This window comes from Camellia sinensis, chromosome 5 (genome assembly GCF_055761805.1).
Source record: "Camellia sinensis isolate YWXY chromosome 5, ASM5576180v1, whole genome shotgun sequence".
Lineage (NCBI taxonomy): Eukaryota > Viridiplantae > Streptophyta > Magnoliopsida > Ericales > Theaceae > Camellia > Camellia sinensis.
Genome location: NC_138965.1, coordinates 201,974,886 through 202,119,064, shown reverse-complemented (window position 1 = coordinate 202,119,064; position 144,179 = coordinate 201,974,886). Strand labels below are relative to the sequence as shown.

Below are 144,179 nucleotides of genomic sequence, written 5' to 3'. Positions count from 1 at the left end.
TTGAGTATATTTTCTATTTTTCTTTTTGGTAATTCCTAAACATTAGTGTATGCAAGTTTATAAATTTCAATTAAAGCAAACATCCATGGTTTATGTATGAACTTCTTGATATTGACTTTTGGATATGCTATTTAATGTTGTGTTTTTTTTTTTAGATTTTAGTTTCATGTTTTATGTATGAACTTTGTTTAATGTTGTAACTTTTTGTTGTGTCCAGTGCTTTTAATTTTATTTTATTTTTGGGGGGTGGTGTTTGGCTATGGTTATTTTATTTTTTGTATAAGTTTCTTTGACTGTAGGTGTTTTAACAGTTTTGTGTTTTTATTTTTGTATTTTGTGTATACTAATTTAATTATACTTTTTATTTTCTTCATTAAAAAATAAAAGAAGATAAAAAGTTTCATTATATTATCAAGTTCCTTAGGGAAAAAATTTGACTATTATTTTATTTTGTTTATATCAAAAAAAAATAATGTAATTGTTTTATTATGTTTACATTAAATTGTGAGTGTTCTTTATTTATTTTTTAATAAGTTTGTGATGTATAATCATTTTTAAAAAAAATAATATTTTTTTAATTTGCACACATACCGTGTGTGTCCGACTGCTAGTGTTAAATGAAGTGAATCATATGATTCACGATTCATTATTTTAGTAAAACGATTCACAATTCGATTCAAGATTTGACAATAATGCTTGAGATGAGAAAAATGAAAATTATTTATTATTATTATTTTAGCTTTTAATTATTATTATTTTAGCTATTGATTTATTATTATTGTCAATGGCAGAATTCAACGTTGAAAAGGATAATTACAAACACTGCATTAAGTTATTATTTTTATGTTTTTCTACTGATTGATTATTATTATTAATGGCATAATTGAATTCAGTTAATGGCGGAATTCACAAAGGAATTCAATGTTGAAAGGGGTAGTGGAGCTTACAAGGACTTCATTGAGGACTTCTGTGTTGAATTGGGAAAGACATTTTCACACAATATTCCCGTACTTTTTGCTCAGCAGAATCCACCCACTCGATGATTCAACATCGTACTGCGAACCAACAATTATTGAATCAAGCTAAGGATTCGACGGAACAACCTCTACTTGGACGCTGTAGGAGAGGGTTCAAGAAAAAGAGTTGGAAAATTCGAAGATCTTCGAAGATCCTTGAAGAACAACTTCGAATTTTCTAGAATATGATGAGAGGCTTAGATTCTTCAATAATCTCAACTTAGGAACACAACAACAAAGGAGATGATGGAGATAAGAGATTGGGTAAAGAAGAAGGCAAAATGGCTAGAGAATAGAATAATGGCAAGGCTCTCCCATGGATCTCCCACTTTCACTCTCAAGGTTGATAATGGAGAAGGGAAATTAGTTCTTTCCCAAGAGTTAAAAATCTCCAAAATCCATCCCCTGTAAAGCTATGGGTGGGTGTTATTTATAGGCACCTCATGATGTAGGATGGAGCCCATGTGCAAGGCACATGGGGGATATTCTCTCTAACCACCTTGTCCGAGGAGGTGACTTCTCCGAGGATGAGAAAACCCCGAAGAGGAGATCACTCCCTCGGCGAACCCTTCTTCTTAGCCACACATAACCAATGATCCCCAATCATCCCAAAGGGTCAGGGGTAGTCCCAGAGGACGTCCTGCCGCAAAATATTGCCGAGTCTCATGGACCCCCCGGGGTCGTGCCACCTCGACCCGGGTATAGGCTAGTTTAACCGAAGAGTGAATTTGTCTCCACTCACCGTCATCGGGGTTGGGTCCTTTGTTCGAACTCCATTACGCCCATGGTTCTGGTGCGTAGATCCCGGAAAGCTCCGAGCCCGCAAGTGTTCTGGGACTCATTAACGGAGCGACTTTTAGATTGCGTCTGAATCCGTTCGAAGCCAAGTATTTCGGACCTCTAGGTTCGTGGATCCGACCCCTTTCGAGTCCGAGTGCCTCGGATCTCTAGGCTTGTCTAATACCCTTTCGAGTCCGGGCCCGAGTAAGTCTCTAAGTTCGTGGATCCGAACCCTTTCGAGGCTTAGAGCCATTCAGCCCGTTTGATGGCGATGAATCTGGGCCCGCCAGTCTTGGACTTGCGATAAATTTGGGCCCATCATCCTTGGATTATTGGGCCTAATTAATTTAGTGGGCTTAAACTTATCTCCTCTTACATTTTGCCCCTTGCGTGTATGAGAAATTTTAAATTTCTCAGACATGCATACTGTCATTTCTTCGACCCTGCTTCGCATTATGTCTTCAGAAATATTTTGGTCTTGATAGAGTCTAAAGATAAAGCTAAGGACTCACTGTAAATTACGGATAAAATTGACAACTAATAAAAAGTAAATAAATAACTTCTCTTTTTTTTTCTTTTCTTTTTTTTTTTTTGAACTTTTTTTTGTACTTTTTTTTTTTTACTCTTTTTTTTTTTTTTTTTACAACTCAAAATATTGATAATTAAATTTTCATTTCTCCAAGTATTGGAAAACGTAAAACTTTTTTTTTTTTTTCAAGTCAAAGAAATAAGAACTAAAAAAATCAATTTATGTATTCTTGACAAGATAAGCCACACTTTTTCTTTTAGAATACAGCTAGCCCACTTTTCACTTTATAGCATAAAAAGGTAAGGCTCATGCACCTTTATTTTTGATTTGGAAAAAAAAAAAACGAAAGGCTCTTTTTATATATATATATATATATATATATATATATATATATATATATATATATATATTCAGAATATGAATGAATGTTCCTGGCATCACCCCATTTTTTTTTCTATTTAAAGAAAGGGATGACAACCCTAATCAATACCCCTCTCCTTTCTTTTTGCCTACAGCCGCTGAGAGCATTAATTTTTTGACAAGAAAAAGAAAACCTCATTCTCAACCGTCTCTCTCTCTCTAAAACAGAGACCAACCCAGGTTTTTTTTTTTTTTTTTTTTCTTCTCCAAGAAGGTTTCGTTTATCTCCCTCTTCAACAAACCAAATGGCTCCGTTTGTGTACTGACTTTCATCGCGGCTTCAAGCAACACCGCCGACCTAGTTCTCTTCTTCTTCAATCGGAACTCTGCAGCTGCTAAATCAAGGGCTACCGCCGGTTGCTCACAAGGCCCACCCAGCTTGCTACCTCTCCAAATGCCGCCGTCGTCGTCGCCGAAGATGAGTCACGGTTGCTGCTACAAATATTGTCATGCCGTGAGCCAACCATGACTAACCAGAAACCATCCTCTCTACTGCAATTTTACTCTGCTTAGAAATCTTCATTGTTTAGTGCTCAGAAATCTTCATTTATTTATTTATTATTATTTTTTTTTTTTGACAAACCCTATTCTCAGGTTTCCACGGACGCCGTCCTCGCAAATCTATTTGCTGCAGGCACCGAGACCATCACTACTCCTTGCCGCGGCTCCGTTACAACACAAGCTTTACCAATGTCGTCAAGAACTCCATCGGTGCTGCTGCTAGTTTAGATGTCACCAGCTCTATCTCATCGTTGGTGGAGATACAAGCACATGGGAGCTTGGTTTTTGCTCCCACAACCACCAAAGATGGCCACTGCTTGCATGCCGCTCGTCGTCCTAGCCCAGGCACCGCCGTCTGCCTACGAAAGAGTCACTCAAGGCACTGTCCTGCGCGTGACCACCCCAACTCGCGCGGCCTGCACGCTTCGCGTCTGACCCCTGCGGTATCGCCCACTACTCCAGTCGTGGCTCCATACACCACTGACGCTGCGACCCAAAGCGCCACCAGCTCGCGCTATCACCTGCAATGCTTCCCTTCAATTTAATGATGTAGTCCCTCAAAGATCCAGGCACACCGTAGCTCTGTTCTGCTGCAAGTGTCGACGCCGATCTCGCTGCGACGTTGCTGCTACTGTCCTTAACTGCCCAGCACTGACCACACATGCCGCCCACTCAACGTGGCGTGCGTGGTCTCGCCAAGCACCGTTCAGCTTGTTGTTGGTATTCTTTCTTATCCCTGCTTTTGGCTGGCATTTCAAATACATATATATATTGATTATGCTATATATATACATATATTTTTTTTTTTTACTTTGCTGCTTGACAAACTTTGGGCAAATATATATATATATATATATATATTGATTATCATATATATTTTTTTTGTTTAGAGCTCGGATTACCCACATTAGCCTTGGCTTGTGCACAATCACCGGTCTCAAAGATGAAACAGAATCAATAATCCAGCAGCACTGAATAACTACATAAAGTACACGGTAATCGCCACCTGTAGGAATTGGGAGAAATTCGCACTACCCTTGCAAGATTGTAGCTCAAAGCCCTATTTAATTGCTGAAGATGCAGAAGAAGCTGTGGAAGCCTCAGCTATTGTAGTTTCAGAAGTTTTGGCAATACTAATCAGAAGTTCTGTTCCAGCTCCGATCATTGTTGACTTCAACGGTTCCAACGCACACCACACACGTTCGCCCTCTCAACGCAACGTGTGTGGTTGTTGACTCTTCTGTGGTACCAGCGTTGCTCTTCAACGGTTCCAACGCACACCACACACGTTCGCCCTCTCAACGCAACGTGTGTGGTTGCTGACTTTTCTGTGGTACCAGCGTTGCTTCCGGCCTCAATTTGTCCGGTGCCGACCACACACGTTCGCCCACTCAACGCAACGTGTGTGGTCTTGCCAAGCCTAGCCCAGTCTTGTTGATTACAGTCTGTAAAGCCTCTCTGATTTCAGCTTAAATTTCCAGTATCGGCTTCGGACTTCACCTCTCTAACTACCCAAATTTGTAAGTATGAAATTCGGCCCCCTCTTCCGAATATAAATATATTTAAATATATATAAATATATTTTTGTGGCAATGTAGAGGGCTCAAGAAATATGATAAAAATAAAAATAAAAATAAAAAAACTGAATCTGAATATGGACTCAATTTTTGTGGCAATCCCAATGATATTTTTTTTTTTTTAGCTCAAACACCGTGATTTTGGCCATATGGAAACATGCATTAGCACTTGAAACCTTATTGAGGTGCTTGGCTTGAACATAATTTGTTGAACTTTATCACCGAGGAAAGGCCGATTATAACTTGTTGACTAATATTTGAGCTCCATTTTTGACATGGAGAGAGAAAACCCTGGGCTTATGAATATGGACTTTGGAAAGGACATTCTTGTAATTTGCATAATGATCCACTGAATCTTGCTACTGATGAGCAATGTAATATGCTTCGGATCTCGGGCCTGAAATTTGCTATTGAATTTCACTTTGTCCAAATTTTGAGCCTCGTATAAATTGGACATCTAATATGGAACATAATGACTTTGAGAAATTGACCCAATTGAACTTCATCACAAAACGATCTATGATATTGCACCTCTTATCGATGATAAAAATTGAAAATCTGTATGTTGTTGATACACATATTGGTACTGCAATTTGTTGAGCTTGAAGAATACCCGAGAAAAAGAATTGTTGATGACTTCTGGGGTTGAACCTGTTGATAAACCCATCATGTAAATCTAAGTATAAAAAATGACTGATTGTTGCAACCCCGAGAATATTAGATATCATGCTCGAACTCCTGATGTAGAATTCATCGTAGGACTTGTTGATATGATGAAATACTTCGTTGAATAATAAAGATGATATATTGTTGTTTGTTTAACTTGTGGATGCTTGGGAAATACATAGCTGATGCCAAAATTTTGTGTGACCGTTGTAGCTTTACGTTGGCTTGAGAGGAATCAGCCCGGAGAGACAAAAACTTGATTGTTGCATTTTCATAAACTTGCTCAGAGTAATAAAATTGTTGTAACTTAAATAGATCATTATTATTTGTTGATATTGCCTCATTCTGATAATGCCTGAATCAGGATATGAAATTGATATTGCTCATCTCATTTGTCGGTTTTACTATTTCAGACAAATAAATTCTTGATTGAGATCCACGACCTCGGGGCCCTTAGAACCCGCACTAATGAGAGCAAAGGCTGTTCCTCGGAAGTCCGAACAGAAGCAAGACTGTCCATCGGGAGTCCGAAAGTAGCACACACCCTACTTTGGCAAGAAAGATTCCTCTGGAAGATAACCGAGTCTACCAAGCTTGCACCAACAGAAGTAAAGACTGTCTCTCAAAAGTCCGAGCAGAAGCAAGGTTGTCCCTCAGAAGTTCGAGCGGAAACAAGGCTGTCCTTTAGAAGTCCGAGCAAAAACGAGGCTGTCCCTCGGAAGTCCGAGTGGATGTGCACTTCTACTTCGGCAGCTAATGGAAGCACAGGCTATCCCTCGGGAGTTCGAGTAAGAATCCACTCTACTTTGAAAAGAAAGATCCTCGGAGCTCGTATTGATGAAATCAAGGGCTGTTCTTCGAACCCGCACTAATGAGAGCAAGAGTTGTCCCTCGGAAGGCTCTCCCTCAAAAGTCTGAGTAGAAACAAGGCTGTCTCTCGGAAGTCCAAGTGGATACACACTTCTACTTCGGCAAGAAAGATCCTTGAGGCTCGCACTGATGGAAGCGAGGTCTGTTCTTCGAAAGTCTGAGTGGGAGCACACACTCTACTTTAACAAGAAAGATCCTCGAAGTTCACGCTGATGGAAACAAGATCTGTTCTTCGAAAGTCTGAGTGGGAGTACACGCTCTACTTTAGCAAAAAAGATCCTTGAGACTCGCACTGATAGAAGCGAGGGCTGCTCTTCGGAAGTCCGAGTGGGAACACACACTCTGCTTCAATAAGAAAGACCCTCAAAGCTTACATTGATGGAAGCAATAGCTGCTCTTCGGAGGTCTGAGTGGGAGTATACTTCTACTACGTCAAGAAAGGTCTCTTCAGGTTGGTAACCGAGTCTACTATTCCTCTTTCTTCTTCGAGGGGCAGTAAAAAATTGAAAACTGTTTCAAGCAACATAACACAATGAAGATATACAATGTAGAGAAAATAACTTCTAATGGAGATACATAATATGGAGGAAATAAATTTCTTCATAACATAAGAAAGATAGAACTTCTTGGACAATGTAGTAAATGCAAACTGTAAATGTCATAGATAGACTTCTTCCACGGAATGTTGAAATTTGCCCCTAGAGTTGCAAGATCATTTGGAAATCTTTCACCAGTTGCTCGGGTTGTGGCCATCATGCACCATCATAGCCATGTCTTTGGATCTTTCTGTACAGACTGATATCCCTATCCCCGCAGGATTTTTCATGAATCTGTTGTAGTCGGAAACTTGCTTCTTGTTGGCCAACACACCAGGCTAGGAATCCGATACCTCCTCGAAAGTAAAGTTCACCTTGAATAATTATGAATTGGGCAAGCTTGGCCATAGTCAATTTTCCAACTTTGCTTCTGAGTTGTTCGAGGACTTCTCCTCTCCAGTCCTCCGGAAGGCCTTTGTCTTCAGGTATTATCGAAGGCTCTATTCTCTTCTTGATAATAATTGTCGCCTCCTCCTCTGGGGTATCAACTCCTGCCCCTAATGTAGCGAGGGCGTCTGAAAACTTGTTGTCGGAACGAGGCACATGCTCTATTTCGACCTTCTGGAATTTGTCAAGAAGCCTTCGGACTGTTGTTCGATATGTGGCCAAGGCAGGCTCCTTTAAGACGAACTGTCTTGAAACTTGCTTCACTATCAACTTTGAGTCCCCCCGAATCCGAATCTTCTTGATACTGTGCTTCTCAGCTGCTATCAAGCCTAACATAAGAGTCTCATACTCAGCTTCATTATTCGAACAATGGAAATCCAGTTTATAAGACAAATATAACTTTTCCCCACTTTTTCTTGTAAGGACTATCCCGGTTCCTCCTTTACCTCCGGCTGTTGCTCCGTCAAAGCTCAATGTCCAAAAGTTTTCCTCGGAAGCCGTAGCTGCATGCACCTCTCCTCTTACTTCTTCATTCACTGGTTCATAGTCACCACTTGGAATTTGAGCAAGGAGGTCAGCTAAGGCTTGGCTTTTAATCGCCTTGGGGGCTACACATGTGATCTCGAATTCACCCAGTGCTAACAACCATCTTGCCACCTTCCCGGTTATAGCAGGCCTGCTGATGAGGTATCGGTTTGGATCACTCCTAGTAACAATCTGAATCTGATGTGCTAAGAAGTAATGTCTGATCTTTTGGGCGGTGAATACCAAAGCCAAGCAATGTCTCTTTATCGGAGTATATCGAACTTCTGCTCCTCGAATCTTCTGGCTGATGTAATACACCGGGCGTTCTGCTCCATCTACATCTTGGACCAATAATGCCCCTATGGACTTGGGGGTTGAAGTTAGGTACAACATTAGAGGGACCCCGGGCTGCGGGGCTATCATGGTCTGAGGCGAGGTTAAGGCCGCCTTGATTCTCTCAAAGGCCTTTTGGTGCTCTTGGTTCCACGCGAACTTGGCATCTCCTTTTAACAAAGAGCCGAAAGGCGCAGAGATCTCTGCCAGTGCTGGGATAAACCTCCGAATATAAGACACCTTCCCGAGGAACTTCTTTAACTCCTTCTGAGAATGCGAGGGAGGCCTTGCTCTGATAGATTTGACCTTGTCTTCATCTGCCTCGATACCATGCCTATATACAAGAAACCCGAGGAACTTCCCGACCGTCACCCCGAAAGCACATTTGAGAGGATTCATCCTCATTTTGAACTTCTGGCACCTCTTGAATACCTTCTCAAGGTCTCGGAGATGGTCTTCTTCTTTCTTGGATTTCACCACTAGATCATCAACATAATCTTCCACCTCATGATGGATCATGTCATCAACAGTCTTTTCTGCGTCCTCTTCAGCCATCTTAATCTGATTGTATCCATTGAATCCATCCATGAATGAGACCATCTGGTGTCCCGAGGTAGTATCTACGAGGGTGTCGATGTGAGGAAGCGGGAATTCATCCTTCAGGCAAGATTTGTTCAAATCTCGAAAGTCTACACATACTCTGATTTGGCCATTTTTCTTCTTTACTGGCACGATGTTTGCTAACCACGTGGGGTACTGTATTGGCCGGATGAAACCAGCCTGTTGAAGTTTTTCAATCTCCTCCTTAATCTTCTCTTCGAGATCTGGATGATATTTTCGAGCAGCTTGCTTAATTGGCTTGGAGTTTGGGAACACATCAAGATAGTGGGAGACTAGGTCAGGATCTAGTCCGGGCATTTCCTTATATGACCAAGCAAACACATCTGAGTATCGGCTTATCAACTTTAACAACTGTTCCCGCTTCTCTGGGCTAAGGCTCGAACTTACGAATACCGGCCTCGGTGCATCTTGTCCATCACTCAGATCTATTTCAATAAGTTGTTCGAGCTGAGGCTTCGGCCCATCTTGTATACATTCTGGAGCCACTTCAGGCTTTATTACTATATCATTGTCAGGAGGCTCTTCTTTTGACTCGGAGTCGGTGACTGAAGAAACCGACTCCCCGCACCTTCATAAATAGTACACCATCTTGTCTCCTTCTCGGACTTTCATCACCTTCCGAGGAATAGGCGGACTTTCTGGTCTAGAGATCGCTTGTTTACTTGATTCTGCCCTTGGTTCCTTGTCATCTTTGATATCCTCCCAACGAGGAATTTTGACCCCCCGAGGCTTAGAGGTGGTGGGAACTTCTTCGACAGCCAGTTCGGTGAAGTAGATGGCATCAGAGTAATGGGCTTCATGGACCTCGAAAGGCCTTTCTGTAGCTTGAATTGTCACCGTCTTCTTTCCCATTTAGCCTTAACACACTGATGATAACTTGATGGTACAGCCCCATATCTATGCATCCAGGTCCTCCCTAGGACGATGTGGTAGTTTGCCTCAGAATCGATAATATGGAACTTGGTGGCCGAGCGAATCTCTCCGACGGCTAAATCAACTGTTACGCATCCGATAGTAACTCTCCTTTCTCCACCGAAGCCAGTGATGACTATCGGCTGCTTCACAATGCGTTCTTCAGAGATTCCGGCCTTTTCTAGAGTAGCGCGAATCATAATGTTGATAGAGGCTCCACTATCTAGAAAGGCCCTTTTGAACTCAACCCCGTTAATAAAAGCAGTCACATAAAGCGGGCGATTGTGAGAAAAAGGATACTTCCGATCAACCTTGGAGAAAGTAATGGCACTAGATTGCTCTTTTGCCTTCCTCGGGATAGATCCCTCAGTCGACATGCATTCCTCATGGTGTGCCTCGGCTATATTAATGATAGACTTGGTGATTTCTGTTCTTGCCTCCTTGGAAAGTCCAAGCTGGTCAAAGAACTGCTTGAACTTTACACAGTCTTGCAAGGTTTTGGCATAGTGATCCGGATCTTTTTCCACTCTTGGAGGCTCGTAGTTAACCATCTCCTCGGTCTCTTCAAAATAAGATGCCACATAAACATGGTGTCCTCCTCTTCCGTAGTACTCTTCTCCTCCTTCTGGATCAAAGGGATCTTCGCCATGAGTCATAAATGTTCTGCCCTCTGGATTGAGAGCACTTCCATAGTAAACTTGTTCACCCTCTGGCTCGAGGATGTCGTCCAGATAACAATCATCGTCATCGAGATTGGCGATAGCCTCGATCATCGGGCCTTCATAAGCTATCATAGCAACATTCTTGCCCTTGTCTCGGTGTTGAGGATATGGTTATTCTCGGATGTCTTGAGTCCCTTGCTTTTTGAACCTCAATTCGTCTGCCTCGATTTTATCTCTGAAGATTTTCCTGAGAGTCCAACACTTCTCTGTCGGATGTTTCAATGTACGATGGTAGACACAGAATTCAGGGCTCTCATGGTCCTTTTTTGATGGCATTTCTTCAACATAAGGCAATTTTAGCTCTCCGTCAGCCACACATTCCTTAACTAGAGCTTTCACTTCCTCGATTCCACATGGATAAGAAACATTTCCCTTTTCACCATTATATTACTTTCACTTCTGGCCTCTATGACCTCCTCCTTGTGAATTTCGGGTATCTAGGGCAGAGGCAGCAGCAACAATAGGTCCACGAGACGATTTGAAACTAGTCTTGTAACTGGCCTTAAATTCGGACTCCTGAGCCTGAGGAATGCTAATGTTCCGAGCTGCTTCTATTAATGCCGAGAAGGTGGGTAGCTTGTGGTTAACTAGAAACATTTTGTACCTGCTCAATGCCCCTTTTAGACAGATTTGAACCAGATAACTTTCCTCAACTGCTTCATGACAATCTACGGCCTTGTCCTAAAACCTTTTGACGTAGTCAAGGATGTCTTCACCTTCTTGTTGCTTCTCTTTACACAATGTAAGTGTGGTCACCTTCTCCGCCACTTGAAAGAACTTGGAGTGAAATTTGTTAACCATTTCCTCCCAACTTCGGACAGAGTTTGGGGCCAAATTAACATACCAACTATATGCTCGGTCGGTGAGGGACTTAGAGAATTCTCTCAGTCGGAGGACGTGGTTTGAACCATGAATACCCAGAGTCTCGATGAATCGCACAACATGTTCTCGGGCATTTCCTTGTTTGCTGTCGAACTTGATGAACTTCGGCACTGTATACCCCTCAGGGCATGGATAGCTCAGCATCTCAATAGGGTAAGGCGGTTTGACGTCTGGATCAGGCAAAGAGGGTAAGGTCCTCTTGCCCCATTCGAGATCGAACATGGCCTGCACATCGGCGAGAGTGAGAAACTGCTGAGGGAGAGAGTTTGATGGTGGTATTCCCGGGACTTAGCTTGTGGACCCGAAGACTGAACTAGGGGCGACTTGGCCATTCTGGTGCTGCGAATTCATCATTGGTGAGGACATTTGACGATATTGGCCATCAGCGCCTATAGACAAGCCAGTTGGTGATGGGTCATTGAATTGAGGCCCATAAAGTCCATCGTACGGCGCCGCTATACCGGGTTGTGCTTGCAGATTTGTTGTCGGCACCAAAGGAGGCCCGCTTGGTGCTTGGGTAACATTTACTGGTGGCGTAACAAGATTAGGTACAGGCAGAGCTCCCTTTTGCGCCATCATGCTCCTTATGTTTTCCTGGACACCAACAGTCGCCGGAGCACCATTCATTACACCAGAAACTCCCCTAGTCACCATTGGATCTTGGCTTGGCACGCCATGGAGCCCGGGCATGGGCAAACTGCCGCCGCCTACTGTGGTTTGAGCATGTGTTACTGTGGCCGTGTTGCCATGAGCCATAGGCTGATTGGGGCCTACTTCTCCTTGGATTTGATTTTGCGCTCCGGCGGAAATAGCTCCACCACCAGTGTGATTTCCGTTTGGCGCAGGTGCCAAGTTAGAACTTATCATCAACATGGTGTGAGTGAGATTCTGAAGAGTGGTGAGAATCTCTTGTTGAGTATTTTGAAGTCCTTGAATGGCTTCAAGCAAAAGTGGTTGATCTGGAGCCATGGTTCTGTCATCATCACCATTAGAGGATCTTTGTTGGTGAATTTCATCTTCTCCCGCCATCCTTGTTGGAGTTGTGTGGATTCCAGATCTCGTTGAGACCATTAACCAATCTGCCTCCCCAGCAGAGTCGCCAAAATGTAGGAGAGGGTTCAAGAAAAAGAGTTGGAAAATTCGAAGATCTTCGAAGATCCTTGAAGAACAACTTCGAATTTTCTAGAATATGATGAGAGGCTTAGATTCTTCAATAATCTCAACTTAGGAACACAACAACAAAGGAGATGATGGAGATAAGAGATTGGGTAAAGAAGAAGGCAAAATGGCTAGAGAATAGAATAATGGCAAGGCTCTCCCATGGATCTCCCACTTTCACTCTCAAGGTTGATAATGGAGAAGGGAAATTAGTTCTTTCCCAAGAGTTAAAAATCTCCAAAATCCATCCCCTGTAAAGCTATGGGTGGGTGCTATTTATAGGCACCTCATGATGTAGGATGGAGCCCATGTGCAAGGCACATGGGGGATATTCTCTCTAACCACCTTGTCCGAGGAGGTGACTTCTCCGAGGATGAGAAAACCCCAAAGAGGAGATCACTCCCTCGGCGAACCCTTCTTCTTAGCCACACCTAACCAATGATCCCCAATCATCCCAAAGGGTCAGGGGTAGTCCCAGAGGACGTCCTGCCGCAAAATATTGCCGAGTCTCATGGACCCCCCGGGGTCGTGCCACCTCGACCCGGGTATAGGCTAGTTTAACCGAAGAGTGAATTTGTCTCCACTCACCGTCATCGGGGTCGGGTCCTTTGTTCGAACTCCATTACGCCCATGGTTCTGGTGCGTAGATCCCGGAAAGCTCCGAGCCCGCAAGTATTCTGGGACTCATTAACGGAGCGACTTCTAGATTGCGTCTGAATCCGTTCGAAGCCAAGTATTTCGGACCTCTAGGTTCGTGGATCCGACCCATTTCGAGTCCGAGTGCCTCGGATCTCTAGGCTTGTCTAATACCCTTTCGAGTCCGGGCCCGAGTAAGTCTCTAAGTTCGTGGATCCGAACCCTTTCGAGGCTTAGAGCCATTCAGCCCGTTTGATGGCGATGAATCTGGGCCCGCCAGTCTTGGACTTGCGATAAATTTGGGCCCATCATCCTTGGATTATTGGGCCTAATTAATTTAGTGGGCTTAAACTTATCTCCTCTTACAGACGCCTACCAAATGGAGAATTCTGAAGTGTGGTTGGAGTTCAGGCGTACTTCTCCTACTTCTCCACATCTAATTCCCGGATCCACTTTCTTGGGTTATGATTGTGGCTACAATGCCCTAGAACGTGTTTCCGGACAAGGTATGAATAGCATAGCCCTTGACCCGACTGCACTCACTAACGCTATAAATGATCTGACTTCCTCCACGATCTCCTCCACAAATTGCGCGAGATCACTAATCATCGTAATTCAAATTATCTACAAATCGATTAGATTCACTCATTTCACCTAACCAAACTCCAAATTACTCCGGGATGAGAACTTGAATTATTTGGATGGTGGGATAAATGATGCACTCTCCCTTTATAGGCTTACAATGATTGTTTTAGAATCTTAAGAATGGAGTACTTTAGACTTTTCTTCTAAATATACAAGATAAATATCTACGTGTATAAAATCACAAGACTCTAAGAAATTCTAGAATATGCACAAATTCTTACATTCTTCTACAAGACTGAGATACTTTAGAAGGTCGAAGGATACTCTAGAACCTTCAAGTGCCTCCTAGTAAAAGATAGCATTCAAAATAATAAGTATGTGAATTATCCACCGATCTCAGTTTTGTTTTATTTCTTCTATTTTTGTTAGTCGATTAAGTATTGTTTAATTAATTATGTATATTGCACTGGTTCAGTCTAAAATGAACATAACTTGGGCTAAATTTATTAAGTTGTATTAAGCTTTGACTAAATACCTTGGGCTCACAAGTCGAGCCTAAATAGACTTAAGGAATGCCGAGCTTTTTAATGGAAATCGATTGAAAAATCATGTTAGGAAGATGAGGCCTCATTTGAAAATATACTATTTTAGTAATTTTTTGATTTTTATAAAAAGATATACAAAAAATAGAGAAAATGATGTGACAGCTTATAGTAATTTTTTAATTTTTTGACTAAAATATGTAGTTGACAAACGAGATCTGCACCAATAAGTTTTCTTGACCTTTTGATACATTAAAAAATCCTATTCACTTTTAATTGTTACCACAAAATTCTTTTTTTTTTTTAGCGGTTTTTCATAAAAAATGTTACTAATTGTTAGTTTTTAATAACAGTTTGAAAAATTCAATACAGAAAAACGTTACTAATTGTCATTTTTAGTTACAAATTTAGAAAACCATCACTAATTGTAACTTTTTAGCGACATTCATAAAATTGTGACAAAAAGTGTTTAAGTCTATTTATTAGGTCTTTTTGATTTATACAAACACTTGTGAGATTCAATGATACACATGTCTTTATTACAGGATTAGGGTGGACAAGTATGGGCAGGTCAAAATAGGTTATGCATTGAAAACAACTCAACCCAAACTCGCCCATTTAATAAATGGACTTAAATGGGTTGGGTTGAATTAGATACAGATTGGACAAATGAACCCAACCAACCTATTTGCCTTATCTATTTTTTTTTTTTTTAAATAATTTTTTTTATTTATTTATGACGACGTTGGTGGTAGTAGCAAAAGTGGTGGTGGTGTGTCAACGGTGGCGGTGGCAGCAGAGTAGCGGTAATAAAGGAGGTAGTGGTGGTGGTGGAGTGGCAATGGTGTAGGTGGATTGGTTATAGAAGTGGTGTACATTTAGACGGGCTTAAATTGGTATCTATATCCAATCTATGTAAATCCAATTCTAATTGGGGTTGACCATGAACAACCCATTTATTAATTTAGCGGGTTCATGGGTTTGAACTGAGTTAGCCACCCCTAATTATGGATTTATAAAAATAAAAAAAAAACCCTATAAGGGTAAACTACCAATAGGTCCTAATAGTTGAACTTAATTCTCATCAAGTCCTATTAAAAATAAAGCTTGGTAAAATTCTCGCTAAATTTTTTTTTTTTTTTTTGTGAAGATTTTTTACATATGGCGCTAAAAATTAACAATTAGTGACTTTTTATCATAGTTTTTATAAATTGTCGTTAAAACTTACAATTAGTGTCTTTTTTTGTGATGAATTTTTCAAATTGTCGCTAAAAGTTGTGAATTAGTGACGATTTTTTTAAACTGTCGCTAAAACCTATAATTAGTGACATTTTTTGTGACAATTTTCATATTGTCGTTAAAAATTAACAATTAATGACATTTTTTAATAGTGTTTAATGAAAAATGCTATTAATTATCATAGAACATATTGGACAAGAAGTTCACTTATTAAGACCTACACGTAAGTCTCCCAAACTATAACAACTTATAGAACATGTTATAATAAATTAAAACAAAATAAAATTTAGACTTCTAGTCCAACAAAGATTAAATATAATTTAAACTTTTATTTTTTTTTTTTTTTTTTGTGAGAAAGGAAAAATATTATAGCACAGTAGAAACCATTAACAGACCGAGCAAGTTTATGAGGTGGTTCAATTACCGATCAACCTTAGAGATAGTTGGAAAATGAAAAGAACAACTAAGATTCTTTATATCTAATATAACCATATTAACATCCCAATCTGCCTTGATCTTGCCATGAAGGGCGTTCACAAAAACTTAACTATCTGTAAAAATCAAAACAAAATGACACCCTTTCTGTTCAGCAACCATAAGAGAGGATATGTGTAACGCCATCGACCACATGGCCACTTGACATTGGCTCACATCAAAACAAACCCACGCCAAACTTAATTTCAATATCAAACATTGACAATTAATAAATTAAAAATAAATAAAAAATGGCAAATTACACATATAGTCCTTAAAATTTACTCATTGTACCAATTTGATCCTTAACTTTTCAATTGAAACACATTTAATCTTAAATTTTGAAAATGATTTCGATCAAGGACAATTGATGACTCCGTTCTGTTTTTGGACAGAAATTGCTCTGCATGTGCTTTCTTTGGAGGGTAAACTGGTCATTTCACCTAGACCGCACCACCATTGATCTCTCTAATACCTCAGCCACCATAAAACCACTGGTGCACCTCACCTCTCTCCAAATCCTTTGCTTTATCAACTCACATGGAAACTTCCTCCACAAAACACGGATTTTGTTCACCCATAAACCTGCAGACAAATAGAAATCTTCAAACCAAGTTTCAGTTTTAGTATCCCAAACTTGACAACCCAAATCCCCAACTTCTTGTGTCACATAACCCACAATTACACTCCCAAAGGTTGGCATAGGGTGGCGAAGTGTCACGGTCCAACTCCTTTAGAGGTGCAATGGATCAATTTTTTGCCCGTGTAGCACTCAAATTCCACGAAGTTTAAGCCCGCCATAACTCATCGACAAATCGAGTGTTAAAGATCTCACCCGTTTTCAATGCTTTGTCAAGCAGAACAACTCCACAAGGAAGCTCCATCTTCACCCGGATGCCACAAGTAGGCTTAACGCCTCAAGTGCACCAAGCACGACATAAGTCACTTCATAGCGCCAAGCTTATCTCAAGCAAGGTGCTCACCCAACTTAGGTTCATGTCTTAGTGCCAAGCCACACAACAATGTGCTAGCGAAGGCCCTCGACTTAGCCGATAAGCCAACATAACATGTTAAGTCTTTGACAGCACCTCGAAGTGTCATAGAGTCAAGCATCCGTCAATCGATGCATATTGGATGCCCACATGGTCATGCATAGCCCACCAGACACCGAGGGTCAATCTCTTGCCCACAGCGTAGTCCTCGTGCCAACACGAGTGTTAGATTCTGCCTAGGGCCATTGCGCACCTTAGCGTTACACCGTGTCACTCAAGTAAGGCAACGTCTCTATCCGTAACTTGCTTGTAGCATAATGTCATCCCTCAATGGATTTAGTTAATGCATAGCTTGATGCTTTCATTCAATAGCCCACATATGCAGTGTTGTCTTTCAACCGCTTAGCTTAAGCCACGAATTCCCCATGTACAAGGTTGAACCCAAACCAAACACTTGAGTTGGCACACAAGGCCTTTAGTGGTGCCTCGATAGCCCATTCAGTCTAAAACGAGTTCCCGAAGATGCCATAACGTGTGGCATAATGGAAACAACGTATTAAACCTCGTGCCTAGGAGGCACGCAGAGTGCTTACATTTTTGCACCGTCCACGAGGCTCCCAAACCCGCGTTGAGACTCTAGACCCCCCTCTGGATGCCTAAAGCCCACTCTTGAGTTACTCCAAGGTTGCTCACTTCAGGCCCAGTTTGGGCGGGGAGGCAGGTAGGTAGCACACCATGCCCCCTTATATATGCTTGTTAAGCCTTTGACAAACTAGCAAGAGGAAATATGCCCTATATCTGAGGAGTCATAACGATTTTTTTAAAATTTCACAAATTGAGAAAAATCACAAAACTTGGTCGGGAAAACACTTCCCCCAAGACCTCTTTCCAGTAAAAATTTCAGCCCAAAACTCCTTCATTTGGATGCCCAAACAACGTGCCAAAACTCTACACTGTTAGTTGCTGTTGCTGGTTGCTCTGTTAGGTCACAACCTGAGCTGCGGCTTAGGCTGTGGGCGACAGGATTGGCAGGCGGCCTAGGTTGTGATCTGAGTCGTGGCCTATCTGTAGCTGGCTGCTGGTGTGTGCTACGACCTGTGTTGTGGGCCTGTCTGTGGCCTGGGTTGCGGCCTTGCTACTTGGATGTGCTACTGGCTGCATAACGGCATGTATGCCTTGGGCTGCTTAGGGCCACGTTAAGGCACCGAACCACTGACTTGGAATCTCGATGCCCATCACCTAGGCACTTCCAAGGGCCACTCTTGAGCACTCAAATGGTCACACCACCACGAGCAAAACATCACGAATTTGACCTTGCAAGGCAACTTCGTAACATGAAGCCAGGGGTTAGCAGTGGGGGTTCAAGTGGCCATGGTAGTGGTGTTCGCAACAAAATCTCTCTCTCCCTCTCTCTCTCTCACACACACACACATTTGGTGGTGGGTTTGTGGTGATGTTGGGGATGGGTTTGAATGGTGTTGGTGAGGATGAGTTTTTATTGATTGTAGTGTCAATTGATTTCGCCCCTCTCTCCAAGCACTCTTTTATTTTACTATGCCAATCAAAAAAATAAAAACACTTTTTCAACACACATATCAGAACCCACCACCTCCAACATTATCTAGGTTAGCAATTGATTTTGAATTTTTTTTTTAAAAAAAATAATTTAATGACAATGCGGGGGCCAATGCAAGCTGGTTGTTTTTTGGGTGAAATTGTGGCAGAGAGGCTAGCAGGAGTGACTATAAATGGGGAACAAGAGGAAGGAAAAGGAGGAAGAGTTCTAAAAAGACAAGTTTACCCTTAAACAATGCTCATGCGCACTACACGTGAGTAATTTCTGTCCAAAAATGAAACTTCCGTCAGAGATTGTCCTTGATTGAAAACAATTCTAAAATTGAAAGTTGAATTTATCACAATTTAAAATTACTAAATTGACACTAGGGATCATTAGCGTAATTTTTTCAATTTTAATAGGATGTTGGGTAATTGCAACTTTTTTTTTTCTTTTTGGTTTTTGTGCGGGGAGCAAATATTCAGGCAAGCCCGCACTCCTTTCTTCCAAGCTCCGCTTCTATCCGGTCACCTGCGAGCAAATAACGGTGAGCTACCCGGCGGTGTGTGGTCGGAAAAACCCTCCGACGATCAAGTTAGCGCACACCTTAGGATAGAGAGAGAGAGAGAGGAGTGTTTGAGTGTAAGAATTTCCTTACCAAGTGTTCCTGTATCGCATATGGGGGGCGCAGACATGCTTATATACCCTTCTGCGCCCCAAATCTACTCCCATTGGTCTCTCGACACGTGACTCTGTTATCCCATCTGTCAGCACAAATCTTGCTATACACCACCTAACCCAACTGCCAGCCCACTCTGCTGGGAGCACGGCAACCGGGCAACATTATCTCAGCTATCAACGGCTATACTGAACATGCCCAAGTGCAGTTGATGTCGTAGTTTCCTACTACCGGGCTTAATTCCAGCCATGCTCAATTGTATTCCGGCGAAGCTGAGCTGGAGATTGGTAACGCCGGTCAACCAAAGACCTTCTCGGCCAAGCTCCAAGCACAGGCCTTCCTGCCGGGTTAAGGTGCGTGCATTACAACCTTGCAACGCGTGAGCCGGGGAGCCTCATCTAGGCTGTTCCTCCACCTGTCCGGCCTTCGCGGAATCGAGATCAGATAACTCGGTTCCACGTGGGCTTTGCCATTACCGAGCAATATCACGGCCTGATCTTGGAGCCCAATACCTCGGTCCAAATCTGTCCGACTAATGTCACGGCCCAATCTCAGATCATAAATCTCCCTCTCAATTGCCCCTTAATTCTGTCCGCAAAAGCGTGACTGGGATTACTTATTTCGACCGGGATAACACTTCCTCGGTCCTCAGAATGCGAAATGGCGACCGGGCTAGTTGACATTCCTGTCTGCAAACTTGCCCGGTTATACTCCTCGGTTGACGTCCTCTTCTTCAAAAGTAGCCCGGTTGACTCAACTCTTCAACCTGTCTCTTCAGTTCTGACGTCGTCATAAATGGGGACACGTGGCGGGCTGCCATTGGTTCTCGAGCAGCCAACCCGCCGTCTTGCCAAAATTTGAATTTGGGCGGTCTTGTCTCCTCTATAAACATTCCCCCTCTCATCTTCCTTGAGCTCTACAAACTCACTGCCATTCCAAGCAACCCAGAGCTCTTGCCTCTCCTCTGCCATTCCTGAACTCGCGGTCGAAGAAGAAGCAGCCACTGCTCCATATTGGTAAGCCCTTCAACCCTTGTTATTGTTATTTTCCTTGATATTTCACACAATAGGGCAATAAAACGTAGCTCTTAGGACATAGGCCATAGAAATCGTCCCAAACCTCCCACTGTTCATGGTGTTCTTCATTTTCGCTGATGAACTTCGAAGAACTGGGGCGGACTGGGCTCTAGGTCTTCGTTTGATCCAAAAAACCATCCCGACCGAGCAAATAACCTGTTAGCTGTAATCTTAGCAAAAACCGGAATGGCCATAGGACTTGGCCGCTCGACCGGGCTAACAACTAGTCCGCTTAGGCGACCGAGCTCCTGGTTAGAGTTTACGACTGTGGTGGTTTGGCACAATCCATGACCGAGCTAAAGTCAAACTCGTTTTGCGCGACCGCGCTTCCTCTTATGCTTGCCATCCTTTTTCCTGTAAAGTCCAAGGGGACCAAAGACCAAGTCTGAGGCTCATAAGGACCGAACTGCCACCCTTTCCTAGTTTGTGCCAAACCACCTCGGCCGAGCTAGATTAGTCGGCCGCATGGGGAAATTCCGCTTCCTGGTGGATACTCCGGCTGCGCTAGTTGCCCTCAGGGAGGAGTACGGCATCCCAGCCGACGTCCACCTTGAGCTCGCAGAAGAAGAGACCACGCTTTGGGGCAGATCAGAACAATGCCCCTTCACCGTGCTGTCCATCATCGAAGGAGGCCTCCGTTTCCCGCTCAATCCACTAATCACCGAGTTTCTGCACTGCACCGGGCTTGCACCCACTCAAGTGTCCACCAACACCTACCGGATAGTAAACGGTGTGCATGAATTAAACAACCGGTTAGGCATAAACCTAGGTTTAGCCGAGATACTACGGCAGTATACCCTGGGGCACACCGGCGATGGCCTCGCCTACTACCTTAAGATTAGACCGGGCAAAGAAAAAATTGTGACCGGCACACCAGACAAGGACTTGCATGATGACGATTTCTTTTGGGTGTCTAGAAACTATGAAACAGCCGAGATACCGGGCTGGTTCATAAGCAAGAACTTTGGTTCCACATGTAAGCTGTTCAAACTTGCTCGGTTAGCTTACTTTTTTCATAGTTCTGTACTTAACCATTTTTCTTGTTTCTTTTGCAGCAATCCAGGCCTTGCAAGCAAACTACCAATACCCCAACGTCGAAGCCATCAGGACCGCGCTTCGCTACCGTGACCGAGATTGCAACGAGTTGCTCGGTTACACTCCTACCTACAGATACTCTACTCCCCGCCGGAGTAAAGTCATAGACTTTCTCCGTGCTCCATCACCTCCTCCAGATCCAACTTTGCCAGACGTTCCACTAATCCGGTTGGCAGAAGAGCAAGAGATGGCCAAACGAAGCCGAATCAAAAACCTGCTCACCGCAACATCTGCCGAGATACCGAGCGTCGTCACCCGCTCTCCAGCCGCCGGTCAGTCAAGGGGCGCCGTGGTCGCCCTAGCTTCTCAAGCTGCCGGGCAGTCAAGCCAAGCAACACGCCGGGCTGGCAAAAGAGCTCGCGCGGACCCGTCTGCCGAGCTGATTATCGAACTATCCACCGAGCAACCTACCGTCACAGCAGACCCAACGCCGGCATGGAGACCGCAGCTCAAGCACCGGGGAAAGGAGATCCCGGCAACGGCATCCGTCAAGGGAGACAAAAAACATCTTCTTGCCTTTGATCTCTCCAAAGCCCTTCTCCTGCCGAACGACGTGGTTGGCAGCGACCACGTTCCTGACACCCGGCTGGTGAAATCAGCCGTCTATGACCAGGGTAAAAGTCTCAACCTTCTACTCCAATTTTTACTAGTGTTTGCACGGTTTCTTCTCTGATCAGGTTTCCTTTTTGCAGGCCATCCAAAAACAACACTTAGTCATGGAGCGCATCCACCGACTTCGGCAAAAGGCAGCCGACACTGACAGCCAAGTCCAAAGCCTCCAAACCGAGCTTGGCCGAGCAAAGTCCTCGCTTGAACTCGCCAACACCGACAACAACCGATTGCTCGGCCAACTCGACGAAGCCGAGAAAAAGAGGGACGAGCTCCAGGCCGAGCTAAACGCGCTCAAGGAGTCTAGGGATAAGGAGTCCAGTGTTCCTGTATCGCGTATGGGGGGCGCAGACATGCTTATATACCCTTCTGCGCCCCAAATCTACTCCCATTGGTCTCTCGACACGTGGCTCTGTTATCCCATCTGTCAGCACAAATCTTGTTATACATCACCTAACCCAACTGCCAGCCCACTCTGCTGGGAGCACGGCAGCTGGGCAACATTATCTCGGCTATCAACGGCCATACTGAACATGCCCAAGTGTAGTTGATGTCGTAGTTTCATACTACCGGGCTTAATTCCAGTCGTGCTCAGCTGTATTCCGGCGAAGCTGAGCTGGAGATTGGTAACGCCGGTCAGCCAAAGACCTTCTCAGCCAAGCTCCAAGCACAGGCCTTCCTGCCGGGTTAAGGTGCGTGCATTACAACCTTGCAACGCGTGAGCCGGGGAGCCTCATCTAGGCTGTTCCTCCACCTGTCCGACCTTCGCGAAACCGAGATCAGATAACTCGGTTCCACGTGGGCTTTGCCATTACTGAGCAATATCACGGCCTGATCTTGGAGCCCAATACCTCGGCCCAAATCTGTCCGGCTAACGTCACGGCCCAATCTCAGATCATAAATCTCCCTCTCAGTTTTGTAGTAAAATTTAAAAAAATTATATTATATGTTTTTACATTGACGTCTTTGTCTAGAAGGATTTAAATAGTATGATTTTTTTATTTTTTTTTATCTGTAAAATCTAAAAAACTTGCTAAAACCAAAAAAGAAAAAGAAAAAGAAAAAGAAAAAGGTCCATATCTATGTAGGGCTGAGCAAGGAATCCGTGAAATCTGTAATCCGATCCAGTCCAGTCCAGTCCAATCCAGTAGGTTTGGATTTATTTTTTGAATCCGTAGTTCGGTTCTGGATTAAAAAGTTAAAAATCTGTAGTTCACGGATTGGTTCCAATTCATATACAAATAGTTTATATTTTTATTATACACCCTCCTGCATAGTATCTTCTCTTATTTCATATAAAACTTAAATCCAAACATAAACTTGCATAGTATCTTCTTTTATTACTTTTGTTTGCTAGTTTTTAGCGTTAATTTGTAATGGTCTAAATATTTATGGTGGAACTAGTTTTCTTATGGTTGTTTAAATTCTAGAACAGTTTGTCGCTATTACAAAAAGACATGTTGCTATTGTAAAACTAATATGGTGTTATATTTATATTTTTATGAAATTAAAGTGTTATATATATATATATATATATATTGTTATCTAATTATGTAAATATGTGGTCCTAAACTGATCCAATCCATGTTTAAATGGATTGGTTCAGATTGGTTCTACGATTTAAACGAATTGGATTGGTTCCAATTTTTCAGGATCCGTAGATAATGGATTGATCCTGATTTTACTCCAATCCGGTCCAATCCGGACCATGCTCACCCCTACATATCATGCTGCATAAACTTTCTCAATAACAACTAAGCTAATGTTCTTAGTATTTGCCAAATGTATAAATTTTTTAACAACAATTTTATCCTAGAGAGATAAATAAAAATAAAAAATAATTTCTTTATATCTTTTTCTGTAGCAGAAGAATTTAGAATTAGATGAAACACCATGCCATTAATGAAAGTCACCACGATTCAAGTCTTCATTGGATTATAATGTCTGTTAAAATAATCATTCAATTATCAATCAATTAGGTTTTTATTTGTTTCCATTTTAGTTTGTGTATGTGTAATTTGCAATGACTAAAAATAAATAAAATCATAAGTTTGACAAAGTTCGATATTTCAAATGTAGTGGACTTGAGGTAATCTATTTCGTTGTTAATTTTGAGCTAGGCAAATTTGTAGGACACCTTTGTTCTTTCCCATTGAATGTTGTTTGTTTTGTTTTTTTTTTCTTCCCACAGCAGGCCCTTGAGTTCTACAAATGAAGTGTGAAAAATGGGTGTGTGGCATGGTTTTAAATAGTGACAATGGGTAATGTATCAATATCGGTAATATAATTAAATATTAATCTGTATCAAAAAATATTGGCCAATATATTAATAAATATCAAGTATTGAAAGTCCCAAATACTAATAGATATTGACTAGTATTTAAAAACTTAGTATTTAGTAATACTCTTTTTTATATTTGTGCCAACAAAATGAGTAACTTTTTAGTGTAATAAACAAGAGAAAAAGTCCTCAAAAAAAAAGTGTGAAAAAAGTAGAAAATAATAAACTGAGAGAAGCTATCACAAAACAAAGCTATAAGTGACTAGTAATGTTAGGAATCCTAAAAATTCTATCAAAATTTTTACTAAATATCTCACATAGGTGTGAGACTCACATGACAAGTAATGTTAGGAATCCCAAAAATTCTATCAAAATTTTTACTAAATATCTTACATAGGTGTGAGACCCATACAATGTGAGTCTCATGTGAGTTCCACACTCATGAGAGATATTTGGTAAAACTTTTAATAAAATTTTTAGAGTGTAACATTTTTAATAAGTGATACCACCACTACTATCCCACTACCAACCCATCACTGCCACCTCCACACCACACACTACAGAACATCCAATAAAGCCTTCAAGAGGAATTGGCACTGCCTCTGTTATTTTGTATTACAAATAAATTTTGCGTTCGTTCTTAAATAATACAGAATTTTTTTTAATACAAAAAATTTGATCATCAAATGTGTGAGCACAAAACAGAATGTGCTACAACTACTAAAGGTCTCAAAAAAAAGAAAAAAGAAAAAAATGGCACCCTTCCTCATCACTATTCTATCTGCGAATCTACAGTATTTCTTAAACCCCTTCCTCATCATTATGAGAATGGTCGCAGATGATTTAATCTTCTCCTGTCAATTCATCAATTTGAACATTCCTAATCCGCTACAGCTATCCTCTAGTATATGTTGCAAGGCGGCAAAGACCAACTGCCACATTTTCTGTGATTTGTGATATCCCCAACTTCCTTGAGCATAACATGGAGTACAAAGCACAAAGCCGACTCAGACTTTAAAGGACATCTTTCTGGACTTATGTACAAACTATAGACCCCAGGTTCATGGACGGAGGGCAGCCCAATCCCGGAGTTGTATTCCCATCCTTCTTCCTCCAGTTTTTCTAAAAATAGTTGCCGGACTCACCTCCTTCATTGCCGTGCCCATGAATCAAAGAATACATGTGCCATCACTTGTCACAAAATGATGGAGACATACATACAAGTGAACTTGACATGGCAGAACTGCTCGCTTAATTGAAAAAATATGGAGACTCCAACACCTCTCTTAGATCAAAGTCTCCTCGCTCTGGTAAAGGGGGGAAATTTAGGGTGGGGAAGGACTTTTGAAAGCTCTCCAATAACTGTTCACAAAAAATAAAAAATCTATACATCAACTTCTTGATAACCCAATAACTACAAAAGGAGGGCAAATGATAAGGAAATGATTTTTACAACAATTTTCTTATACCTTGTATAAAAAAAAAAAAAACTAATAATTCAGTTAGTTTCCTAATTTTACCAGTATAAGGAAATCATTTTTATTTATTTATTTATTTTTGAAACATGGAGCCTCATCAATAAAATTAGGAAAATTTACTCAAAACCCCTCCATTGAACCCTTGGTAAAAAGGACAGCCCAATTTATTTTTCTTCATAAACCCCCAAAGGAGAAAACACATAATTGAGTAAGGACAAAGTAAAATATCTTCTTCTTTTTTCTTTTTTTTTTTCCTTTATGAGACAATATTGAGTAAGGACAAAATAAAATATCTTCTTCTTTTTTCTTTTTTTTTTTCCTTTATGGGACAATATTGCCAGAGTAACATGTTACTGTCAAATAGAGTAATTGTCAAACAGAGTAACATGTTACTTTGACACAAAGTAACATGTTACTGTCAAACAGAATAACATGTTACTATTACTATTTACATCAATAATTTATTTTTTTTAAAGAATTTCATAATCAACATGGATCTTATTTGATAAATCTTAATCAAAGAATTCTAAAAATATTAATTTTATTAAAAATCGACATCTACATCAAAGTTATATTATTTTAAAGTTTAATATTTTAATAATAATGATATTTGTTAGACTAACTTTTTGTACTTGTCCTTAATGCATTAAAATTTTATTATGAAGGGGTTTTGACCAAATCCCCCATAAAATTAACATCATCCTTATTTTGCATATTATTTCTCCAATAAATTAGTCCAGTGACCGCAAATTTACTAGGATTTTTCTTTTTCTTTCCCACTCAGTGGACTACAGCATGATTAAGGCAAATTGAAAACATAAAACAAAACGGGCTTTCTCAAGTAGAGCATAACACAAGAAGCAAAGATGCTTACATTTTCCAGAATTGGTGCCTCATAGAGTTCAACAAACTTTTCTCTGAGTATTCTATTCATTTGGTCAACATCACATGCATGTGTCCAATATGAATCATGGACTCCTGTGACCACATATTGATACAAAGTAGTTAGAATTACCAACTCAAGATGAATGCACAGAGAGAGAGAGAGAGAGAATCACTACAAAACCTGCAAAATTTAAGCCTGCCTCTTTGCAGGCAACAGCAGTCATCATCATGTGGGAACCATCAAGAGAGTGAACAAAATTTGGAGGAAAAGCTGTTCTCTGCCTCTTAACCATGACCTATTTTTATCAGGTAGACGATGGTGTTAACATTTTCATCCGTCTATATATCTTCAATGAATTTTGTTTTCCCAATGAAAATTTGTCAGATTACTAAATAAAGAGAACATGAAGTGAGAAATTAGTAAACTCAAGCTCTTTTAGTAAATATATAGATCTTAAGGCAGTTAGATTAACAAAGAAAATTAGAACTAAAGCAGGGAAGCTACCATGTCAGTTTCTCGTTGTAGTGTCAAGATCTGGAGAGAAGTCTTAATCTGCATCCAGTTAAAAACTCGAATCTTAGTGACATATCAAAGAGGGGGAAAGAATCTAAAAATATATATATATAGGAATAACAATATTAACTATTATGAAGTTTAAAAGTCTCCGAACATTACGAGATGCCTTCCTAATTTGCGGTATGGTTGCACAACAGGAAGTCCAAGAGGAGTAGTCCACCGTACTGGATGATTCTCTGAAGCTATAATCTGTTTTAACTTCAGTTTTCAGTCAATGGAAATGAATGCCACAAAACATCCCCATCCAGAAGAGGTTAAACAAATAAAATAAAAATAAAAGATGATGGTGATGTTGTATAGGACCACAGAGTTAGACAGCGAACATAAAACTCTCATACAAGGAAAGCGGGCTACCAATAAGAGCAATGGAAATGTGCGGATGTGAATTACACCAAAGTTGAGTGATCAAGACAACAATGTGGCAAGGTCAATACTGCAAATTCAGAAACGGCTGACATTTATTTGGGATATAAATTCACTACAGAGGATGTTTATGATACACACGTGACACACCACACAAGCTCCCGCTCGCACACGTTCGCACACCACACAAGCCCATGCTCACACCGGTTTGAGTCATCACCAAAACTTCATCATCCATTAAATTTGATAGGCAAACATGTAGTTCAGATTTCTAGAGTACATGTGACACCTGAACTTAATAAAATTACATAACTGAAAAACATGACCATATATGAACTTAAATTCATAATTTATTGGAGTAGGAGTACAACAAAAACCGAATGGGCAGCAAACTGATTGCATGGGGTGACTTGTGACTGCAGCAAAAAAATAACAGTACTCAACACTAAACAGCATTTTCCCATGACATGCATTGTTATTTTGTTTTTACCTATTGGACAACCACCACAACGCAATCGTCATGTAACATATTTACCCATTTTTGCACACACGGATTAGCTTCACAGCTATTGACGGTCACAATCTGTACATATCTCTTTTACTAAGCAAAACATCAGAAATTAAATTGAACAGACCTTTGCACAGTCACCGAGCCAACTCATGATACTTCGTGCAGCTTCAAACATCTCACCCAATGCGGTCAAGGTGGTCTGCCATACAGTGAATCACAGTTAACTTAAACCTTCCTTAATATATAGAGGGAAACAAATTGTCAGGCTGAGAATGTGAAAAAGCAGGTACCCCAACATTTATAACAAATTGCTGTTGTGACTTTGTAGACCACCGTGTTGTAATTATAGTTATTTGATTGGAAAAAAAGCCAAAAACCAACAAAGTTAAAGATGTACTACAGCTGTATGCACTTACTTTTGCTGCATAACAAGATGCTGCAAACAACTCATCATCATCTTCAATGGCACAACGATCTTTTAGCCTCTTCTTGATTTGGTCACGGGCACCAATATAAGTCACACCATACACTGATGTCATCACCGTTTGCTTAACTAATTTCCTGTCTACCTGAAGATTTCCAGTTGCAAAGGTAGGAAATCACTGATAAAACTCAATTAGGTTCAGGAGAAGTAATGAAATTTGGGAAGCACCTATCTGAATTAGCCAAATTCTTAAGAATGGTAGAGAATTATTGTGGCTTTAACAAGTTCAATGCATCTATTTTCAGTACGATATCTTATACATGAATTAAATTAAATGAACATGAGAAGCAGCCGAACCTGATTAATTAAAAGCCTAGCACGCGATGCATTCGGATCAGTTGCAGGATCTTTTTCTGCATCTCTCCGCATAATATCAAGAACTCTGCATCACAGCAAGAATATCATACTATTTACAGAGGAGATTCACAATTGTGATTCAAGAGGATGTCACAAGCCAAGGCATCTTTATCAGATCTGTCTAAGCACCTCCATGTAATACCACAATATAAATTTTCATTCATGAGCTCCACACAAGGACCATGAGGTAAACTCCCTTGATCCATCTCCAAGCTGGTCATCCAGTGCACTTAGCACCTGAACAAAGACATGACCTCTATTCTTTTCTGTTTCCAGTTAGTAATTTGTTTCTCAGAATCAGAGGAGAGACCATAAATGACATTGATCAGGGTATGTTCAGACTGGATCCAGACATTTCATTGTTATTGGGGATATTGATTTTCCAGAGTATTTTTCTTGTTGTATGTTTTATGTTATTTTGCATTCAGGATACTATTATCACATTCTATTGTTCTAACATAAAATTTGATCTAAGGTGGAGGGTTTGACATACACCCAAACCTATTCATCGTATTCTCTTCTCTTCTTTATTTCTCTCTCTCTCTCTTCTAATCCCAACACTAATTTTTCACACTTCACACCCAACTTATATGTTCGTAGAGAATTTAATCAAGATGGTTCACCTCTAAAGTTTACAGAACTGAAAATTAGCAGCCTCCCAAATATTGGTTAACGGAAGCTAGTAGTGATGTACATGTCACTTACGAATTCCCTTCTTCCTTTATTAATAGATAAAATATATATATATATACACACACACACACACACACACCAACAAAACGAGGAAAGAAAAAGAAACTAGAAAAGAAAACATATATATCATCTGAAGAGAATTGTGTACCTAGCAGCAATTCCCGAGTAAACATCTGCAGGCTTCTCTCCTGCGACAAGATTGACTGCAGCTGCTCCTAACTGAACGAAAGTAATTTTTTTCACTACAATACAAGAACACAACAACCATGGCCAGAAGTGAACAACTTCATATGAGCTAAGTGATAGAGAATTTATTACCTTGTCCCTCCCAAGGGCAGCGTAGTGCTGTAGGCCATTACATGAACCATCCTTGAAGAGGAAAATATAGAGGGAAAAAATCTTAGATTAAGTTTGGATAATGGCGTATATTCCAGAATTTAGTATAACAACAAAAATAAAATGTTACTCGTATTTACGTATCAAAATTTTTTTGTAAAAAAATAACAATCAGTGTGTTTGATTTGAGTTTTTTGAATTAAGTTTTTTGAAAACTGAGTTTTTTTATTTTCGTGTTTTTTGTTCTTAGTGAATGTTTTTAAAATTTTAAACATTTTTTTTACTTTTTTAGATGCACCTTACTTAGATGTATCTAAAAAGTAAAAAATTTGTGAAAAAATATTTTTAAAAATTAATAAATACATAAAAATACAAAAAAAAATGTACTAAATTCTCGTATTTTTTTTGTAGTTTTGGTATTTAGTGAATTTTTAAAAGGTTTTTTTACTTTTTAGGTATATATATGTTAGGTATGTCTAAAAATTAAAAAAATTGCTCAAAATATTAAAAAAATTCAGTAAAAACAAAAAAACACAAAAAATAAGAAAGTAGAATTTTCTGAAAAGTGTTTTTGAAAAATGATAACCAAACATGCTGAATAAAATTGTAGCATATGCTTGATGTTTTCTCAATTTCACAAGTAGCAACATTATGCAACAAGAAAACCAACGAAAATCTATTATCTCCATTACTTGTTGATGTCTTTGTCTATGATCTGTCGACAGACAGGATGGGACACTCTGTCTCAACATTACATAAAGCGTACTACATTGTAATTGTAAATGTATTTTACAGCACATATGTACAAATTTGTCTGATTGGATGTATGTGTGGGTGTCATAAGAACATATACATGAGAGAGTAAATTAGTAAAACAACTTGCCTTCGATGATCAATCAATACGTATTTGGCCACTATATAACTATACAACACGTCATTGAGCATCACTTCTCAGAAGCTTTAATATATTGAAGAGTTGAAATTATAGTAGGAACTGTTAGAAAAGCCAGAATAGATGCTTCGTTTTTCTTTTTTAAATACTATTGATTTCCCCTCTGCAAGCACATTGCTTACAGAATAAAAAACAGAATCTTTTAAAAATGTAATCAATTAAATTAAGAGCAACTTCAATTGATAACTTGGAAACAAAGCTCAATAAAATTTATGTTCATTTCATAGATCCAGATGGCATAAAGTTATTCTTTCTTTTTTTTCTTAGTCTATATCTTGTTTCCATTCTTCTATTTTATAAATGGGAACAAATAGTTGGTACTGAAGGCCTTGTTCAATTTTTGAGCAGACAAATGCACACAAACACAGATACATATTGCTGATGAATTCCCAGATCAATTTTTTTTTATGGTTAGACTACAGTACCTGGTGAACAGGCATGTACGAAATAGTAGTCTCTGGAGAGGAGCTTCTCAATGCTTCAGCAAGATTAATACATGTTGCCAAGCATTGAAACGGATCCTCTGCACCCAACCACCAGCGCCTTCCTTCAAGAGGTCTGTCTGCTGAATCAAAGATATCATCCAAATGATTCTCAGTAAATGCAATTCGACCCTCATAGGAAAACTTGTCCACACCACCAGCATACAAATTTGCCATATGTATCTTGAGCCACTGTAAGCCAGACTTGCCAAGAGGGCGTCCCTCTGCAAACTCCAAGATGCCTCGGCACAGATCAGAACCAAGATGGTTCAAATATGGGTGCATCGGGTACGCACGGCCACGGAAATCAAGATTGTGTGGGTAGAAGAAGCCATTCTCATCCTTCATCTTCCGCGCAACCTAGCACCATAATTAAAATGATTAATATAGTTTATATCAGATTATTTGACAGTGCAATCATTGTTGTCAAATCGCAAATCAAATCACAAATCGTAAAATTCACCACATTTAATGTAATATATAATTTTATATGTGTATATACATGTAAAAATGCAGATATAGTGTTTAAAATGAAATAAATATCAATATAACTAAATTGTATAGATATATCATACATACAAAACTAGGTATATCTATATAATTAATTGATTTTGTTTTTAATTTTGGGAAAACAACACTGTTTCATGCATTATGCAAATAGAACTTAATGGCAATGAATCATAGTGAATTGCAATCGAATCATAAGATTCACTCAATTCAAGATTCAATTGCACGAATCGAATCATTTTGCTTAAAACTCGTATCGAATCATATAAATTGAAATGTGAATCATAAGATTCTAATAACCATGAGCGCAACAAGAATTAAAAAGGGAAGCTACTTACAGCAAGTTTTAGTTCTATATCACAGCGCTGTGAATGCCTCTCACTGTTTTCTTTTTTCACAGATTTAACTTTCCACTTCCATTTCCTGATTTCTGCTTCATCTTCTGTATCTATTTCCTCGGGTAAAGGAACCTGTAGTTGTAATAATTTAAAAAGATTCATTATTAAAATCAGCCCACATTGCCACATATCAAATCATAATGGAATAACAAGATTTTTATTGAACAGACACCAAAGGAGGAGAGATATTAAATGCCAAAAAAAAAACTTTTTATATAAAAGTAACGAACATCTTCTCGGTCAACCAAGTCAGCAAGACGGCCTCCGCTAGCCCATATTCTGTCTATGATACCAAGAACCCTTTTATTTACCCTCCATTTGGTACTACCAAGTGTATTAAGGGCCTGAAATGCAGAAAAATTTATAGAGCATCATTGCAATAAGAACGACAAAAGAGTAATTCCAATTTCAAGTGTAAACATAACAAATTGGTTAGACCAACTCCCCAAAGCTATTTGAAATGAAAAATGTTCCATGAATCATCCAAAAGCACACAACATAGAAGAACCAAAGTAATAAAACCCAAGGATTTCAAACCTCAAAAACAGGTTCTAATTGCTTCTTTGGAGTCCTTTTTACTGCATCACGTTGCTGTTTTGCTCCATGTGTACGCATTATATAGGATGGTAAGAACAAATATGCGCCTCTGTCATACCTGTTGACACAAAAAGTTAACCAAGCACAGTAAAATAATAATCTCCAGACACAATCCTGAAAGATTTCCAATAATTAAAAGACATTTATTTCTAGCTTGACTGGAAAAGAAAAAAGAAAAGGGATCAATTTTCTTGAATCCAAGTTTCAGTATTCTATAGAAAAATAAAATTCTGAAAACTAGAATCTAGCTGTTCAGCTCGACTAAACAAAACATAAATCATGAAAACAAACTATAATATCTAAAAAGATAAAAATATGAAATGTCATACCCTGCCCAGTTTAGTGGAGGGACCAACATTGGCATGTATGGAATCACCATATGCCTAGCCTGTTCAGAAAACAGAAAATGGAATCTATAAGACATAGCATTTTCGAAAAGTGTGGGTTGCAATTTAAAAATGCGACAAGATTTTTATAGGTCAATTAGAATTGCTTGTAGCGCTCATCAGGCAATTGAACAGTTGCAAGAATTATATGTCATACTTACAGTTTTTTCCAGGCCTTTGCGAACTAAAGGATCACATTCAATAACACCATATCTCCTGCTGAATTTCCTATTGAAACAAAAAAACAAAAATTCATCCATAGCAATGGCTGACGAGAGAGAGAGAGAGAGAGAGATTGTTTTTACTCACTGTGTTTCCTTCTTCGTGATGGTTTTGAGAGTGTGAATAAATGCAGGGCGAATATCTGGTGGACCATCTCCTAACTGATCAACTGGAGGTTGTATGTAGGCAGTTTCCATCAACAACTGAATCAAACGGCAGCCAACCTGGAAAATACATTTAATAAAATGTCTTAGACTATTAATGATAATAGTGACAAAGAAAAAGAAGAAGACCATAATTGTGAAGAGAACAAACCTTGACTTGAGCATCTTGGCCCCAAGGTTTTATATCCTCATGCCTTTTCACTATTTGTCTCACTTGCTGCACCTTTTGTTTTTTCATCAAGATGGTAACCTTTTTCCTTAATTTCTGTTGTTCTTTACCAACAGTATCAGATCCTTCTTCAGGATTCTGATTTAATATGTTCTTCTTCTTTGTCTTCTCCAAAAAACTGTGTATCCTAGCCTGGTCCGGAAAGGAGATAAAAGATAAGCAATCACCCATTGAAGATGGCAAATAAGTTGGACTGGACAGTCCAGCACATACAGAGTTAAAATCTAAGAAGCATGGACACGGACACGGACACATGACACAACACGGATATGACATGGACACGCCGGCACGTTAATTTTCAAAAAAATGAAGGATACGACACGTGGGAGACACGCATGAAATATGTAATTTTATATATTTATTGTATGTTATATATATGAATATATCATTCAAAGATAATAAAAAATACAATATGATACTAATTATTATAAATTTATATGGTTTTTGTTTTATTATTGTATCTTAAGTTGTTTTGTTTAAACTTATGATTAGTTTCACATGTGTCCAATCGATAGACACGTGTGTTTATGCGATTGACACACGTGTCTTCCAAGTGTCCAAAGAGTGTCCGGGTCTTTAAAAAATTTTAAAAATAGGACATGTGTCCTAAGAGTGTCCAAAGAGTGTTGGTGTCCGACACGGACATGACACGGATACATCACCTTCTTAGAAGTGTCCGTGCTTCTTAGGTTAAAATTCATTGTAAAATGCTAAAAAATGAAGGAATAGATTCTCTTTAGTCAAAAACCATAGTAGCGCTCCACTTCAAAATTTACTGTTAAAATGTTTACTAATAGATTCAGGCACTGGAGATGTCAATATACAAGACAATGCTAAGAAAGTATCGGCTTCATTTGTAAGGTTCAATGAACAATGGCTGAGAAACCACACATCCCGAAGGTTAAGCCATTAAAAGGCTTTCTTCTTCAGACACTGGCAGAATAATCCGAATGCAAGTAAATCTAAGAAAACAGAAGCATGTGTCCAAATATCTCTAGTATTTAAGTAGAAAGGAAAAACAAAAAAAATACTTCAAACAAGTAACGCACAAAAATTTATCACCTTGAATTTAGAATGTAACAGAGCTAAACATTATTCCATAATCTAAAGTCCTGGAAGAAAGAACAAGAAGAAGAACTTGAAAAGTAAAGCCGAAAACCCTTTAAATACACAAAAACTATGTCATATCATACTACGTGATGCATAGCTGCTTGAACTACGTGCTTTATTCATCTCCCTTTATAGGGATACCAATGCCCACAATTTTCAAGGTAATATCATTTCGTTAGAAAGTGTCTAAAGAAGCACAACCCTAGTACAAAAAGATAGACAAATGCCCTCATAAATATCAGATTTGTTTCTAAACAATGAGAGAGAGTTCACAAGCCCAACAATTATTCCGCTTTATAAACTCAAAACTCACTAGATAAACAACCAAAAGCCAAGTTATGCTTAGGAACAGATCCAAAAAATTTGTCCAGTGGCGGCAAAACTTGCATGGAATTTTTTGTTCAGCAGCAAAAGGATATAATTAATGGAAAAAAATAAAAAATGGGTACAAGATAATCGTAGACAAGAAGTCCACCAAAGTAAACAAAAGGAAAAACTCATCAAGGTCACAAACTACAAATCAAACACTGCACTCAAATCCCTAAAAATAAAAAATAATTAGCTTGTTTGGTTCCAGTTTTCAGAAAACAGTTTTCAGAAAATTTTACTTTTTTATTTTTCGTATTTTAATGTTTTCAATGAATTTTTTTGATATTTTAAGCAATTTTTTTTAATTTTTAGACACACCTAACATAAATACACTTAAAAGGTATAATATTTGTGAAAAAAAATCTTTAAAAAATACACTAAATACCAAAAAATATGAAAATTTAGTACATTTTCGTATTTTTATGTATTTATTAATTTTTTAAAATATTTTTTCACAAATATTTTATTATTTAGATACATCTAAGTAAAGTGCATCTAAAAAAGTAAAAAAATTACTTAAAGTTTAAAAAATATTCACTAAAAATAAAAAAACACAAAAAACAAAAAACTCAATTTTCAAAAAACTGAATTCAAAAAATTGAAACCAAGCACACTGATTCCCCTTAAAAGGTGTGGGCATACCATGCCCAACAAACACATGGCAAGCCCTACAGGAGCCACGTCATTATCACCATACCCAGATGTGGCAGACCTTGGAGGCACCACAACGTCCTCATAGGACTAATTGGGTTTGAACGCCTAGCCTAACCGGGGGCACACACCACCAAATATGGATACTCCACTCACTAGCGTAGCTACCGCCCTAGTAGATAAGAGTTCCAAAGTGAATGAATCAAAGTATGAAGAGCTTGACATGGCTCATGGCATACGTGACAGAGCCAAGCTCACCCACTCGGCAGCACCATGGCTCACCTAGAGCCTTCACTCGCCATGGTCCTTCAAGCCTCATTCTCATAGGGAACACTTGGGAGGGACCGTTCTACAGGAACCTTCCAACTTCACTAGAGGTTTTTCATGAACTTCATTAGAGCTTGTGACCTTGATGAGTTTGAAAAAGACACTCCAACTTCAATAGAGGTTTTTGATGAACTTTCTTAATTTATCAGAATACATGGGTTGAGTCCTGGTGCGGAACTCCGTTAGAAAAGAGCGAATGGATTCCTCTTTTTATTTATGATAATTTGGGTGATAAGTGAGTTAGCTTTCCCTGCCCTTTATTGAATGAAGTCTCCCCCAGGGGGCTCTTTATCTCAATAAGGAAGGTTCCTGTCATAACGATAGCGAATGAACTCCTGGGGATTATGGAGAAGCACGGGCCTTAAAATTTACCAAATAAGATAAGTACCAACCTGTAGCTTTCTTAGTTCATTAGAATACATGGCTTAGTCACATGAATCACTTATTAGGGTTGACATTTCCATTCTAAAACCGAGATTCAACAATTCAAAGCATAATTGAAATAGAGCGAGTTCCAGTTGACATAGAATCATTGATCCAACTAGGATGGAACAACTCAATTATATAAATCCCAGGAGAGAAAAGGGAAGGGAAAAAAAAAAACTACCAATACAAAAGAAAGTATGTAGGGAAAATATATATATATAGATATAGTATACACAGTAAAAAAGTATGAAAACCTCAATCTATATCATGATGAAATAGGGAAAACATGAAGAATGAACAAATCAAAATAGGGACAATAACATATGATAAAGAATGTAATGAGGATTTATTATGCTTTTGTAGTTACGTTTAGCAGTTTAATTGGCAGTGTATTACAGACATTTAACGTATATTTTACAACTAAGTAAAAAAATATTACTTGCAATATATATATATAAATACATAAACACTCCCTTTGAATGAAATAAGTAACCATCTATTTATTCATAGCCTATAAAATATGGCTGGTGCCACCACATAGATGCAGTTTGCACCAGCCAAAACCACAAAAATGCTACAAATTCAACATAAATCTCCAAAACAAACAAATATCCTGGTGCACACTGCCACCTTGAGCATTTCGCAATGCTGTCAAGTCCTTCACAAACACAAACTCAGCACCCTCCAACTAGGGCCTGCTGTTAGCAGAATCGTATGGTTGCACAAGGCAAATTCTAGGCAACCATGAATACTCCAAATAAAATATGAAATACAATAACCGTATTTGGAACATTAGGGTAAATTTAGTGATAGCTAATCATTAGAACAGATGCAGGTATGAATTTCAATTTGCAACATGGTAATCTTGCAATTAGAACCTTCAATCAGTTGTGGTGGTTGAATCGGATGTAAGCTGTCTTTATTGAACTAACACAACTGAAAACGATGTCAACCAATGCAAACATATTGCTCTGAAATGCAAATGATCTTATTATCATATTTTTCACATGAATTGAAATTCATGTTTATTTGCCATATATGAACTCACCACATACTATATGACTTGCAAATTTATCAGAAAAAAAGGGGGTTGATTGTGCCAAGCAATTCTAAGCTGTAAATATGAGAGGCATATTTTCCACTAAAAAAAATCGCAACCCAACTACAAGAAAACGAAGAACATGAAAATGAAAATTCTAAGCTGCTCACTCACCTCATGCTCAATAGCTTCACCTATCTGGCAAGCAGCTTGGACCACTCTGGCACTCCCATCCGCTCCCCCAGTCATCAACAACCCCATCAGCTTATGCATTACAATAACCGCCATCATATCCGCTGGCAAATGATCAAAATACGGGGCATAAGCCGTCCTGTTCTTCCCTTCCTTACACATCTCTTGCTCTGCAGCGATCGCATTCCGCAAAGGTTCAAACCAACCTAGGAACAAGGACTTCATATAAGGCAAATTGGGTGCAAGCTTTTGCTCACACATGTCCATTAGAAGTTCTTGGTACTCCTTAGCTGCCTCTTCCCAAGCCTCAGTCTCCATCTTTATTTGTCGCCTCCGAAGCATATGGTACTTCCCTTCTCCCATTCCACCAACCAATTTAGGCTGCTTTGCTTGCTGGACATTAGACTCCAAATTACTCACTCTGTTCATCTCCTCAATCAATTCCTGAATTTCGTCACTATCTTCTTCTTCAGTAGAATCAATGGCCTCAGCAACACTTCCATAAGCTCTAGCATAACCACACAACCCAGAAAAACTAAAAGGGTTACTGAAACATGATAAATTACGCATACCCATTTCTTCTTTTTGAGAAAACAATCCCCTTCTTTGTGGAAAACCCACTACTGAGTACTCATAATTCACACGGGTTTGGGTCTCGGAAGGCCTGATTTTCTCAGTAAAGTTTGAATCTTGATAAAATTTAAGAGAGCTATAAGAAGAAAGGAAAGAACATGACTCATCTGAGGATTTCAACTTTTTCAAAGAAGCTTGTCTAGTTAAATTTCTCCACATTTTCAAGAGAAATTGAGGTTTGATCAATTGGGTTGTAGATAAATAAGCAGAGATTGATTGAAGATGATACAGAACATAAAAAATAAATAAATAAGAATTTTTCCGGTAAAATCAGAGAGAAAATGACAGCGAAGATAAAGGAAAGAACAAGTGCGAGAAAAATTGAGGATTGAGATCCATGAAGAGAGAGATGAGATCGAAACGGCGTGTAGCCGCCATAAACCCTCCTTAAACCTATGTTTTCTACTCTCTGCTGTATCGTCACTTCGATCTTTTTTCTTCGGATTTCAAAAGCTTGACCCTGACCCGTTTAAAGTTATTGGGTTGGACTTTGGATTTGGCTTTCAACGGGCTTAATAGATGGGCTGACCCAGTACCAAGTGACTATCTTGTTTCTTTATACAAATATTTCAAGGCCCATTAAAATTTGTGAATGAAACTATTTCATTTTTGAAATTATCATGCGTTTGTTTGAGCAGAAATATTTTTTATTTGATTTTATGATGTTTAGTATAATAAAAAACAAAAGTTATCGAAGATTTATACCGTAATTAATGAAAAATAAATTTGTTTGAGTGGAAAATATTTTTTACTTCTAAAATGTGAAAAACATTTTCAATACTAAAATCTTATTAATGTCACGAAGCTATTACTGTCACAGCCACTATCACTATTAATACAACCACTAATAGTCTAATATATTAATTTCAAAAATACAATCAAAAACAATAATGATATAATAATGATCAATCAAAAATAATTATTTCTGATAAAATAATTATTTTACCAATAATATAGTAACGATCAATCAAAAATAACAAAATTATATATTAACTGAACAATTTTAAAATAGCTTTTAAAGTGATCAAGGCATGAAAAATCGCAATATCCTTAAAAACGATACTCTTCTACACTCATACCTCGTTTGAGAACCTGTTATTTTAGAAATTTTTTGACTAAAATATGAGATAAAAAAAAATTAATATGTTTAAAATGACTTTTTAATTTTTTACAAAAATTTGTAAAAACAAAAAAGAATGAAATCTTTGATTTTTTAATATAAATTATTCATTTTTTAATTTTTTTTAATAACTTTTTGATTTTTAAAATACTCACATGCCAAACGAGACCTCAGTCATTAATGTTTTTTCCCAAACGTACAAACCCCGTTTCTTCAGTAAAGTGAAACTCACTCGCACCAAAAAAGTAAAGTGGAACTCAAGAATTAAGAGTTGCCCAATCCTAACACTTTAAAATTCACAATCAATAAACAAAAGAAACAATGAAACAGTTTGAGGCATGAAAGAGTTCCGATATTGAAGTGTGAGTGTTCTTTGTGAAGAAGATTAATAAATTAACAGTTTTGTATACCTAGTTGTCTTGTGTGCGCTAATTTGTATCTTATCGTTCATTCCTAGTAGAGCCACATCTTCCTCATAGGAAGATTTGTGTTTTTCCCTACACACACAAAACACACAATAAATTAAAAACAGAAAACAAAGTAACATTCAAAAATAAAATTCTTAGATTCCAATTTAATAAACTGTTTAAACTCCGGAATTATTGCGATTAGATTATCAACAACAGATTCAACATCAATAACAGCCAAAACAGAAGTTCAATAATCTTTTCACTGCCTACAAGTTTTTCCCTCTCCGTTTGCATGCAACATTTCCCTTCACTTTAGCAAAACAACCACCAAAAACAATGAAGAAACCACAAGTAAAAGTAAATTAACAAGCTATCAATCCGTCCAAGGATCATTCTCTGCTCTCACTTCCGATGGCTCAACGACTTCAGTCTCCGTGGCTTCATCAACACTCCCATCAGATTCAGTAGCATTATCTTCCAGCGGCTCAGCCTCCTCGCTTTCTGACCGGCCCCACCTTCCTCCAAGAGCCATTGCCATCATCTCGTATATCTTGTTACCCAACTCAGCTGGACTATCAGGCTGCACAAACAAAGGCAAATGAATGAATAACATGATTTGATTTGATCTACTCTTGGAACAAAAGATATACAATTCATTGTTTATGTTGGCACCTACCGTGAATCCACTGGAGATCAATGCTGTGTCGTATAAGAGGTCTAACGCTCTCTTGGCATCAGTACTATCGGGTGCGTTTTTGCATGCAGCCTGCACGAGAAATAGCTAAAAATCAGACCGTGATTTGAAATGAAGTTTAGTCAGTATGGCATTTAACAAGTCTCACATGTGCAAAATTTAACATAATAAAAAAAAGGTTTAACCAACACTTGTGTCTTATATAAGGGTGCACCTTCTTGGTGCTTCTTTTATAAAATACACTTACTGAAAAATAAATAAATAAATAAGCAACACTTGCGCCTACTCAATTATTGTTCGATATACAGAGTTCACATAAAGAAACAATGGAATCCCATGAATAATGTAAAACTTACAAGAAAATAGTCTGAGTCAACCATTTGTAAGGTTATTCCTCAAAATAAAGATGTGAAGCAGAGGATGGAATGGAAGAAACCAACAGCAAATAGTTGCAATATCTATCAAGGTTAAAAATATTTTTATTTCATGCTTTCACTCCATCTATCACTGTGTTGTTAATTTTGTATCCACTTATGTTCTTAGTGGATATAGATCAGATATAGTCACAACTACATTTGAACATGAAATAACAACCAGCAGGTAGCCAAAAAGTAACTAATGCAATTAGTGAATCAAACCCCGCAGAAAGCACATTTCGAAAAGGAATCTTGTGCCGTCATAGTAAGTAATACTTCAGGAAAAATTATAATGAAACTAGCTTTTATTATCCAAAGTTTCCAGCAATTTTTTTAAGATATTCAAGAAACATACTGCCTTCTTACCAACAAGAGAAATGCTAGAGATCCCTAAAACATGACCCTTAATTCAGTCCTAATGATATCTCGGGGGGTTGGTTCTTAGGTCATTGATTTTTAAACCAATCAATAACTGACATTAAATAGTTTAGGGATCATGTTTTAGGGGTCTCAAGCTTTTTCCCAATAAGGTGTTAACTGAAACTGCTGAAAATTAAAGCTGCCTACACTTTTCCAGGCAACTTTTAACTTTTTTTTAATCCAGTAGTCTGAGTAATTGACATTCAACAATTGAAATACCAGTTGATGATAAGGCTTCAAAGGTGGTTAACCAGTATTGAATAGGATAAACTCACATTTAAGTCCTTAATGATAGGGTGATCAGGATTAATTTCCAATATCCTCCTTCCTCTCATGAACTCCAAGCTTGAAGTGTCTCCTAGAGTCTGTGCTTTCATCAACCTATAAAATAAGAGCGAGGATTTCATCCCTTCATGTGGATGACTCATGACTGCACTAACATGAATTTTTAAAGCATTGAAAGACCGTCTCAAACCTTTCCATATTAGCTGACCATCCAAACTTGCCAGAAACAAGAACACAGGGGGACGAGCTAAGACGCTTTGAAACTTGGACCTTTGCCACCTTCTCACCAAGCTGCTGCTTTATCCAATCACAAAGAAGATTGTACTCTTCTTTAGTTTCCCTTTCTTTGACCTCATCCTCATCACCTGTTAAAAGATCTTATTATGTCAAGATGCAAGCCAAACGCACTACAATAGGAACATACTCAAATGACTTCCAAAAACGACAACTCGGGAAAGAAAAAAAATACTAACCAAGCTCTAAATCTTCCTTGCTAATGTCAACAAATTTCTTTTCTTTATAGGTTTGCAGATTCTGGATGGAAACTTCATCAATAGGCTCAACTAGATATAGAACCTGTAAACAAAGAAATTATATCAACAATCAAGACAGAATGCAGCAAGTATATTTCCTCAAAAAGCAACAAAGCCAACAGAAAATATATGCCCACACAAACAATATTTTATTTATATATGTGTGCGCACGAGAGAGAGAGAGAGAGAGAGAGCCAGAATGGTTTCACAAGGAAACAAAAAGAAGTTACAGAAGTAAATTAGAGATAAGAAGAGACTCAAAAAAAAGGCACAAACTCTTGGCTCTGACAGAGGGTCAACTTCATTTTACACTAACAAGGGTCAAAAAACTAGATAAAGCACATGCACTTACCTCAATGTCCTTTTGAAGAAGCTTCTCCAAGAATGGAGCAGTCTTGGCACTTTTCAAGCTGTCTGTTGCCAAATAATAGATAGCTTTTTGGTTTTCACCCATATTTTCAACATAATCATCCAAGCTTATTAAATCCTCCTCGCTTTTAGAAGAAAAGAATCGCAGGAGAGGTGTTAAGCGCTTGTGGTTCCCAGAATCTTCAATGCATCCTAGCTTTAGAAACCTTCCAAAGTTCTCCCAGAATTTTTTGTAATCCTGTAATAACTTACATCAATTTCTAAGTCTAAAAGTAAGCATGGGGGAAGGGAGGGGAGGAAACAATCTGCGATTTATGCAGTCCAAACCTCTTTATTTTCACTTTCAGAGATATCTTGAATCATGTCAAATGTTTTCCTGACAAGCCTCTTTCTCATTATTCTTACCTGCAAGTTAAGGAATATAGAGCTAAGGAATATATCCAATATATATATATATAAAAAAAACTGGAAGTGATTAAGAAGAGATTAATAAATCCTTGACAAGTCCTAATCACAAATACTTTAGTATAGATAGATATGAATATAATTGGTCTTACAATTCGGCTTTCTTGAAGGATCTCCCGAGACACATTAAGAGGAAGGTCATTTGAATCCACCACACCCTTCACAAAGCTCAAGTATCGTGGAAACTGCAAATAAAACAAATTGAATTTATTTCTCTAGGGAATTTGCAACTCCATGCATGCACAAATTGAAAAAAAGCCTCCTCAAATATGACATGCCCTATATGTGACATTTTACATATACAATTTCTAATTTTAACCTAGGTCCATTATCATACCTTTATTTGCTTGCCATATGATTGGAAGCAAAAGAGGGTAAGATGAGGAAAGTCACCAAACATCCTTCACCATGCACAACAAAGATTAACATGTTTACCCAACAAAAGAATATCATTCCAAGTTAAGGCACCCTACGAACAAAGACAGACTAAGCCAGAAAAACTAGATGCTTTAGACAACAGACTCATAACAAGTTGGCAATGGACATGACTCCAGATAGAGCTGAATTGCTCATATGGGGGGTTGGGGGTACAAGACTCTGTAGGGGGAATGGGTGTTTGGGAGGGGTGGGGTGGGGTATTAGGGATGTTTAGGAGATTTCACCAATCAATATATATATATATAGTCTTCAAAGCTCCACCATTGGTTTCACCCTCCAATGGATTTGCCTTACTAAACTTGAAGCTAAAGTTCAAAATTAGTTTAAAGAGTTATCAAAGGTTATGTTCTCAAGCATGCCTTCATTTGAGATTGCACAATACTTTTGTTTTTTGAAGAACAAAGACAAATGAGAATTTACCTAATTTATTGAGACAAAAGGTCTTCTGTGAGTTTCATATATTGGTTTAATAAATTCAATTGGTTTAAATGATGTTAAGAACTCTTGACATGCTAATAAGTTATCTGAGATTGTGCAAAAAGCAATGTTCTCCACTTCTTGAGTACGAAAATTTGCCAAACATTTGGATGTCTTCAAGATCATATTTAGAAAATGCAAGTACAACCAAATGTTAATCTGATGGAACACAAAATCCAAGCAGAACAGTACCAGGGATTTTCAATCTGATTCAACCAGTATCTATGTCAAGTACTTCTTCATAATTAACAGTAAAATTTCATATATTGAAAAAAAAAAAAATAATCAATGGAAAAATTACCAGTTCACCATCAAAATCATCTGAAATAAATACACGCTTCACATACAACCGTATGTTCTTTGTTTTGGGATTCACAACATCTTCATTGTTAAGAGGTGCCATGCCAGGAATGTAGAGAACACTTCTGAACTCCACCTCACCCTGCAAATAATTTTAAGCTGAAGGTGAAATACCAGGCCTTTTATGTTATTGAGTGTTTCATTCAATATAAGCATTAAGTACCTCTGTGTTGAAGTGAGTGTATGCAAGCGGATCCAAAAACTCATTAAAAGTCTTTTTGTAGAATTCATTGTATTCATCCTTTTCAACTTCCTTGTGATTCCGCATCTACATTTGCAGAAGATAAATAACCAAGCAAGTAAATAAATCATACAAAATCAAATATGAAACTTGGCCATGTTTGGTTTGTGTTTTGAGATATTATTTCAAAAATAATTTTTTGGAGAGAGTTTACAAAATTTAAAATTTTGTTTGGTTGTATATTTTGCAAATAGTTTTGAAGTTTAAGAGTTTGGGATGATTTGATATTTTTTTGTAATTGAATAGATGGGTAAAAGAAAAAGAGATTGAGAAGGAGAGAGGCGAGTGAAAAAATGATTAATTGATGTGTAATAAAGAGAAAAGTGATTTTGAAATTTTTTTTTATAAATAATTCAACCAAAAATGTTTTTGGACCTTTTTCTCCAAAAAGATGTTTTGAGAGACAAACCAAACATGCCCAATATTAATAAGTGCACAATAGCAACCTTTTATGTCAACACTCAAAACCAAATATAATGATTCATGATTTTATAGGATAGATATTGCTTGAACTCACCCATATAGGTTTAGTTTCATTGGCCAACTCCCAGTCCCAATATTTCTCAGTTTTAGTCTTCTTAGTCTTTTTCTTTTCACCCTGTAAACAAGAATAGATAACCTATCTGAATACCATTCAAACTGAGAATGCAAACAGCACTTTCCATGCTTAGACATTAGAATTTCAAGCTGTTACCTCTGGTTTGGTTTCCTCTCCCTCTTTTGGCTCTTCCTCCTCTTCCACCTGCTCAAAGTTATAACCAAGAACAAACACATAAGAACTACATCTAGAGAAATCAGTCATCCTTATAGCGTCTATCATTGGCTTTTAGCAGATCACATCACTCTAATATGTAATAACTTAATGACATAAGCTAATCAATCAATGACATGAGCAAACAGTCCTTGATCGCTCCCAATACATCCGCTTCTTCCAGCAAATAGATCAACATTAAAGTGTTTCTTACCAAAAGAAAAAGAAAAACGGTATCCTCACCTCAACAGTCCTTGACTTTTCTTGCCACGTATAGATGGGAAATGAAACAAACTGTGAGTAATTCTTCACCAAACTCTGTATTCTGGTTGGCTCTGAGAATTCATATTTGTCATCCGGCTGCAAGAAAGACCACAGGACAAGTTGCATTTTATGTTGGGGAAAACGTGTGAAAATTGGTTATAAAACTTACTACTTTTTTTTTCTTTTTTTTCCTTTTTTGCACTCGCAGTACAAAATGATACAATTCTCTGACAATAATTCTACAGATTTTCTTGAAACTGTTCCAGACCATTCCCATCCCATAGCATTAATGCACCTCAACAATATATCATAGGGGTTGTCTCAATGATATTTGCAACAACCACATCCAACATTTTCATAACTATTTAATAATATGTTCACATTTAAACAGACACCCCTGACATGCAAACCAAGGAAGAGCTAAAGTACCCTTAAATAAAGTGTAATTTGAGTTCCACGGGGAAGGAGCTTTTCAGGATCAGTTTCTTCCCTAATCACATACGAGCTACTGTCAGCTACAGCCTCCCAGACATATTGCTTGTCTGACCTTGGACTCTTTGTAGAGACCACCACCTGATCAAAAAAGAAGATAAAAATCAAACTCCAATTGCATCTCAGACAAGATTTGAGAAAGCAAATCCCCTACTTCAAAAACCTGAATCAGAAGATTCAGAATATCAATTAAATGAAAGCTGTGAGTGCACCTTTTCAGCAACCAAAAATGCTGAATAGAACCCAACACCAAATTGACCAATTAAACCATTGTCAGCTCCAAGATCCTTATTTTCCTACAAAAACAGTCACACAATTAGTTTCAATAGCAATGAAAATATTGAGGTTCAGTCAGCAACTGATAATTCGAAATAGACAACGTGAAGAGAAACAAGTACCTTAAGAGCCTTCAAGAATTTCGAAGTACCACTCTGAGCAATAGTTCCAAGGCAGTCTATGAGCTCCTCTTTGGTCATCCCAATACCAGTATCCCTACAGTACCCAATAAATCTATCTTAGCGAACCATTCTCATTTCCCAATAAGGTATTAAATAGAAAATAGAATCACCATACGTTATAGTGACGGTTCCATTTTCTGGGTCGGGTTTAATGCGAATCTCTAGCTCCCCAGCATTCCCAAGTAAAGAAGGGTCAGTCACACTTAAAAATCTCAATTTATCAAGAGCATCGCTTGCATTACTGCCACAGGATAACAGAATCAAGTCAACAAATATATCTGCACAAAACTCTTCTAATTTTTTCATGAAAATTTTCACATGAAGATGCAAGAAAGTACATAAACTGAAACAGGAAAATTAATCATCCATATATCACTCATCTATAAATGATGAAAAAGAAAACAAATGCACATAGACTTCATACAAAATTCTAAATCCAGTTTATAAAGACAAACTTGTAAGCAGAAAATATGAAAATGAGCTATAAAATCATATATACTCACCTCACTATCTCTCTAAGAAACACTTCCTTGTGGCTGTATAGACTATGAACTATCAAATCCAATAAGCGGCTGACCTGTTAGTTCCAAATTTTCACAAGTTAGAGAGAGAAAGACCCAATACTCAAAAAGAGTCAAGAGAAAGACCCAATACTCAAAAGAGTCAAAACAAGTTCAATCCCAATTACTCAAATCACAAAACACCCAAAATATGAGGAATCAAGACAAACCCACCTCGGCTTGGTACTCGTATTGCTCACCGGAGGTCTCGGGAGCTTCTTCTTTATCAGCAACAGCGGCCTCACAGCGAACCACAAATCCTCTCTCTCTCCTCTCTAGCTTCCACTTCAGAGCAGACCTAGAAAAGCTATTTCTGAGACCATTTTGGGGTAACAAAGAACTCCTCTTGAGGTTACAGACTTTACTGTTGTTTTTCAATGAAAATGAAGATGAATAGGAAGGAAGAGAAGCCACAGAAGCAGAAGTCAAGCTTCTGCTCAGTACAGGAGCCATGAATAAAACCCTAAGAACAGAGTTAGATAAAGAAACTCCTAAAATAGGATTTTGATAAGAGATATAGATTATTTGTGTGATTTGTGTATATGGGTTTGTTGGGTTGAACAAAAAGATGAGAGATTTGAGAGACGCAAAGAGAGTGAGGGTTTCTTGTAGAAAAACCCTGATTGCAAAAGAGAGGGTTTAAAGGGAGTGAGAGAGAGGATGGTTCTAGAAAGAGCAACACAATTAGAGGGGTTTTCTTTGGAAGTTTTCTGGTGGAATTATAAGGTGGAGATTCTGCCATTTCAGCATCCATAATATCCATTACTTTTCTTTTCTTTTCTTTTCTTTTTTTCGATTTTTTTTTATTTACATGTTTGAGGCATTTTTAAGAAAACAAATTAAAGAAGCAAAAAAAACTTATAGGATAAATTACACTTTTGCACCTTTACATTTTATATTAATTTTAATTTGGTCTTATTTGTTTAATTACATTAGCCAATTTTGGATAAATTACATTTTTTTATCATTGTATTTTACTTAAATTTCACTTTGGTCTTTATAATTTTAATTTTAATAATTTAGTCTCTATACATTAAGTTTAGTTTTAATTTGATTATTTCGTTCAAATTTTCATTAATTTTTTTCTATATGTACAACTTATAAAATTGAAAAAAAAATTAAATCATTAATTTTAACCTCTAACTTAAACAAAATAACTAAACTGAAACTATATTTAAAGTATAATGATCAAACTGTTCAAATTAAAACAATATGGATGAAAGTGAAGCTTGAGTCAAATTGAAATGATTAAAAGTGCAATTAACCCTTTAATTTTTATATTTTTTATCAAATTGCAAAATGATTCTTTTGCTAATTTGATGTTAAAATTTGCTAATATAAATTATTGTGGGCATTTTTTTTTAGATGAAAATGTAATTTTCTTTGATTTTTTTTAGTAGAAAGAAAATACAATAGAGAAATAAAAGAAAATAATATTTTTAAAAAAAAAATTAAATTTTTGCTTGAAAATATATTATATGAGTGTCATATGATCATTTTAGCAAGTAACTAATTGGAGAATGACTAAGTATAAAATTAACTATTACAATAAAAAATTAAAAACCTAAAATAAAATTTGTTGTAAAATACAACAATATTATGCTGGGATTTAAGCATGGAGGTCTACTCTAACCTATACCCTTATATTTTTTATTAACGAATAAATTCACTAAGTCTGTCTTTCAAATTTAACTACTTTAATGTCGATTAATTAAAATAGGATGAGAGGCAAATTTCGGATGTGTGCACCGATTGCACAGCGCACACACCATTTCAGTCAAAGAATACAGCTGTCAAGATTCGACCCCACACTCAAGCCTTAGATACGGGTAGTCCAGCACTTAGAAGGTCATCCTAGAACCACTACACCAAATCTCTGAGAGTTGATCCTTCGAAGTGTGAAACTTGAAATCTCAAGACTTATGTCCCAAAATCTTACCAAAGTGCCACAATTCCTGAGTTCATACCCTTAGTTTGATTCCTATTACTCCTGTTCTTTCTTGAAACAAAATTAAAACATGAATTTTTAATATAAGATAAATAAATACATGTCTCCTTTTAACATATTAATTTAAGAGAAGATTATAAAATTATTTACAAGATACTTTTTTTATTTAATTATGACAAATTTAGGTTGAGTTGCGCATATACCTAAAAAGGTCACCCTTTTTTTTTTTGAATTTTTTTAATCTTTAGTGATTTTTTTTTAATTATGTCAATTTTTTTTTTAAAGTTTGTCTTGTGTAGAAGAATCTAGCATATAAATAAATTTGAAAAAAATTAAAAAATGTTCAGCGAAGAGAAAAATAAGTCAAGTCAACCCCTTTTTTTTTCTCTAGAATTTTTTCTCATTTTTTGGAGTAAGACTCAAAAACATAAAAATATATATATATATATATATATATATATATATATATAAAAATAAAAATAAGTGCACTAATGACTTAAAAAAAACATTATCAAACGCACATCTACTTATCATGAGTTTTTTTTTTTTTTTTTTTTTTTTTTTTTTTTTTTTTTTTACATCACATACTTTGAGTTTCGATGTTAAGGCTTGAATAATATGGCAATAGTTATTTTTATGTAACATCATTTTTTTTTATTCTCCTCCCATTTTTTTTATTTTATTATATTATGAGAAAACATTAATAAATTTTAAAATGTGATCTTATAAACTGTTTAGTCTTCCATTTTTTCTTATGAACCAAAAAGTCCTATTAAAGTAAAAATTACATAAAAGATAGTCACTTACATGTTTGAATTTAATTTTTTAAGGATCAAAGTGGGTTTCTCAAAATGTAAAATTACACATTTGGACAATTTATAATATAGAAATTTTGGATTTTTTCTCATTTTAGAAGGAACAAAAAACTAACACTCTAATGTACATTCTAATAATATAACACTTCAATGTAATATACTAAAAAGTTCATTGGTATACTTTTTTCAAACGTAACACTCCAATGTAACATAAAAAATAATAAATAAATAAATAAATTCCTTAGTGTACTTTTCTCAAACCTAACACTCTAATCGGTGCAATCTCAAGCGTAACACTCCAATGTAACATACTCCAATGTAACACACAAAAACACTAAAAAAACTGATTAGTGTACTTTATCCAAATGTAACACTCGCAGTTTGAAAATATATATTTATCCAAAACTTACTAATGAATATTTATATTCTTTTTAGAATGATTCGAAGAATCTCATATTTTTTCTTTTTTAATATTACATTAGAGTGTTACGTTTAGGCAAAATACATTAAAAAAAAATTAAAAAAAATGGTTACATTAAAACGTTACGTTTGAGAAAAGTACACCACAGTGGTTTTTTTTTTTTTTTTTTGTGTTACACTAAGAAATTTTTTTTTGAGTGTTAGGTTGAAGGAAATTTTTTTTTGAGTGTTAGGTTGAAGTTTTACGTTTGAAAAAAAGTACATTAAGAATTTTTTTTTTTAATGTTACATTAGAGTGTTATACTAAGGAGTTTTTTTAGAGTGTTATGTTTGAAAAAAAAAAATACTAAGAATTTTTTTTATGTGTTACATTAAAGTGTTACAATAAAAAAAAAATTATGTATGATATTAGAGTATTACACTAAAGAATTTTTTTGAAATGTTATATTAGACTGTTTTGTTTTTTTGAAGTGGTATTAATGGTATAGATGCTTAGGATGCTTAATGGAAGCCTTCAGAAATGTGTTCTGTTTGCGTAAGGGTTTGTTGTATTGGTGGTGAAAGTAGGGTTGTGCCCGGCCGAGTCGGCTCGGTTTTGCTGCCAAACTGTCACTTGACCCGACCACCTTGGGTATGGAAATTCATCACCCGGTTTCGACCAAGTACTCTTCGAAACCTCACAGCATCAGGTCTCTCTTCTATGGTCGGTATTCGGTTCGGATGAGCAATATTTATCAACTCTTCGTTTTAGGGAGTGAGGGAGGGTGAGAAGGGAGAGACGGCAGAAGTTGAGGACTAAAAAAGGGGGCTTCAGTAGGGAAGTTAAATAAAAGAGAGGGATGAAGGGATTGGCAGGAGGATGATGAGATTAGAGTGATGAAGAGTTACATGTCGTCATCTTTGTAGCTTTTTATCAACCATCGCCGGCAAATGTTGCCTTCTATTTTTTTCTTGTTTCGTCGATTTGAGCTCTTCGTCGTAACTTCAAATCGTTACTCCACTATCGGGTTCAGATTGTTTGTGAAGAGAAAGAAAGGAAAAGATAGAAAAAGATGAAGGGCTGAACTTCGAACTTGCTGTTTGTGAAAAAAAGAGAGCATTTAATGATTCAATAGATATGACACCATTACGTGGGTTAGTCTTTATTTTCAATTTCTACTGACTTTTGCTGATGAAGATATAAGGTAACAAAAATGTAAGAGATCTCAAAAATTCTATCAAAAGTTTTATCAAATGTTTTATATGGGTGTGGGATCCATATGGGATCCATATTGTGTGGGTCCCACACCCATGTGAGACATTTGGTAAAACTTTTAGTAGAATATTTGGGGTCTCTAGTATTACTCATAAGGTAATACTGCTAGTGTAATATCAAGAGCCAATAACAAACGACAGCTATGTACAGGGTAGAGCCAAAGAAGGCTCAGGGGTCACGTGTCCTCCTCAATTTTGAATTTTTTTTATTTTTATTTTGTGGTCATATATAAAATGTATTCTTTTTTTTTAACATGTAATTTTGTTTTTTGTTTTTTTTAACATGAAAAAAAAGGGTTCTGTGGTGTCATCATAGCCCCGTTGGGCCTTGACCCCGGGGTAACTGGTTGCCAGTCAGAGATTAACCCCCACTAAGTGAGGGACCCACCACCAGGGCACCAACAGAGCGTGAACACACGCCACAGCAGTGGACAGGTGTTGAGGGGATTTATAGAGCGTGTTCACCGAAGTGATTTCAAACACTCCCTCCCTAAGAATCGACCCTGGCACGCGGCTGTGGAATGCCCCGCATTCTCCACCAGGCCACCAACCCTGGTGGTTAACATGTAATTTTGTTAAGGATTTATTATATTGTTCACAATAAGTAATTATTTAATACTTTAAGAGCACTATGTGGTATTATTTATGTAATAGTCTAAACCAATAATGTAATGGAAAATCATATGGGTTGAATATAATTAACTCATTACTTTTAGGTAGTTGACAAAACTACTTTGTATAATTTGTGATTTCTTATGTTTTGAACATCACATAAGCAATGCCATATATGGTACTCTAAGACTATTTAATAATTTTCATTCAAAACACATCGTTTATAAGCGATATTATCTCTTTAATATTTTTTGTCAAATAAAAATTAAATAGATTTTATAACAATTTGTGCTATAAATGATGTGTTTTTATTTTCTAAAATTAAGAATTTTGATCCATAATTTTTTGTGCTAAAATTACAAACTTACATCACTATCCCATACCAAGCTATTACACACAATTATAGAATTTTGATTTGTTTATATTAATAATGATTTTTAATTTCTTATGCTTAAATTTAGCTCATAAAATTATTATTATCTTAATGTTGATCATGATTTTTTTTAGGTAAAAAATTATAACCAATAAGCATCCCCTCTAACTTAATTTTCTAACTCGGCCAGTTCGATTTAAGTAATTATTTTTTTCTTGAGACCGTTGACTGGCCAAAACTTTATGATTTTCAAATATTTGTAACCGCTGCCGACCATATACTTTGATGGAGCCGAGCGTTGAACGTCGGTTCAGTTTGGATTGGACGGGTGTTAATGGGGCCAATCGGTTTTTTGCACACCCTAGGTGAAAGATTTTGTCAATTTTGGTGTAGGATTTGATTGCGACTGTCCACGTAAATGTTAGGACGTGTGACTTTCATGTTAATAAAAATTAACCAATTTCAATGGAAGCGATGAACACATTGCGTCAGTGTGCGCAATTGTAGGTATGTTAGTTTTTATGGAATGTTGATGACTTGCATGTTATTGGCGATGATTTGATGGAGGTATACATGCTACTGAAAGTGCATAATAATGAAGGTGCATTTGTTAGAATCATGTATGTGGTGGGTCTTGTGTGGGTGGTAGTGTTAAAATCAAACAAAAATAAATAAATAAATAACAACCAACAACAACACTACGATTCCACATCAAATGGCTAAACATCACTAACCCCACAAATCACTCCACGCAATCCTCCACAAAAATTTCAAAAATTAACACCATACCATAACCAACCCACCCAAATATTAGGAAAAAATCATAACCAAAATCACACTCAAGGTTAAACAAGTAAATTTCAAAATATACCATAAGTAAAAAGACTAATTGATTTGAAAAAAAACTTCCAAAACTAAATAGAGTAACGTTATTCCAAATGGAATTTTTGAATAATTTTCCATTATATTATTGCCTTGTACTACAGATTATTCATTACAGCATATATAGTGCCTAAATGTCATAGATTCTATCACACTGCCATAACATAAGAAGTAATTTATAGGTCTGACAATGATTCTAACTCTTAATGGCTGATATGAATTTCTTGAGATGGGTCCAAAATAAATGTGAAAAGTTGACGACTAGGTCATTGTGCTTTCCTCCTTTGACCCATAAAGGTTCATACTTAAATTTGCAGAGTCTATAAAGCTCTTCACCATGGAAGAAACTCACAACTTCATCACTTGTTCCCTGCAAATCACCAAAAAGTAACGTCAAATGGACTACTTAAAAAAAATTATTTGATCTATCTTAGTATTAAGGATATCTGTGGTGGCTCCACGTCCCTGCAATTCCTTTATTCCACAGATATTAAGTCAATATTGTTTTACTATGAGATTCAAACTCGTGATTTACACTTTAAAGCGCTTATTACAACTCAATTAACTTCTTACAATTTGAAGTTTCAAATTTTGAGTTGTCATTAGGATTGTTATATATTATCATAATATTTTTACGAAATCTTCTTACAATCTATGTAGTTTTTCATCTACGATAATATGACTCGTTATTTTTCAAATTGATAAATTTTACAAATACGCATGCAATTTGTTGTATAGATACACTTGGAGGCGAATAAAATGGTAAAATACATCATGTGACGAATATAAATTTTCCCAAATCTTAGAGGATTGATTGTGACAAACGTGCAAACTACACTAATCACCATTAAAGATGACAAACACAACCTAAAATCGTTGACTCCTCTAATTACACTCATTTTAAACATGCCAATACTATTATGAAGCAAGAAAAAAAGTATAAACACAAACTAATATAGAAGTCATGTCCAATTGGTTTTCGTATTAGTAAAATAACTATTAAAATAAACAGGTGGAAATCAAAGAATAGAGAGGATTTGTATACGTACATGAATGACAAGAACTCGGCAATTCACAAAAGGAATTTTATCCACATTCTGCAAAAGAAGGGAGAAAATGGTTACTCATAAAAAAAAAAAGAATAGAGTTCGGATCATCTATCACACACTTTTTTGTGCCCATTATCTTATACTCATTTAGCCATTAATTATAACGACATAAGAAAATATATGATAAATATAAGACAAGGAGTAAAACAAATAATCAGTGCTGGAGATTTCAAACAGTACCGGAACAACTGTGGTATCATCACGCACCAACAAACAATGATAAAAAAAAATAGGAATCAAATGAATGAAACCTGATAAATGTCGAAGTAGAGTGATCGGTTAAGGAAGTAGAGGGAACCAAAGAAGGCACGAACGCCAGAGAGGAGTCCACTGTGGAGAATCACAGCCCTTAATCTTGGGACCCGAATAGCCAAATCCACCGTTGGTCCACTTCCAAGTGATTGTCCGTACAATACTATGTTCTCTTCTTTCACTCCGTAGGTTTCTCTCAAGCATTTGTAAGCCGCCTCTATGTCTGCATATGTTTCCTCCTCACTTGCCTGTAATTTTTTGTTTGGGGGGCAAAATCAACAGTTTTCCACTTGATCAAAAACTACTCTATGTATTGGAGGGAAAAAAGAGAGAAACAAACTGTGTGTAACATATGTAATCGAGAAGATTGAGCAAAGTTTGATGAACTTCTCGTATTTATAATTACTTTCCTATTGATTGACCAAAAATAAAAAATTGCTAAAGATATAATGATCACTTAGCTCAAAAGTAGCATACCTCTCCAGTGGACTGGCCATATCCAGAATAATCATACCTGCATAGCACAAGAAATTAAGGCTATGTTACACAACATGCTAAATTAGTCAAAAGGCTAAAAAATTAACTCATATTCTTTATTTTTTTATACATCTTTTTATTAAAAAAAATAAAAAATCACTAAAACAATAAATTCACAAACTCTAAATTGATCATCTCAAACCTATTATTTATTTTGTCATATACCACTAATAAGACTCGACAACAGCACTTCACATGAATACTATAGAAAAAAATTTAGAAAATTCATTTCCATTGTGGAATTACTTACTTCCTATTAACTTTAAATTTAAATCACATATTTTAGTTTTAGAGTAAAAATTTATGACACGAAGCATTTAGGGTAGATTACATATTTTACATCTATACACTACAACATATAAAAGCTATAGAGACCAAATTTTTTAGTTTTTAAAAGTGAAAATTTTGTTGCAAAAGACATTAGGGACCAATTTTTATCGTCGTGAGGATAATTGCTAAAAGGTTGTTCCGAAAAATAAAAAACAAGGCTTTTAGCGACAAAATTTTGAAAATGTCACTAATAAATAGACTTTTAGGGACGAAATAATTTGGTTTCAAAATCATTTAGTTTTTGAGACAATAAATTTGGCCCCAAAAGGATAATAATTCATTACTAATGTTCAATTTTCGTTGCTAAAAATACAATAACAGCACTTTTCTCAACAAAAATATTTGGTTCCTAAAAAATAATTTTGTCTCTAAATTTTTGTCTCTAAAATCTTAATTTTTTGTAGTGATAATTTGATTCAAATTTCACTTCAGTCTTTCTATCCCAATTTTCGTTGATTTTTTATACGTATACACCTTAAGAAACCAATAAGTGTCCTAAAATCATTAATTTTAACTTCCAACTAGAATGAAAATATCAAACTGAAACTAGACTTATGTAAGGACCAAATCATTCAATTTGAAATAATAAACCTCAAGTAGAATTTAGGTCTATAGAGCTAAAAATGTAATTTACCCTAACATTTTGATATGAATATGTTTATGGGATGAATTACATAATAGTTTTCGAAGTATGGGGTTTGTGTCATTCTAATTCCTAAGGGTTAAATTGAATCAATTTAGCCTCCAATGAATAAAAAGTATTCTAATTTAGTGCCTCAACCTATGTATCCTTTAGCAAGTGCCATTGAAATCATATATAAATGTAAAAATTCACTTGAAAAAATTATACTTTTAGTCTTAAAATATGTGATTTGTGTTATTTTGGTATTCAAAATTACACATTTATCTCTTACTTTAACGGAATTTATTAATAGAGTAAGGCTAAAGACTAAATTAAAGTACTTTTTTAATATATTATGAACTTCATTGACACAATTTAAATATTAGAAATCAAAATGAAGTAATAAGTACTAAAATTGTAATTAGGCCTATATTTATGTGATATGAAACGAATGTGGGTAAATTACACCATTAGTCCCTCTAGTTTGGACAAAATTTCACTTTCATATTTGTAGTTTCAATTTGAACCCTATATTTTTAGTTTTGTAACAATATGATCCCTCTGTCATTTGTCAGCAGAATTTTAAATGAAAAAAAGATCACATGTAAAACTAATTTAAAAGAAATTCCAAAGACTATCAATGAAATTTATTAGTTTCTTTTAAATTTTACTATGATCCTTCTAATTTTGAATGTGATCTTTTTCTGTTTAAAATATTTATGGTGTATAACAAAAAATATATATATATATTACAATAAAATTAAAAATGTAACATTTAAATTAAAATTACCACATAAAAACTTAAGTGACACTTCAGCTAACCCACCGGAACTATCAATTTACCCAACAAACATTATAGAGTAGTAGTACTCACGCCATGACATTAACACCAAGTTGATCACTGAGATCAGTGATGAAAGAGAACATCTCTCCTATATCAGTAGCATTCCCGTGAGAGTACAGCACCGTCAACGCCGCCGCCGCCGCTGCCGGAGACGTCGCCAATTGGCGGCCCCTCACATACACACAGACAATATAGTTGCCAGTCTTGGTCCGCAGCCTCAACACTTCACCTCTCTCCTCAGGAACATCATAAACTCTCAGTTTTAAAGTTCGCCCATTGGAAATTATGTCGTACCGCGGCGGCGCCGGAGGATGGAAGGCAATTTTGGCTACAACCCATGATGCCATTTGGAATTTGTGGTATTGGGTTACTGGAATTGAAGCAAATAAACAGTCTTGTGTATGTAAGAGAGTGTGTTTGGCTTGTGAGATTATATACTGAGATAGAGAAAAAAAAAAAAAAAAAAAGAAGGATAGAAATTATTATGATAGAAGAATTGTATTCTACGTGAAATCCACGCGAGTTTAGAGATTCGACAGTGATACATGTAAGGTTCACCAATAAATGTATGTTTGGTTTTTGAATTTTCAAAAACATTTTCTGAACTATTACAAAAAAAAAAAAAAAAAAAAAAAAGGCTTTCATAATAAAATAAATTCTGAATTTTTAGTTTTAATAATTTAAATTTAAAATTTTTGATTTATTTTTAATCTAAATTAATTATCTACATCTATTAAGTTAAAGTAACGGAAAAAGAATATTTTAATCATTAAACTCAAAAAGAAATAATATTTAAACATTTTATATACAATTCCATTGAGTTGAATAATTAAAATATCATTTTTTTCATCAATTTACTTAACAAAAATAGATTGATAGTTGAGATTAAAAAAAAAATTAAAAGATTAAAATTTAAATTAATAAAATTAAAAATTTATTTTGTTATAAGCGTCAAACTCCCAAATCATTTTATAATTTCTCTTTTTTTAAATTTTTTCTGTTTAGTTGTCTTTTGTGAATTTTTTTTTTTATAATTTTATCAAATTTAATATGACAAACAACCATAGCCTAAAACCACGAGTCCGGATCCTCTCCGGCCAACCTCTCCAGCCATTCCTCCTGTCAATGGCCAAGATTTGGCCACGTCACTTTGGCTGAAGAGGACGGCTCAGATCAAGTTTGGTTTAAAAAAAAAAAAAAAAATTGATTTTTTTTTCTTTCACCATAGCAACAGAGCGTTCGGCTTGCAGAGCTACTCCGGCGTCCCATTCGGCCGGCAAAGCCATCTCTAGTGCCCTCTCAGCCTATGTCTCCTTCTTTTTCTCCTTTATTTCACCTCCTCTCTTTCTCTCTCTTCAAACCCACAAACCTTCTCTCTCTAATCTGCAATCCATTAGAGAGATTGAAAATGCCAAAATTCAAACCGGATTATTAAAGTAAGAAATGAAGAGAAATGCTTTGATTTTCTTGAAGTCGTGCATGTCGATGATCTCCCAGACATTACAAGAGCATTGAAACCCAAATCATGAAACCCAGATCGTTGAACCATGAACATGGAAACCTATATCATTGAACCCATCTCTGAATTGGTTGAGCATCAATTGAGCTCTAAACTGATTGGGTTGAGCTTCAATTGATATCTGATTGACCTTCGATTCAAATTTGAATCTAGATTTGTTCCACTATTGCAAATCGTTTTTACCACGCCGGAAAGAGAAGCAAGAATGGTAGGGACAAGCAAGAAACTTCTGCTTGGTGATGGTAGTTCGGTGTCGGAATCAGCACGGCATTGGCATTGGCATCGACAGTGCTCCTGTAAAGAGAGAGGAGAGTTTAGGAGTGAGAGAGAGATGAGAGTTTGACAGAGGGAAACTCTATTGCTGTGTTGAATTTTTTTTTTTTTTTTAACGAAACTTGATCTAAGCCGTCCTCTTCAGCCTAAGTGACGTGGCCAAATCTTGGCCATTGACAGGAGGAATGGCTGAAGAGGTTGGCTGGAGAGGATCCGGACTCTAAAACCACACGGTTACAAACAAGAGTTTAATTTATAACATGTTCACATTGCACCAGGCATAGATAATTTCAAGTGTGGCCGTCGTCAATACCATGAATTCAAAAAGGGCACTGCAAATAAAAAAAAAATATACAAAATGATATATTAATAATATTTGTAAAATTATGACGAAGGGTATTTAGAAAAATGTTAAAATAATAAAAAAAATTATAAAATTAATATAAAAATTCAAAAAATTGTGCAAAAAAAATAAAAAAAAAAAGATTCTTCTCCTTCTCTTTACATTTTAGACATAATTCTATAAAAAGAAAAAAATCGTGCTTTTTTTTTGTGAATTTTTTAAATATTTCAATCAAATTTTTAAAATTTTTAGATTCATTTAATATATATAAAAAATACAAAATTTATGCAAAAATCTTTCAAAAATTTATTAAAGAGAAAAAATACAAAAAATTATGGGTGAAATTTATTTTTTAAGTATTTTAGCTTTTTTAAATTTGAATTTTCATATTTTGTTGTATTCAAAAAAAAATTAAAAAAATTTGAACAAAAATTGTATTTTTTAAATATAACTAGGGTTTTTTTTTTTAAGCTCCCTAATAATAACAATTTTCTGCATAAAGGACATTAAAAAATGTAATATTGCCTCAGGTCCCTAACCAAAATACCCGCGCATTTTATCAATTTCTTGGACCAAAATACCCTACGTCTGTTCATCTTCAGATGAGTTGATTTTTTTGACCTATCTACTGAATATTCTCCTTTGTGATGCTGGTACTGGTATTGGGTATTTTTCGGTGAGTACGAAAACAAATTCAGCAAAACAAAGGCACTAAGTTTGGCAAATTTGATTTTCTGGGTAAACAAACAGAATGGAGTTGTGTTCTTGTTTCTGGAAAAGCAATATTTGGACCCCTACTTGAAGAATATTGGAAAAAGAAGCTTGAGGAAGAGGCAGCAGTAGAGGAAGGCTTAAAGTGATCCAGAGAAATTCATACCATTAAGTTTAAAGAAAATCTATCACAAACTCATAGAAGAACTATTAATTTGTTTGTGCAGGAAATTGTGATTGAATCAGCAGCAGCAAAACCAATGACAAATTGATCAAATCAGAGTTTTATTGTTCCAGAGAAATTCTGGACCAGAGAAATTTGAATTTTCTCTGGGTTGAATCCAGAGAAATTCTTTGGAAGTCCAAAATTTCTTTACTTCAAACTAATGATGGGTTGCTTTCCTTCCAACTGTCAAAATTGAACTGCTTTCTGTGCATTTGGGGCTTCTTATTGAAGCTTCTTGTGTTCTTGTTTTTGTAAATTTCTCTGCCTTGCTACATTTGTGTTTCTCTATTGTGTAATTTTATCTGGCATATTTATATTTCTTCATTATTTTCTCAAGCAAATTATCTGTGGCTTACTACTCTATTGGTGTGGCTAATTTTCTCAGGCATTTATAATTTTCTCTGGCCAAATTACTTTTCTTACTTGTGTGTCTAATTTTCTCTGGCAGCATTTATAATTTTGTCTGGCCACATTATGTTTATGTCTTGTGTCTAATTTTCTCTGGCATATTTATTTTGTTCAATGCTCCATTTCCTCAAAATTTCTTTGTTGTGTAATTTTCTCTGTCATGTTTATGTTGCTACCTTGTAATTTTCTCTATTGTGTAATCATTGCTACCTTGTAATTTTCTCTGGGATTTAATGTTTATGTTTTCATTCTATAGAAATGGCAAAGCGCAGAAGCAGCACAACCCCAGAAACCCCGAAAAAGAAACCAAAAGTCTCTGTGTTTGCGTCTTATGATCTTAGATCAAAACGCAGTAGCAGCACCAGAACACCACAAAAAAAACAAGTCCAAGTTAAAGAAGCAATAAGCATCAAGATCACGACACCAACTTCAAGGTGATTTTCACTCAACTACAAGCTTAATATTTTCTCTGTCATTTTCATTGGATTATAATAACGAACCTACGATTTTCTCTATACTACAAAGAAAAGTCCAGAAACATGAATAGTGCAACAAAAAAAAAATGAAAAGTGCAAAGAAAACATATCAGAAAACTTTGAAAAGTGCAAACATATAAAAACACATAAAAACACAACATATAAGTCCAGAAAAATTTGTAATACTTATCATTTGTAATACAATCATATGATTTTCTCTGGACTACAAAGAAAAGTCCAGAGAAATTTGTGGACTTATATTCACTTTCAATATAACAAAAACAAAAACACATTAACATCAAGAGACAAAAATATATTAAACACAAGCACATAAAAAAATCACAGAGAAGATCTGTTATGTTCACAAAACATTCAATTCAAAAAATTTAAAAAAAAAAAAAAACACTTACTACTCTATTGCTACGTCTGTAAATTTCTCTGCCTACTTACAATTTTCTCTGTGATTTTCACTGCACTACAGGCTTACAATTTTCTCTATGATTTGAGTTCAATTATAGTAACAAACCTGCAATTTTCTCTGCACTACACAAAAAATGCAAAGTGAACAAAAAACAGAGCACAAAAACGCAGAAAAACAGAGCACCAAAAAGCAACTCATAACCATGTTGACAGAGAATGAAAAAGCAACTCCAAAAATCAAAATCAACTCCATCGAAAATTCATCAATAACAGATAATGAAAAATTAACTTCAAAAATCAAAAACAACAACACTGAGTTCGTCTCTCTCACATTGATCAAAACTAAAAACAAAAACCTAATTCAACACCTACACGATCAAATCAAATCAAAAATTGAAAACTTATCTAATTCAACTCCACATGAAATCAAATCAAACACAATGAACCAGATTTCAACTCCTACACGATCGATCAACACCTACAAACAATGAACATGATTTCAACTCGTACATGATTTCAACACCTACAAACAACGAACAGGATTTCAACACCTACAAAAATCCTAGAAAATCTCCACAAAAATCTGAATCGTCAAGTTCATCCTCACGTAATCTCCCACAAAATATCAATATGATCTTTAGCTGCCAAATTCAAAACAATGTATATTATAAACAAGGGTAAGACAGGTATTTTACACTCTAAAATAACATTAAAGGACCTTAGGCTACAAAAGAACACATTGTGGACCTAATCCATTACTAAAAGTTGGATAGGGACCTTAAACCGATTTTCCCATATAACTAAGTAGATCTAAAAAAAAATTGATTAAAATGTTTAAAAAAAAAGGACTAAGAAATAAAAAATAAAAAAATTGTTTTTAAAAATTTCAAACCATACAAAGCCTCTGTTTGGGAAGTGGGTTGGCTTTTTGATTTTTTTGACTATTTTAGCTTGGGCTAAAAAGCTTAAGCAAAGTTTAGCAAGTTGAAAAAAAGTCAAAAAGTGAAAAAGTTATTCAAAAAGTTAAAAAGTTATCACTATTCACCAAAAGTTAAAAATTACGGCTGCACAACTCTCAATCCTAATTTTTCTCTACACACTAATTTATACAATTTTTTAATACACATTTTTCATAAAAAGTCAAAAAGTTAACCCAAACATCCATATTTTTTTCCTCAATTTTTTAGTCCAAAAAGACAAAATTGAACTTATTTAGGACACCCCAAATAACCCTTTAGTTTGGAAAGGACTTTTTTACTTTTTGACTTTTTTTGTGAAAGAAGAGTGTGATGATCATGGATTAGATGTGATATTTTGTTTTTTGTGACTAAAATAGCTTATTTTGTCTTTTGTGGCTAAAACAACCACTTTAGCCCTTCTCAAACAATGCCAAAGGCTAACATTTTTTTTTGTTTTTTTCATACCTCATATTTTAGTAAAAAAAATATTAAAAAAACCACTCCCAAACCAACCCTAAGTATTTTGATTAAATATTAAATAAATCACAAAAAGCTACTTTATTAAAAATTTCTATTCTATATCATAATCGTTATATCACCAATTTTGTTATTTCAACTAGTTTCTAGCTCCAAAATGAGTCTTCAACAGTCTCGCTAGAAGTTTTTTTTTTTTTTTTTTTTGGGAGAAAACATGAACATATCATAAAAACAAGAAACAAAATACAACCAATAATGGTTAGTTCCTATGGAAGGCAATCTTAGGCCTTGTTTGGGAACATGCTAATTTAGTAATTTTTTTGTTATTTGGCTAAAATATGAACTAAAAAAACTAGTATGTTTGGAATAACTTTTTGACTTTTTACGAAAAGATGTGCAAAAAGTAGAGAGAAAAAAGAATCTTTGACTTTTTGGTATGGGTTGTTGACTTTTTGACTTTTTTAGTAATTTTTTGACTTTTTGGCTAAATCGGCATGTTGCCAAACAAGGCCTTAGTAGCTACATGTGCTGCTTCCACTGTCTTCCTAGAAGCCTTAGAAATACATACATAATCAAACTTGTTACAAAGAGCCCTAATGTCTAACGACATATTCATTGTCTCCCAATCCTCTGTACCGTTTTGTCGAAGCTTCTGAATAAGCACTTGGCAGTCCGTAAGGATAGAGATAACCGTAACATGCTGTTGGACACACCATTGCAAAGCTTGGAAATATGATGTTACTTTAGTCGTTAGTGCAGAGAGAGCCACAAAAAGTGTATTGCTTGTGCGCGACAACATTACCACTACTATCCAAAGCAACCCACGTAGTCCCCCGCTTGTTTGGTGTGCTGAAGCCATACTTCATCAATCAAAATCCTGTCAAAATGAGGATCTAGCATCCAAGACAAATTGTTAACGACAGTAAAAGGTTTGTTGTGGGTGGTAGGTAATGGAAAGAAGATTGATTCGTTTGAGGATAACTGGATTCCAACCAAGCAAACTGGGATGATGGGTAGAGGTTTGGGTCAGCATTTTAATTCTTTTAAGGTGGAACATTTGATTGATTCTCAACATCACCTATGGAGGGAACCTTTAATTAGAGGCCTTTTTCCTGATGATTTAGCCTAGCATATCTGCAATATACGTCTTCCCTTAGAAGACAGAAGAGAAATGATTTGGCAATTGACTTGAGAATGGAGGTATTCAATAAAGTTGGGATACTATAAGGTGGTGTTTGACTGTTTTGTTAATTCTTCAATTAGCCAGGGTATTGGGTGGGACTGTCGGCAACAACTTTAGAATTTTAATATTCCCCCAAAATGGACTCTTTTTATTTGGAAAATTTTACTTAGGATTTTGCCAGTTGAGGTTTTTCTTCATTCACGGGGAGTACTGACAGATCTTAGTTGTCCAAGCTGTTTGGCAAATGAGAAATCTCTTGAGTATTTTTGTTTTTCGTGTCCACACTCCCAATATATTTGGAAGGGCTCTCGATTGGGTCTGGATTTTAACATAGGAGAAGCTATGCTAGCCCAGGTGTGGTTGGAATATTGGTTTAGAAAGGCACCAGACGAGACAGCAGTGGTTGAATCCATTAAAGTCTTGTGGGGTCTCTAGCTTCAAAGAAATGAAGCTGTTTTTAAGAGGGCGGTTGAAAATCTACATCAGGCTCTTCAACAAATCCATCAGCCAGTATGGTGTGCCAATGATCAAGATTGTAAAAACCTTAGGGGTTGGACTATTTCATCTAACAGTTTCACCAGAAATTAGCTAAAATGACTTTGAGTTACAATAACTCGTCAAAAGAGACGAGGCACTATGCACTTGCCTCAGAATTTTTTATTATTTTCTTTGTTTCTCGTGCATTGATCTATGGACAGGCGTGCTCTTCAATTTTATTATTTTTTTGTATTTTTATAAATATATTTATATTTAAAAGAAGAAAGTTGAAATAATATTTTGCTCAAGCTTTTGGTGGTCGATCACTCGGTCATCTATTCAAAGATTTTTTGTTTGGCCCCGGTCATTTATTTGGCCATCCACTTTATCGACCACTAAAATTTTTAATAATATTTTGGGCAAATTACATATACCTCCCTTGAGGTTTGGCTAAATTACAGATATCCTCCTGAAGTTTCGAAAATTACATCCTGCCCCCTAAGGTTTATATTTTCATAAGAATTTGTCCCCTTATGTTTAAATTTCATAACAAATTATCTCCTAATTTGTTATGTAAATATAGCATTCAAGAGAAAATTTATAATTTCTCAAATCTCAAAAATGTTTATAATTTAGTCAAACTGCAAGAGGTATATGTAATTTGTCCTAATATTTTAAAAAAATATGATTGAAATAGAAAGGGTCGTTAGAGTGTATGTCTAAAAAATAATTAACTAAAATAATAAAGTAAAGTTTTATATAACTACTTTAACTATACTGGAGATATTCTAACTCACGAAAAACATCGCCAAACACTGACGTCTGCCAATCTCCATTTATGGGAAAAGTCATTGAATTTTGCCCTTTTAGGACTATCCAATCACATCTCATCTCATCTCATCTGTTCTAATCTCCTCTCAGTCTCTCTCCGTTTCTCATTGTCCTTCCCAGTTGTTTTATAAATGCTGTTCATCTTCAACCTATGGTTGTCAACTACTCTCTCTCTCTCACAATAACTCTTTCTCCAAGGTTCTAAATCGCGGTATCGGATAACGTAACGGTATCAATCGCGGAGTATCGGTATCGGTACGTATCGGGAATCGGGTGTCGCGGTGGTGAAATTTTAAAAATCATTTTAAAGGTTTTTCAACTTTTTCTTTCCCGTACCGGTCCGAACCGGTGAGTATCGGCCCGTCGCGGCTTGTGTAACGGCTTGTGTAACGCTTACAGGCCGATACGTACCGGGACTCGGCCGATACTCCTGCGATTTTTAATCTCAGTGGTATATCGGCCTGTATCCGTCGTGGCACCCCATTTTTCCGATACGTATCGGCCGATACGTAACGTATCGGCCGATATTTAGAACTATGTCTTTCTCTCTCCAACAAAAAACTATGTCCAACTCCACCCAACCTATTCACATCTTGATCTTCCCATACCCAGCTCAAGGCCACATGCTACCAATCTTGGATCTAACCCACCAACTAGCCCTCCGTGGACTCACCCTTACCATTCTGGTCACACCCAAGAACCTCCCAACCCTGAACCCACTTCTCTCGACCCACCGATCAATCCGGACCCTGGTTCTTCCCTTCCCGCCCCACCCATCTCTTCCCTCCGGAGTTGAAAACGCAGCAGACATCGGTATCTCCGGCAGTGTACCAATCATCAATGCACTAGGTAAGCTTCATGGACCAATAATCCAGTGGTTTAAGTCCCACCTTAATCCTCCTACTGCCATCATCTCTGATTTCTTCCTCGGGTGGACCCATCACCTGGCCCACCAACTCGGTATCCCCCGGGTCAGTTTTTACTCATCTGGAGCTTTTTTAACCTCTGTGAATAATTTTCTGTGGCAAAACATAAACACCGTCAGGAATTTACCTGTGGTTAATTTTCCTGATTTACCAAGATCGCCGAGTTTTACTGCGGGGCACCTTCCTTCTTTGTTCCGGGCATATAGGGAATTGGATCCGGATACGGAGTTTCTCAAGGATAGTGTTCTTGCAAATACTAGAAGTTGGGGGTGTGTTTTTAATTCTTTTCATGCATTAGAGGGTGAGTATTTGGACCATGTGCGGAAGGAAATGGGGCATGGGCGGGTTTGGGGGGGTTGGGCCACTCTATTTGGCAGGTGGGGTTGGATCCATGGGTCGGGTCAACCGGGACAAGGATTCCAGTGAGGGTGTGTTAGCATGGCTTGATGGGTGTCCTGATGGGTCTGTGTTGTATGTGTGTTTTGGGAGTCAGAAGTTGCTGAAGAGGGATCAAATGGAGGTTTTGGCTTTGGGGCTTGAACGGAGCGGGGTCTGGTTTGTTTGGGTGGTCAAGTCAGTCACGACCCAACAAATGGCAGATGGAGATGGGTTTGTGCCCGATGGGTCTGAGGATCGGGTATCTGGGAGGGGTATGGTGATAAAGGGGTGGGCCCCACAAGTGCCGATACTGAATCATCAAGCTGTGGGCGGGTTTTTGAGTCATTGCGGGTGGAACTCGGTATTGGAGGGACTAGCAGGTGGGGTGATGATACTGGGCTGGCCCATGGAGGCAGACCAATTTGTGAATGCTAGGCTGTTGGTGGAAGACATGGAAGCGGCAGTCTATGTGTGCAAGGGCGCCGATGCAGTGCCTGACTCCGCTGAGTTGGCTCAGATCATTGCCAAGTCATTGAGTGGGAACACTGTACAGAAGGTAAAAGCAATGGAGTTGAGACAGAAGGCAATGGAAGCAGTTGAGATAGGTGGCAGCTCTTGGAGGGACTTGGAGGATTTAGTGAGAGAGTTGGCCCAACTTCAAATCAAAATTGTTTGATAAAAGAGGTACATACATGATTAGTTCATTTGAAGGCTGTATTTATAAATTTGATTCCTCATTCAACTTTTACCTTGTTTAGAAGATTAGTACTTATATTGTGTTTAAATCCTGAATTTGTAAAAGAAAAAGATTTGTGAAATATCAATGAATTAGTGTATGTCCGTGCCTGTTGAAATCAAAATATAATTATAATTTATATGTATCATATTAAAATTTGTGGAGTAACATTTTTTGATTTTTGATAAATACTGGAAAAATAATAAGAACTAATATTACATTTTCCTTCAAGGTTTCATACACAAAAATTTGACACCAAAACATTTGATTATGGGAAAATTAGGCCTCAATTCGGAAAATAATTTTTTTTTTTTTAAAAAAAACTAATGGGATACGCTTTTAGGGAAAGGGGAGAGGAATAAAACAGAGAAAGATAAGAGTTCATACATATAAAGGGAAAACAAATTTGAAGAGAGAGAGATCTCATATTAATCCCATTATAAAAAATAAAAAAAAAGATTTCATGTTAATAAGTGCATTGCAAAGTTCGGAAACACTTTAACACAAAATTATCCCCAATCTTTGGTGTACACAAATTCACGTAGTTTCAATTAACTAATTAGAAAAAACAAAGAAGTACCCATTTGGGATGCTTCTTGAAGATTGAATATAAAAATTAAAAAAAAGATAATGTCAAAACAACCCACACCAAATGCCCACCTATATCTATATCTATATCTATATCTATATTTATATTATATATTAAGTAAAAGGGAGATTTTTAACCCCCAAGACCTGTGGAAGTTTCAATATCTTAATCTAAATTTTCTAAATTTTTCATTTTTTATTTAAAAAAAAATCTCAACATTTATTGATTTGGTTAAAATCTCCTGATAAGTATTTATTAAATTTTTTCAATCCACATGTCTTTCCACATGCCTACATTTATTGATTTTGTCAAAATTTCCTGATCAGCATTTAAAATTCCCTCATACAAATAATTATAGATACAATCCATGTATAGTTACTGCAGTACCCTTTTCAACTTCTCACATATATTATGGTTACTGATAAGATTGTTAAATTATTTTTATAAAAAATCTTAAAAACACATAATTTATATATTAAAAAAATTTAAAACAAATATAAATATCTATAATTATCATGTACATAGCACGGGTGATAGGCTAGTCTATTATAAAAGGAAAATGAGCTTTCTAACCCACAAGCTTTGTGGGAGATCCAATATCCCAATCCTAATTTCTTAATTTTTTGATTTAAAAAAAATAAATAATCTTAGCATTTATTGATTTCTCCCAACCCACAAAACTTTTTGACTTTTCTCATCGTTATTACAACACTCTTTCAACTTCTTCCATACACTATAATTAATGATGGGATTGTTAAATGATTTTTATAAAAATTATCTATCTATACTATATATTAAGCAAAAAGAGGTTTCTAACCCCAAGCCTTGTGGGAGCTCTAATCTCCTAATCTAAATTTCTTGATTTTTTAATTTAAAAAAAAAAAAAACCTTAGCATTTATTAACTTCTCCTAACCCCTAAGTCTTACCCTCATAATAACACTTTAATGTATTAAGAACAAGCATAAAAAAAATTCTTTGAAATCCAACACATATGAATTCTTTGAAAAGTCCCAACACATATGATTATTATCCCTTATAATAACACTTTCGTGCATTAAGAACAAATATAAAAAAAATTTCTTAAAAAGCCCAACACATATGATTATTATCAAAATATTAAACTTTAATATAATATAATAAAAAAAGAAAACATTTAATTTCCTTGAAAAGTCCAACACATATAATTATTATCAAATTTTAATATAATATAAAAAAAGAAAAAAAAAAGACATTTTAAAAAAAAGACATTTAAAAATCGCATTTCACATATATAGATAATTGTAAATATATTAAGGAAAATGGAGTTTCTAAACCCTAAGCCTTATGGGAACTCCAATCTCTCAATCTTAATTTTCTAAATTTTTGATTTTAAAAAAAAAAACCTCAGCATTTATAGATTTGGTCAAAATCCTCTGATCAACATTTATTAACTTTTTCCAATCCACATGCCTGCATTTATTGATTTGGTCAAAATCCCTCATTAGCATTTAAAATCCCCTCATACAAATAATTATAGATACAACCTGTGCATAGTTACTGCAGTAGCCTTTTTAATTTCTTCTGTACACTATGGTTAGTGATAAAATTATTAAATTATTTTTATAAAAAAATCTTAAAAAACATAATTTATATATTAAAAAAATTAAAACAAATGTAAATATCTATAATTATCCCGTGCATAGTACGGGTGATAGGCTAGTACTATATATTAAGCAAAAGGGGGTTTTTAACTCCAAGTCTTGTGAGAGCTCCAATCTCCCAATCTAAATTTTCTGATTTTTTGATTTAAAAAAAAAAAAACTTAAAATTTATTAACTTCTCCCAACCCCCAAGTCTTACCCTCATAATAACAATTTAATACATTAAGAACAAGCATAAAAAAAATTCTTTGAAATCCAACACATATGAATTTCTTGAAAAATCCCAACACATATGATTATTATTCCTCATAATAACACTTTAATGCATCCTAAGAACAAATATAAAAAAAATTTCTTGAAAAATCCAACACATATGATTATTATCAAAATATTAAACTTTAATATCTATACTATATATTAAGTAAAAATGGGTTTTTAGTCCCAAGCTTTGTGGGAGCTCTAATTTCCTAATCTAAATTTCCTGATTTTTTGATTTAAAAAAAAAAATAATTCTAGCATTTATTAACTTCTCCCAACTCCCAAGCCTTACTCTCATAATAATTCCTGATTTTTTGATTTAAAAAAAAAAAACTTAACATTTATTAACTTCTCTCAACCCTCAAGTCTTACACTCATAACAACACTTTAATGCATTAAGAACAAGCATAAAAAAAAATCTTTGAAATCTAACATATATGATTATTATCCCTCATAATAACACTTTAATGCATCCTAAGAACAAGTATAAAAAAAAATTCTTGAAAAGTCCAACACATATGATTATTATAAAAAAAGTCCCAACACATATCATTATTATCCCTCATAATAACACTTTAATGCATCCTAAGAACAAGTATAAAAAAAATTTATTGAAAAGTCCAACACATATGATTATTATCAAAATATTCAACTTTAATATCTATACTATATATTAAGCAAAAGGGGGTTTTTAGCCCCAAGCTTTGTGGGAGCTCCAATCTCCTAATCTAAATTTCCTGATTTTTTGATTTAAAAAAAAAAAATCTTAGCATTTATTAACTTCTCCCAACTTCCAAGCCTTACTCTCATAATAACACTTTAAGGTATTAAGAACAAGCATAAAAAAAATTATTTGAAATCCAACACATATGAATTTCTTGAAAAGTTCCAACACATATGATTATTATCCCTCATAATAACACTTTAATGCATCCTAAGAACAAGTATAAAAAAAATTTCTTGAAAAGTCCAACACATATGATTATTATCAAAATATTAAACTTTAATATCTATACTATATATTAAGCAAAAAGGGGTTTTTAGCCCCAAACTTTGTGGGAGCTCCAATCACCTAATCTAAATTTCCTGATTTAAAAAAAATAATAATCTTAGCATTTATTAACTTCTCCCAACTCCCAAGCCTTACTCTCATAATAACACTTTAATGCATATTAAGCAAAAGAGAATTTTTAACCCCAAGTCTTGTGGGAGCTCCAATCTCCCAATCTAAATTTCCTGATTTTTTGATTTAAAAAAAAAAAAAATCTTAACATTTATTAACTTCTCCCAACCCCCAAGTCTTACCCTCATAATAACACTTTAATGCATTAAGAACGAGCATAAAAAAAATTATTTGAAATCCAACACATATGAATTTCTTGAAAACTCCCAACACATATGATTATTATCCCTCATAATAACACTTTAATGCATCCTAAGAACAAGTATAAAAAAAATTTCTTAAAAAGTCCAACAAATATGATTATTATCAAAATATTAAACTTTAATATCTATACTATATATTAAGTAAAAAGGGGTTTTTAGTCCCAAACTTTGTGGGAGCTCCAATCTCCTAATCTAAATTTTCTAATTTTTTGATTTAAAAAAAAAAATAATCTTAGCATTTATTAACTTCTCCCAACTCTCAAGCCTTACTCTCATAATAACACTTTAATGTATTAAGAACAAGCATAAAAAAAAATTCTTTGAAATCCAACACATATGAATTCCTTGAAAAGTCCCAACATATATGATTATTATCCCTCATAATAACACTTTAATGCATTAAGAACACGCATAAAAAAAATTTATTGAAAAGTCCAACACATATGATTATTATCAAAATATTAAACTTTAATATAATATAATAAAAAAAAGACATTTAACTCTTTGAAAAGTCTAACACATATGATTATTATCAAAATATTAAACTTTAATATAATGTAAAAAAGGAAAAAAAGAAAACATTTAAAAAAAAAAAAGAGAAGAAAACATATAAAAATCACAATTCATATATATAGATAATTGTAAACACAATACGTGCATAGCACGGGTGATATGTTAGTTAAGCAAAATGGGGTTTTTAATCCCAAGGCCTGTGGGAGCTTCAATATGTCAATCCTAATTTTCTAATTTTTTATTTTTTATTTTTAAAAAAATTAACTTTAAGATTTATTAACTTCTCTCAACTCACAAGACTTTTTGACTTCTCTCATAATTACTGCAGTACCTTTTCGAAAACAAATAATTTGTATATTAAAAAAAATTTAAAATAAATATAAATATCTATATCTATATCTATCTATTTATTTACATTTATCTCTAACCCACAAGTTTTGCGGAAGTTCCAGTATCTGAACCTTAATTTCTTAATTTTTTTGATTTTTTTTTTTAAAAAAATAGCACTTATTAAATTCTTCCAAGTTTTTTTAATTTCTCCAATACACACATTCTTTTTAACTTTTCACCTACCTATTGCAAATAGTGAGTCGCCTTTTTGTTTTCTCCTTTACTCCTCACTTCTACACTTTTAACTTCAGTGACCACGTATGCAAACAGTAAGTCTTATTTTTGTTTTCTCCTTCTTGGCTTTTCCTGTAGTTAGATAGCGCATAAAAATATTTGTGATTTGTCTAGCAAATAAAAAATTATAATTAGATTTTTTAATATAATTAAAGCTAGATAAATATAAACCCCACAATGAGAAAAATGTGATTATAATTAGTTGAATGATTTTTTTTTTAATGTGATTGTAGTTAGTTTAATAGTTTTTTTTTTCATTTATTTATTTTATTATGGAAAAAATGTGATGTGATTGTAATTTGTTCAATGACTCTTTTTTTTAATATGATTGTTCTAGCTAATTCAATATATTTTTTTTAATGTTATTTAATCGTTTTATTTATTATTTTAATTTTAATTTTGATTTTTTAATATGATTGAAGTTAGATAAATATAAACCCTCACAAAAAGAAAAATGTGATTATAATTAGTTGAATGATTTTTTTTTTAATGGGATTGTAGTTAGTTTAATAGTTTTTTTTTTAATTTATTTATTTTATTATGGGAAAAATGTGATGTGGTTTTAGTTTGTTCAATGACTCTTTTTTTTTTTAATATGATTGTTGTAGTTAGTTCAATATTTTTTTTAATGTTATTTAATATTTTTATTTACTATTTTAATTTTATTTTTAATATGATTGAAGTTAGATAAACATAAACACTCACAAAGAAAAAAAATATGATTGTAGGTAGTTCAATGGTTCTTTTTTTTTTAATGTGATTGCAGTTAGTCAATGGTTCTTTTTTCATTTATTTATTTTTTTTATTATGGAAAAAAATGTGATGTGATTGTAGTTTGTTCAATTATTATTTTTTTTAATGGGATTTAATATTTTATTTATTATTTTAATGGTTTTTTCATTACAATTATTTATGAAAAAAATATGATTGTAGTTAGATAGCGTAAAAACATTTGTGGTTTGATTTGATTTTTTTTCTGATTTGATTTTTAAAGTACCAATTATTGAAAATGATTAGATTGTATTTTGAAAAAAAAAATTGTAATTGATTTTTTTAACTCACTGTGTTTTTTGAAAAAAAATTATTATGTTTTTTTAACTATCAATTTACTTAATTTGTGATTTGATTTTAACTCACTGTGTTTTTTGAAAAACAAAATGGATTGTACTCATTAGGGTCACATAATGTACTAATTATTGATGATGATTAGATTGTATTTTGACCAAAAAAAATTGTAATTGATCTTTTTAACTAACTATGTTTTTCGAAAAATAAATTATTGTGCTTTTTAACTATCGATTAACTTAATTTGTGATTGATTTTTTTAATTTTTGATGATGATTAGATAGTATTAAAAAAATTGTGATTTGTATGATTGAAGTTATCTCCTTTTGTTTATAATTTTATTTTTTAATATGATTGAAATTAGATAAATATAAATACTCACAAAAGGAAAAATGTGATTGTAACTTGTTCAATGGTTCTAAATAATCTTTTTTTATTTACTATTGTAATGGTTATTTTTTTCAATTATTTTTTTTTATTATGAGAAAAATGTCATTATAGTTAGATAGCATTAAAAAAAATTGTGATTTGTATGATTGAAGTTATCTCATTTTGTTTATAATTTGATTTTTTAATATGATTGAAGTTAACTCACAAAAAGAAAAATGTGATTGTAATTTGTTCAATACTTCTAAATAATCTTTTTATTTACTATTTTAATAGTCCTTTTTTTCAATTATTTTTTTTATTATGAGAAAAATATGATTGTAGTTAGATTGCCTTAAAAAAATTATGATTTGTATGATTGAAATTATCTCTTTTTGTTTATAATTTGATTTTTTTAGGGAGACTTATTTATAAATCTTATTTCGGACACTTATGCTATGTTAAGTCCTGTGTAATTTCCTATAGAGTCTCAAGTAGATAGGAATGTATTTCATAAGATCTTATGAGTTGTAAATAAATGATATTAATATACTATTATACACTATAATGGCAAAACCATATATAGGAAATTGAATATTACCATAGAAAGTAACATTTTCACATTCAATTAAAAAAATCAAAAACTTAGTAAGTTTGCGAAACGTAACGTGACACGTTATGTTATGTTTATATAGGTGTCACGTTACGTTACGTTTATGCAAGTGTCACGTCACGTTACGTTTATATAAGTATCACGTTACGTCACGTTTATGTAATGTCCCATCTGATATGGTCACGTCACGTTTCGCAAACTTAATTTATGGTAACATTCAATTTCCCATATATGATTTTACCATTATTTATGATATTAACAACTAATATTGAGGGTAAATGTGTTAACAAACTTTACACAGGACTTATGTGAACATAAGTTTTTTAGTAAGACCATATGCAGCATAAATCCCCCTAATAGAACTTATAAATAATTTTTGTATTTTTTTAATATGATTAAAATAAGATAAATATAAACACTCACAAAAAGAAAAATGTGATTGTAATTTGTTTAATGGTTCTAAATAATTTTCTTATTTACTATTTTAATGATTCTTTTTTAAAAGTTATTTTTTTTATTATGAGAAAAATATGATTGTAGTTAGATAGCATTAAAAATTGTGATTTGCATGATTTGAAGTTATTTCATTTTCGTAAAATCTTAAATAATGCAATTTATATACTAAAAAAATCTAAAACAAATATAAATATCTATAATTATTCCGTACATAGCACGAGTGATAGGCTAGTACTATATATTATGTAAAAAGAGGTTTTTAACCCCAAAACCTGTGGGAGGTTCAATATCCCAATCTGAATTTTCTAAATTTTTTATTAAAAAAAAAAAACTCAACATTTATTGATTTAATTAAAATCTCCTGATCAACATTTATTAATTTTTTTCAATCCACATGTCTTTCCACATGTCTGCATTTATTGATTTGGTCAAAATCTCGTGATCAGCATTTAAAATTTCATCATACAAATAATTATAGATACAATATGTATAGTTACTGTACCACCCTTTTCAACTTCTCTCATCCTGTGGTTAGAGATAAAATTGTTAAATTATTTTTATAAAAAATCTTAAAAAATATAATTTATATATTAAAAAAAATCTAAAATAAATATAAATATTTATAATTCTCTCGTGGATAGCACGGATAATAGACTAGTATGCATATATACAAATCAAAGGATAAGGCGATCACATACAAGGAGAGGTGAAGGTGATTACATAATGTGAGTGGTATCTCGGATCATATTTTGTGGTCATTGACGTTGAATATTTACAAAAGGTAAACCAAGAAGTTCTAATGGATCTGTACACCATTCTTTGGACTACCCATAGGGCCACGTTTGTTTGTTGGATTATATCAAATGAAATTGTTAGTGAATAGATTGTTAATGTATGGATTGTTAATGAGGGAATTAAATATAAGTGTGTTTGTTTTGATGATAGTGTGGGAGATAATTAGTGATAGGATTGTTAAATTATTTTTATATAAAATAAATAAATAAATAACTTCTATATTAAAAAAATTAAAACAAATATTAAAGTAAACAAGTGCACTTGGTAAAAAAAATGAAATTAAAAAAATAATTTTTTAATATAAAATAGACTAAATCCTCTCACTATTTTCCTAATCCCACCCAAAATCTAGCCAAGCTAATCCCCCTATGTGACGATATTCATAGTCCCATGGGACTACTAGTCCCCTCCTATTTTCGTCAACCAAACATGAGCTATGTAGGACCCACAGGATTGGTAGTCTAATCCCCCCACCTATAGAGCCAAACAAACATGGTCCAGTAGTCATTCTAGTGTAAATTTAAAGTTTAACTTGGAAAAATTTCCCTATCAACAATATATATAGAAACAGATTAAAGGACAGATTGCTTAACATTTAGAGAATGCAGTGTCAGCAGAAAATAAATTGATTTGTGACTTACTTATAGCAGGAGATGGGATTTACTAATCAGGGACGCATATGTTTGTTTGGGCAGACTGGATTAACATTCTCGTGACTAATAGTCCTAGGACTACGAATCCGTTGGATTATGTATCCTATCTTAACTAATAGTCAAGTTTAAAATAATTAATCCGTACTTCAATTGTTTAACCAAACATCGAATTAATAATTTTATTGGACTATTAGTCCAATCCCAAGCTCATGTCCACCTAAACAAACATGACCTTAGGGGCATTGATTGTAGTTCATGAATTGATGCACTTCTAGACTTCACCATCAAGTTGGGCCAAGCGATTCGAATCACAGGATCTAAAAATGTGTAGAATTTTCAAGCAACAACAATCCTGGTCAAAAAACCATACAGAATTGTTTACATTGTTAATGCTTTCAGTGAAGCTTTCTTTAAAATAAAATGGTATTGTTTTCACATACTATCATTACCCTTATTTTTGTCATAAGGACTAAAAACTAAATGAATTCACTACTTTTTAAGGTGCATATATCAGAGCTATTGGGCCATAAATGTTCTTCCATGCTAATGTGATCAGTAAGAGGAACAATCTTTAGGAAGAGGTCAGGTAAAAGGGTTTTAGGAGAGCCATGATTTTAAACAATCTATATACTGCACAGAGATTAACATGTTGCAAAACCAGCCTCTCTATCCAATCCATATCCTGCAAATTCAATGTTTTCCACATATCAAATAAGAGAACAGCCTGGAATAGCAACCCAAAGTGTAAGCAGAAAAAATAAGTAACCTCTTTACTGGAACCAGTTTAAGTACCATTTTGATCTACAGAAGGGAAAAAAAACGGTTTACACTAAATAATATCCAATAACGAAAAGGAAAACCAAACCAGAGTGAGAGGAAGATAATCGCATAAAACAACTGTCATTAAAAAAAGAAAAAAGAAAAAAAAAAATGCAAATGTCTCGTCTTTGGCCCTATCTGACTGTTGCAAATTACAAATATGCAAATTCTCATCTTTATATATAGACTACTAGCAAAACATTAGGACGCCAATATTTATGTTTTCATGTGGAAGTGTGTGGTAGGCAGCAATGGCAAAGAACTTAAACCTCACACTGCAACTGTCAATCCAACAGGGACGGAACTACTGATCACATCTCAACCAATTTCGAAGTGGCTGCTTCCAAAACTATCAAGAAACACTTCATTTCATTTGAAGATTGATTCAACATGTACGGATGATAGCTATAACCATACAAGAACCAAAACATAGTTTTAATCGGAATTCATTCTTTTTTAAGTTGCTTTTATCGGAGCCACTAAGCAAAAAATTCTAGTTTCCTAAAGCAAAAGATATTTTTCCTAATGCAGCCGCATAATAGAGAGATGTTTTGTTAGTTATTGATCAGCATAATAGCTACATATTATTATTGTACATACAGGAGTGGGCAATTGTTATCCTTCAACATGATAAGATACAGATGATTCTTAGGTTTCTTTTTAAATTCTACTTGATTCTTTGAGATTTAATTTCATATCACATAACTGGAGTAACATTATGTCATATAATTTTCACTTACATCTTATGGAACATTCATGGAATACTAAAATGAAGACCTCAGAAACTAGATCAATGATGATGAAATAAAGCCTACCAACTCAGTGAATTTTTTACTCCTGAAGTTTTGCACTGTGTGAACTTTCTATCTCCACCTGCAACATTTGGTAAGTAGCCTAGTTCAATGTTATTGCTTTGTCCTTTAAAACATCAGATCTAAAGTCCACAAAAAAATATAGAGGAAAAATCTTAAATGCATGGCAGGAACTGAAAGCAGGGTGTATAATTAATCTAAATCCAGCACTGAAATCCTCATTAGAAAAACAAATGAAACCTCTTTCTGTATAGACTAAGAAAGGAATGTATTTGGTGGAAAGTTAGAAGTGGCATGGATTGAAGAATAATAGGGAATTGTTTGAGATGGTTTGATGCACTTAGGCCTCGTTTGGCATGCAAGAGTTTTAGCCTAAAAGCCAAAAAGTTATTAAAAAAATCAAAAAGTTTATAACCTATACCAAAAAGTCAAAAATTCTCATTTCTCTCTTGCTTTTTGCATATCTTTTCCTAGAAAACCAAAAAGTCATTCCAAACATACTAGTTTTTTTTTACCTCATATTTTAGCCAAAAAATTTAGAAGTTACTAAAATAACATGTTCCCAAACGAGGCCTTAATGTAGACCAATTACTATACCAGTGCAGAGGAGTGATTTGGTCCAAGTTGAAGGTAAAAAAAGGACAAGAGGCCGGAATGAACATGTGATGGCCGTGGATTTGATTGAAATATGGCTTTAAACGATAACCAACTATCAAGATGGATCCACCTATCTGACCTCAAGGAGTTGACATTAAAGCTGATTGAGTTGAAATGGCGTGTATTTGCAAGTAAAACACTAATTAAAGAATATTGTTGGCATGGACAAATTTAAGTTGCATGAAAATGAAAACAAATAAACCAGGCAAATAAAAATGAGACATACCTTGCATGTCTTGAGTAGAGGGTTTTTTTTTTTTGATAAATATGAGTAAAGGTTGCAAGAAAGATGATCTGAAATATCTAATCGATTTTCCAAGTGATGTTCCATCCCACTCTGCTCAAATAAACCAAAAAAAATATTTCGTTAAATCTTCAGTTATGCTGGTATAAAATGGGAAATGAACAGAGTCTACTCAAATTCTAACAATAAAAATAAAGAATTAAGTAATTTAGAATCTACAGTAAGTCCTGTCCTAGCATCTACATAATGATTCTTTGTTCACATCATATATTTTGTCATCTCACCATCACGGATTTTAGGAAGGAGAAAATGTTGGAAATAAACGTGATCTAAGTTTACTGAAATTTCAGTTGACATACCGTCATCACCATCTGCTCTGAAACCTCGCACGTTAAAGTTGGCCCAAAAGCTGTAGATTTGATAAATTCACGCTAAGGAGCAGAAAGTGAACAACATTGAACCACTGAGTACCTGCAACAATTGTTTATATATAAATTTACTAAGGATTGATACATAAATATAAATTATTACACAAGGATTGCATTAGAAAGTTGTAAAAGGACAATAGTGTAAGTAATGTACTATACACAGTCAACCATTAATAAATTATAATGCATCTCAAATACCATTATAAAATCTTTTGAGTGGCAAGCAGTTGATTGATGAATAATTTATTTTGGTACATGCATACTTCAGAAAGGGTTGGTACGGTTGTGGGATAGAATTCTTCACAATGATTTGGATCAATAGGAACAAATACATGACCTGGAAAATAGTTGAGTTGAGGAAATTAATAACAAGAAAGAAGCATTATGCTAATACTAAGAAGCTCCCAATGGCTAAACAAGCATACCAAGTCCAAGTGATACTACAGAACAAGCATTCATGACTTGTTTCTAACAAAATGCAATTCAAATTCTTATCTTGTAACAAACATTCAGTTTTTTGCTATTCTCAAGAAGAAACTTTCAAATATGCCGGTTGTTCCTATATCACAAATAAAATAATAGATACAAACCTGCTTTGGGGTGTATGCAGAATGGTATTTTCAACAAATGGTTCCTATGTTTTGAAAACTGAGACATAACCGAATAGGTTCCATTTAAATAAGTATACAAAATGTAGAATTCTATTCAAGTCCTAAAGAGTACACAATTTTCAACCACGCATGATGGAAGATCATAAGCAACATGTAATTGTAAAATATTCTACAATAACTCGTATCAAGCCTAGGATAAATAAATAAACGAAAGGAGGAAAAGAGAGGGAAGCATTCTGCAAGCCTCCATATCAAGCCTAGGATACGTATAAGAGAAAACAATCTCTTCAACACATCTGTGAAGCCCCTGGGCCTGAAAACATGTAATAGGATAGAACAAAATTATTTTTATCAACTAAAAGCACAGCATAAGATGTGATAAGAAATTGCTTTGCTTCTAAATTAATGCTCATACAAGGACACATAAACTGCCAAAGTCTGACTCTTGGAACTCAAGAGAAAGTGAAAAATCTATAAACTCAGTCATAGTTTTGATGAACATCCAATGAGAAACACAATCATAGTTTCTTGAAAAATTCAAAACCCAACATAAACATAAATGAGCTACTAAAAAATAAAGCACAAAAAATAAATGAATTCTTTTCTGAGAGTAATTGAGACCAACTAAATTAACAATTCACAGAAAAAATCACCCTATTATCATATTCAAGGGGGGCAATCCATGGCTAATATCACAATAATTGATCATTGCGGAAAAAAGATTCATCAAGCACTATATATATACACATATATTTCAGAAAAACAAAGATTATAGGAGAGTAAGAAAAAGGAATTGAGATCAAATAAATTAGTAACAATTAACAAAATCAAATACCCTATGAAGAGACTGGCACACCTTTGTTAGCAAAACATTGACAAAGAAAGGATTAAAAAGAAAAGAGGACCAGAATGAAAAGTGCTTTTTTATTGAACAAAATAAACCTATAATTTCTAATGTCATAATGAAAAGTCTCATTTTAGTTCAAAAATCATAATGAAGAGTGAGGAAGGGCATTGTTACCTCACTTACTTATGACTTCAAACAAACAGGGCATCAATGAAAATGATAATGGGTACTCATTAAAGAATGAGCAACTGTTGTATTCAATGAGCACTGAGAGTCAGTTTGTTTTCTACTCCTAATCCTAGGAAGAGCCCAGAAGTCATGCCTCCATACTGAACTAATAAATGAACAGTGCCTAATTTAATATTAATGAGTTGTAGAATTGGAGAGAATAATTATTAACAGACAGGATGCCAAATTTGGCCTAGATCAACTAGCCCAGAAACCCACCTAAACTGATGGAGCAAAAGAACAAACACTCAAAGTTCAATCATAATTCATGTTGATAGCAAAACAACGTTCCCACTGGTAGAGAACCCACTGGCATCCAACTAATTACACAACCAAACATGCATAACACTGCATAGTAGGTTCAGAAACAAGGACAATGTAAAGTGGTTGGGAAGACAGTAAAATTATCCAATCAAGGGCAAGATGGTGGGATCTACTTCTTTTGACAGATAGTACATCCACATGAGTTTTTAAGTCTGAGAAACAAACAAATAAAGGGGGTAGGGTTGATAACAGTAACAAGCACCTGCAAATCATCTTCAAGTCTAATCAACTCAATGGCCTCCTCAATCTGCAATCTTCCCAGGAAGATTCCAATAGAATCAATTGCTGCCAATTCACAGTCATCTGTTTTCTTGAGAAGGATATCAATAAAACAGAGAAAATTAACCTCTAAGTTATTAAGTTTGCATACCAAGGAGAGAAGACTAAAATCTTGTTGGAACTTCCTAATCAGACGTTCAATTATCTTGGGCCAATTGAGTGGAACTCTTTCAAGTTTTATCAAAGGCAATGTAAAGGGTCTGATTATTTGCACCCACAACTAGTATTTATATGTATATACATAGAGAGAGAGAGAGGATAATTACCTTGCGCTCCTTACAATAGGCTCGGAAGCAATGGCCTCTTCTAGAGCTTCAGCAGCAGCTGTAGAAGAAAGGGTCCTCCTCTGCATAGCTTCCTGCATTGCATCAAAGTATGAAAATCCGCATTCAGACTCAAATAATATTAAGAATGACATCACTAATTGTCAGAATTTTTGTATTTTTTATTTTGATGCTAGTCATTGCTAAGCCTGCACAAGTATGGATTGATTTCGATGCTAGTTATTGCAAAGCTTGCATAAGTATGGATTGATTTTGATGCTAGTCATTGTTTTTTCCAAAATTATGACTGTAAAATTTAATTTCTTTAAGTAGGAACATCTGACAATGGATCCTCATTCGAATTTTTTCCCCTTGTATGGTGTACAAATATCTTCATGTGTACATAGCAACCCAAGACAGTTTTGGAAGACAAGTAAATATAATTTAAACAAATAATAAAATCAAGATTCATGATCACGATGATAAAATTGAAATTATAAATTAGTAATGACTTCTCCTCAGTAAATTTCCTCATATATCAATTTCAAACATTAATTGAAACAATCAAACCACAGCAACTAAATTAGAATTATGACAGAGAATGTGAAAGAGAAACAAATCGCTAGTTGAATAGTTGTGAATGCTAAATCAAATCTTTTAAATTTAACAAAATCCAATATTCAATTTCTAAATCGAAGAAACAAGAAGTTGACTGTGACCTATCTTCACGCAATTGAACAGAGAGAGAGAGCACCGTTTTCGATTGTTGAGAGCAGTCAAGATTGTTGCTGGAGAGATAGAAAGTCTCTGCAAAGCCACAAGCCATTGATTTCTGCAACTGGTTCCCAGCTGGGGTTTTCCCTAAAGATTGACTCAGATTTCAGCAACAGTATACCTAAGAGCAAACCCCCTGAGACAATTTTCAAAATCAACAAGAACGAATAGGAGCTACCTCAAAATTAAGAAGAAGCAAGGAGTTCTACAGATTCCAGAACTGGCTGTGGATTTGAGGAACCCTAGACCCGATCTATGGACAGTGGACTGAATAAGAAGATCGAGACTGTAGAATGAAAGGAAACGAATTGCAAACCCCCAAGAACAATCACAAAGATCTTCAATTACCTGCTTCAAAGGCTTTGAAGATATGAGATGTTGAAACATCGCAGGGGTTCATGAGATCGAACGATTGGTCTATCCTTTGGTGTGTATGGAGATTCGTCAAGAGAGCAACCGACGAGAGAGCAAGATCGGAGACAGAAATTAGAAATCTGAAATATATGGGAATCTGAAATATATGTTGTATTATATTATCAAATTAGGACCAACCCCTGTTGTCCCTAAAATACTTAAGTGAGGAGCCATCACTTCGGAGCAATTTATATGGCTTGAATGCCTACTTGACTCCTAACATATTATTTTTCTAGATTTTTATATAGTGCTTTATGGATGTGCAGCCATATCAGATACACACTCATAGGCACTGTACCTTAGAGGACTTGGTGTTTTGCAGTATTGCACTACTGTTACTAATGCTCTACAACCTAGGCTCAGTTGCCAACAGTAGTTATAAGTTATAACCCATTAGATCAAATTCATATCTCATGATCTGCAGGGTGACCATGAGCGGGCGTTTGTGGAACTGTTCAACAAAATCATTTCATTTTATGTTAAGAGTGTAATGTGGTACCTTGCATGATGGACTTCCAGATCAACCAATGGACTGTTCTTTCCAATTGTGAGAACCATAAGAATCATCAGTTTCTCATGGATCTAATCAGGAAGCAGGCCACATTTTATCATCACAGCAAGCAGTTCAAATTCTGAATTGAGATCACCAACTTGATGGAAAGCATTAAGCATCACCGAACAAATTTTTTGATCCAGGGAGATTCCATCAGATAACATCATACGGAGGAAAACTTTAACTTTGACTGTAAGATTTTTTTTGCACAATCTATTTATCACAGCACTATAATCTCTTATAGAGATTTCAAACCCCCTCTCTATCATTTGGCAAAAGAGTTCATCTACCTTACAGACATCACCCTTTGCACAGTGTGCTTTGATTAGTGTAGAATAAGCAACTTTTGTCAATCCAATATTTTGGTCCTGAAGAGAAGAGAACAGTCTATCAGCATCCTTTAGGTCTCCATATATGCAAAGACCATTGATGAGAACATTATATGTGATGGGGCTTGGCTGAAGATTATGTAGTAGCATCTCATTGTGCAACTGAAAGGCTTTTCTCATATCATGAGCTTTGCAAAAACAGTGGATTAAAGTATTGTATGTGATTTCATCCGGGGAGATACCCTTATCATACATATCCTCAAGTAATTGGAGAGATTCTTGTAGCCTCTTTTGTTTACAGAGTCCTTTTATAATCACTGTGTATGTAACATTGGTTGGTTGTACCACTCCTGCTTCCATCTCATTGAGCACTTCGAACATGCCACATATGTTGCCCTCTTCACATAATGCATTCATAAGAGTGGTGTATGTTATAGCACTTGGCACCAATCCATGTGCCTTGATGGTGTCCAACCATGTTCTAGCCTCAGCTAGCTTTCTGCATTTGCAGAATCCATAAATAAGAGAATTGAAAGTGACTATACTTGGAGTAATCCCTTTTTCAATTATTTGTTTGTATAACTGTACAGACTCTCCAATTTTACCAACTTTTGCGTACCGATAAATCATGATATTATACAAAATAATATCCTCCATCAAGTCACCCTTTGTCAAAGCATCAAAAAAATTTCTCGCCTCTAATAATGTCCCTTTCTCAGAAAGGCCCAATAAGATGGCACTATGTGCATGAGCATTTGGGAAGATTCTCTTTAAGCACATTTTGTTGTATAGTTGAATAGCCTTTTGTACGTCTCCCTGCTTACAGAGACCGTGAATGAGAATAGAATATGTGATAAGATCTGGTTTCAAGCCAATTGATTCCATCTCATGAAGCAAACTGAGTGCTTCACCAACCCGCCCCATCTTACACAAACTGCTAAGCAGTACACTATAAGAGATATCATTCAATTGAAATCCCTGTGAAAGCATCTCTTCCCGTAACTTAAAGCCTTCCTCTATATTGCCGGTCTGGCAATGTCCACAAATAAGTATTGTATATGTGACACTATCTGGATTCAACCCATTAAGCAGCATTTTGCGAATTATCTTCCAAGCCCCATTCATCATACCAAGCAAACGAAAACCTTTGGCAAGAATGTTGTAGGTTACTACGTCAGGCTCTACACCATGCCTTTCCATGTCATCTGAAAACTCTAATGCTTCTTCCATTGAGCCCGCTATGCATAACCCATGAATAAGAATATTGTAACTGTACGCATCAGGAAGTAGTCCATACTTAAACATCATACAAAAGAAAGATTTTGCAACATCTACGTAACCCATTTTACAGCACCTTGACATGAGGGTATTGAATGAAGCAACACAGGGCCCAAAATGCTTCCCTTCATTCTCTCGCAGGAAGGCTACTGCTTCTTGTAGCAATGACTGTCTGCACAGACCGTCTATTAGAATTGAATTGGTGTGTTCACTCTGAGGAGTCCTACTAGCTTTGATTTCATCATATACATCCCACATGATACCAGTGTGCCTTAAGTTGTACAACAAACTGTTGTACGTCAAGATTGAAGCTTGGATTTTCAAGTCTTTCATCTTGGCAAGAACAAAGAGAGCATCATGGACCATCTCTGACCTTGAATAAACAAAAGCCAACATGTCCCATACCACACCACTTGATTCCCAGGCCCTGAATCTATTCCACAGCAGCTCAGAAAGTGAAGGTGCAGAACCGGAGCCTAATTGACATCACAAGAAATCTATAAACAATAAATGAGTAACATAAAATCCTGAAGCTATTAACTTAGTAATCTGAACCATAAAGACTTTGAACCCTCAGGCAATCACCCTATTTTGGAAAATTAACAAAAACCAGAAAACCAAAACTGTGAATAATTGTTTTATGCATTGTTTGGCTGATAAGGAGGATATATCCAAATAAAGTGAATGAATAAAATTTTGAATATTCTACATACATGCATATAAACCAAGACATAAATGAATAGGCTTAATAGTTTTTCAACTATTGCTTAACAAATCATTTAAAAAAAAAAAAAATTTAAATTGCCTTTCTTTCTTAAGAACATTGCCGAAAAGATTCAGACATCCTTCATCAGAATGAATTATACTTAAACTGGTCACTCTCAAGCAAATGCTTTGTATCTAACAGAAATTATAAGGTCATCTCCAGTGCTTACTCAAAATTTACTCAAATTTACAAATTTGAGTAAATTGAGTAAAAGATTTATTTCATATAAACCACTCCAATAAACAACTCAGATTTAAGTATATATTCGAGCAAAAGCTTCAATAATGGCAAAGCGGCGAATCGGATAGTCACAAAATAGCCTTGAAATTTTGAGTAAACAATTGAATCTCCCTTGATTTGGGTAAAAATTTAAGTTTGAGTCAAAGAGTGGAGAGTTAGTTCTTTTGAGTGATGTTTACCCCCAAATTTTAAATATAATGTGAATCATATTATATACACACATGTGAATTGTACCTTCTTCTTGCAACATTTGCTGTAAAAATGAACGCAACTCCTTGAGCCGCCTTTTTCGGGCCAAAACATGAGCAATAACGAACTGAGAAACCCACGAATGCCGAAATTCATACTCATTCCTCAACAAATTAAAGAACTTGATAGCAGACTCAGGGTCTTCGACTCCCAAATTATCCAAAATCTGATCAACCTGAAGTGAACTGAGAGACGGAACTAGGGAAAGAACACAATGGCTATCAAAAAGGTGATTCCTTTTGAAGGCAGTGATGATTTCGAGAACTGGGTCTGTGGGATTGGCGGGGGAGGGTTTAGTGAAGATGAGTGAAGTGAGAGGGTTGAGGATTAGGGTTTTTAGTGGGAATCGGAGGGTTCTCCATTGGTGGATGTTATTGAGCATGGGTTTTTACAGAGCACCGTTGTTTCGCCACAATGATTAAACTTTCAAGAGAGAGAGAGAGAGAGGAGGAGGAGGAGGATTGAGACGAATCGGTATTTTGAGAGAGAGATGGGTTTAGGGTTTTAGAGGGAAAGGGTTTTTGATAGAGCCGTTAATTTAAAAAAATAATTACAAATAAATGATAAATTTAACAAATAATATTGGTAATTATAAATATATATTTTTTTTTTTATAAATATGTAATACTTTTGTATTAATACCACTTAAAAAGTATTTTTTACCCTTTAATATTTCGTTAAGAGTGGGTTTGGTTGCAATGGTGGGAGGAATTTAGAGTCCGGATCTTCTGCCATACATTCCTGCCATACATACAAAACGACGTCGTTTTGTATTAGTTTTTTTTTTTTTTTTTTTTTTTTCAAAATGCTTTTACGTTGCTTCAGAACTGTTTAGAACCCTAGGGGTGTTGCTTCAAAACTCAGACGAATTGAGAGTAAAGGGAACACGACGAGGAGAGGAGAGGCAGCGGTGAGGCAAGGGGAAACGACGGCGACGACGGCGAAACGACAGCGGCGAGGTACGTTCGTCTTCAGGATCATTTTTCTCCCTTCTCCCTTCGTCTTTTATTACTTTTTTTTATATGATTTTGTTGCCAATAGAGGCTTTTGATTTATGAATTTGTTGCCTATCATATGATTTCTGGATTTGTTGCCAATAGATCCTTTTATTACATTCCAGGACACATATCATTACTGTAATTGATGAGCTGCATTTTAACAAGGAAATGACTTCTCTCCATTTGGAGAGTTAATTGGACCGAACCAGTTCTATCCAATGGGCTCATCATATGGCTCACTTCAACAATTCACATTGTTGATATATTGGATGAAATTGATGTTGATTGTTGTGGTTGAATTTTTGCTCAAATTTTGACTTTTAATGATCATAGTGCTGTTGTAAGTTCTGTAATTATAGTCAGCTTCTTAATTTCCAATAATAGAACTCAGATTCTTAGTTGATGTTGAAACATGAATATAGTGCCAACTGAATTCTTTTCAACTTCTTAATTTCCAATAATAGAACTCAGATTCTTACTTGATGTTGAAACATGAATATAGTGCCAACTGAATTCTTTTCAATCTTGAAAAGAATTCTTGTGGATTTCCTTTTCTACTTTCCAAAGTCATCCAAGATAGTTATTCAGATTGCCTATTACATGTTTGTTTATATGCCAAGCTCAAGTTGAAGACTGTTTGGCAACCATTGAAAAGAGAGAGAGACAGAGGGGCTGGTTTATTATAATCACTTTTGACTTATAGGCTTGCCATCTTGTGGTATTAGCTAATTGACACTTGAAAACATACATTGACACATATCATTATGATAGGCACCTTCACATGTTTGCTATGTCTATGCTGCACAATCACAAGAAATGGGTTAACCATAGTCATATTGAGCCTAATTTATTGGCAGTTGGGGTTATGGCCGGCATTTTAGACCTTGAGGTCACAGAAAGTGTATAGGTCTAAATTTTCAAGAAAACATTGACACATAAGAGGAGAGTAGAGCATAGATTTGTCATGTTTCTGGAGGAGCTCTGTCATCTGGTCCGGCAAGCATGATCTGTCATTTTATAAATAATTACATGATTTCCGGGGAGGCTATTTCGGCGACTCAAAGCATAGATGAGTAAATTATAGACAATTATTCCATGTAAATCATATAATAGAAACTTGACTCACATTGCAATCAAATGCAAACCTCTTGGCAAGCATGATGGCTGCATTCATTTCCCTCTCTGACTCGAATGCGAATATAAAAGAAAGCCCTACTTTTGCTTGCCAAAATGATGCTTGAGCTGCAGCATTCCCACCACCTCTAACTCCACATAACTAAACGATGAGGAAGCAAGTCAGAAGTACTATAAACATGGTTTTTGTCTCCATCAGGGTCCAAGAAAATAAAAATTAACATTTTAACACAAATGCCTAAGCCTATAATAGAGGCCGTGACTAGCTTCGGATAAAACAAAACCATGTATATGATCTAAGAATGAACTATGTATATGATCTAAGAATGAACATGAACTATGTATATGACTAGGATGAACATGAACATGAACTATGTATATGATGTAGGAGTGAACATGAACTATGTATAGGATGAACATGAACATGAACATGAACTATGTATATGACTAGGATTAACATGAACGTGAAAATGACAATGTTTATTAGACAAATGGTTATTACATCATTGATTAGTGCTTTATTTTACAGCTTTGTTTGAATGTTGTCTTAATGGACTGATTGTAATTGTGGAAAATGCTCTTACTAGGATCATGTCAATGTCAATGGGTTCAAACGTTGATGCTGGATATTTGCAAAATCAGAGATGCAATTGTGGAAAAAAAGCTGCAGTGTTCATATCAGAATCAGAGAAAAATCCAGGGAGGCTGTATTTCAAGTGTCCAAATAGGATGTGCGAGTTCTTTGGGTGGGGACCGGCTTCGACTGGGAATGCATCAGATTTCCAAAGGAAAAGTAAAGCTAGTCATATGCAGAATGAAGATGAGAGAGGCTATGATTATGATGTTGACAAACTCAATCAAATTATAAATAAATTGGAACGAGTTGAAGCAAACCAAGAAGCTATGAAACTGTTTATGTTCACAGCCAAAGCAAACCAAGAAGCTATGAAACTGTTTATGTTCACAGCCATAGTCTTGATTGGTTTTACCATGCTAATAGCACTACTGAAGTGAATGTAACCTTTTAGTTAATTTTTTGGTGTTTTGTAATTTTTTTTTTGGTGGATGTATTTGGGTTTTGAATGTTGTAGACCTTAAACTATGAATGTTGTAGACCTTAAACTATGAATGTTGATATGTAAAGCTTAATGGAATTACCTACGTTTGACGAATGTGATGCGCTTGTATTTTGTTTCTGTCAATGACGTTACCTGAAATTACCTATGCTTGACGACTTCATTATTTTATAATGTTGTGGACAACTCTCATTATTTTATAATGTTGTGGACAGATTTCATTAATTTATATTCTTATTATTGGTCAGGTGATGCGCTTGTATTTTGTTTCTGTCAATGACGTTAACTGAAATTACCTATGCTTGACGACTTCATTATTTTATAATGTTGTGGACAACTCTCATTATTTTATAATGTTGTGGACAGATTTCATTAATTTATATTCTTATTATTGGTCAGGTGATGCGCTTGTATTTTGTTTCTGTCAATGACGTTACCTGAAATTACCTATGCTTGACGACTTTATTATTTTATGAAGACAAAAATATTTGGCTCCAAGTCCCATAGGCAAAAAGAAACAGCTTGACAAACAGTTAAGCTGAAGACCATGCCAAAAATATGCATAAAGATATTACTGAGTATAATAAGATGAAACCAAAAAGGAAGTTTAGGAAGAAATAACCACCTGCGAATTTAAGAACACACGCAAAAATATCATGTATTTTTACAACTATGACAAAAACTTTCAATCAAAATTAGACATCCCCAAACCATGATAAGATATTAAAACAAGCCATTAATCCATTACTAAATAAAGTATGTACACGATTTTATAACTTATCAAAAATGTATATATACAAAATTACAAATATATAAAAGCAGGTTGAAATAATATAAAGCTAGATGCTAAAGTATATACGAATTGGACATAATATGAAGAAACATGCAAAATCCCAAATATATAAGAAAGGAAGGCAAAGGATGTTGAATTGCTCCCCCAGGCTGCATCTTGGTTCTATTAGGATTCACCAATTATAAGCTTTCAACAAAAAGTGATCATATAGCTGCTAACAACCAAATACCAACATGTCCAGAGGTACAACTAGATCATTCCAAGATCTGTCCACCACATGATAAACCTGTGCAACACATCCAAATCTGTCCAAAACCCAGATCATTATAAACCAGTCCAAATCTGTCCAAAACCCAAAAAAATTGTCCAAAACCAAAAAATCTGTCCAAAACCAAAAAATATGTGCAGATCATTATAAAGCTGTCCAAATCTGTCCAAAACCCAAAAAAACTGTCCAAAACCAAAAAATCAGTCCAAAACAAAAATATCTGTGCAGATCATTATAAACCTGTCCAAATCTGTCGAAAAACCAGAACATTATAAACCACTCCAAATCTGTCCAAAACCAAAAAAAACAATCCAAAACCAAAAAATAGTCCAAAATCAAACAATCCAAAACCCAGATCATTATAAACCTGTCCAAATCAGTCCAAAACCAAAAAATCAGTCCAAATCTGTCCAAAATAAAAGCAAACTATCCATCGGATGTCCATATCATTCAACATTTGTCCACAACATTATAAACCTGTGCAACACAAAATAGCACAACCAAATCTGTCCAAAATAAAAGCAAACTATCCATCGGATGTCCATATCATTCAACATTTGTCCACAACATTAAACTATCAAAATCTATCCACATCATTATAAATCTGTCCAACACAAAATACATCTGTCCAACACAAATGAAGATAAAATAAACTTCTCAGGGATGTCAATCTACATGGCTGTCAGCAGGAGTATGTGACGCTTGCGACAGATGGACTGCAAAGTTTTCAACACTTGTACCTCGAAGCAACCCCTGAAAAGATCTGTGAGTGGGATACACATAAGGCATTGACTGAGTCGTGTTATTTCCCTGCAATACACCAAACCATGTATTCAACTTCGATTACAATGTATACTACATTTTAAATGTAAACTATGTCACTAATTATAACTCACATCATATGTACCATACGTAAGAGGAGGACCACTAGTACCACCCATAAGAACTTGAGGTCGAGGTTGAGATGGAGAAATGTACATATCATGACGATGATCCTAAATTAATACCCATGACGAAAAACAAACACAAAAAAGATTAATAACCAAAAAATTTTAAAAACAAAAGAAACATCAGTGAACATTAATATTACCTTATTATAATTAATACCCATGACAAAACGAGGTTGTGATTGAGAAAAATTGACACGGAGACCATGATCCTAAATACAACCAATAGAAACTATGTAAACAAAATATTTGAATAAAAAACATGGTCATTATTTAACATTTTCTTAAAAACTTGCACACAAAAAACTATTACCAGAGTAGAATTACCACCCATGACGAAACGCGATTGTGATTGACCTTGACAAGTATAAATAGCATCACCCGACTGCATTGCCAGACAAACCAATTACAGATAAAATTAATTAAATGCCAAGCAGTAATGAGGTTGTGATTCACTCATGAATGAAATTACCACCCATGATTCACCCATTAAATACCTGAATAGAATTACCACCCATGACGAAATGAGGTTGTGATTCACCTTGGGAAGTGTAAACAGTGCCACCCGACTACATTGCGAAGCAATCCAATTACACATAACAATAATTAACCATATAATGAACGAACTTAATGAAATGAACTCATCAAACTAACCATTAAATACCTGAATAGAATTACCACCCATGACGAAATGAGGTTGTGATTCACCTTGGGAAGTGTAAACAGTGCCACCCGACTACATTGCGAAGCAATCCAATTACACATAACAACAATTAACCATATAATGAACGAACTTAATGAAATGAACTCATCAAACTAACCATATAAAGACCACATTACTATTAAATATTACCTGAATAGAATTATTACCCATGCGGAAATGAGGCTGAGATTGACATTCGGGAGTATAATCAGCGCCACCCTACACACAACGAAAAACCTTAATGAAAGTGGGCCATTACTAAATAAAATCAATGTTTTAGTTTACTAATCTACTGTATTTTAATCGTATGCAATTTGTCATGTCCAAACCTGAATAGATTGCATCCTTTTTTTCTTTGCAATAGCTTTTTCCATCCCGCCTTTGATCCTCCTTCTTCCCTTACTAGTTGACTCTCTTTTCTTCAGTCCCTTCGCTTGGATTGGACAATCTACTTCATCACTCTGTGGGCATGCATTGCTTGGCGAATTTCTCAAATCAGTTACCTCCACTTGACCACAAATGTGGAGACTTAATTTGTCTTCAACCATTACACTCAGTTCTTCACCTTTTGAAACTAACAATTGATAAGTTTCTTCACTTTCAGCGGCTCTACTCGCTATTGCTCTAAACATGGTCATTAATGACCGATATCGGTCACTTTGATGTAATTTGACATCAGCCTTCACTTCATACCCATGTCTATCTTTCACTCGTTCAGCCCTTGCTTTTTTAGTCCATCGTTTCAGTATATACTGTGGAGGAAGTTCTGTTGCATTGAATATATCTCTAAGCACCTTGAGACAATGTCGACATAATATGCCCTTCACTTCAAACTTCTTACAACTACAACTCAAACAACCCCCTCTATCCATTGTCACAATCTTATCTTTTTTCCCATCTACCATTGTTCTTATTGTGAATTTGGTGCTCTCACCATCATTAATAGTGCCTATAATGGATGCTTCAATGGACTGCACATACTCAGTTTGGAATTCCTCAAAAATAGTTTTCGTGTAAATCTCTGCCACTTGCTTTAACATCACAGTTGGAATTGAAACCCTCGGCAATTTTTGGGACAAATTATACTCCGCTTCCAATTCCTTATACCTCTTCTCATAAAGCACCCTCTCAAAATGCTTGAAGAACTCCATCAAATTATGGTCACAATTCAGATAATCCTTCAGAAATGCATTAAAGGATTCACTAAGTTGAGTAGTACTCATTCTAGCTGCCCAAGAATTCATAATATATGGCCATCCCCATTTCTCCTTCACGCGAAAAGTCTGCTCCAACCAATGATTGTCGAATGCATCATACTTATCAAGCATTTGGTCCCACTGTATTCGGAATTCTTCTTCATCATCAATGTCATGCATAAATTTTGAAAACACACCCTTCACCCCTACATCATCGAAAATAGAACTTACATGCTTGACAGCATTTTGCATCAAATGCCACGTACAAAGACGATGGTTTGTATCGGGCATGACAATTGGAATGGCCTTAGCCATCGCAGCATCTTGATCTGTGAAAATAGTTTTCGGAGCTTTGTTTGACATTGCCTCCAAAAAAATTTGAAACAACCATGTAAAAGATTCAGCAGTCTTATCATACATCAACGCTGCACCGAATATAACTGTTTCTCGATGATGATTAAATCCAACAAATGATCCAAAAGGTCTATGCTCATTATTTAGTTTGTAAGTAGTGTCAAATGTCACAACATCACCGAACTGAGCATAGTCCATGATCATTTGAGCATCAGCCCAAAATATATTACTTATTTGCTCATCACAATCTAATTGGACTGCATAAAAAAAAGATGGATTTTCCACAGTTTTCTTACGAAAGTAATGCAAGACACTACCCGCTTCCCCATATTCCAAATCTTTTTGTCTCTTCGATCTTAGGTAATTTTTTTGGTCCAATTTGGTGAAACCAAGTGATGCTCTTCCACCAAATTCCCTACCAAATAGTTCATAAGCAGACCTAAGAGGAATTCCAGATTGTGAAGCTAATTCTACTTCAATTGCTTGGGTGGTAGAAATTTTTCTTTGGGATGGCAACATATGAATGCAATCTTCAGGCACAAGATCATGATTATGATGTTCAACAAAATCACAAGCAATATATTTTCCTAATATTCTATCTAACTTGATACTAAATCTGGCACCACAACCACATCTTACCTCTTGTCTTGGATTTTTGACAAGTGGATCTCGTTTGTCAATACCCCGACTTCCCTCTTTGTAACATACAAACGTGCGTGATGTTATCTCCTTCGTCTGTCTGTGCTTGTTTGCATATGCCTTCCTAATACTAAAGCCCACCTTTCCCCCATACGTATTGTAAAAGTCATATGCGGCTTGTTCAGAGTCAAATGGCATTCCCACTTTCGGCTTCCAACCACAATCATCAACAATATTATTTTCTTCCATTACCTACAATTCATATATATAAACCACATTTATACTTAATTGCAGGTTCATATATATAAACCACATTCATATATATAAAGCACATTTACCTACAATTCATATATATAAACCATATAATTATATGAATCCACAACTAAATTTATGAATCTGAAAATAGATCAATGCGATTAACTATATATGTAGAACATAAAATTGCTCAACACAATTTGCCAATCTCAGGAGGTTAGAATAACTTTTGTTGTCTACTTGCCTTACTATGTCTTTGATTGATTTGATAGAGGGAAAAAATAACATTTACTAGTAGAGTACATGCACTACAAACATACTAAAACACAAATAAAGCCTCAACATCATAATTACCGTTATGCATCATAACCACGCTAGACAGCAAAATCCAGCTTCAAGTTCGAGTATCATGATTACTGACCTTTGTGGATCGAAAACCATGGCACAATATCACAATCTGCACAGATCCAGTTTCATGTAGTATACCAACAAGTTTTTCGCCAAACTTGTTTGGTATTGTGATTTTCTGTTGCGACGCCAGCATTACCGAAACATTCACTAGAAACATCACAGATGGTTCTTAAGAGGACAACAATTATAACACAAAAATCTCTCTTTTCATACTAAGTACAACTATACACAGCCAGCTCTGAATTCTGTCCACAATAAATCCTCATAGAGTCATGATCTGAAGTTTCATTTATAAATCACAAAATACTTTACAGTCAATGTTTTGGTGGATGCTATCACTAACTATTTCTATTATGTGCTGCATGAAAAAACATTGCTAGTAATAAAGAAGTGAAGCTTTTTTAATCATCTAGTCTGTATGTCATTTGATTTGTTCTATGAGGAACAACCAACAACTAGTTGCTAAATTCTAATCCACACACGGGTACTCAACAAGCAACGATTTTCCACACCTAATTAACAGTTATATTTCTCCATCAAAAATTAAGAATCACATACTGCCACAACTAATTCACTCCATTAAAATCAACAAACAATGACTAGCCACGATTAAGAGCACGTCTAATCCTCAACCAATTCTGTCTAAAACTCAATATTATTACTCGAATTTGATAATTTTTTTTTAAAAAGAGTACGGATTCATTTAATCAAATTTTCACTCAAATTTAAATGAAAAGAAGGAAAAGAAAAAGTTAAAAAAGGATTGAAGATCAGGATTATATTTCTCATTCTAATATACATATATACATATATATATATATATATATATATATATCAAACTATAACAGCAAGATAACAGATACAGATTATACATATATACATATATATATAGATTGATCCAAAACAGATACAGATTATACATATATATATATATATATACAGATACAGATTATACATATATATATATATATAGATTGATCCAAAATAAATACAGATTATACATATATACATATATATATCTATATAACAACGGAAGGGTTAATTTGAAAATGTCTTTCAAATCAATGGTTCAGATCTGTTCAGATCATATGAAAGCTCTCTTCTCCTCTCCAGGTAAGACACCCTCCTCTCCTTACTTTATTTTGCTCACCTTCAGTTTGAATGCTCAGTTTGAATGCTTGCTCTCTGAAATTGAAATTGAAACCTCGGACCACCTTCAGTTTTTTTTTACCTTTGAAATTGTTTTAGCTTACTCTGTCTCTCTTTCTCTTTCCCATGTTAAAACAATGCTTCTTAAATACAAACTGGTTTTAGCTTTTTCCCTTCTATTCTTCTTACATACTTTCTATCATTGAACTGAGTTTCTATTCTTCTTAGTTTATAGGCTAATTTTGGTGTTGCTTCTTCTGATTATCTAGTGATCAAAATCTTGATAATGTTGTACACTAATTGTATCTCCAATTAATTGAAAGAAGATATTTGCAAATGCTCCAGATTTAATTTTTTTATTCTATTCTGTGTTACTTGTTTATTAACATTTTTTTTATTCTGTATTACTTGCTGTTATATATATATATATATATATGTATATATGTATAATCTGTATTTGTTTTCGATCAATCTATATATATATGAACACATTTGGAGTAACTGTGTAACTGTGTAATAATATTTAAACTGTGAATGAATCTATAAAATTAGCACAGAGAAGGTAAAAAACCCGTCTAATTTTGCTTTCATTCTATAGTCATATCGAATTTGTAAAGGACTAAAAATGTCCTAGTTTACATCACTAAGGAGCAATAGATCTGCCTTAAAATTATGACTTGACTGGACTATCACAAGATTGGAGAGTTAGCATCACATGTGCGCACAATGGTTAAACTCTCTCCCAAGGCTGCCTCCACAAAAAAACTTCTGGAAGGCTTGTTGGAGGTGTAAATTTACATACTCTGATTTCCAGATACTATATGGTGGTATGTAAATTTAAATTATTTGAAGTTTACACCACAGTTGTGATGGAATGTAGCCTGCATTATTAGTTGAAACATGATGGAAAAATGTAAATGGTGCATAATTCATTACACCAAATGTTTTATCTCACTGTGTTGTCAACTGATTTGTGGACCATGTGGTATATTAATTTTTTGTAGTTTGTCTTCTGAATACAGATTGGTTTAAATAGTGGAAGCAATAAATCTTCCCCCCAAGCTTCCATTTGAATATAGCAGTTGCATTTTCCACAGCTCATGAGAGAGCTCAATGGGGAAGAAGATTCTGAATACAGATTGGTTTAAACCAAAATTAGACCTCGTTGATGAATACAGATTGGTTTAAATTAGACCTCGTTGATGAATACAGATTGGTTTAAACCAAAATTAGACCTCTGAATACAGATTGGTTTAAACCCAAAAATCACATACATATACATATATATATATATATATAACTGCAAGATGATATATAACAGCAAGATGACGAAATAGACCTCGTTGTCGCCGCAATGTCGCCTTCCCGCCATCGGATCGCCGCTGGACTCACCGTCGTCCGCAATCCTTTGCGTTGCTCCTTCAACATCGCGGTGCTCCTCCATCTCCGCCATCTCTTTCGTCTCTCAGTTCCTCTCTCAGTTCGCGTTCGTTTCTCCGTCACTCTCTCAGTTCCTCCCCTGCCTCTCGCGATGCCTCTCTCTCAGTGTGCTAGGGTTCATTGCCTTAGATCGATGGTGGAAAGAGATGATGCAGAGAAGAGAAAAGGGGGGAAACGAAGCATTTTGAAAAAAAAAAAAAAAAAAAAACTAATACAAAACGGCGTCGTTTTGTATGTATGGCAGGAATGTATGGCAGGAATGTATGGCAGAAGATCCGGACTCAGGAATTTGAGTTTAGGCCATAGCAGCTGCTGTGTGAGGTTTTGTCATGCATTAATTTTGATTATTTAAATTAATTTTGTAATAATTGTTTATTTTTTACAATTCTTTTTTTATATATAAAATTAATCTAAACATGTGATTATCGTTATCCGATTAATTTTATTTTTTATAAGATAATATATTTAACGAATCTTAAAATGTGAACTGTTTAAATTATCGACATGAGACTCAAAAGTAGGCGAAATGAATTAGACAACACTTCTCAATCTGATTTAACATTAGAGAAAAGTCAATTCTTTATTTTTGTTTTTTTTTATAAAATGAATGATTAACAAGGTTTTGATAAAACAAAATTTAAAACAATTAGTACCGATTATAAAGTTACAAATGGAAGTCAATATATATGGATGTATATTTTTAGGGATTGTTTGGGTGTTTTAAATAAGTATATTTTTTGTCTTCTTGGACTAAAAAGTTGAGGGAACAAATATAGATGTTTGGGTTAATTTTTTGATTTTTTATGAAAAAATATGTATTAAAAAATTGTATAAAGAAGTGTGTAAGAGAAGATTAAAGATGTGTGTTGTACAGCCATACAATCGGTTGAGCCGAATTGATGGTAAAAAATTATTGGCTACTTTTCGGGTGTTGCACTAGACTGTTTTGTTCGGCCCGTGGGGGCCATCACGGGTCTCATTTTGATAATCTGAACCGTTGAATATGTATAACTCGTCGAGTACTATATGTTTATAAAAAATCACGTTGATCGGATATCGATAGCTATCTGATCGGTTTTATTTTTTTCAATCGTTAATTATAACACCATCTATTTTTTTATACAAAATTGATTTGATCATGCAGTTATCAATATCCGATCAATGTGATTTTTTACAGACATATAGTACTCGACGAGTTTTACACATTCAATAGTTCAGATTATCAAAACGAGATCCGTGATGGGCCCCTACAGGCCGAACAGCAGTGTGTGAAATTGCACCCAAATTGTGCAATTTTGTTCGGCCATACGCAACACAGAGCTAAACAGCAGTGATTGTTGAGTTGTACTTTTGTATGAAAAATTAATTTTTTAATTTTTTTTTGTGAATAGTGATAACTTTTTAATTTTTTGAGTAACTTTTTGACTTTTTATCTTTTTAAAAAGATGTCAAACTTGACCTTAGTCTTTCTTGATCATTTTACTTTAGGTATAATATAATGGTAATAAATAAATAAAAAATTTAATTTGTACGGTTTCAAAGAAGCTTTTGGTATTCATTTAGAAACTCCAAATTGATTGGTTAGATATTTTTTTTCATAATATCAAGTTACACAATAAAATATAATGGAAGGAATTAAATCACACTATTCTATCTTGCATGTTTTGTCTTTTTACCCATTTAAATATGATAGTTAAAAAATATAAATTTTTTTTCTCACTCGGATGAGAAATTACAATTATTTTAAATTCTTACACATATTACACCAAATGGACTATGACCCTGTTTGGTAGAGCTGTGGGAAAGTGCTTATAGCTTATGCCTAAACAGCTTATAGCTTATAACTTTCAGCTTAAGCTGATTTCCAGCTTATTCTTAAAGCATCTCCTGCCCCACTTAAAGAATAAGCTGTTTTCTGACTTCCACAAAGCTATAAGCTATAAGCTATAAGCTAAACCAAACACATCAAAATAGCTTAAATTAAGCTGAAAGCTGAAATAAGCTGAAATTAAGCTGTACCAAACAGGGCCTATGAGGGTTAACTTCTACTTTTTTATATATTCTTAAGTGTTAGCTTGCAACAAAAAAATAGACGAATGTGATAGTCAGTAGTGGGTGGCCAAAAGTGATCATCAAAATTAGTGATCGGAGTGTTGCGGGACATCATCAGTAGAGACTACTATCTATCATTTTTCAAATTGTGGAGATGTATATATAGATGTATAATTGAATGAAATGAAACCGATAGATCCTAAACATCAATTCTAAACTTTTTGACTAATCTTGTAGAAAAATTCTTGATAGGTCATGAAGAGCTAATTCTTCTCTGTATGTTATGTAGAGCAATCTTATTTGTTTTATTGAACATTCCTTTATATTTCCTTAGTTTGATAATATTTAATATCTGGATCTTGACCCAACACTACAACCACAAAAATAGAGTTTAATGTAGGGAAGTGAAGTTGCATAGAAATTCTATAATACATGCCTCAAAATGATATGTGTATTGTATGTTTCAATTATGACGTTTGTATTTTTAATTATAAATTGTTATCGTGTTAGTTATAATCAAATTCATAGTGGTGTTAATTAAAATTTATTGTGATTATTATTTTGACTATGATCGAAAAAAAATTTAGTTATAAGAATGTAATATTCAGTTATGACTGAAAAAATTTAGTTATGACATTTATGATAATCAATACTACAACTCTACAAATTATAATTTGCATATGATACACACTCTTTCCAAAGTTTGAATTATGCAACGACTCCAACTTACAATTTGCAAATATATTTAACTTTTGCATTGGATTTGAATTTAATATATAAGGTAGCACAAGGACATCATTTACCTATGTTGCACCTTAAATGGCTTTACTTTTGTTGCCTATGGGTCCTAAATTGCTGCAAAACAATGATTCCATCAATCCATAGTAGTGATATGAAAGACAGTAGGATAAATTATGGATAGCATATATCTATCTCTGCAGGCAATAAGTTTGCCTCAAGGCCTCGGGGGGCATATGAGTAGAGGCTAAGTATGTTAATCATGGACCCATTGCACTTGCATTGAGACAAACACCCCAACTGAAATTGTGAATTCATTTTACAGTTCCCTTATTATATATGCAAACTACTCTTTACATGAGTAAATCTAGAACACACAAAAAATAGTTATAGAATCAAACACAAAATGCATATAAATTGATAATCTTTTTTAGAAGTGGATCCCAACAATATATTCTATAAAATCTTATCCATGAGTGTATTCTATGTTCCATTTTGTGTTAATTTTTGTGTTCGTTGCAAAATGGATAAGTTTAGGAACACAGAATCGAACACAAAGGCCATGTTTGTTTGGGTGGACATGAGCTTGGGATTGGACTAATAGTCCAATAAAATTATTAATCCGATGTTTGGTTAAACAATTGAAGTACGGATTAATTATTTTACACTTGACTATTAGTTAAGATAGGATACATAATCCAACGGATTAGTTATCCTAGGACTATTAGTCATGGGAATGCTAATCCAGTCCGCCCAAACAAACATGGCCAAAATGTATGTATCCCAATAACATATTTTGTAAAATCTTATCTATTCATATGTATTATATGTCCATAGCAGAATTCTATTGAAAAAATCTAATAGCACACATACCAAACATAAAATGTATATGGATGAAAATGTTTCTCAGAAATGAATCCCAACAATATATTTCTTAAAATTTTAAATATTCATGTTTGTTGTGTGTTTCGTGTCCCTTCGAAATATAAGCAATAAAACTGTACTATTTCATCATTTTAAACTAGGGCAAAGCGAAAAGAAGCTCTCAAAATGATTAATATTGTCCAGGGTTAAAGAACTTTGTGAGAGCCATGTTAAAAAAAGGGACAATTACCAAAAAAAAATAAAATCCAAGATTCATACATAAGATGTCTAAAATATTATTTTTCATTTAGTTTAATGACTAAAATATAATTTTTTTAATAGACTTTATTTAACGAAAATAAACAAATAATTTAGATTGAAAACAAATCAAAAGTTTAGAGTTTAAATTGATAAAACTGAAAATTCAGGATTTAATTTATTATAAGGTTCAAACTGTAGTTTTTTTTTTTTTTTGGTTGTAATTTCTCCTAAAAAAAGCAAATCACAGACTGCGGTTTGTTTTCTCTGAGTCCAATAATTTTTTCATTTTCTCTAAACAGCGGTTTCATTAATTTTTCTTTACTTCATAATCCTTATATCAACTATGATATATAGTATAAACCAAACCAATAATTCTGACAACTTTGAGAAAATTAAGACTACAGGAGAAGAATACATAGCGAGGATTTTAAAATCTGCATAAACCAGTAACAATTTTTCTTCAAGCCACTTTTCGAAAATGATATGGCTAAATAGACTCCATTAACCCCTGGGCGGTAGCGCAGTTGGCTTGGGGGGAGAGCCTCAAAGTGCTGCTTTGCATTAAATTGGCGTGGGTTCGACTCCCCTCCGCTGCGCGAGTCTTGACTTAAATGGAACTTATGTTGAGGGGTCGGTGCAAGCTCCCAAGTTAGAGTCTCGCATCCGGAACGGACACTCGTCATGGGCGCTGCCTTAGACCTACGGGAAGATGTGAGGATTTTCCTGTAACAAAAAATTTGACTCCATTTCATCTGTTCTATAGAAAAAGATTAGTGATAAATAGATAAATAAATTATTTTGATGATAAGTCCTACTTTCTAGCCATATTGTCCTAATCTGCAGTTTAGGATAAATAATTTGATTAAGTCAACTTGTTTTCATCCTCCAACTAGATTCTTTTTTTCTTTTCTTTTTTTAATTTTTGATCCAGATGTCTCATCTGATACCTATTAAATCACTTAGCCCAACCACTACTTGACCATTAATTAATGCCATGCAACATTAATTCCAAACAAAACCTTTGTTCAATCTCTGTAATCTAAGGTTATGTCAATATCATTTTTGTTGCTTTACAAATTTTTTGAGCTCTGGGAAGTCTAATTCAATCACCTAAATATTCCCAAGTATCGTTTTCAGAATATGTGTATGTGTATATATACACCTATATTGAAATCGGTTTCGCTTAAAACCTAAGGAGAATGAGTTATTTGTAGTGAAAATTCACGTTTCACCAACCAACTTGAAAAACAAAACCTTTATAAATTTCAAACCAACTTCACATCTACTCAATTGAGGCAAAGGAGAGGACTTTATTTTCTTTTCCTTCTCAAGAATGTCGAAAGAAAATGTAAGAAGACATGTTCTTGAGAAGAACAGAAGTCCTAGAGAAAAAGAGAAGACAAACAATGGATTCTTGTCCAAACACCTAAAGAAAGTTTACCCGATTAGCCTCCACAAGAGCATTTCGACTCTATCCCTTTCTTCGCTATCTTTATCTTTGTCACAAAACTCAAATGATTCTTCTCTCACAGATTCTACTATTTCACTGGATCAGAAAATTTCGTTGGCACTGCGGTTGATTGCACCTCCGGAGAGAAGAGATGTCCCGGTATTGGCTAAAAATGTTCAACAACATAGTCCAAGCCCCACCGGTGAAGGCATGAAGAGGTGCAACTGGATCACAAAGAATAGCGGTAAGTCATAGTTCTCAATCGAAGTTCATAGAATTTGGTATTTTCTTTTGCATATGCATGAAATAATTCAAAATCTTTGAACATGTTGCATTAAAATCTGCAATCACATAAAATGCTACATTTCAAAGTCTTTGCATAGTTCACATTGAACCTGGCTAACACACCACCAGGAAATCTTCATGTTTGGTTGTGTTTTCAGTTTTGTTTTCTGGAAAACACAGAAAACATTTTTTTGACGAACTGTTTTTGAAAACAACTCTCTTTTTAAGAATCACAGGAAAGTTGTTTTCAAAAACTGTTCTTGCACGAAAATGAAAACGACATAAAAATGAGGGATACTTTTTAACTTTTCATTGTTATGTTTCCAAAAACATGAAAAATGAAAACAAAGAAAACAAAAACAGAATCAAACAAGTAGGGTCCTGGAGCATCAGCCATGCCGAATATAGAGTGGAATATGTATTCCCTGCTTTCCTACTAAGGAAAATATGGAGAAAGAAGAATGATAATTAATGATAGCCAAATAGCTTGCTTAAAAAATTAATCTTGAAACTCATGAAGATTTTTCATTTTTAATCTGTCAAATAACTTGCTTAAAAGATTAATCACGACACTCATGAAGATTCTCCTACTTCATTTTTTAATCTTGGCTTTTGTTGTGTGGTTGTTACAACTGCTCTTCTGCTTCAGCATCAGTGATGATACATGGCAGTGACGCTATACTATACTATGGCTCTGTTTGGTAGAGGTTTGGGAAAGTGATTATAACTTATAGCCTAACAGCTTATAACTTATAGCTGTGAACATAAGCAGATTTTTAACTTATAAATTAAGCTTCTCCTCCTCCACTCAAAGGATAAATTGATTTTTGACTTACAAAAAGTTATAAGCTGTATTGTTAAGCTGAACGAAACACATCAAAATAGCTTAAATTAAGCTGAAATAAGCTGGAAATAAACCCTACCAAACAAGACCTATACCAGCTATTATTTCCATTAAATTAATAAAAAATTGCTATGATTAAGCGCCACGTCATCTAATCTATACTTACTTTCTGCAATGTTTCCAGAGCATCTGCCTGCTTCGCTATTATAATATATTATCTGAAAAAAATAAAAAAAGATAAATCAGGCAGGATATACATATACATATTTCATAATTCATATCCAGAGCTAGGATTTAATTAAATAAAAAAGTAAAGATTGATTTATTGTTTTTACAGATAAAACTTATGTACAATTTCATGATGATTGCTGGGGAGTTCCGGTTTACGATGACAAGTAAGTCAATTGTTTGGCTTCCTCTTTCCTTTCTTTTCTTTTTTTCCATTTATTTTCAATTTAAGCTCATAAACCCTTTTGGAGTAAAATTTTATTAATGGGGAAATTATGAAACAGCGAATTGTTTGAGCTGCTTGCAATGTCTAGTATGTTGATGGATTACAATTGGACAGAGATTCTCAAAAGAAAGGAATTGTTCAGGTAAATTTATTTGTTTTTCTCACTACCAATGCTAGTAAAAACTTAAGATTTTTCTTTTTATTTTTTTTGCTAAATTTTTTTTAGTGAATACCATATATTGGACCCAATATTAGTACAATAATGAGCATATATGTAGAGAAACGTTTGCTGGATTTGATCCCAACACTGTTGCAAAAATGGGGGAGAAAGAGATCATGGAAATAGCATCCAACAAAGCAATAATGCTAACAGAGTGCAGAGTGAGGTGCATTGTAGACAATGCCAAATGCATAGTGCAGGCAAGTTTTGGATAATTCATGTCTTCACAAGTTTTCTACTCCGTTTGTTTTGGCATAAAGCTTTTCTCTATTTTCTTACCTTTGTTATGTTGAAAAATCAAATAACACTAAAATATTTTATGCGATCAACAGAAAACAAAATTATTTGAGTGAAAAAAAAATTTTACTTTTAAAAATGAAAAATGTTTTTTGGACTAGAGGTAACACCAATACCACCCTACCATTACCTCCACCGTTGCCAATGTTGCCGCCATCACCACCGACACTTTTACCACCACCACCCACCCACACCACCACACAACAATTGTTGTCACCGACACTCCAGCACCATCATCACTAACCGCCAACCACTACCATTACCGCCACTACCAACGCCACCACCGTCACTACCGCCACCACACAACCACTGCCATCTCCAACTCACTACCACTGCCACCAGCACCAGCACATCAGTTATACAGAAGCAACCAAACACAAAAACTTTTTCTGCAAAATACATTTTCTAGAAAATGTTTTTCCTGAAACAAACAGAGCATATGTATCAACTAACATAGATATAGTAGCTGAACTTGAACTACGAATGCAGATTGTGAGGGAATTTGGATCTTTCAGTAGCTATATGTGGGCTTATGTAGATTACAAACCAGCGATCAACAGATACAGATACCCAAGAAATGTTCCTTTGAGATCTCCAAAAGCAGAGGCCATTAGCAGGGACTTATTGAAGCGCGGTTTCCGGTTCGTGGGACCGGTGATTGTGTACTCATTCATGCAAGCTGCAGGAATGACAATTGATCATCTTGTTGATTGTTTTAGGTTTAGTGAGTGTGTGAGCATTGCAGAAAGACCATGGAGGCATGTCTGACATGAAATCTACAAAATTTTCTTGAAATAGAAGTAATGGCTTTTTATTTGCACAGTTATTTGTTTGTAAGTTATTATGCTATTGTACTCACTTCTTTTTTTTTAATATATTTTTGAATTTGTGCTATTGTATATTATAAGCATTGGATTGTTTATTTTTAAACAAAAAAAATTGGATTGTTCAGTTACTCAGCAAATTCTGCTCTTAATAGCTGTCTAGACATTGTAGTTAATCACATCACGCAACGGAATAGGGTACGATGTCTAGATATTGTTCTAGAAGATGAAAATATCTTCAATCCATGAGAAAGAAAATTAATCCACAAGGACAAAAACATAAACACTCTGAAATATTAGTAAGAATGAATTGCCTCTTATGGATGTTTACATCTCTATTTGTAGATTAATCATAATTCTTGCATAACATAAATAACTAAGAAAAGGGAAAATCACTAAAATGACAAATTTAAGTCCAAACTTGAATACTCCTTGATTTATAAGACATGCCAAAATAAGTGGTGCTGAAAGCGCAAACTTCAAAACAAAGTTATAGATAGAATAAAACTTTCCTAAAATAGGAAAAAGCTATTTTGAAAGCCTAATTGATGGAATTTAGCCAATTCAACATGCATCGTTGCCAAAGGCAATGCATTGTGTTCAACCTGTTATGGCTGATCAAACTAGTACTAAATTTGAAGTAATTCTGAGATCGTCCCAAATTGTCCTATCTCATTAGTATGATCCCCTCATTAGCATGGCTTCTCTTTCCTGACCTATTCTTGGACTTGTACCGCACCACTTATTTTAGAAACTCTTTGGCTACTTGTCCTATATCATCATTGTAGTAGACTGACAATGATGACGACCGTAATTTCTGGGTTATGGTGATAATGAAGTAGTGTTCTTATGATCTACAGATAAATGATTCTGGTACATAGTCAAGTATATGTTTCCTTATCATGGACGATCTCAGAAAACCCTTTCTTTTTTTTCTTCTCTCTGATTATTGTGTAGGTTGTAACGAGTCAGTTAGTGATTCTCTCTCTCTCTCTCCTCCCATACTTGCTTGGCAGGGATTCCAATAGATTAGAAAAATGTAGCTTCTTATTCTTTCTAATGTGTCTGAATCTTTCCATTAAACTAGGCAGTGTCTACTCAATTCTGAAAGTGATTATCTTATTCTATAGAGTTATGACGGCTCATTTTCCTAATTAGGGCTTTTTTTTTTAAACTTAATTACATATACATAATAACTGGTGTATTTTAAACATTATTCCCAAACTAAGGGAAAGCATGATTAGGAAAAACATTTTAAGAAGCGCAAAAACATTTTAAGAAGCTGTTTTGCAAGAATTGATAAACATCCTTTTTTTTTTTTAAGGGTAAATTACAAATACACCCCTCCGGTTTGATTAAAATACGAATCGCCCCTGTAATTTTAAAAATTATATTTCACCCCTTGAGGTTTCTAATTTCATAACAAATCACCCATTTTATTAATAATCATCAAGTCAATTAACAGTTTATAATGATAGTAAAAATATGTTTCAATTAATAATTTAGGTAATTTTATTATTGTATAGGAGAGCAATTATGAATTTTATTTTTTAGTTAATTCTGTTAAATAAAAAATTCTAATAAGGGGGTATTTATAATTTTTTAAACCACAGGGGGCATGTATTTTAAACAAACCTCGGGAGTGTATTTGTAATTTTTCCTTTTTTTTATCATCAGACAAGTCAAAAATCAGAAGATCAAAGAATGCATCAAAAAATGCTATTGGATTTAAAGAATATTCCCAATACTCACCTCCTAGGACAACAATATATGAGCTCATCCACTGGATTTCAAGTTCCTATCTTCCACAGCAAGATATTCTGCACTACGCTGTCTGTTGCAGCCTTCAAGAAAACTACGCCATATCAGAGCATTCGGCAAGAAAGGCATGCCAACAATTAATTGCTCTGCTTCCTTGAGATGTCCATATCTACTCAACAAGTCCACCATAAGAACATAGTGATCCATGTCTGGTTCAATCCCATAATTTGTTTTCATTTTCCCAAAAAGTTCCTTTCCTTCATCCACCAACCCACCATGTCTGCACGCTGAAAGCATGGCAACGAAAGCAACTCTATCTGGCTTAAACCCAACTGCCTCCATTTGTCTGAACCTTTGTAATGCCTCATCTGCACGACCATGAAGTCCAAGTGCAGAAATTAGAGCAGTCCATGAGATAAGATTCTTATCTGTCATTTCGTTGAATGTTTTCAACGAACTCTCGAGGTTCCCACATTTACCATACATGTCTATCATTACATTGTAAACAAACATGTCGCAAAGTTTGAAATCAAAATCAGTCTTCATGATAAGGCCATGAAGTGAACTACCCAAAGCAAGGTTGCAAAGTTTAGTGCAAGCACTTAGGAGGCTAACATACGTGTAATTGTCAGGGTGGATGCAAGCCAGTTGCATGTGTCCGAATAGTTCGAAAACCTCCTTGTAATCACCATTGCGGGAACAAGCTGCAATCAAGATGTTCCAAGAAACAAGGTCAGGTTCCTCAAGAAGAGAAAATATCTCTTGTGCTTTATGATACTGGCGTATCCTATTATAAACTCCGGCAATAACATTCGAAGGGACAACCGGAAGTGGTGTGTTAGTAGCAGGAACTAAGATTAGGGCATCAGATATCAAACCATTTTTGGTGTATGAGGTAATGAGAGAGCACAAGACACACTCATTCTGGTGAAAACCCATTTTTATTATCAACGAATGAAGCTGCTGCAACTCCAGGGTGAAGGACGATTGAAGTACAGTTGAAAACGAATACTCATTTGGCCTATAATCCATTCGAATCATTTCACGAAGCATTGAAAAAGAGGATAAGCAGTGCTTCTTTGAGTAACCAAAAATTAAAGCATTCCAAGAAACGACATTCTTCTCATCTATATCATCAAAACAACGACGTGTGTCTTTCAACTCATCATGTTTTGCATAAAAATCAACCAATGCACTACCAACAAATACATCAGATCCAAACATGTATTTGATTATTTTAGCATGGATGAATTTTCCATACATCAAAATCTGCGAGCTCGTACAAGAATTAATAACACTAACAAATGTTGTCTGGTTAGGCCAGACTCCATCCACATACATTTTCAAGAAGAGCTCTAATGCTTTGCCCGGATGATCACTTTTTGCCAATGCTCCAATGATTGTATTCCATGACACAATATCCCGGACAGGAACCTCCCTAAACAATTTCTCTGCTGTGTATGAATCAGAGAACTTCACATACATATTGATCATAGCATTTGCAACCAAAACTTTGCAACCTAACCCATTTTTAATCAATAAACCATGAACTTGTTCTCCTAATTCCAAGTCTTCGTCTGACACAAATCCAGATAAAACACCCACAAATGAATATTCAGACAAACGCCACTCTATCTTCATGAGCTCACGGAGCATGATAATTGACTCTTCAACAAAGCCATTACGGCCAAACAATGATATCATCGAATTCCACGTAACCAAATTCTTTTGAGGCATGTCTTCAAAAGCTTTAAGGGTTTCATCTAAGCATCCATGCCTCCCAAACAAACCCAACAATGCAGTTCCTGCAAAAGCATCCGTGTAAAGCAATCCACTCTTTATAATCAATCCCTGCAAATAAAATCCTCTAAAAAGATCCAAAGACGGGCACGACAAAAGTCCTCCGAATGTGAACTGGGTAGGATCAAAACCTCGACTTCTCATCTCAGAAAACAACTTCCAAGCTTCCTCTGCATTCTTACAACGACCATAAGCACCAATCATCGTATTGTATGATACTATGTTTCTTTGAGGCATTTCGTCGAACACCTTACGAGCAAGCAATAACTCACCCACCGACACATAGTACGAAATGGTGGTGTTGTTAAGAAAGATGGGTTGTGGAAAATTCGAACCCATTGTAATGGCGAGTGCGTGGAGAGACTTGGTTGCATTGATTGATAGGATTCTTGAGCGTTCTTGAAGCAACTGAAGAAGCCATTGGTGGTTGAGTTTTTTTTCTCCATTTAAGGGCTGATTAGGGACTGCGTGATGAGAATGATAGTGGTGATTAGAGACCGAGAAGAGAAGTAGTTTGGAAGAAGAGAGGTTTTTGGTGAAATTGAAGAGCAGCACAGACCTTGAAGCTGGCTTTCTCATGCAGTCCCATAAAATCTTTACGATTTTAACAGTTTTTCTTTTTTTCACTCTCTAAACTTTTTTTTTTTTTTTCTCCTGCCAATTTGTTTTTGGAAATTGGAACATTGGAAGGGAAATAGGGGATATTAGCATCAGGTTCACATTTTATTTATTTATTTGTTATCTACAATATTAAATAAATTTATGTTTATTTTTGACAAAAATAAAAAAATAAAAAACAAAAAAAACACAAGTTTAGTACTTGAGAGGGTAATTTTTGGGAAAAATTGGGCCGAGCTGCAAGTTGAGCTTTGAGGCCCAAAACGCGAAGGACTAAGTAAGAAGGCCGTAAAGGATACTCCGGCCCAGAGAGCAATGTTGCTCCGGCTGGGAGAAGTAAATGTTACTTCGGCTCATGGATGTAAAGCTACTCCGGCCTTGGGAAGACAAAGTTACTTCGGCCCAAGAATTAGTAAAACTACTCCGGTCTGGAGGCAACTCACAGTTAGGCCGATCTCAGAGTTAGTCCGGTCGTGACTTACAATGGTTAGGTCGGTCAGAACTTGTTACTTGGAAGTTTGATCTAAGCGCATCAAGGTTGAACAGGGCAGCCGAAGTAAAGAGTTGGAGGAGAGGACCGAGCTAAGGATAGTTCGGCCTTCTGTGGCTCGGTATAGCCAAGGTTTATTTCGGTCAAAAGGAAGTTCGGCCATAAAGAAAACCATCCCACTTGGTTTAAGCAGTGGGGGAGGGTGTAAAAGGATAAGCATTATCCTTAGGAGTTTGAATCCTAGGAGGACTCTGCATGGAGAAATACAAGTCCTACTAGGATTGTGCCATATGAAACTTATAAAAGCTCACAAGCATCACCTTGGAGGAGGTAATTGAACACAATCTTTCTGAGAACTTAGAGCTTTGTCTATTTGTCAAGTTTTCTGACTTAGGCATCGGAGAGGTTTCCGGCACACACCCGCCGGCTAGCTCACGTTTGTGTTTTCAGGTGACAAAGCGACGTCGTACGGAGAAGCGTGGACTTGGTCAACAGGATTATACGAGGAGAATTATTTCCTCCCCGTACAATTGGCGCCGTCTGTGGGAACAACAGACAAGAACAAAAACCTCTTGACTAAGCTTCTCCTTTTCTCATTCAATGGCACACATTGAAGACTTGCCGCAGTCCGCCGTCGACGGACTAACTCCAGAAGGGGGCGCAAGGCGTGAGGGATTACCTGCTGTCCCTCCCATGGCGGACTTGGAGCCCCAACAACATAATTCCAGGAGGAGTGGCAGGGGAAGGCGGAATGGCAGCCCTCGTCACTCTCAAAGTCCCGACAGGCAAAGGAGGAGGATTGATCCTCAAGCCCTGGAAGATCGCGTAAAGGAACAGGATGAACTAATTCGAAGGATGACGGCGGACATGGAGACTTTAAAACGCCAGATAAAGACCAAAGATGTGGCGACAGGAGAGGGGCGCAAGCATAAAACGCCCCCTCGCCACTCAGAGAATCGTAGTAGGAATACTACGCCCTCCCAAGGAGAGAGCAGAAGCCTCAGGACAGGCGACACTCACTCCTTATCTTCAAGAACTCGTCACTCCAGGTCTGAGAGGACGAGATCCGAAAGACCATATACTGAAGGAAGTACGTATTGGCCTTCACATTCACACCAAACCAGATCCAGACAAACCGAGCTACCCAGGTCATCCGACTTACGAACCGTGCTAGAAGAAAAAGCACGATACAAGGAGGATGCCAGGGCAAGGGATCCACACCGAATTTCGGCCCTACAACGGTTGGCTCCTCGAACGCATGGAAGCGTCGAGGTTGGAATGCCAATACCGCAACCGGCCTACGAACCAGCGGACAAAGCATTGGCAAGGCTACAGACTTCGCCGTTTGTCCCAGCGATCGAAAACGCTCCCCTACCATCAGGCTTCCTTCAGCCGAAGTTCAATACATATGAAGGGAAGACGGACCCGTATTCACACTTGAGCCACTTTCGCCAAGTCATGGCCGTGTACAGGCGAAACGAGGCCTTAATGTGCATACTTTTCCCATCAAGTCTGGGCGACCTGGGCTTGACTTGGTTCGAAAAGCTCCCAGAAGGTAGCATAGCCTCCTGGGCCCAATTGGCAGAAGCATTCGTAACAAGGTTTCGGACAAATACTAAAACACCGGTGGAGATAGACCAGCTACTCTCCATCGACATGGGTGAGAAAGAAACTCTCAGATCTTACAACAGTCGCTACTGGGAGACATTCAACCAGATTGGAGACTGCCCCACCAATCTAGCCATTGCGCAATATAAAAGAGGCCTACCAGTAGGGAACCGACTAAGGGATTCAATTACCATGACGCCACCCCTCACCATGGAAGCCCTGATGGAGAGAGTGCATCAGCACATCAGGGTAGAAGAAGATGGCGCACGTTCCAAAGCCAAAACAAGTGCGGCCACGGTACCAGAAAAGAAAACCTCAGCAAAGGTTAATACGGTGGACCGAAGTAACAAAAATGGACGTGGCAGACGAGATAACGGAGAAGACCCAGACAAAAGATGGCTAAGAATTCGCACTGCCATAACCACGGTGTTCAAAAAACCAATATATCGGATTCTGAGCGAAATCAAGGATGAGCCTTTTGTCAAGTGGCCAGCCAAGCTTGGAGAAGCTCAGAAGAATTACGACGACAGATCACGGTGCACCTTCCACAAAGAAAAGGGGCACCGAACTGAGAATTGCACGCCCCTAAGACAGCATTTAGAAGAATTGGTGGCAGCAGGCCACTTGGACGAATACATTGAAGGAGGAGCGCAACCGGCCCCCCAAGATCATGACCAACCCAACAGAATGCCAAACGACGCACCACCACAAGGCATTATCAATGTAATTCATGGAGTTTTTGAACCTGAGCGCGTATGCGAGCTTAGAGGTTCAATCAAGAAGGCTGAACACTTTAGGGAAGTATTAAGTTCCCAACCCGCCATCAAGAAGGGGAGGACAGAGGCAACAAACGTCATGTCCTTTTCGGATAAGGACTTGGAACGAATTTACTGCCCCCATAATGATGCCCTGGTTGTCACTCTCCGAGTCAAGGATTTTGACGTCAAGCGGATTCTGATTGACCAGGGTAGTTCATGTGAGATCATGTATTACGACACATTCAAACAACTAAAGTTGCAAGACAAAGACTTGGCACCTGCAGTTTCTCCCCTGATTGGATTCAACTCCATGCCAGAGTGGCCTGTCGGCAAAATAATCCTTCCAGTCAGAGCTGGAAGTGTATCAAAACAGGTGGAGTTCTGGGTATTGAAGGTCCCCTCCACCTACAACATCATCCTGGGCAGAACATGGCTGCATGCCATGCGTTCGGTGGCGTCGTCTTACCATCAGGTAATGCGGTTCCCCAGTGACGCCGGTATAATTGAAGAAGTCTATGGCGATCAGATCATGTCAAAACAGTGCTTCGCCACAGCAAATGGAAGCCGAGCTGCCAAAGGATACGTTCATTCGGTGGAAGAACCAGAGAGTAATGAACTATTCGCCGACGTCGGCAAAGAAGCTAATCAGAAAGCGGTGGAAGACTTGGTGGAGGTAAAAATAGATGAGAAGAACCCGGATAAGTTCTTCTTGCTTGGCTCATCTTTGTCCAGCTGAGAGATTAGAGGTCATGGAATTCTTGACTTCTAATATCGAAGTGTTTGCCTGGACACCTTACGACATGCCAGGCATTGATCCAAACTTCATCAGTCACCAACTCAATGTCCACCCATCCGCCAGACCAGTCATTCAACGCACGCGCAGATCGGCACTCCACCACGCCGAAATAGTGGCAGAAGAAGTATATTGCACTGAATTAGGCCCTTCATGGATGGACCCCATCATCCTGTTCCTAAAAGACGGCATCCTACCAGCAGAGAAAAAAGAAGCCAACAAAATAAGGGCAAAGTCGCAGCGATTTTGGCTATCTCCATCTTTGGCATTATACAAGAAGTCATTCTCTGGGCCTTACCTCAAGTGCGTTCATCCCAGCAAAGTAGAAGCCTTCCTATTCGAAATACATGAAGGGGTATGTGGAAGTCATCAAGGGGGAAGGTCGCTCGCCTACAGGGCTATTTCGCAAGGATATTGGTGGCCGTATATGCAAGTAGACTCAGAAAAATATGTGAAGAAGTGTGAAAAATGCCAGAAATTCGCGCACCAAATACATCAACCAGCAAGAGAACTCCTACCTTTAACTAGCCCATGGCCTTTCGCAATGTGGGGCTTAGACATAGTAGGACCACTTCCAACAGCACCCGGAGGCAGAAAATTCTTTCTCGCAGCAACAGACTACTTCACAAAATGGGTGGAAGCAGAAGCATTGGCATCAATCAAAGAAAAAGATGTGAAGAAGTTCGTTTGGCAAAATATTATCACTCGGTTTGGCATACCAAAAGCACTGATCTCAGACAATGGAACTCAGTTCGACGGCAGAATCTTCAGAAGCTTTTGTGAAGAATACAAGATAGAGTTCTACAATTCCACACCGGCGTATCCTCAAGCAAATGGGCAGGCTGAAGCATCAAATAAAGTCGTCTTGGATGGACTAAAGAAAAGGCTAGAAAAAGCAAAAGGCAAGTGGGCGGATGAACTTCCTCATGTTTTATGGGCCTACCGCACCACACCTCGGCGATCAACAAGAGAAACACCATTCTCCTTAGCATATGGAATGGAAGCGGTGATCCCACTAGAAGTTGGCCTCCCCACAATTCGAAGCGAAAATTTTGATCCAGACTTAAATGGAGAAGCCATAGCCTTAGAACTCAACCTTGCAGAAGAAAGAAGAGAAAGAGCGTTGGTCCACATCGCCGCATACCAACGAGAGTTAATCAAAAAATACAGCAAAAAGGTTCATCCAAGACAATTCAAAATTGGCGATTGGGTATTACGCAAAGTAATGGGAAACACCTTGGTCCCAGGAGACGGCAAGTTAGGCCCAAATTGGGAAGGTCCTTATAAGGTGGTTGGGTTAGCCGGCAAAGGGGCATACCACCTAGAAGACAAGGATGGCAAGGCAATCCCTAGGCCATGGAATACGGCCAATCTCAAGTTATTTTACTTTTAGCTTTTCTTTTTCAAACATGTGTAATTTTTTCTTCCTTCAATAAAATGAGCAATTCTTTTTAGCACAAATTATTCTTTGTAAAAGTTAGCTTTAGAGACTAAGTTTTTTGCGAGCATTCTATTCCAAGTTAGCTGGAAAAACTAACTCAGAGGTTGGCTGGATTAAACCAACATCCTTCCTAAGCCCAGGATAAGGATCCAGGCTGCAGGACATTTGGTCGGAATAACCAAATACTATAAGTTAGCTGGAAAAACTAACTTCAAATAGTTGGCTGGAATAAACCAACACCCGTAACTCTTCAGCCGAAGTAAGTGTTAGGCTGAAGAGAGGTTGGCTGGATTAAACCAACATCCTTCCTAAGCCCAGGATAAGGATCCAGGCTGCAGGACATTTGGTTGGAATAACCAAATACTATAAGTTAGCTGGAAAAACTAACTTCAAATAGTTGGCTGGAATAAACCAACACCCGTAACTCTTCAGCCGAAGTAAGTGTTAGGCTGAAGAGTGGTTGGCTGGAACAAACCAACTCTTGTTACTCTTCAGCCGAAGTAAGTGCAAGGCTGAAGAGTGGTTGGCTGGAATAAACCAACACCTGTAATTCTTCAGCCGAAGTAAGTGCAAGGCTGAAGAGTGGTTGGCTGGAATAAACCAACACCTGTTGCTCTTCAGCCGAAGTAAGTGTATGGCTGAAGAGTGGTTGGTTGAAATGAACCAACACTGTACTCCTCAGCCGAAGTAATTATATCGGCTAAGGAGTGGTTGGCTGGTAAGTATAGTTTAACCAACCAAAAACCGAAATAATACTTGGAGTAATAGAAGACATTACAAACCCAAGCATACACACAATAACCGGAATAAGAGAAGTGAAATTTTTATTCAAACAGAAGTCATTACAAGGGGGCTTAGTTCGGTTACAAAGAAGAAAAAGTAAAAAACTAAGAGAAAAGTTCATCAATTTCAGCATCGAAAACCGCATCGGCATCTACTGGAAGACCGGTCTCTGGCGGCAGCACTCCTTCAGTCACAACGGTGGCATCGACCGGAGCCACAGTTTCATTCGGCTGTTCAATAGCCAGATCTTCCACTCTGGACTCCGGCCGATCTGTCTGATCCACGTTTTCAACTGGAGTACCCCCAGAAGCAGAATCTTCGTCAGTATCTGAATCTTCAAGGAATTGCTGCTGCATGGCATCCGCGTACCCCACAAGGGACTTCGGTATAAAGTACTCTGGAGGGTTGAAGACCTCGGTCTGTTGATCATGACCGAGCTTCTCCACAGCCGCCCTCCAGCCGCACTTGAAGAAAAGCTCCTTGGCGGCATCGCATTGCTTGACGTAGGCCTCCTCGGCCTCCTTGAAACCTCGCTTGTACCCCCCCTTGTCGACCGCCTCCATATTCTTTTTCAGATCGCTCATTTCGGCGTCCTTTCTCTTCTCTAGCTTCAACAACTCCCGCAAATACTTGTCCTTCATAACAATGGCAGCTTTCTGCTTCTCCGCTTCCGCCGAATTAACTAGATCGGCAAGACGGCCGTTTTCTGCTTCTAGCTCGGCCATTCTCTTTTCGGCTTGTAGTAGTTCGGCCGACTTGGCTTCGGCTTCCGCCATTGCCTGCCTTGTGCTTTTGCGGAGCTCTTGGACTTTCCTATAAGTGACATTGTTCTTTTGCAAGGCCTGGCAAAGCAAAGATACCTTTAGAACCGAAGTAAGAGTTAGAAAAATTTAGACAGGAAAAAGCAGACAGCTACTTACCAAGACCATGGACTTGGAAACAGACCGAATTGATTTCATTTCGGTATTCAGTTGCTTCAAGTGGTGCTCCATGTCCTTAGGGAGGCACACACTTTTGGCCAGGTTAAAGGCCAGTTGGTGGTCTTTTTCACCCACGACCGAATCAGTGACTTTGATGTTTCGGTCATTGAAGATCAAAGGCGGAGCCCACTTCGGAGATCGGGCTCGGTCAGTTTGTTCAGGTTGGGAGGCAGGTTGAGGACTTTGGGGGACGGTTTCGACTTCGTCAACAAGTTGTTGTTCGGCTGACGTAGATCGGGCGCGTTTTGAAGGGCGAGACGAAGAGGGCCGTTGTGAAGGAAGGGCCACGACGGCAGGCTGCACCTCAGTAGTTGGTGTTACTTCGGCTCTAGTTGTTGAAGTTAGAAGGGCCCTGACTCTGCTCTTCTTTGCCATTTCTTCCTCAGCGGTTAATGGAACAAGTCTTATCTCGGGCAAAGTGGGGTCCGGCTCCGGTGCTTCCTCGAGAAGAAAATCGGTTACTTTTGCCTTCCGTCGACCGCTGTAACGGTAGGTCGGTTCGAAATTTAGAAGCTTGGCCCAATCTCTTTCTTTAACCCGAAATGCGGCTCGCAAAACGCCGAGGTTAGGATAGCTATACAAGGAGTGGAGATGGGCGAAATCTGCAAAAAAAAGACAAGTGTTAGTTCGGCTAGCAGATTAAACAACCGAGATAACATACAAAGCGGAAGACCGAAGTAAAATTACCAGGCTCTCCCATTTTCCAATTTATAGGTCGGCCAGGAATTTGAGCTTGAAAATCCTCAAAGTTCCCAGAGACCCAAAAGAAATCGTCATCATTGAGATCTTTGTCCGGAGTATGCTTAATTATCTTCTCTCGGCGGCGGCGAATTCTAAGGTAATATACCCACCCAGCATTCTTTGAACCGATGGAATACTGATGGAATATTTCGGCCAGACCAAGATTCAGTCCGGTTTGGTGGTTTAATGCGGCTATCCCCATTATAATACGATATGTGTTGGTGGATAGTTGGGTGGGACATAGCCTAGTCTGCCTAAGGAATTCGCAGATTAGCGGTTGGACAGGAAACCGTAGTCCGGTTTCAATTATTGATTGAAGGGTGAAAGGGACGAAGCCTTCATTGTCCCAGGGAGTAGCATCTTTCTTGGCCAACTCCAGTTGAACATCATCAGGAATCTGGTAGTCCTGCCTGAATTCGGCCATGCCACCAGGGGTTTCGACTAAATATCTATACTTACCCATTTGTTGTATAAATTACGGATAAGTTATTTCGGTACAATAATTTGGCTCAGTAGCTCGGTTGAGCACACGCAGGAGGGCCTGGGCAACCTAAGTCTGCAAAGTAGAAAGCAAGGGGGTTAAGCACAGATCGTTGGACCGCGCTACAAATTATAAGCAAGATATACAAATCCTACTTCGGCTTAGTTGGCTGGTTCTACCTTGGCTCATCAGGAGGTTTCTTAGCTCGGTTTTGAGCAGTTTAGACCGGTTTAACGTCTAGGGGCAGCTTTCCTGAGTTCGGTCTAAGAAACTAAGAAAGCTGGTTTAGTCCCAAGGCCTAAAACGGTTACAGTATAATTACTTCGGTTGAGCTCTTAGGGGCGGCTTTCTGAGTTCGGTTTGAGAACTAAGAAAGCCGGCTTGGCCCCAAAATCTTAGCTCGGTTATAGACCGAAGTACCGAGTTCGGTATGAGCAAGCTTGTTCGGTGATCTTATCTTGGCTAGAGTGGGTCAGAAGAAACTGCTGATATTCCTACAAGTTCTAGTTCGGTTATGTTCAGAATCTATCCACATACATAACACAAACAGTTTTCTAGTCCGGTTGCTAGGTGATTTTGGATCTAAGATTCCTACAAAATAGTTCATACACATACAAGTTCTACTGGTTTCTTCATAGAAAGTACAAAAGCAGAGCAGATAAATGGAGAAAATGTTTGCAAAAAGCATACGAAAACTAGATATACAGTTGCACAAAACGAATGTAAAAGCAAAAACATGGAGGGAAAATGGATTTGCTTACCAGAATTAAATAAGGAAGGACTGACGATGAAGACTGTCGCAGTAAAGAAAGAGCACGAGCAGCAAGAACACAGAGAGAGAAGAGGGAGAAATGGCAAAAGTGAAGGGACCCTAGCCTCAGGGATTGATTTTGTTAAGAAAGCCCAAAATTTGGGCGGGACTGTTCAAATTTCACGAAGTACGAAAGACGGCGTGACAGCCGTCCTTAGCCAACCAAAACATGCCACGTGTCATAAGAATGGGAAGCGTTACAGACATTATGATTGAAGAGACGTTTTTGACCGGACAAAACATGGCCAGGAGTAAAATTAGCTCGGCTTAAAACTCGAGAGTTTTTAGCTCGGCTGGAGAGGCTAAAGTATTTTTTAGCTCGGCTGGAAAAGCTTAAAACGACACTAGCTCGGCCAGTGGACTGGTAATCCCAATCATGCTATGCAGATGGAATTAAGGGGCAATTGAGAGGGTAATTTTTGGGAAAAATTGGGCCGAGCTGCAAGTTGGGCTTTGAGGCCCAAAACGCGAAGGACTAAGTAAGAAGGCCGTAAAGGATACTCCGGCCCAGAGAGCAATGTTGCTCCGGCTGGGAGAAGTAAATGTTACTTCGGCTCATGGATGTAAAGCTACTCCGGCCTTGGGAAGACAAAGTTACTTCGGCCCAAGAATTAGTAAAACTACTCCGGTCTGGAGGCAACTCACAGTTAGGCCGATCTCAGAGTTAGTCCGGTCGTGACTTACAATGGTTAGGTCGGTCAGAACTTGTTACTTGGAAGTTTGATCTAAGCGCATCAAGGTTGAACAGGGCAGCCGAAGTAAAGAGTTGGAGGAGAGGACCGAGCTAAGGATAGTTCGGCCTTCTGTGGCTCGGTATAGCCAAGGTTTATTTCGGTCAAAAGGAAGTTCGGCCATAAAGAAAACCATCCCACTTGGTTTAAGCAGTGGGGGAGGGTGTAAAAGGATAAGCATTATCCTTAGGAGTTTGAATCCTAGGAGGACTCTGCATGGAGAAATACAAGTCCTACTAGGATTGTGCCATATGAAACTTATAAAAGCTCACAAGCATCACCTTGGAGGAGGTAATTGAACACAATCTTTCTGAGAACTTAGAGCTTTGTCTATTTGTCAAGTTTTCTGACTTAGGCATCGGAGAGGTTTCCGGCACACACCCGCCGGCTAGCTCACGTTTGTGTTTTCAGGTGACAAAGCGACGTCGTACGGAGAAGCGTGGACTTGGTCAACAGGATTATACGAGGAGAATTATTTCCTCCCCGTACAGTACTTATTTAAAAAAAAAATGATTTTGAAAACAAGTGAAAATGATGACCGACGAAAGGCGTTGATGTAAAGATAATTAGTGGCAGTGGCAAGTTATGGTCTAATATGGTTGGTAGTCTCATGGAGTTGTTGCCAATCATAGCTAATGATTGATCATGGCTAGGGATGATGGTCGAAAGTGATTTATAACAAGAGGTAGTGTTTAGAGGTGATTGTTGATGGCCAGAAGTGATTACGGAACATCACTGATGATGGAAGTCAGAGGTGGATATGGTGGGTGGTAGTAATGAGCGTTGGGAGGGGGTGTGTTTGAGAAAATAATTTCTTACCAAGTGAAATCAAATTTTTTATAATTACAAAATTTTAATAAATTTTATAAAGTGTTTATAAATTTTCGAAAACAAAAATAGAAACCAAATCATTTTTAAAATTTTAATTTTTCAGTAAATATAAACTCTACTAAATAGGCTCTAAATATTTACATAAAAAAACAAATTCATATTTTAAACTTGAAATCAAGTAATAAAGTAATAAAACTCATAATGACACCAAAATTTACAAATCAATATGCATCCACTTTTCAAAATCAGATTTTGAATTTTCAATATTTTTTTGTTTTTTATGAATTTTTAAATTTTTTTTTGTCAATTTTTATTTTTTAGGGCAAATTACATATACCTCTCTCGAGATTTAACTAAATTACAGATATTCCCTGAGATTTCGGAAATTACAGATATTCCCTGAGGTTTATATTTTCATTACAAATTGCCCCCTTAGGTTTATATTTTTATAACAATTTGTCCTCTAATTTGTTATACAAATAGTACCTTTAGGGGGTATCTATAATTTCTCAAACCTCAGGAGAATATCTGTAATTTTGCTAAACCTCAAGGAGTATGTGTAATTTGCCCTATTTTTTAAATGCTTTCAACCTAGATATACTCAAAAAGTAAAATATGTGTGAGGATTTTTTTTAAAATTCAATAAATACAAAATATATATATATATATGACACTGTACTGTATATTTTTTGTGTTCTGTATTATTTATTGAATTTTTTTAAAATTTGTTCACAAATATTTTTACTTTTTGAGGACATCTAAATCATATGCATCTAAAATAAATTGATCAAAATTTTAAAAAAGTCACTAAAAAAAAATTAACAACTCAAAATCTGATTTTAAAAATTAGATATAATTTTGAATTATAAGTTACAAAGTCATGCATATATTTATAATGGAGAGAGTCTTAATCATGAACTCAGAACTTTATTTATCCTTGACAAGCATCACAGTGAATGTATTTCTTCTACGAAATTTTTACGCTGTATTTGATTTGGAAATTTTAAAAAATATTTAAAAAGAAAAAGAAAAAAAATAGATAAAATATAAATAAAATATATTTATATTTTACTTAATTTTATATATTTTTTTCATTTTTTTTAAATCCTTTCTTAAATCCCCTAATCAAATAAACCGTAAAATTTTGCTTCGTAGACTGCACAACACACTACTATCAAACACTATTATGACTTGTTTAAATTCAAAGTTACTACTAATAGCTGAGCTCAACAACAAAATGGGGTTTTAGCTTCATCGCCTACAACTTACTTTTATTCTTCGCTCACCATATTTCTAAGGACAGACGATCCCTAGAATACAGATAGAAAATGAGTCAAAATCACTCGGTTCTGTTAAAAATTACTTTTAAAGACTGACAGAAAAGAAATCAAAATGATTTAGCTTTCATTGATGGTGTGTTTAGTTGGGAGATTTAGGGAGGGATTTGGAAAGGAAAAGGGAAAAGGTGTGTGAAACTATGTGAAATATATACATATTTTATTCACATTTCACCTACCTTTTCCATTTCCCTTTCCAAATCTCTCCCCAAATCCTCCAACCAAACACAACATTAGAGTATGGATTAACTTTTTGGCTATTTAAAGCTCTTGTTTAGAATGAGTTTTTTGATTTTTTTAACTTTTGTGAGAGAAAAAATAAAATAATTATGATCTAAATCTGACTTTTTATTTTATTAATTTTTTAATTTATTTTATCTTTTTATAATTATTTTAACCTAAAAAATTCATGCCAAACGTAGCCTTGGTTACAAAGTTAAATTCCTTTCTATCTGGGGTTGCTTTTGTAGGGCCATAACTCATTTTTTAGGTTGAGTGATTTTTTTTTTTTGGGGGTTCTTTTTTCTTTCTTGTGCAGCTCAAGACATTACGGTTGTTTGTTATTTATGGATTTCGAGAAGAATTTAAAAAGAAAAAATATATATATAAAATGTAGGTGAAATATAATTAATTTTATTTAAATTTTATCTAATTTTTTCTTTTTTATTTCTAAATTTCTTCTCAAACTCATGAATCAAACATGACAAATTAACAAGAAGCAAAGTTTACACTCCACTTGTGTCACCCGTCCGGTTAGAAAAATTATTAGGTACTCTTGAAATACCAAATGGTCATACTCTCTCACCAATCATCATTAATTATATCCTTTATATTTCTCAATTATCTAATACAAAATCAAATATCTCACATTTTTCACTAATTATATTATTATAAAATATTACGTGACCGTACCAAAACTACCGAATAATCATATCATCCTCCTAGCTTAAATTGCAAGCATGGAGAATTATCATATGGCCCCTCAAAAAAAAAAAACCACTCATTGCACAAGATTGTGCTAAGATGCGAGTAACTTTACTGCCGGACAAGTGGCGAAGTGATCCAAACGAGCAATGCCAACTAGAGATTGAGATGCCACATATGTCGACATTAATTCAAACTATAATCATGTTGCTCAATTCTAATTTACTTTTTTTGAGAATTAGCTCGGAGTCCATTTCAAAACATGCATTGAAAGGTAGATAGATACATTTGAAAATTTCATATATTATCTTTATAATTACTGCTACATGAATTAATTATTAATTTACATATTTTAACTTTCTTTTTCAAGTTCAAATAGCTAGGTAAATTAATGTTTTTTCCTTGTCCTGCTTGTTCTCTTTTTCATTCATCTTCTTCTTCTTCTTCTTCTTCTTCTTCTTTATTTATTTATTTACTTATTTATTTATCAGTTGTGTGTGAGATTTTAATGAGACTTTCACACTACAACTTTATGGTATCTGCAGTCAAAATTAAGGATGGCCGTTGATGGAGAGACCTCGTCTGCTCCAAAGATTGATTGCTCATGAAAATCTCCACCTAACATCTATGCTTGTCTGCTTTAAGGTTGATAACTTTGACAGCTAACATTGTCTTTGTTTTGTCATAAAATCATAGAGTTGGAATCCAAAGCTCTCTACATGCTTTCATAATTAGCCATTAGATCTGTTATTGACAATCACTTTGCAAGAGAACAACTAACGAGGTCTGAGTCCCACTTCTGTCCTAGTTCTTCATACTAACTTAAAATGGAATGGAAGCATGGAAAAAAGAATACCCATATGGTCCCCTGCTAAGAAAAATTGAAAAAGTAATTTTTTTTTTTGGACAATTAAATGTCTAGGCCAATTTGCGAGTACGAATGATGGAAAATTAATCTAGACAAGTATTAGATATAAATTACTCATTTTCATATTTTCACACTTTTTTGATAATCCACTGTTCATTAGGGAGATGCCAATTAAAACCGAGGCAAACCCCATATGAATTCGCCTTGACCACAAGACCAACCTTTTAAGATTTGATATTTAGTTCTAATATAAAATAGGGCAAATTACAAACATCCCCTCGAGGTTTGGTAAAAATATAAATTCCCTCATGAGATTTGAGAAATTACAAATTACCTCCCGAGGGTCAAATTTTAATCACAAATTAGGAGAAATTATGGGGGAATCTATATGAAAATAAAAACCTCAGGGGACAATTTATTATGAAAATATAAATCTCAGGGGGTGAGATGTAATTTCTCAAACCTTATGGAGAAATCTATATTTTCACCAAACCTCGAGGGAGGTGTTTGTAATTTGCCCCAAATTTTATAAAAAAAATTCTTAACCATAATGATGTAGTAATTGCATTTTTTTAAATATAAAGCTAACTAGAGAGATCTATTGTTTTAAAATGATAAAATTAAAACTTATTAGATTATTTTGTGTTAATATTTTTATATATTTTTTATTTATTTATATAGCACTATTATAGTGAAACCACAAAGATTTTCTACTTAATCCTAATTTTGTGTGCATGTTATTTATAATACTTTTTTTACAATAAAAAAAATTATAATTAGTTGAAATTTCTAACAAATAGAAAAAAAAAAAAAAAAAGAAAAGAAGAAGAAGATGTATATAGGGGTGTTTTGGAAAGATGATTAAAAACTGATTTTTTTTTTCTTCTCCTTTTTATTATGTTATGAAAGAGATAATATAACTCAAAATAAGTTAAAAATTGATTTTTTAATTTTTTTTTTAGTGTATTGTCAAAATATCCCCATAGGCCAAGTTTGGCATCTTCCAAAAAATTCAAAAAGTCAAAAAGTCACTATCCTATTTAAGTCACATCATCTTATTTAAGTCACATCACCTCTCTAACACATCACTTCAAACTCAACCCAAATCCAACCCATATTTCATAAAAAATCAAAAAATACACTTATTTAGTCTTTCCAAACTTGGTCATAGTCTTTACACCTAGACAAGTGGCAATGTGACACAAAGCAATCAAGGCCAATCAAAGATAAGGCTGCCACGGTTGTAGACATCCCAAAATATAATTGTGTCGCTGACCAATTGTTAGGTTCGGTTTGGCAACTTAATTGGGTTAAAAAAATCACAAAAAATAAAATAATAATGTTAAGTGACTTGAAAATTTATGACTTGAAACACTTAAAATGACGTCGTTTTGACACATTTGGACAATACAAATTCGGGCCATCAAGTATTTTTTAAGATAAAATAGGCTAAATAAATCAATAAGATAAAATATCACATTTAAATCATAATTATTTTATTTTTTTTCTCATAAAAATCAAAAAAATAAAAAATAAAAAAACCAACCAAATGAACTTTTTAATCCCCAACTAAAAAAACCAATATCAAACAGTAACTTAATGTTTTTGCCCCAAAAAAAAATAAATTACACTGATTTTTCTTGATGTTTGATAGAAGTATACTAAATTTTATAATTTTGATATAATTAAACTGAATTCTTTTAGAATTTTAATTTATATAACACTTGGCTCCCATTTTATTATGAATTCATTAGTCGTATGAATTAAAAAACAAATGTTTATTTTACAATGGGTATGTTTGTGTCTTTGTACTATCTATATTATTTTAAAAAGCCAAAGAATTATTGCAAGTTATTACGTCACTCTCTATTATTTTATACGGCTGTTTATAAAAAGTCAAAAAATTATTAAAATAATTAATTTTCAAATGAATTCACCTTACAAAAAAAATGAAAAAATCCTAAAAAACTATTTAAAAAAACCAATTACCAGACGAGTCATTAATTACTTTTTAAGGTAGCTGCTAAGGGTAATTTTGAAAAATCAGTCAGAAGTTGATTTTTTGAATTTTTTTTGACTTTTATTAAAAAAAAAATTATAAAAAAATAAAGAGATGATGTGATTCACAATAAATTAAAAGTCAAAATTTGACTTTGAACCAAATTCCCAAATTAGACCTAAGTCAAAATTAAGCAGCTTGCTGATGATGACCATAGATGGAGAGACCTCGTCTGCTGCGTGGATAGACTGCTGATGATCAAGACCTCCACCAAACCAAACATCTTAGCTTATTTGTGAGGATAACTTGGATAGATAAAAAAGTGTTTTTGTTATCAAATCAACCACCTACGCAAATTACAAAACTAGCCGCTTATACAGACCATTAACACAACCCCTCCGATCAAACCTTTTAAATTCCAAAAACCCGCCACTGATAGAGACCATTAACACAGTCCCTCCAATCAGAATTTTTTACTCGTTTTCAAGCTATTTGAAAATGGACTGTTTACTTTTTCCATATCTATCTTCAATTGTCTCATATTCAATGATGATCAGTGAATCTTATTGTTGTACCCAGTTGCCTATCTCAAAAACAAACAAAACAAATGTTTTTATCCAATTTCCAATTGATAGTCTCGTTGAATTGTATATCTGCCATGTGGGATTCTATCCCGTTGAAAAAAGGGATAGAAAATACCAAGATTGAGGATAATTTAAATTAATGTTGTATTTTGTTAATGGATTTAGATAAAAAAATTTAAAAATAAAATAAAATATAATTACATTTCACATCCTTCTATCATTTCCTTTCAAAATCCATCCATAAACTAAATGCAATTCCAATTCGCAATCGCCATGGAGTTCAAGCACCCCCCAGTGCCAAGAATATGAAATAACTTCTCACGCGCATTTCACAAGCATAGAACAGAAAAATAATTAGGTAATCGATTGGAAAATAAAATAACACAGCAGAAACGTACAGCTCTAAAACCAAGATGATATAGATTCAAGATCAACACAGCCAAGCAATGTAAGTCCATACCCACGCATCTTTTCGCTTGTCATCATCACATCCCAAACATTATCATCACAAATTTATCCCAACAATTTGGCACTGCCTGTCTAGCTCCATTCATGCAATCCCACAATATTTACACATCATTTTTTTCTTCTTTTTGGATTTTCCATTCTAAAATTATTTATCAAACAAGTACACAAGGAGTGAAAGAAAAAAAATGAAAACATTAACACAAAAGAAAAAAAAAATTAAGGCATGCATGCTCCTACTCAGCTGCCTTGAAAAGAATATTTACAGCACTCAACCTAATTTGTTTCTCCTCCCTACTACGACAAGCTTCTGCGGAGAAAAAAAAACCATAAAAACCAAAAGCCTACCCTAAGAATCCTTCACTGCCACAAACCTTGCAGTCCTCTTATTCCTCATCTTCAGTCCTCTTCTCTCTTCTACCAACATTATAGTAATTATTACCCTAACACTCAAAACTGGCACGAAGTCCCGAGCCTCTGTCTCTGCCTCTGCCCAGAAGTCACAGACTTGCGCTTGGCAAAAGCTGGGGTTAGCAGCTCTTGGAACTTTTCTAAAAACATTGACCATTCATCCTCATTCATGTCTGCTAACTTCACAAAGCTCGCGCTTGAGGGAAGTTGCTCGTTTGCACTCCTGTGCCCGGATGATGAACTTGTCAGATACCCATGTTCTAATTTCGATCCGGGAGATTTCATGGTTTTCTGATTCTTCTCAGCTAAACTGGTATTCTTGAGGGAAATCGATAGCTTTGAAAGGGTGGGGATCTTTTCACGCAGAGGCTGGCAGCCGACAAATCCATTTTCCTCTTCTTCTTCACTTGCCACCTCTTCCTCTTCCTTGATACTTTCCTCCAGTTTGGAAAGTGTACAACGGCCATTACCACCTAAAAATCCCAAATTGAATGGTGCTCTGGTCAAGAAGTCATCTGATGGCATTTTCGAAGTGAAATCGGATTCTGCTTCTTCACAGTCAATATCAAATTGAAACTCATCATCTCCTGATCCAGCCTTGGGGGATAAGATTTGCCTCTCTATTATCAGCTTCTTTGACTCAATGCATACAACCTCAAGCTCACTCGGTTCCTCCTCGCCACAACGAAACTCCCTACTCATCATCTCACCAATCTCCGCAAGGCAGAGCCCAGAAGCAGCAGCTTTCTTGAGAAAAATTGTACAGAGAACCAACACCCGCAGGCAAGCCTCTCGAAAAATAGGGAGCTCACTTCGAAGCTTCTGAGAGTCATCAAAAGGATTAAGATTTTCTATATACTCAAGCTCATCCTCTGAAAATGGAATTGAAGCCTGAGGCCAATGGATCCATTCAAAATACGGGTCCTCCAAACTTTCTGGCAGGCAAAGGCCATGATCAATTGGAATGAGTTCCACTTGATCAAATCTCCCAACACCGTCTAGGTTCCTTACTAGAAGATTCCCAGCATGCCTATCTGTGTTGAAAATCCTAATGTCCAAAATCCCAATTCGATGAACAGAGGCAACTGGGAAACTTGAAGTCCCATGGTCACTGGCATCAAAATCATGTGGGATAAATTGTTGGAAAGATGCAATCTTGCTAACCAGCCTTTTATTAGGAGGCTTGTTTCCATTTACCCCATCATTGACATTGAAGATTGAGTGAGTAATCTTCACCAGTGCAGTTGGAGGTACATTAGCAAAATGATCATAGTCAAGAAGATAAGCTGCAACTTCTCTGAATCCCGTTTCCCCAACCCTCACAGAACATTTCAGACCTGGTTGCCCAAGAGCCTTACCCACAAAGCCTTTTGGATTGTTTGGTGCAAAAGGTTCTTCATCCGTTGGCTTCACAATTGCAACACTTTCACCTCTACTATTTCTAAAATAATATGCACCTCCAAGCCCACTATGAACAGGAATAGGATCAACCCCAATCTTCATTGCCTTGACAATATCCTTGACAAGCTGTTTAACTCTAGCAAAGCATTTTGAGTTCCCTAATATCTCAATAGGACCACTACGATCTCTCTGCTGGATATCCCTTCCAGTAGGTGAAAGACAGGGAGTTGACGAGCTTCTGTGCAATAAGTTCCTTGTTAGAAGAAGAGGGGAATCATTTCGAATGGCACTAAGGTCATTTTTCAAAACCATATCACCAAATGTCAGTGAGCTCTCCTCAGTTGGAACATTAAGAGCAAGCTGCAACCTCCTTTTCACCGTATGTGCATTATCTCTCCGATCGAGCTCCATCCCCAATACACAACCAGTTTCAGTTTGCACAAAAACACGTCTCCTCCCAGTTTGCTTTCCATCCATACTCTTGTTTCCGTGATACTCCCCGCTAAGCGGGCTGTTGAACATTGCCACAGCCATCTGAGTCTGAACAGGGCTGTCCAAGTTACGAGACATGAAAGGAAGAAAAAGACCAACAACAATCACAGGCGGCAACAGAGATGGCGGCAGAAGAGAGCTTCTTCCTCTCTCTCGAGCAGACGCCAAGCTCAGAAGCCGACTGTGATTGAACAAGTGAAAAGTACAAAACCCAAACAATCATTAATCAACAAATTGAATCTAAACAGCCCCCATATATCTGAAAACAAATAAACAAAATAGCACACTAATGGAGACTGAAAAAAAGATGTAGTTCGATCACAACACAACACAACACTTGGAGAACCGTCAAATGATGCGGAGGAAGCAGGAGAGGACAATCTGTAAAGGAAACAAGACTAAATCAAATGAGGCAAAATAACTCATCCATTTAATCAAGATATCTAATACGCCAAACTCAATATTGCTCATGAATGATTCTTTAATGAAAATATCACCAACGAAACAGAAACAGCCACCCACTAATTTGCCATCTAATCCCAGTTAAATCATGATGGATTAGAGTTTGATGAGGACTGCAATAATGATCCTCTAAGATTCAGCTGTTAAATATCTTTCCCTCCCCTAAATTTTCTCAGCAACCAAACCAAGCACAAACCCAATATCGATGAGCGATCTACCAAATGGAAATATAAAAATAAAAATAAAAATAAAAAAATGACACAAAAAGAGACTAGAACACCAGCAGAATCTCACAAAAATAATCAATGGTCAGCCACTTCAAAACCAAATGAACATATAATGTTATGACAATTTAAAATAAAGATTTACATGCCACAACTGGCCGATCTAAGAAAAACAGTGCTAATAGCATTCTTAGCATTTAATCCAAAAGGCCTTTCTTTACAGTTTAACCAAAATTAGCAGAAATGGATAGAAAGCCCTATATATGTAAGATTAATATTGCAAAAAATTAGCAGAAAATCTCTTCAAGAAAAGAAAATAACTTTTACTTGTAAAATCAGTGAAAATAGAGATAAGATTGAAAAGGATTAGAAAACGTAATCTCTCAATCTACGATCGACTTGCATGAACCTCATCATTTGCATTGAAATTCGAATCTAATCGAAAAATCGAAAAACCGTGCTAATAAAAAATTACTAGCATTCTTAGAATTTAATCCCAAAGGCATTTCTTTACAGTTTTACCAAAATTTGAAGAAATTGAAAGAAAGCCCCATATTTGAAAGATTAATATTGCAAAATTAGCAAAAAGTCTCTTTAAAAAAGAACTTTACTTGTAAAATCAGTAAAAATGAAGATAAGATTGAAAAGGATTAGAAAAAGTAATCTCTCAATCAAGATGAAACTCATCATTCGCATTGAAATCCGAATCTAATCGACTCGACCTCGATACTGCCTCGACACAGATTAAGCTAATTAGAAGATATCATCACATTGACAAAAACAAAGAAATCGAAGTGGTCAACTCACCAGACTGCGAGATCTGAGAAAACTACACAGAGAGAGCGAGAGAGAGCGAGACGACGATTCAAGAAACAACACGAACCGTCGATCGACAAGATTCGAAAGATCCAACGGTCCGACTCAGAAGGTTCAAACGGCTAGGGTATGGATCAAGACGGTCCCTGAAAAATTCTTCTCCAAGCCAGGTTATACCTTCTCTTATTCTTCTTCTTCTTCTTCGCCCTGTGCTTCTCTCTCAAACTTTCTCTCTCTATATCTATATCTATATATGAATCTGTATATATATGTTTGTCGCTGTTTTCGGAGAACGTTCTTTTAACTCTGGTCTCGATGAGTGAAGAACGTAACGCGCGAAACCTGGTTAGATAACTAACCCTGGTTAGAGCAAAATACTCGCAAACTGGGTCCCCCTCTATAATTTTTTTTTTTCTCTCTCTCTATAATATGGGGTTCTATATATCTCCAAAATCTAAATTGGAAGGGTCTAGAACGGTGATCAGAGCCGGTGGATTTAGAAGTCTGTGGGAAGATATCTGGGCTGTTGGATGGGGGAGCGGTGACGTGGAGGGAAGTGATTGGGCAATGACGTGGCGAGGTCAGCGTCGAACAGGCAGTGGCAGCGAATGGGCTATTTTTATAATTTTTTAAAAATATATATTACCTCTCAAATTTCTTATTAAATAAATAATTAAATATATATAAAAAAATATTTTACTTTCATTTAAAATATTTTACCATTTATTTAGTGAAAAATTACATATGTTTAACCTTATGTATAATTTTAAGAGATATGTTACAAATTCCAAATAAATTATTAAATTTTTTACTAAATATTTCACATGACCATTGAACTCACATATTTGAATAGATCTCATCTCCATATAAGAGATTAATAAAAAATTTAATAATTTATTGGAGATTATAGCATTTTCTTACTTTCAGTGCTAAAATAGGCCAACTTACAGTGATGTTTTAAGAAGTTGATAAAAAATTATTTTTTTAATTTTTTTAATAACTTTTTTGATAAAAAAAATTAATCATTTTAGCTAAACAAACTAATTTTTTTAATCAAAAAAAATTAAAAAGCAAAAAATTAAGGCTCTGTTTGGTGGAGTTTTCAAAATCTAGTTCCACACTCACTTTTGAGTGTGGTGTTTGTTTAGGGTTTTCAAATCATAATTCTACACTCATTTCTCAAAACTCAATTCAAAAGATAATCATTACTTTTCAAAACTCATAACCAAACACATAATTCAAAACTCTTTTCAAAACTCCATTCAAATCAATATTTTAAAAATATTTTAATTTTGTTAAGATTTTAAATGTTTTAATATTTAAATATGTTACGATTTTTTAAATTTTTTAATTTTTTTTAATTTTTTGAATATTTTTAAATATTTTAATTTTTAAATATTGCGATTTTAATTTTTTAAATTTTAAAATATTTTATAAAAATAAATTCAAACTCTATTTTATAAAAATATTTTTAAATATTTTAATTTTTTTTGTTATGCATTTGGTTACGATTTGAGTGTAGAGTTGTGAAAGTAGTATGGAGTTTCGAGTTATGTGTTTGGTTATGAGTTTTAAAAATAATTTTTTAATTGAGTTTTGTTTTATATGTTTGGTTACGATTTGAGTGTAGAGTTGTTTTCAAATTTAAAATATTAAAATTTTAAATTATTTTAATTTTTTGAATATTTAAATTATTTAAATTTTTACGCTTTAAAATTTTTGAATATTTATTTTAATTTTTTACTTATTAAATTTTTTAGATTATTTAAATTATTTAAATATTTATGATTTAAATTTTTTGAATATTTATTTTGAAAAAAAATTATTTTTTTTGTAGTATTTTCAATTAAAAAATTGATTAATGTTATTTTTCATTAATAATAAAAAAATTTAATTGAATTTTAAAAAGAGTTTGGTTATGAGTGTTGATCAAAATTTTCAATAATGTGAAAGTAATGTGTTTTGTTATGAGTTATAACAATTTGAATTAATTTTTGAAAACTCTTTTCAAAACTCATAACCAAACAAATTTTCTTACTTTAAATGTCAAATCAAACTTTCAAAACTCAATTCTACACTCAATTCAAAACTCAATTCCACACTCAATTCAACACTTTATTCAAAAACCATAACCAAACAAATTTTCTACACTCAAATCATAATTCTAAAACACACAAACTCAAAATACAACTCATATTCTCAAATCATAGTTACAAAGCTCTACCAAACGGAGCCTAACTTTCTTTGCCAAACTGTCCTACACTGACAATCTGTGAGCCCAGGTGGCCAATGGGCCAGGTGTCATGAAAAGACGAAACTGACCTCGGATTCAAGGGACGAAAATGCCCTTAATGCTGGGATCGAATAATTTTGAGGTATAATTTGAAATTTCATTTGACAAGTAAGATTTTGAAGTTTTTGTCCTATTTTTAAAAAGTTAAAAGCCCAGCTTATGATGTAAGATTTTTTTTTAAATAAAAATACATTAATAATGTATAAAAGTAATATAATAAATTTATAATTTTACAAGTGATATGATATAATATAATAATAATTTTAAAAAATTAAAAAAAATTACTTATTTAGCACTTCTCAAATAATTTTATGAATAAGTCAAAAAATAAGAAAATAAATCAAAAAAATTATTTTTATCATCCTAAAAGAAGCCTATCATCATAATCATAATGAAAATGTTTGAGATCTTAAAAAAAAAAAAAATCTCATAAATTAATTGGCAATTACATAGACCTTGTTTGGAATGGCTTTGTCTGTTTGTTTGGTTGTTTTTTTTTTTTTTTTTTGGGGGGGGGGGAGGGGGTGTTTGTGTGGGGGCAAAAATAGCTAATAAAGATAAAAGGTTGTTTTGAAAACTTGGCTTAAAATGTGAAAGGTTTTTTTTTTTTTTTTTTTCACATCACTTCTTTATTTTTTTACATATTTTTTTTTAAAAAAAGTCTAAAAATTATTTTTAACCAACTTTTTAAAATAATCTAAAATAAATTATAATAGTTAATAAGATAAAATGTCATATCTAAATCGTAGTGCTTGTTTGGAAAGAGTGGGTTTGGAATTTTTCGGTTAAAATAATCACAAAAAACAAAATAGACTTTTTAACCCAATTTGAAAAAATATCATATCTAATCCATAATCATTACATTTTTTCTCTCACAAAATTTAAAAAGTCAAAAAAACTAATACCAAACGAGACTTTTTAGCCTCAGACTAAAAAAACTAAAAAGCCTACCCACTTTCCAAACGAACCCATAATTATTTTATTATTTCTCTCATAACCATTACATCAACTATAAAAAAAAAAAAAATCAATTATCATCCCAAATATAACTTTTTTAATCAGAGGCCTTAGAAATATGATATTTTAGTTACTTCTTATTTTTTTTGGTTAAGAGGTAAAAAAAATTTAAATGTTTGGAATGAATTTTTTATTTTTTATGAAACGATGTGCAAAAAATATAGATAAAATATAATTTTTGAATTTTTGATATAAATTATTTTTTCAACTTTCTAACTTTTAGATTAAAACAAATAATGCCTAAATAAAAAAATAGTCAAATAACTAATTAAAATAATTAAATTCACAAATGGAGCCATAATATGATAAGTGCTTACTTTGATTCGTTAAATAGCCAATAATATTAGACCTAACTCATTTACTATAAACAAATTTACAAGTTCAAAATTGTGCCTCAACCATTGTTCATTACCATAAATATAGAGAGGTCCATGCAAATTTAGGATTCATTTGGGATGTGAGTTAATTTTTTAGGTTTTTGGTAATTTTAGCCTATAGCTAAAAAGTTTTGTTTGGAATAAATTTTTTGATTTTTTTTTTAATTTTTGTGAGAGAAAACATAAAAATAATTATGAGTTAGATGTGATATTTTATCTTATTTGACTAAGATAACTTATTTTGTCTGATATGACTATTTTAGACCCAACCTTTATCCCAAACGGGGCCTTAATAGTGAAAACAAGCATTAGTGGATTGCGATGCTCTGTTTTAAAAAACGATGTCTATTTTCATCTTGAATAATGATTGAGACCCCAACTATTTTTATCATGAATAATGATTGAGACTCTTAGGATGTGTTTGATTGGACGGACTGGAAAATGGGGGATTAGAATCCATCGGACTTGAATCCTGGGACTGTGAATCCCCCGGACTATTTGGTCGGATTGGATATGTATCCTGTGTTTGTTTTTTCATGGGATTAGATGTCTGGATAAGACTATTTTCAGTGAATCCAACGTTTGGTTGGACGGACTGGATAGGATAAATGAACAAAAGACTATTTTACCCTTTTTCAATTGTTTACTATGTAATAACAATATTAAACATATCTTTAATATTTTAATTATTTTTAGTAAACATTAAACATACTAATGGTTAAATTTTGTTTAAAGATATTTAAACATACTAATATTGATAAAAAAATTTGACTGGTATAGATTATTTTTATTTAAACAAATAAAAATTTATTGTTGAAATTAAACATACTAATGGTTAAATGTTTAAATTTTTATTTAAACAATTAACATTGAAATTATTTTGATGTACAGATTATGTTTAAACAATTAACAATTAACAATTAAATAAATGTTGATGTATAGATTATGTTTAAACAATTAACAAATGTTGATGTAATTAACAATTAACAAATGTAGATGTAATCAAATGTTGACGTATTAAAACATAATTTAATAGATGTTAAATAAATATACATGTTGATGTACAGATGTTGAAATAATTTAATAAACATGTTGATGTACAAATGTTTAAATGTTTAAATAAAACATAATTTAAATAAATGAAATTATTTATTGTTGAAATTAAACATTTAATTGTTTAAATAAAACATCTATTAAAACATCTATTAAATTTAAACAATGAAATTAAATAAAACATAAACAAAATTTTAAAATAAAACATCAATAAAATATCTATAAAAAATTATTTTAAAAAATTAAATAAATAAAACATTAATAAAAAGTTAAATAAAATTATTTTATTTTTAAATTGAGACATTTAAATTTTATTGAATTTTATTAAATATAATACATAATTAAATAGTAGAGGGTCAAAATGGTCATTTTCGCATATAATCCAAACAGTGATTAGTCCCCCACTTTCTGTCCCACCCCCCCAGGACAGGATAGTCCCCCATATGGGGGACATGGAGTCCGGCCGGACATGGAGTCCGCCGGACTAAAAAAAAATCAAACAACGGATAAGGTGCACTATTTGGATTACAATCCAAATAGTGGATAGTCCCCCCTCCTAATCCCCCCAATCAAACACACCCTTATTTCACAAGACCCTTACAAATCTATATCACTTATGATGTGAACTCCACACATATATGAGTAAATCCCACACACACATAGAAGGCCAAGATCTTTTGGGAGTGTGAGGGTCATCCCCAAAGGGGTCTCAAACATTTTCCTTTCATCATTTATAAAAATTGATGATAAGTTAAAATCACTTATTTTTAAATATAAATACATTAAAATCTATTGCAATATTTGGAAAAAGAAATATTAGATACTTAAAATTTTAGATTCACAAATTTATTTATAATGATGTGATAAGAGAGTTGCACATTTTATGATTGAATGCGTAACAAATTAAAAATCAATACCTATCTTTTCATATTATTATGGGTCAAATTGAAAAAAAAAAAATTAAAATCTTAAACATTTTTCTATTTGAAATTATCCAAAATACTTGGTGGGAGAGGCATTTTATTGTGTGTGACGCACATGCAAAGAGGGAAGATGGATCGTAGCACAAGGTGAGTGGTTAAGGGTGGAGCCCTATATGTACTATTAGTTTGCAATTTGGAGGCAAACTTATAGTACAATTTGAACCAAAATCAAAGGTTGTTTTGTTTTATGTCTCCACCACTTCACCGAAGTAATGGACTCTTTGTGGTGGGATTCAAAGAAAGTTCCCTTATGATCAGGATGATCGTGACGGTGATGAATGATGGCTCCGCTTATAGAAAAAAATTAATATGATAAAGGATAGTACTATTTACATCGTTAATTTACCTTTTTACATTTTTTATATGAGTTTTTTTTTTCAATTTTATTCATGTGTGAAATTATTTTTAAGGATAAAATATTAAAATTAAATATATTTTATTATTTTTTTACATACGTTGGTCTTCAATGTCTATTCCTCTTTTTCTTGTCTTAATTTTTTTTTCTTTTACACATTTTTTTTCAAAAAGTGAGAATTATAGGCCTTGTTTGGTTTGATTTTGGGAGATAAGTTTTGAAAAAATATTTTTAGAAGAGAGTTTAGAAATTTTTTTAATTTGTTTGGTTGTATATTTTGAAAATAATTTTGGAATTTGGGAGTTTGAGATAATTTGATATTTTGTTGTAATTAAGTAAATGTATGTGAGAGAAAAAATGATTGAAAAAGAGAGAGGATAGAGAAAAAGTTATTGATTGATGTATATAAGAGAAAAAATGATTTTGAATTTTTTTTGAGAAAAATTACAAACCAAACAAAATTTTCAAAAAAAATTTCCAAAATCTTTTTTCCCAAAGCCAAACCAAACAAGGCTTATGGATAAAGAAACGGTGGTGAAGAACCATAAAAAAAAAGTGAAATAGTGAGTTTTTTTTTTTATTTATTTGATAGGTTTTTGTTTTGTTTTTCTAGATTGGTGTTCGACTTTCGTTTGGTGGTTCGAAATCAAACAAAATAAAATAGTCCGGTATCACATTGCCGAGCAAAAAATATAAATCTGGTAACCAACTACCGAATAAAAAATACATTTCTGGTAATCCCAAACTGAATTTTTTAATTTGTTCGGCTTCTCATTACTATGTATTTTCAGTTTCATTTTTTTTTATATTTTTTATTTTTTTGCCTAGAAGGATCATTGCAACAACGCAAGTACTGCAATATTAATAGACTCTAGTTATAAATTCATTACAGACGAGGTTTGTTAAGTTTTGTTTTATGAATACGATTTTTTTCTTATTTTTAATTTGTATTTAGTTTTATTAATAATTTGACGTATAAATATATTTATTATCTTTAGATTTTTAGTAGTTGTGAAGCATTAATTAAATAGGTTTCTGACGTTGAAAAGAAGATTGGATTTGTCATTGTTATAAAAACATCAAATGCAGAAGGCAAAGGTAGAAAACCAAGACTTACACTTGCTTATAAAAGAAGTGATTACTATATAGACAACAGGAATATCAAGGGGAAACAATTGAGATTGATAGGTTCTAAAAAGTGTAGATGTCTATTTATATTAAGGGAAAAAAATTACCTACAAATTACCCAGACGAATTATAATAACATGTTTGATTGATGGATGCAAACAATGACAGATCTTATGGATACTTTGTGGATATTCGTACGCTTGATGTTTTTATGAATAATTTTATAGATACTTTTTATGTATGATTTTATAGATGCGTGTTTAATTTATGAATTTTTTTATAAATGCTTCAAGGAAAAAGTAAATCTTTCAATATACAGTGACAGGGGGCCTAGACAACTTTACTGTAATTTGGCAACATGATATTAGAGTAATCTCATTTGTATAACAATGTATCACAGAACATGCACTTCACAAGTGGCCCAAATTAATTTCTTGTTATCATCTAATTGGACGGCAACATAATGCTGGGAAAAAAAATATTGGCTGATAACATGGCATTGGAGTAATTCAAATCAATTAGCGTTGTATTACTGAACAGACCCACCACAAATTAAAAAAATCATTGTTTGAAAGAAAGTGTCTCTATAAATGTATAGCAACAAAATGCTAGAGAGATCTATTTTTTCTGGCAGCATAACACCGGAATAATATAAATTATTTAGCATCGTGTTACCAAAATTAATGGTGTAAAGAGATGAAATAGTTAATTTAAGATTAATTTTTGTAATATATTTGGGGTGTAATGAGATTACATTTTTTTTTAGTGATTTAATGAGATGAAGGGTGTAAAGAAGTTAAATAGTGGTGTAAGTAGATTCACACTATGATAAAATGTTATATTAAATTCATAATTATTATTTTTTTCTCACAAAAGTTAAAAAAATTAAAAAATTAATCATAAACGAGACTTTTTAATCATAGACTAAAATAATCAAAAAATCAGTCCATATCTCAAACTAACCCGATATAAGTGTTCAATATGAGTTATTCTCACACTCTCCAAACATTTAATTTATGAATTTAAGTAAAAGAAAAAAAGTGAGAAAATATTTTAAAAATTAATTTTTTTTTATTTATACGATTAACAAATTGTTAATAATAAAAAAAAAGTCAAGTATCATATGTACTAAATTTTTATGAGAGCATGTAATTATGATAAATTTGTGAAATTTATTATACTTTTTTTAAATATCAAAGGAGGTTAATGTAATTTACTCTTAATCAAAGTATGATCAAGTGTTCCTTAAACTACTTCTTTGGGGATTTAAAAAATATTAACAATTCACTTAAGTCCAGTAGCTTGATACAATATTTAATTCATTATGAAGGTTGAAAGCAACGAAATCAAATGTACCTTTCTTTATCAATTTTTTTTTTTTTTATATATGAATAGAAATTTTCTTTCTTTAATACTTGCAAATAGTGTTTTTACTTTGTTTGAATTGACTATGAGATGAAACAGTAACAAGAATTTATTACTACACACTAATTTATGGTAATTAAATTTGGAAATAGTAATAGTAAACAATAAATTAGGGTCCTCTAGGCATAATAAATTTTATTTTATTTTTGATAAATTGATATTTCCTCACTATTTATGAATTTTTCTATTGAATTAATTGCAAGCCAGTAAAGTTACAATTTAATAAGAGATAAAAAGCTAATACAAAAATTAAAATTTCATATCCTTACAATTGCATAATAACTTAACATACAATTAAAATCTCATCATTACACATTAAATTTTTTCGATGGTGGGATACAAAATAATAAACAAAATTCAATTACAAAGAGCCAAAAAATAATGTCGGGGCCAATATCTATTTATTTTGGGTGATCTTTATCACATGCAAAATAATTTTGGAAAGTCTAGGGATCCGGTCTTTGGGCCTCAAATTTGTGTCAAAACAGATAGTGTATGCGGAGTCGAGATTAAAAGTGTGTATCGTGGTCTATATATAAAATGAATTTAAATCATGTATTGATATTTTTGAGTAATTTTTGAACAAAATTTCTAAATTTATAATATTAGTGAAATAATATATCGGCCACATTGATTTTTTTGGCCACTTTTCTTCATAATTTTCTCACTATGTATTTGTGAGGAGCAAAAATATCTGAAAAGAACGGGTCCAAACGAGATAGGAAAATGAAAGCCCAACCTCAAACTCCTTCGTTTAAGGCTAAAAAATGTGAGGTTCACGTAAAATGATTGATTGGACGGAGAAAATTATCGTGACCGAACAATTAGATCGACTAAAAAAAAACACAAAATAACTGATCAGATTGAATAAAATGACAAGTATCAGAGCAGAATCGCCTAACATCTAACCGCGCCTAATAGGTAATAAAACGTGGCTTGAGCACCACAAAAAAAATCCAAGGAGAGCAATATAAATTGGGAATAGGTGTAATACAACAGGTACACAACACCAATTTATCAATTGCATTTCTTATTTTTTCCAACCAAGTATTGACTTGACTACCGGAGTGCCCTCTCTCGATCAACACCCGAGTCGGGAAACCTTTAACGACCTTATTTGTTTTGCTCTCAATTTATAAATGGATTTAATTGGTTGGGTAGTTGGTTATTTAAGTTTGTCTAATTTTTTTTTTAACCTTCTAAGCTAATCGTAAACAACTTTTGATCTAACAGAGCTTGAGTAACTTAGATTTTTATATTATATATAAGTTTTTCGAGCCGAATTTGAACTGAACACAAAAGAATAATGAGTTTCAAAATATGTTTAAATATAATTTAGTTACATAATAAATTGAGGAACTTCACAAGTCAAATGCAAGTAGTTTGGTTGGTTTTTTATCCTTACTTTAAACAAAGAAATAATCTACATTTCAAATGATTATAATTAAATACAACATAATTATTATGGGAATAGAAATGAATTTAAATCAAAATAAAAAATAATTATTATTTAACACCATTGTATATGTAAACTGTAAATTGATTTTTTTTTTGGAACATGGATTTAATGAGGAAGAGCCGCAAAGACTCTTTGCAGGCAATTGCTGACTGCAAAGGCTTTGGTGGCCTCTTAAACACACATTGTTAAACCAGTTTCCATGTGATAGAATTATGGGAATTAAACATTCTACTTTAAACTGGAATTAATTGACAACAACCTACAAACTTGCATTAAATTTTAATTTTCTGTTTTCTATTATCAAAAATAAAAAGAGAAAAAAAATCAGAAATTAATGTGGCAAACAATCTTCCGAAAACACCCCGTTTGACCCTTGTTTTTACCCCTTTACCCTTTTAATTATTATTATTTTTTGGTTGGGTGTGGGTCACAGGGGCAATGCTTTTTATCCTTTTTTTTAACAAATAAAAACACCCCTCTTTTTGGTCAATTTTTATCATTCCATTCTATAATTCATTTTGAAAATTTTAGTTTGCTTGTTCTTAGAAAAGGGATATGTCAAACAAATTTTCTTGCATTTTATGTGATAAAGAGGGGGCAAAAATGTCCACAGAAAGAGGCCTTTTCTCTCTCTCCCCTGTGTTTGAATGTTGAAGATTTGACGAAGTATGCTTAGCTTTGATTATATCATTTAGAAACTCTACATGGATACAAAAAATAATTCAGAGCAAGACAGGACTCTAAAGTAGAATAATCTAGCTTATCCCATGATTGATAATGACCATATTAGAGTTAATTAATTCACATTGAACTTCCCATATGTAGATTTGGAATTCTCTCTCTCTTCAGCTCTCATGTCAATCTTCAGTTGTTCCACTTTAATTTCATAATGAGCATACTATGAGATAATAAAAAATAAGTCTATTTCATCGTGACATGACATGGCCGGCATGATTATATTAATAAAGAATAATATTAGAAATTTGCCCATTTGATTCATAAATTTATCTATAATGATGTAAAAAGAGAATGAGCCTCTTGATTATTGAGTATATAATAAATCAAAAGTTAACATATTATTATGAAATTTTTTTGAGAATCTCAAATATTTTTTATAAAAAAATAACGTGTTTTAAAATGCATATATAATTTTACAGAGAATAGGATTAGTAATCCAGTATGAATAGGCCAGCGAGTGAGTTATGAGATGAATTTTAAATATAGATATTTATATTCGATTTTCACCAATGACAAAGTTCTAAGTTTTTTTTTTTTTTTTTTTTTTTGGTATTTGTTGATCAACAAGTTTAATTCACTTAATATATAAGGGTGTTTTGGAAACTTCATAAAAACTAGTTTTGTAGCTTTTTAACTTTTTTAGCCAAAAAAAATCAACAAAAAAAATTACAAAAAATTAAAAAATTAATTTTTAACCACCTTCGCAAAACACCTGTTATAATTTGCAGGTAATTATTTATACCCGATGAAAGTAGTATTGCATTCAAAACTTTCGATGAACACCCACCATTTTAAATATATATATATAGGGTTACGTGAAATTTTGATTAAAAAATAGGAGAGGTGTAATGAAGGTAGTTTACAAGAAAAGTTTTCCCATCACATGCTGAGGAGCCCACTTGTTTAACAAATTAGACTGATCACTTCACAGCTTGACCACTTATTAAAAACAGTAATGATAACAATTTTAAATATTTTATTAATATTTTTATTAAATATTTTATATAAAAATGCGATTCACATTAAATTTATATAATATGAGTCGCACACTCACATAAAATATTTAATAAATATGTTAATAAAACATTTAAAATTCCTAATATTTCTTATTTAAAATGCTAAATCAAAGTGGTATGGGTACTATTTTTTATTAGAACCAACACTCGTTAACATGATCCCAAAAAACCCAGAATATAGAACCCAAATGATATGATTGAAACCACTTCCTACTTCTTAAAAAATATATTTATATTATATTAGGATAATAAATTTGGATAAATTTTTTAAAAAGATGATTAAAAATAGAAAAAAAAATTAATTTATATTTTATTTACATCACTATATCATATGTTTATTTTTTTATTTTTAAATTCCTACTCAAATTTATGATCTAAACATAATTTTAAATATTTTAGATATTTTATTTAGTCTCATTGCAGAATGAGATTTTAACAAGATAATACATATTGTGGGTTCTTTTATCTCATCTTCTTTTGCCTGACAACATGTGGAGAGTATTGAAAATTAAGCAAATAAATTTTAAAAGTAAATTTTTTTATTAGAGTACACACTAGATAAATTACATAATATATATATATATATATATATATATATTATGTATTTTTATTAGACAGAATACTTGTTAGTTGGTGTTGGAGTTACTCTATGTTTATCCAAGTTCTCATTTTCTCCTCAAAATCATGAATTAAACTGATCACATAATGAGCCTTCAACAAAATAGTTGATATTGTAAGTTTCGGTAGTGCTACATGCATCAAATAGTGTATTAACAATAATTATGACATTATTGTTGACCCTACTTATTAATCACATTACAAATACCAAAAACTTCTTAAATTATGTCACATCATCAATTGATACATTAGTTAGTACACTAATTAGTACATATAACATTATTTTGTAAGTTTTTTTGGTCTCATCCTCACCTTAAAAGATAGACAAACCAATTTCACGAGTGAAAATCTTGAATGACTTTTGTCTTAAATTAGCGAAGAATTATTAAATAATTCAAAATATTATGTGTAATTGTCTATGTTCTTTACAAATAAAAATCACAATACACATTATCTGAAATTAGTGAAAAATTGCCTCAGATTAGCCATGTGGTTTTAGGCACTTATAATAAATTTTCAATTCTATAACTTGATAATAAATAGTAATCTCATTTTATCAAACTATTTTGTCCAATTTATCACAATCACTTGATGACATTGACAATGTACCTTTTACTAACTCTTCAAGACAATACAATAATATTTTTTTTAGAGTGGGGTA

General features: G+C 34.9%; 10 protein-coding genes across 39 annotated transcripts; 2 read left to right on the top strand and 8 right to left on the bottom strand.

Moving 5' to 3' along the window:
• Positions 1-24,837: 24,837 nt before the first annotated feature.
• LOC114319610 (DNA-directed RNA polymerase 1B, mitochondrial-like) lies at positions 24,838-39,067 on the bottom strand. Of its 2 annotated transcripts, XM_082871196.1 has the most exons (19): positions 37,976-39,067; positions 33,802-34,011; positions 33,574-33,710; positions 33,426-33,492; positions 33,208-33,266; positions 32,819-32,936; positions 32,512-32,625; positions 32,222-32,353; positions 31,320-31,736; positions 29,925-29,975; positions 29,755-29,825; positions 28,854-28,938; positions 28,489-28,641; positions 28,197-28,271; positions 27,298-27,387; positions 27,127-27,174; positions 26,803-26,917; positions 26,611-26,714; positions 24,838-25,620 (listed from the first exon to the last, which is right to left on the bottom strand). In XM_082871196.1, the coding sequence occupies exons 1-19, from the start codon at positions 38,783-38,785 to the stop codon at positions 25,510-25,512; spliced, it is 2,967 nt and encodes a 988-aa protein (XP_082727322.1). In that variant the 5' UTR covers positions 38,786-39,067; the 3' UTR covers positions 24,838-25,509. The 2 variants fall into 2 exon arrangements, with proteins under 2 accessions (XP_082727322.1, XP_082727323.1); XM_082871197.1 differs by lacking the exon at positions 27,298-27,387.
• A 1,225-nt stretch (positions 39,068-40,292) lies between these two features.
• On the bottom strand, positions 40,293-48,107 carry CR88 (Chaperone protein htpG family protein). The gene is made up of 19 exons (XM_028266632.2): positions 47,554-48,107; positions 47,323-47,396; positions 46,935-47,060; positions 46,760-46,853; positions 46,574-46,657; positions 46,299-46,442; positions 45,849-45,965; positions 45,549-45,596; positions 45,372-45,452; positions 44,777-44,881; positions 44,555-44,695; positions 43,431-43,523; positions 43,201-43,278; positions 42,857-43,111; positions 42,445-42,547; positions 42,162-42,336; positions 41,962-42,067; positions 40,833-40,922; positions 40,293-40,736 (listed from the first exon to the last, which is right to left on the bottom strand). The coding sequence occupies exons 1-19, from the start codon at positions 47,830-47,832 to the stop codon at positions 40,530-40,532; spliced, it is 2,400 nt and encodes a 799-aa protein (XP_028122433.2). The 5' UTR covers positions 47,833-48,107; the 3' UTR covers positions 40,293-40,529.
• A 5,623-nt stretch (positions 48,108-53,730) lies between these two features.
• On the bottom strand, positions 53,731-57,825 carry LOC114319620 (uncharacterized). The gene is made up of 5 exons (XM_082871195.1): positions 57,408-57,825; positions 55,522-55,558; positions 55,044-55,292; positions 54,733-54,780; positions 53,731-54,053 (listed from the first exon to the last, which is right to left on the bottom strand). The coding sequence occupies exons 1-5, from the start codon at positions 57,722-57,724 to the stop codon at positions 53,880-53,882; spliced, it is 825 nt and encodes a 274-aa protein (XP_082727321.1). The 5' UTR covers positions 57,725-57,825; the 3' UTR covers positions 53,731-53,879.
• Positions 57,826-66,220: 8,395 nt separating this feature from the next.
• On the top strand, positions 66,221-68,025 carry LOC114319631 (UDP-glycosyltransferase 89A2). Its single transcript, XM_028266662.2, is given in 2 exon segments — positions 66,221-66,957; positions 66,959-68,025. Coding segments are annotated over 2 exon segments (1,416 nt in total). The 5' UTR covers positions 66,221-66,243; the 3' UTR covers positions 67,661-68,025.
• Positions 68,026-77,056: 9,031 nt separating this feature from the next.
• On the bottom strand, positions 77,057-87,326 carry LOC114319637 (Tetratricopeptide repeat (TPR)-like superfamily protein). Of its 27 annotated transcripts, none has more exons than XM_082871183.1 (11): positions 86,780-87,281; positions 83,879-86,015; positions 83,314-83,387; positions 83,144-83,232; positions 82,946-83,052; positions 82,195-82,286; positions 81,852-81,952; positions 79,838-79,976; positions 79,571-79,682; positions 79,194-79,304; positions 78,152-78,371 (listed from the first exon to the last, which is right to left on the bottom strand). In XM_082871183.1, the coding sequence occupies exons 1-2, from the start codon at positions 87,174-87,176 to the stop codon at positions 83,962-83,964; spliced, it is 2,451 nt and encodes an 816-aa protein (XP_082727309.1). In that variant the 5' UTR covers positions 87,177-87,281; the 3' UTR covers positions 78,152-78,371; positions 79,194-79,304; positions 79,571-79,682; positions 79,838-79,976; positions 81,852-81,952; positions 82,195-82,286; positions 82,946-83,052; positions 83,144-83,232; positions 83,314-83,387; positions 83,879-83,961. The 27 variants fall into 27 exon arrangements, with proteins under 27 accessions (XP_082727301.1, XP_082727299.1, XP_082727305.1 ...); XM_082871185.1 differs by having other exon boundaries at positions 83,144-83,218; XM_082871181.1 differs by having other exon boundaries at positions 83,314-83,382.
• A 5,216-nt stretch (positions 87,327-92,542) lies between these two features.
• LOC145790336 (protein FAR1-RELATED SEQUENCE 5-like) lies at positions 92,543-95,149 on the bottom strand. The gene is made up of 2 exons (XM_082868079.1): positions 92,864-95,149; positions 92,543-92,746 (listed from the first exon to the last, which is right to left on the bottom strand). The coding sequence occupies exon 1, from the start codon at positions 95,098-95,100 to the stop codon at positions 93,031-93,033; it is 2,070 nt and encodes a 689-aa protein (XP_082724205.1). The 5' UTR covers positions 95,101-95,149; the 3' UTR covers positions 92,543-92,746; positions 92,864-93,030.
• A 7,177-nt stretch (positions 95,150-102,326) lies between these two features.
• On the bottom strand, positions 102,327-110,826 carry LOC114319727 (Pentatricopeptide repeat (PPR) superfamily protein). 3 transcript variants are annotated; one of them, XM_082871166.1, is made up of 4 exons: positions 108,199-110,826; positions 104,818-104,869; positions 103,514-103,746; positions 102,327-102,795 (listed from the first exon to the last, which is right to left on the bottom strand). In XM_082871166.1, the coding sequence occupies exon 1, from the start codon at positions 110,584-110,586 to the stop codon at positions 108,223-108,225; it is 2,364 nt and encodes a 787-aa protein (XP_082727292.1). In that variant the 5' UTR covers positions 110,587-110,826; the 3' UTR covers positions 102,327-102,795; positions 103,514-103,746; positions 104,818-104,869; positions 108,199-108,222. The 3 variants fall into 3 exon arrangements, with proteins under 3 accessions (XP_082727292.1, XP_028122591.2, XP_082727291.1); XM_028266790.2 differs by lacking the exon at positions 102,327-102,795 and adding an exon at positions 105,753-106,301 and having other exon boundaries at positions 103,313-103,746; positions 108,199-110,795; XM_082871165.1 differs by lacking the exon at positions 102,327-102,795 and having other exon boundaries at positions 103,313-103,746.
• On the top strand, positions 103,406-106,521 carry LOC114319738 (DNA glycosylase superfamily protein). Its single transcript, XM_028266795.2, has 5 exons — positions 103,406-103,766; positions 104,989-105,046; positions 105,164-105,247; positions 105,384-105,525; positions 106,112-106,521. The coding sequence occupies exons 1-5, from the start codon at positions 103,406-103,408 to the stop codon at positions 106,388-106,390; spliced, it is 924 nt and encodes a 307-aa protein (XP_028122596.1). The 3' UTR covers positions 106,391-106,521.
• Positions 110,827-117,324: 6,498 nt separating the features above from the next.
• LOC145792026 (uncharacterized) lies at positions 117,325-118,421 on the bottom strand. Its single transcript, XM_082872501.1, has 2 exons — positions 118,166-118,421; positions 117,325-118,080 (listed from the first exon to the last, which is right to left on the bottom strand). Exons 1-2 carry the CDS (start codon positions 118,419-118,421, stop codon positions 117,389-117,391), a joined length of 948 nt encoding a protein of 315 aa, XP_082728627.1. The 3' UTR covers positions 117,325-117,388.
• A 9,244-nt stretch (positions 118,422-127,665) lies between these two features.
• On the bottom strand, positions 127,666-131,545 carry LOC114319749 (phosphoinositide 4-kinase gamma 7). Its single transcript, XM_028266801.2, has 2 exons — positions 131,048-131,545; positions 127,666-129,935 (listed from the first exon to the last, which is right to left on the bottom strand). The coding sequence occupies exon 2, from the start codon at positions 129,630-129,632 to the stop codon at positions 127,701-127,703; it is 1,932 nt and encodes a 643-aa protein (XP_028122602.1). The 5' UTR covers positions 129,633-129,935; positions 131,048-131,545; the 3' UTR covers positions 127,666-127,700.
• Between the last annotated feature and the right edge of the window lie 12,634 nt (positions 131,546-144,179).

What these genes read in the sequence shown, in the direction of transcription:
- LOC114319738 (XM_028266795.2), top strand. Translation starts at nt 103,406, where the DNA reads ATGTCGAAAGAAAATGTAAGAAGACATGTTCTTGAGAAGAACAGAAGT. An exon ending in GTTCCGGTTTACGATGACAA is followed by an intron (nt 105,047 to 105,163) that starts GTAAGTCAATTG and finishes ATTATGAAACAG; the next exon opens with CGAATTGTTTGAGCTGCTTG. An exon ending in AAAAGAAAGGAATTGTTCAG is followed by an intron (nt 105,248 to 105,383) that starts GTAAATTTATTT and finishes GCATATATGTAG; the next exon opens with AGAAACGTTTGCTGGATTTG.
- CR88 (XM_028266632.2), bottom strand. Translation starts at nt 47,832, where the DNA reads ATGGCTCCTGTACTGAGCAGAAGCTTGACTTCTGCTTCTGTGGCTTCT. An exon ending in CATTTTTGGTTGCTGAAAAG is followed by an intron (nt 46,443 to 46,573) that starts GTGCACTCACAG and finishes TTTTTTGATCAG; the next exon opens with GTGGTGGTCTCTACAAAGAG. An exon ending in ATGATTTTGATGGTGAACTG is followed by an intron (nt 43,524 to 44,554) that starts GTAATTTTTCCA and finishes TTTTATTTGCAG; the next exon opens with TTTCCACGATACTTGAGCTT.
- LOC145790336 (XM_082868079.1), bottom strand. Translation starts at nt 95,100, where the DNA reads ATGCCATTTGACTCTGAACAAGCCGCATATGACTTTTACAATACGTAT.
- LOC114319637 (XM_082871175.1), bottom strand. Translation starts at nt 87,176, where the DNA reads ATGCTCAATAACATCCACCAATGGAGAACCCTCCGATTCCCACTAAAA. An exon ending in GCAAATGTTGCAAGAAGAAG is followed by an intron (nt 86,016 to 86,779) that starts GTACAATTCACA and finishes GATGTCAATTAG; the next exon opens with GCTCCGGTTCTGCACCTTCA.
- LOC114319727 (XM_082871166.1), bottom strand. Translation starts at nt 110,586, where the DNA reads ATGAGAAAGCCAGCTTCAAGGTCTGTGCTGCTCTTCAATTTCACCAAA.
- LOC114319610 (XM_082871196.1), bottom strand. Translation starts at nt 38,785, where the DNA reads ATGTGGAGAAATTTAACTAGACAAGCTTCTTTGAAAAAGTTGAAATCC. An exon ending in GCCAAGATGCTCAAGTCAAG is followed by an intron (nt 33,711 to 33,801) that starts GTTTGTTCTCTT and finishes TGTATTTTCCAG; the next exon opens with GTTGGCTGCCGTTTGATTCA. An exon ending in CCTCCACTAAACTGGGCAGG is followed by an intron (nt 32,937 to 33,207) that starts GTATGACATTTC and finishes TTGTGTCAACAG; the next exon opens with GTATGACAGAGGCGCATATT.
- LOC145792026 (XM_082872501.1), bottom strand. Translation starts at nt 118,421, where the DNA reads ATGGGGATAGCCGCATTAAACCACCAAACCGGACTGAATCTTGGTCTG. An exon ending in TTGGAAAATGGGAGAGCCTG is followed by an intron (nt 118,081 to 118,165) that starts GTAATTTTACTT and finishes TTTTTTTTGCAG; the next exon opens with ATTTCGCCCATCTCCACTCC.
- LOC114319749 (XM_028266801.2), bottom strand. Translation starts at nt 129,632, where the DNA reads ATGTCTCGTAACTTGGACAGCCCTGTTCAGACTCAGATGGCTGTGGCA.
- LOC114319620 (XM_082871195.1), bottom strand. Translation starts at nt 57,724, where the DNA reads ATGGCATCATGGGTTGTAGCCAAAATTGCCTTCCATCCTCCGGCGCCG. An exon ending in ATGGCCAGTCCACTGGAGAG is followed by an intron (nt 55,293 to 55,521) that starts GTATGCTACTTT and finishes AAAAAATTACAG; the next exon opens with GCAAGTGAGGAGGAAACATA. An exon ending in TCTACTTCGACATTTATCAG is followed by an intron (nt 54,781 to 55,043) that starts GTTTCATTCATT and finishes CTTCTTTTGCAG; the next exon opens with AATGTGGATAAAATTCCTTT.